The sequence below is a fragment of the Tamandua tetradactyla genome, chromosome 11 (genome assembly GCF_023851605.1).
Source record: "Tamandua tetradactyla isolate mTamTet1 chromosome 11, mTamTet1.pri, whole genome shotgun sequence".
NCBI classification, from domain to species: Eukaryota; Metazoa; Chordata; class Mammalia; order Pilosa; family Myrmecophagidae; genus Tamandua; species Tamandua tetradactyla.
In genome coordinates, this window is record NC_135337.1 from 81,915,446 (window position 1) to 82,031,308 (window position 115,863).

Here is a 115,863-nt window from a genome sequence, read left to right on the forward strand (position 1 = left end):
CTTTCATAAATTTTATATTTGCAAGTGTTCCCTGTTGATTCTGTTTCTCTAGAGAACCCTAACTAATACACCCTTCATTGGAGCTGCCAGCTTCACAGCCTGTGCTATGGATTTTTGACTCTTCCATTCCCATGGTTGCGTGAGACACCTTTATACATCTCATATTTACAAATTTCTCCTGTTCTGTTTCTCAAGAGAACCCTGACTCATACAGGTTGGTAAGTGGGAGTGGTTCTTGAGAAACGGAATCTTAAAAATGGGTTTTTACAATTGGTTTTCTACCCTGGTTAGATTCAAAGGCACTAATGACTTTGTTTCCAGTAATCAAGATGGCACTGACAGTCCAGGGGATGATTTGGTAAGAGAGATACGTACAATATCACCATCTGATTCTGCTAATTGTACGCTTATATGAGGCAAGGCTCTGGGTGACTGTGTTTTTGACACCTTTATGGAGTTTTGTGGAATTAAGAGATACAGTGATTTTGGCTGGTTATTGTTAGATATGCTGGATACAGTTATGAGGGAAAGGGATGAACTGAAGGCTTCAAATTTGCAATTGAAGCGCCATTTGAAAGATGTCAAAGTTTCCATGTGTGCCCTGAAAGAAAACCTTATTTCCTGTGGTCGCAGATTCGAGATCTCTGAAAACCAGACACAGAGCCATATTGTGCAAGTAGTAGATTTACAGTGTAAACTAAAATCTTAACCTTGCAGGGTATCTGCTGTCAAAGTAAGGGCTTTGATTGGAATTTATTGGGATCCTGAAACTTGGGATGGTGACATATGGCTTGATAATGATGGCGATGGGAAGGTGGAATCCCCGGAAACTGCTGAGGCTTTCCTAGGTAGATCTGTAATGGACTGCCCTGAGGAAACAGCTTCCCAGCCTCCAGTCTGCCCAGGGGAGTCTGCCATGCAGCCTCCACCTGAAGCGATTAACCCTTCAGTGTCTGCTAACCCTGTGACCACCTCCCCTGGGGAAACAGCCCTCACTCTATCTGGAGAAACTAATCCTGTTTCACCTGCAATGGAACTGCAATGGAAGGCCCTGAGGTAATTGGCTTGAAAGACACTCCTATTTCTTTTCATGACCCACCCCCACCACCCCTCTTTTCTTCAAGACCTACAACTAAACTAAAGTCCCAACAGGCCCCGAAAGGTGAGGTACCGAGTGTGACCCATGAGGAGGTATGCTACATTCCAAAAGAACTGCATGAGTTTTCCAATCAATGTAGACAGAAATCAGGGGAATATTGGTGAGAATGGATATTAAGGGTGTAGAATAATGGTAGAAGGAATATACCTATTCCTTCTATGTAGAATAATGGTAGAAGGGCCCACTAATCAGAGATTCTACATTCAATGTTGTAGCTCGAGGGGCTAGAAAAGGCATTAACGTTTGTTTGGATGGTTGGCTGAAACATGGATCAAAAGGTGGCCGACATTACTGAGGTTGAAATGCCAGAACTGCTGTGGTATAATGTAGATGAGGGGATCCAGAGGCTTAGAGAGATTGGAATGTTAGAGTGGATTTATCATGGAAGACCTGCTCACACACCCCAGGAATGTCCAGAAGACACCTCTTTCACCAAAACCTTGAGAAATAAATCTGTGAGACTAGTTCCATCATCCCTGAAGAGTTCTGTAGTCCTCTGTAATCAGATATCACTGTGGAAACTGCTATCACTGAGCTGAAATCCTTAAACACAGTGGGGATGATCAGATCCTGAGTTGGCAGAAGCCAGGTGGCACAGACAAGGTGGGCATGGCCACCATAATGGACATAATGTTTAGACTCAAAGCAGCAGTCTAAATAATCTGACTCACAGAGACTTGTGGCGTTGGCTTGTAGATCATGGGGTACCAAGAAGTAAAATAGATGGGAGCAGTCTATGAAATTCTTATTTGAGCTGTATAAGCAGAAGAATTCTAGGTCAATTGAACAGAAGTCTAACTTGAATTACAAAAACAGAGAATCACGGCCCCCTAATCAATTCCAAGACTTGAGAGAGTTTATAGACCCAGAGCCCCTTGAATGAGGGGAGGGCTGGGTACCCTTGAGGAAGGGCCCTGGTACACTGCCTGTGCTGGTTTGAAAGGAAGTATGCCCCCTAAGAAAAGCCATGTTTTAATATGGATCCCATTTCTTAAAGGTAGAATAGTCTCTATTCAATGCTGTGTATTTGGGACTGTGATGGGATCATCTCCCTGGTTGATGAGATTTAGTTAAGAACGGTTGTTAAACTGGATTAGGGGACGACATGTCTTCACGCATTTGAGTGGGTCTTGATTAGTTTCTGAAGTCCTATAAAAGAGGAAACATTTTGGAGAATGAGAGATTCAGAGAGAGCAGAGAATGCTGCAGCACCACGAAGCAGAGAGTCCACCAGCCAGCGACCTTTGGATATGAAGAAGGAAAACGCCTCCCGGGGAGTTTCATGAAACAGGAAGCCAGGAGACAAAGCTAGCAGATGACACCGTATTCGCCATGTGCCCTTCCAGCCGAGAGAGAAGCCCTGACTGTGTTCGCCATGTGCCATCTCACTTGAGAGAGAGAGCCTGAACTTCATCAGCCTTCTTGAACCAAGGTATCTTTCCCTGGATGCCTTTGATTGGACATTTCATAGACTTGTTTTAATTGGGACATTTTCTCGGCCTTAGAACTGTAAACTTGCAACTTATTAAATTCCCCTTGTTAAAAGCCATTCCGTTTCTGGTATATTGCATTCCAGCAGCAAGCAAACTAGAACACTGCCCAATATTTACACTGTTAACCTCCCTCCAAGCCTTCCCCAAGGAGAGGGTGACTGTATATTGGGGGAAAGGAAAAGATAAGATATTTTTGGGATTACTAGTCACTGGCTCAGAAGTAACATTAATTCCAGGAGATAAAATGTCACTCTGGTCCACCATAGGAGGAACTTATGGAAGTCAGGCGATCAATGGAGTTTTAGCTCAGGTCTGTCTCACAGTTGGGCCAGTGGGTCCCCAGACCCATTCTGTGGTCATTTCCCCAGTTCAAGATGCATAATTGGAATCAACATACTCAGCAACTGGCAGAATCATCATATTGGCTCCCTGACTAATGGTACAATTATGGTAAGAAAGACCAAGTAGAAGCCACTAGAACTGCCCCTACCTAACAAAATAGTGAATCAAAAGGAATTACAGATTCCTTGAGGGATTGCAGAGATTACTGCCACTCTTAAGGACTTGAAGGATGCAGGGGATGCCACATCCCATTCAGCTCTCCTATTTGGCCTGTGCAGAAAACAAATGGGCCTTGGAGGATGACATTGGATTATCATAAACTTAACCAGGTGGTGACTCCAAATGCAGCTGCTGTTCTGGATGTGGTATCATTGCTTGAGCAAATCAACACATCCCCTGGTACCTGGTAGGTAGCTATTGATCTGCAAATGCTTTTTTCTCAATAGCTGTTAGTAAGGACCACTAGAAACAGCTGCATTCAGCTGGCAAGACCAGCAGTATAACTTCACTGTCCTGCCTCAGGAGTATATCAACTCTCCACCCCTGTCACAATCTTTTCCACAAGGATCTTGATTGTTTCTCCCTCCCACAAGACAAATACTTGTCCATTATATTGGTAGTATTTTGTGGATTGGACCTAGTGAGCAAGAAGTAGCAACTACTCTAGACATATTGGTAAGGCATTTGCATGTCAGGGGATAAGAGATAAATCCAACAAAAATATAGGGCCTTCTACCTCAGTGAAATTTCCAGTTGTTCAGTGGTGTGGGGCATGTCGAGATATCCCTTCTAAGGCAAAAGATAAGCTGTTGCATCTGGCCCCTCCTATGTCAAAAAAAAGCACATGCCTAGTTGGCCTCTTTGGATTTTGGAGACAACATATTCCTCATTTGGGTGTGCTACCCCAGCCCAATTACCAAGTGATCAGAAAAGCTGCTAGTTTTGTGTAGGGACCAGAATAAGAGGAGACTCTGCAACAGGTTCAGGCTGCTGTACAAGCTTCTCTGCCACTTGGGCCATACGGCCCAGCAGATCCAATGCTGCTGAAAGTGTCAGTAGAAAATAGAGATGCTGTTTGGACTTTGGCAGACCCCTATAGGAGAATCACAACACAGACCCTTAGGGTTTTGGAGTAAAACCTTCCTATCTGCTGCAAATAACTACTCTCTGTTTGAAAAACAGCTTTTAGCCTGCTACTGAGCCTTAGTAGAGACTGAACACTCAACAATGGGCCGCCAAGTTACCATGAGACCTGAGCTGCCCATTATGGGCTGGGTGTTGCCCGATCCATTAAGACATAAAGTTGGGCATGCACAGCAGCACTCTGTCATGAAATGGAAATGGCACATAAGAAACAGGGCTCGAGCAGGTCCTGAAGGTACAAGTAAGTTACATGAGGAAGTGGCCCAAATGCCCATGTCCCCCATTCCTGCCACATTACCTTCCCTTTCCCAGACCAGAGCTATGGCCTCTTAAGGAGTTCCTTACAGACAATTGACTGAGGAAGAGAAAACCCAGGCCTGGTTTAAAGATAAATGGTTCTGCACGATATGCAGGTACCACCTGGAGCTGAGCAGCTGTAGCACTGCAGCCCCTTTCTGGAGTATCCTTGAAGAACAGTGGTGAGAGGAATCCTCCCAGTGGGCAGAACTTTGAGCAGTGCACCTGGTTGTTCACTTTGCGTGGAAAGAGAACTGGCCAGAAGTGTGTTTGTATACTGACTCATGAGCTATTGCTAATGGTTTGCCTGGATGATCAGGGACTTGGAAGGAGCATGGTTGGAAAATTGGTGACAAAGAGGTCTGGGAAAGAGGTATGTGCATAGACCTTTCTGAGTGGGCAAAAAACCTGAAAATATCTAAGTCCCATGTAAGTGCTCACCAGAGGTTGACTTCAGCAGAGGAAGGTTGTAATAATCAAGTGGATATGATGACCCATCCTGTGGATACAAGTCATCCTCTTTCCCCAGTCCCTCCTGCCATTGCCCAGTGGGCTCATGAACAAAGTGGGCACAGTGGGAGGGATAGAGGTTATGCATGGGCTCAGCAACATGGACTTCTAGTCCCCAGGGCCGTCCTGGCTACAAGCGACTGCTGAGTGCCCAATCTGCCAGCAGCAGAGACCCACACTTAGTCCCCAATATGGCATCATTTCCCGAGGTGATCAGCCTGCTACCTGGTGGCAGGCTAATTGCATTGGACCACTTCCATCATGCAAGGGGCAGCGATTTGTTCTAACAAGAATAGACACATACTCTGGATATGGGTTTGCCTTCCTTGCACACAATGCTTCCACAAAAACTACCATCCATGGACTTAGGAAATGCGTTATCCACCATCAAGGTATTCCACACAGCGTTGCTTCTGATCAAGGAACCCATTTCACAACAAATGAAGTGTTGGAATCGGCACATCCTCATGGAATTCTCTGGTCTTACCACATTCCCCATCACCCAGAGGCAGCTGGATTGATAGAATGGTGGAATGGCCTTTCGAAGACCCAATGCAGCACCAAGAAGGTGTCATTACCTTGCAGAGCTGGGGCAGTGTTCTCCAGGAGGCTGTGTATGCTCTAAGTGTTTACAGTATGGTGCTATTTCTCCCATAGCCAGGATTCACAGGTCCAGAAGTCAAAGCATAGAAATGGGAGTGGCACCACCCACCATCACCCCTAGTGATCCACTAGAAAAATTTTTGCTTCCTGTCCTTGCAACCTTAAACTCTGCTGGTCTACAGATTTAAGTTCCAAAAGGGAGAGTGCTGCTATCAGGAGACACAACCACAATTCCATTGAAGTGGAAGTTAAGACTGCTACGTGGCCACTTTGGGTTTCTCGTGCCACTGAATCAACAGGTATGAAAGGGGGGTTACTGTACTGTCTCAAGTGATTGACCCTGTGTTAGTTAGATTCAGTTGTCAACTTGGCCAGGTGAGCATACCTAGTCTTGTTGCTGAGGACATAAGCCAACCGTATGTGAACCTCATCTGTTGTCAATTACATCTGCAGTCAGCTAGGAGGCATGTCTGCTGCAATGAGTGATGTTTGACTTAATTGGCTGGTGCTTAAATGAGAGAACACAATGTAGCACAGCCTAAGCAGCTCAGCATTCCTCATCTCAGCACTAGCAGCTCAGCCCAGGCCTTTGGAGATGCAGAAAGATTGGAAATGCAGAAAGAAGTCACCCCGGGGAAAGTTGTTGGAACCCAGGGGCCTGGAGAGAAGACCAGCAGAGACCATCTTGTGCCTTCCACGTAAGAAAGAACCTCAGTGGAAAGTTAGCTGCCTTTCCTCTGAAGAACCAACAAAATAAATCCCCTTTTATTAAAAGCCAATCCGTCTCTGGTGTGTCACGTTCCAGCAGCTAGCAAACTAGAACAGACCCTGACTAGTAAAGAGAAATAGGACATCAACAACACAACGGAAGTCAAAAAGTTTTCCTGGAAAACAGGAGATCCCCTAGGGTGTCTTTTAGTACTACCATGCCCTGTGATTAAAGTCAATGGTAAATTGCAATACCCCAATCCAGGAAAGACTACCAATGGCCCAGAAACTTTAGGAATGAAGGTCTGAGTCACCCCCCTGGCAAAGAACAAAGATGTGTTTGCTGAGGGTAAAGGGAACATGGAATCGGTAGTAGAAGAATGTAGTGATAAATGGTAACTACGACCACATGACCATCACAGAAATGACAGCTATGATGGTATGGATATTTCCACCCTGTTTTATGAGTATATTTGTACTTGTACATAAGCAAATATCTTATTTTCCTCTTATCCTACGACATAAGTTGTATTGTTTATGCTATAGTATTTAAGTTATAGGCTATGACGTTGAAGTCTAAGGACTTACACCCTACTCTGGAGAGATATGGTACGTTCTGGTTGTATGCAGGACAGTTGAGTATTGTTAGGTGAAATAGATGTCTATTATTGTGTTCTACTTGGAAATTAAGCATGTTTCGAGATGATGTTTATAGCTGCCAAGTCGACAAGGGGTGGACTGTGATGGTGAGGTTCTGGTGTCAACTTGGCCAGGTGATATGCCCAGTTGTCTGGTCAGGCGAGCACTGGCCTGACTGTTGCTTCAAGGATATTTCATGGCTGGTTGTTAAGTCAGAGGCTGCTTTATTAAATCATCAGTTAGTTCATTGTAGCTGTGGCTGACAATGTCAAGTAAGGGTATGTCCCGGCACATGAGATAATCCAATCCGTTGAAGACTATTAAGAGGAATTTTCACTGCTTCCTCAGCCAGCAAACCTCTCCTTTGAAGTTCATCAAGACCCTTCATCGGAGCCACCAGCTTCACAGGCTGTCCTACGGATTTTGGACTCTTCCATTCCCACGGTTGCGGGAGACACCTCAAAAATCTCATATTTACAGATCTCTCCTGTTGGTTCTGTTTCTCTAGAGAACCCAGACTAATACATATGGCTTCCAAATATTTTTTCTACTCTGTAGGTTGTCTTTTCACTTTCTTGCTAATATCCTTTGATGCATTGACATTTTTAATTTTGATTAAGCCCCATTTATTTTTTCTTTTATTGCTTGTGTTTTTGATATAACATCTAAAAGCCCATTGCCTAGTACAAAGTCCTGAAGATATTTCCCTATGATTTCTTATAAGAGTTTTATAATATTTGCTCTCATATTTAGGTTTTTGATCCTTTTTTGTGTTTGTTTGTTTGTTTGTTTTTGCATACTGTATGGTGGGGTCACATCTACTTTTTCCATGTGAGTATCGTGTTTTTACAGCACCATTTCTTGAATTTTTGTTTGGTTGGGTTTTTTTTGGAGAAGTGAATGAACCGGGGATCAAACCCAGGTCTCCCACACGGCAGGCAAGAATTCTACCACTGTCAGAAATCCTGGAATGAGCTGGGATTCAGCTTCAAGGGATTGAGAAAAACTTCTCGACTGAAAGGGAGAAGAGAGAAATGAGACAAAATAAAGTGTCAGTGGATGAGAGATTTTAAATAGAGTCGAGAGGTTATCCTGGAAGTTATTCTTACACATTATATAGATATCCCCTTTTTAGTTTAAGATATATTAGAAGAGATTCGAAGAGAGCATAGAATGCTGCAGCACCATGAAGCAGAGAGTCCACCAGCCAGCGACCTCTGGAGATGAAGAAGGAAAACGCCTTCCGGGGAGCTTCATGAAACAGGAAGCCAGGAGAGAAAGCTAGCAGATGACTCCGTGTTCGCCATGTGCCCTTCCAGATGAGAGAGGAACCCTGACCGTGTTCCCCACGTGCCTTTCCAGATGAGAGAGAAACTCTGACTGTGTTCACCATGTGCCTTCTCACTTGAGAGAGAAACCCTGAACTTCATCAGCCTCCTTGAACCTAGGTATCTTTCCCTGATACCTTTGATTGGACATTTCTATAGACTTGTTTTAATTGAAACATTTTCTTGGTCTTAGAACTGTAAACTAGCAACTTATTAAATTCCCCTTTTTAAAAGCAAAAAAAAAAAAAAAAGATATATTAGAGAGGCTAGAGGGAAGTACCTGAAACTGTAGAGCTGTGTTCCAGTAGCCATGTTTCTTGAAGATGATTGTATAATGACATAGCTTTCACAAAGCGACTGTATGATTGTGAAAACCTTGTTCTGATGCTCCTTTTATCTACGGTATGGACAGATGAGTAAAAAATATGGATTAAAAATAAATAAATAATAGGGGGAACAAATGTTAAAATAAATTGGGTAGAGGGAAATACTAGTGGTCAATGAGAGGGAGGGTTAGGAGGTATAGTCTGTATGAGTTTTTTTCTTTTTACTTTTATTTCTTTTTCTGAAGTGATGTAAACGTTCTGAGAAATGATCATGGTGATGAAAGTACAACTATGTGATGATATTGTGAGCCACTGATTGCACACCAAGTATGGAATTTCATGCATTAAGAATGTTTGTGTTGTATGTGGATTGGTTTTATTAGTAAAAATTTTTAAAAAGCGCTCAGAAGTCAGACACATGCAGAATATCTTTATGCCTATGACTGATACTCATTATAATGTTGCATGACAACACGGATAAGGGTTCGTGAGCCTTGAACTAGCTGGCAAATGAAAACTTACTTATTTAGTCTTGGGACAGCCCTGAATATATGACAATGTCTTAGAAAAAAAAAAAAGAATTCTACCACTGAACTACCCTCATACCCCTCTTTTTGGTCCATTTTTAATTAATTTTTATATGATGAGAGGTAGGGGTCCACATACATTCTTTTGCATGTGGATTTCCAGTCGTCCCAGCACCATTTGATGAAGAGACTATTCTTTCCCCACTGAATGGACTTGGCACTCTAGTTGAAAATCAACTAACTGTGGGTGTTGTTTATCTCTGGGCCCTCAGTTCTATTCCATTAATCTATATTATCTGTCCCTAGGCCAGGACCACACTGATTTAATTAGCTTTTTGTATAAGTTCTAAAATCAGGAAGTGTGAGTCCTCAACTTTGTTCTCTTTTTCTAATGGTTTTAGCTATCCGGGACCCTTGCAAATTCCATACGAATTTGAGAATCAGCTTTTCCACTTCTGCAAAAAAAAAGCTGTTGAAATTTTGATAAATAGTGCATTGAATTTGAAGACTGCTTCAGGCAGAATTGACATCTTAACTGTATTAAATCTTCCAATCTATGAACAGGAGATGTCTTTCCATTTATATAGGTATTCTTTCATTTCTTTCACCAACGTTTTATAGTTTTTGGTGTACAAGTCTTTCACCTCCATGGTTAAATTTATTCCTAGGTATTTCATTCTTTTAGATGCTATTGTAAATAGAAATTTTTTTCTTAATTTTGTTTCCAGATTGTTCGTTACTGGTGTATAGAAACCCAACTGACTCTTGCGTGTTTAACTTGATTCCTGAAACTTTCTGAATTCATTTATTAGTGCTACTAGCTTTCTTACAGATTCTTTGGGATTTTCATATATATATAGGGTCGTGTCATCTGCAGTGAGGAATGATTTGGCTGCTTTCTTTCCAAACTGGATGCCTGTTAATTGTTTCTTTTGCCTGATTGCTCTGTCAGAACTTGCATACAATGTTGAGTAACATTCATGACAGTGGGCAACCTTGTCTGGTTCCTGATCTTAGGGGAAAAGCTTTCAGTCACCACCGAGTATGATGTTAGCTGTGGGTTTTCATAAATGCTGAGTAGGTTCCATTTTATTTCTAGTTTTTTGAGCATTTTTATCATGAAAGGATGTTGGATTTTGTTAAACGGCTTTTCTTTGTCAATTGAGATAATCATGTAATTTTTATCTTCATTCTATTGATATGCAGTATTACACTGGTTTTCTTATGTTGGACCAGTCTTGCTTTCCTGGAATAAATCCTACTTGATCATGGTGTATAATCCTTTTACTATCCTATTATATTTGGTTTGCCAGTATTGTGTTTAGGATTTTGCATTATATTCATAAAGAACATTGGTCTATAATTTTCTTTTCTTGTGCTGTCTTTATCTGCCTCTGTTATCAGAGTAAACTGGCCTCAGGATGAGGTAGGAAGTGACCCCTCTTCCATTTGTTGGAAGTGTTTGGAAAGGACTGGTGTTAAAGTTTCTTAAATGTTTGCTCAATTCAGCAGTGAAGCTGTTCAGTCCTGGACTTTTCTTTGTTAGAAGTTTTTGATTACTGATTCAATCTCTTTACTTGTTACAGGTCTATGAGATTTTTCTCTTTCTTCTTGCATCCTATCAGGTCATTTGTGTATGTCTAGGAATTTGTCCATGTCATCTAGATTTTCTAATTTGTTGGCATCTAATTGTTCATAGTCTTCTCATAGAATCGTTTTTATTTCTGTCAGGTTGATAGTGATGTCCCCATTTTCATTAGTTTTTTTGGGTTTTGTTTGTTTGTTTTATTATTTTTTTTAAATACCAAAAAACACAAAACAAATGCAAACATTCCTATTTTGATCATTCTGTTCTACATATATAATCAGTAGTTCACAATATCATCACATAGTTATTCATCTTAATCATTTCTTAGAACATTTGCATCTATTCAGAAAAAGAAATAGAGCAAAAACAGAAAAAAATGTATACATACCATACCCCTTACCCCTCCCTTTCATTGATCACTAGCATTTCAAACTAAATTTTGTTTCTTTTTTTGCTTTATTGATCTTTTCAAAAAAACAACTTTTGGTTTTGTTGATGGTCTCTATTGATTGTCTGTTCTCTGTTTCATTTATCTCTGCTCTAATTTTTACTGTTTCTGTTTTTTTCCTCCTGCCAACTTTGGGTTTATTTTGTTCTTCCTTTTCTAGTTTCTTTAGGTTTGAAGTTAGGTATTGATTGGTGGTCTTTCTTCCCTTTTAATGAAGGCCTTCTTAGCCCAGTACCTACTCGGGTTTATTTCTGGCCCCTCTTTTCTGTTCCAACGATCCATTTCCCTGTTCTTATACTGTCTGCTTTTTTTAAATTATTAATTAAAGAAAAAAAGAGAAATTAACACAACATTAAGAAATCATTCCATTCTACATATGCAATCAGTAATTCTTAACATCATCACATAGATGCATGATCATCATTTCTTAGTACATTTGCATCGATTTAGGAAAAGAACTAGCAAAACAACAGAAAAAGATATAAAATGTTAATATAGAGAAAAAAATAAAAATAATAATAATAAAAAAAGAAAAGGAAAAAGAAAAAAACAAAAGACACAAACAAACAAACAAACAAACAAAAACTATAGCTCAGATGCAGCTTCATTCAGTGTTTTAACATGATTACTTTACAATTAGGTATTATTGTGCTGTCCATTTTTGAGTTTTTGTATCTAGTCCTGTTGCACAGTCTGTATCCCTTCAGCTCCAATTACCCATTATCTTACCCTGTTTCTAACTCCTGCCGGACTCTGTTACCAATGACATATTTCAAGTTTATTCTCGAATGTCAGTTCACATCAGTGGGACCATACAGTATTTGTCCTTTTGTTTTTGGCTAGATTCACTCAGCATAATGTTCTCTAGGTCCATCCATGTTATTACATGCTTCATAAGTTTATTCTGTCTTAAAGCTGCATAATATTCCATCGCATGTATATACCACAGTTTGTTTAGCCACTTGTCTGTTGATGGACATTTTGGCTGTTTCCATCTCTTTGCAATTGTAAATAACGCTGCTATAAACATTGGTGTGCAAATGTCCGTTTGTGTCTTTGCCCTTAAGTCCTTTGAGTAGATACCTAGCAATGGTATTGCTTGGTCGTATGGCAATTCTATATTCAGTTTTTTTGGGAACCACCAAACTGCCTTCCACAGTGGTTGCACCATTTGACATTTCCACCAGCAGTGGATAAGTGTGCCTCTTTCTCCGCATCCTCTCCAGCACTTGTCATTTTCTGTTTTGTTGATAATGGCCATTCTGGTGGGTGTGAGATGATATCTCATTGTGGTTTTGATTTGCATTTCTCTAATGGCCAGGGACATTGAGCATCTCTTCATGTGCCTTTTGGCCATTTGTATTTCCTCTTCTGAGAGGTGTCTGTTCAAGTCTTTTTCCCATTTTGTAATTGGGTTGGCTGTCTTTTTGTTGTTGAGTTGGACAATCTCTTTATAAATTCTGAATACTAGACCTTTATCTGATATGTCGTTTCCAAATATTGTCTCCTATTGTGTAGGCTGTCTTTCTACTTTCTTGGTGTAGTTCTTTGATGCACAGAAGTGTTTAATTTTGAGGAGCTCCCATTTATTTATTTCTTTCTTCAGTGCTCTTGCTTTAGGTTTAAGGTCCATAAAACTGCCTCCAATTGTAAGTTTCATAAGATATCTCCCTACATTTTCCTCTAACTGTTTTATGGTCTTAGACCTAATGTTTAGATCTTTGATCCATTTTGAGTTAACTTTTGTATAGGGTGTGAGATACGGGTCTTCTTTCATTCTTTTGCATATGGATATCCAGTTCTCTAGGCACCATTTATTGAAGAGACTGTTCTGTCCCAGGTGAGTTGGCTTGACTGCCTTATCAAAGATCAAATGTCCATAGATGAGAGGGTCTGTATCTGAGCACTCTATTCGATTCCATTGGTCGATATATCTATCTTTATGCCAATACCATGCTGTTTTGACCACTGTGGCTTCATAATATGCTTTAAAGTCCGGCAGCATGAGACCTCCAGCTTCGTTTTTTTTCCTCAAGATACTTTTAGCAATTCGGGGCACCCTGCCCTTCCAGATAAATTTGCTTATTGGTTTTTCTATTTCTGAAAAATAAGTTGTTGGTATTTTGATTGGTATTGCATTGAATCTGTAGATCAATTTAGGTAGGATTGACATCTTAACTATATTTAGTCTTCCAATCCATGAACACAGTATGCCCTTCCATCTATTTAGGTCTTCTGTGATCTGTCTGCTTTTTAATAGAACTTTGGTTTTAGAATTTATTTATATTTTTAAAATGAACTTTTATTTACAAATGCTATGCCCTCTAAGCAAAACCTCCTCTTTTCCCCCATCCCCAGGTAACCTCCAATCTGCTTCCTGTCTCTGCATGTTTGCTAACTATAAACATCTGCAGTAAGAGACATCATACAATTTTTGCTCTATGCGTCTGGCTTCTCTCACTGAGTACCATGTTTTCCAGTTTCTTCCTTGTTGTCGCATGTATCAGAACTTGATTCCTTTTTATGGCTGAGTACTCTTCCATTATCTGGACCCCATTCTGTTTATCTGTCATCAGTTGATGGACACTTGCTTGCTTCCACCTTTTGACTTTTGCAAATAATGTTGTGGTGAACATCGGTGTGCAAAGTGTAATTCCTGTTTTCAGTACTTCGGGTATATACCTAGGAGTGGAGCTGCCAGGTCCTATGGTAATTAACTTCCTGAGGAACCACCAGACTGTTTTCCACAGTGGCTGCACCGTTTTCCCCTCCCCACCAACAACGCACGACGTTCCTACTTCTCTGTCTTTACCGCAATTGTTATTTTACATTTTTTAAATACTAGCCATCCCTGTGGATGTGAAGTGGCAGCTCATGTAGTTTTTATTTTTTCTTTTATTTCTAGAGACAGATATGCGATATATATATCATAGAGAATTTTGGTCACAACTTTTTTTGGGGGGTACATGGGCTGGGAATTGAACCCCGGTCTCTTGCATGGCGAGTGAGAATTCTACCACTGAACTACCCCTGCAACCCTCACTGTAGTTTTAATTTGCCTTTCCTTATTGGCTAGTGATGTTGAGCATGTTTTCACACGGTTATCCATTGGAATTTCTTCTTGGAGAAATGTCTATTCAAGGCCTTTGCCTGTTTTTTGGTTGGGTTGTATATCCTTTTGTGGTTGTATTAAAGTTCTTTATAGATTCTGGATATTGAGCCCTCATCAGATATATAATTTGCAGTTATTTTCTCCACGGTTGTCTTTTCACTTTCTTTATAATGTATTTTGGTGCACAAATGGGTTTAATTTTGATGAAGTCAAATGTATTGTTTCTTCTGTTGTTCATGCTTTTAAAAAATTTTTAAATTTTTATTAACAATAAAAATATTTTTTCATTGTTTTTAGATGCCATCTATTTCAGGCAGCAGAAACCAAAGCATTCTGCTGGGAATTCTCTCGTATTTCACAGAAGTGTTTTAGAACTTGGATTTGTATTATCTGTATGGAGTGTAAAGGAAAAAGGAAATACTGGAGAGTGTAAAGCGATGAAAAAGTTTGGTAATGGGGCAGCCATGGTGGCTCAGCAGGCGGAGTTCTCACCTGTCATGCTAGAGACCAGGGTTCGATTCCCGGGGCCTGCACGTGCAAAAAAAAGTTTGACAATGGCAATGACAGTAGAACCTCAAGAATATAATACTGCTGAGTATACATATAAAAAATGACTAAAATGGGGAATTTTGCATGTTATATGTATGTTACCACAATGATTTTTTTTTTAAAGTGAAGGCCAACAATTTAAAAAAAAAAAAAAAAGCTGATAGAACCAAAGCCCAGTGGAGTTGCCTCCTGGGACCAGCGTCAACCAGGCTACCTCGCTGTGCATCCTAGGGCCACCCTGCCAGGCCTGCGTGTGCTCAGACACACTCACACCCACACGCACACACACGTGTGTGAAGGAGGGCACCGGGCTCCCAGGGCCTGCCTTCCTCTGTTCTGAAACTCGCCTCCTTCCTTCCTAAGTAATCAAAGGAGGCTACTCACAGTTATCTGGTGTTAAATTTTTGTTTTCAGAAATCCCTAAATCTGCGTCCTGGTTGAGGAAATAGTGTGCCATTTCCAGCACCACACTGTGGCACAGAGCCACTGCACAGCTACTGAGCGTCATTACTGCAAAACGTCATTTCCCAATCCTATAGCATCGGAAGTTCTGTGTTTGGAGGTGAGCGGCTTTTTTTTGGACTACATGCCCATAATTTGAGTAAACTATCGATTAAGGCCCTGATTTTATTTTGGTATATGCACATAGTCACGTGCCTTACCTAGAATGATGAATTTCTTAGTAATAAGCAATGTAAAAATATAATGTCTCTAGCCATGTCAGATAATAGCCTCAACTATATATATTTATAGAGATAGAGTTTTTAAAAAGTGATAAACCCTTTCTCCAGGATGTTGCTCACCTTTTAGTATTTATCTAATTGGTATATGAAGCAAAGTATCTGGAGAAGATACTTTAAAATACGATTACTCTGGCAGGTAAGTTTTTGTGTATGTGAGGTAAAGTGACTGTGCCATCTGGCTAGTTCCCAACTCCTATTTTTAAAAAATAACTCTTCAATAAATCTTATGCTTTCAAACTTTCATTGTTTTAATGATACAATTGTAAACTTGGGTTCCCAAAATGTCAAAGTCCTAAACGCCTCTATTTCCAAGAATAACACAAAAAGACAGCTCACCCTGTGCGGTGGAAGCCTTCTTGAGTATTTTTCCCCTTCCAGAATAAAATTTGATGGAAGTGTTTTTGATTTAAGGAACAATCCAAGGCAATAGGATATTACTCAAATGTGACAAACTATTCAAGGAAAAAAAAAGAGAAAAAAAAAAAAGCCTCTTGGCACCAATTCACCAGCATTAATCTATATGCATTTTTGATCTATATGCATTAATATGAAACTTCTTATTAGAGTCAAACAGCTATAACAAAATTTAAGTTCCCCCATCTTTTGGCAATAGACTAAATGAAATCATTATGAGGATAATTTAGAAGGGTTTAAGGTCACATTCAGAATGAAAAGGACAACTTTCATACACAGAAAGCGAAACAAGATCTTTCATTAGCTGCTTGGTTTGATCAGGTGTAAATACAGACAGGGTAACTCAATAGGTGCTTATTTTCAAAACTTATATAAACGGTTTATCACGAAAAGCCTACACGTGATAAGCTGTTTTTTTCTTCTTTGTTTTACTCTATTCCAACATGTACGTGCTCACGTTTTAGAAGGCTGTGTTCTACACCTCCTTGAAAAGCAGAGAAGCAAGAAATGGGGAACAAAAGTCGCCTGGGAAAGGTGACGGCAGCGGGTTATTGTGGGAATGATTCACAGTGCCGAACAGTATGTGAGAGTGGTGGAAAGGGGAAGTTTAGAGTCATGTATGTCACCAGGAGGAAAGCTGGAGGCTAAAACATGGGAACGTAAAACACGGGGAATCTTGTGGTGGACGATGACTGTGATTAACTGGACAAATTTAAAGAAGTTCTTTTATGAACTAGAACAGATGTATGACTCTATTACAAAGAGTTAATAATGGAATATTGCTATTGTGCTGGTTTGAAAGGACGTATGTCCCCTAGAAAAGCCAAGTTTTAATCAAAATCCCATTTTGTAATGGCAGAATAATCCCTATTCAATGCCATATGTTTGAATCTGTAATTAGATAATCTCCCTGGAGATGTATCCCAATCAAGATGGATTAGGGGAGACGTGTCTCCACCCATTTGGGTGGGTCTTGATAAGTTTCTGGAGTCCTATAAAAGAGAAAACATTTTGGAGAATGGGAGATTCGGAGAGAGCAGAGAATTCTGCAGCACCACAAAGGAGGAAAGTGACCTTTGGAGATGAAGAAGGAAAACGCCTCCCAGGGAGCTTCATGAAACAGGAAGCCAGGAGAGAAAGTAGCAGACGACACTGTGTTCGCCATGTGCCCTTCCAGATGAGAGAGGAACCCTGACCATGTTCACCATGTGCCTTCTCACTTGAGAGAGAAACACTGAACTTCATCGGCCTCCTTGAACCAAGGTATCTTTCCCTGGATACCTTTGATTGGGCATTTCTATAGACTTGTTTTAATTGAAACATTTTCTAGGTCTTAGAACTGTAAACTAGCAACTTATTAGATTCCCCTTTTTAAAAGCCGTTCTGTTTTTGGTATATTGCATTCCAGCAGCTAGCAAACTAGAACAGCATCCTTTCTGAATGTGTTGAGGTTAGGGGCCTCCTTTCTTGGGCCTCTGAATCGGTGATTTTACTTACAAACTTTCTTCTTTGTGAAGGATTTTTTTTTTTAACCTTTAATTCCATCTGGCCCTAACAGGAGCTTTTTGATATCTTCCCCAGTTTCATCCATTGTCCGTGTCTTTCCTGGTGACAACTGTGATAACTGAACTTCCCATCACCAACCGCAGGTTGGTGAGTAAGCCACAAGCCAGCCTGTTGCTCATCTAAAATTCCGTCACGGAACCCCAGATCTGCCAGACTCTGAGCGCTGCCCCGCCCCGGGATCCGTTCACAGATGGCCATTGCCCAAGCAAGATGGGTGAGACTGTGAGGCCTGGGGGTGGGGTAGCTGCAGGGGCTTCCAGGAGAGCAATGCCCCCTCCCACAGGCGAACAGGGTGCTTGAGGTGTAGGCCTGACATTCCTGCATGCACTTGGCAATCACAACCTCCTGTGAGCCTGGATCCAGCCTCACCTGAAGCCACCTACCTTCGAAGCCACATGAATCAGTGAGTCGTGTGTGAACCACTTGCTTACTTGTCTCATAGATAAGGACATTAGTGGTCCTGTAAAAGCCTACCCCAGGTTCTGGAGAATTTATGTTGCAGCTGAAAACTGGGTCTTTCGTGACCTTTGCTGTTTCACTCTCAGCTTATCCTGATCCTTTACAAACATAAATCAGGCCTCGGCAGTTTTTTTCTGTAAAACGCCAGAGTAAATGTTTTTGGCTTTGCAGGCCCTAATCACCATTGTAATTACTCAACTACTGTAACCCCCAGACGCCTCAGAAACAATGGGGCATAGCTGTGTACCAAAAAAATGTGATTTATACAATCAGTTATTGGGCCATGATTTGGCAACACCTGACTGCTTTTTGTTGCTGTTCCTCCTTAAGCATCTGTGTGTTCGAGGGTGAGGGGAGGGCTCCATCACCTGTCAGAAGGTGGCCTCTGGGGCTCATCCCACTCTGAGCTGGGGTTGCTGGCCTGTGGGACAGCCTCTTTCCCTAGCTGCTCGTGTGGTAAGCGGTGTGAAGGCTGGCTCATTCTTGGGCACTGAAGCCATGTTGGGCTCCCTGGGACCACCCCTGCTGGGTCCCCAGGGGATGGGGAGTGCCTGCTTGGTGCCCCAGAACCCCAGGGACTGGTCTGCTCTAAGAAGGAATAGGCAAGGGCTCCCTCCAAAGCATGACTCAGGGAGCACCCATGCCACCCACTACAATGGATTCTAGCTTCCAGAGCACGTCTGTGCCACACTGTCCACTCCAGTGGATTCTACTCAAGAGGCTGTTTCCACTTAATTAAAACAAAATCAGGTAAGAAATTACAGTCCTCCCATTTCATTCCAATGGAACCATACACAACTTGACCTTTTGTGTCTGCCTTCTTTGACTTAGCATTGTTTTTTGGGGCTCACTCGTTTCAGTGCGTGCTGTTGAATATTCTGTTGTAATGACATGCCACGTTTGTTTCTGGTTATTGGTGGATGGACGTGGGGTTGCTTCCCCATTTGGCTGATGTGAAGGACACTGCTCTGAACATTTTAGTTTACAAGCTTTTGCATAGACATGCGCTTTCAGTTCTCCTGGGTATATGCCTGTGGAAGGGATTGTTGAGTCAAATGGAAACCCTAGGTCTGACCTTCAGGGGAACTGTGGGGCTGTTTCCCAGAGCAGCGGTGCCATGTCACAGACCGTTCCCCCATGTTGTTGCCGACACTGGTCGCCACCTGTCCTGTCGATTGTAAACACCCTGCAGGGCCAGCTGGTAGCCCATCGTGACTCTGGTTTGCGTTTCTCCGATCACTGGTGATGTGGAAGCACCTTTCCACGGGCTCGTTGACTATTTGTACATTTTCTTTCGAGAAATGTCTATTTAAATCCTTTGCCATTTTTTAATTGGAATATTTGTTTTATTATTGACTTGTAAGAAATTCCTTATATATGCTAGATGCCAAGTCCCTTGTCAGGTACGTGATCTGCAAACATCTCCCTTGCTGGGGCTGTCATTTCACTTCCTCGATGGTGTCCTCTGCAGATTATTTATTTTTTATGGTCCTCGGCCTCACTGGCCACGTCTCCAGTGCTCAGCGGCTGCCATTTTGGGCAGTGCAGACGGATGACCTTTCCACAGTCCATAAAACTATACAGGATAGCGCTGAGCCAGATGTTTAGAGGAAAGTGACCTCAGAGTGTTTGCCCAGCCTGCCTTGAGGACCACTGGGCTCAGGCACCCACGTAGGCCCATTTGCTGTAGAATTTCGGTTCCTCACAACCCGTGCTAGGGGAGAAACTGAGGCATGGTGCCGTAGGTGCCCTCTGCCCCCACTCTACCCCATTCTGAGGCTCCCAGAGAAGATGAGCTCAGATTAAAAACTTTATTCCAAGCAAGACAAACGTGCATGTCAGAGAGCCGCATCATGGCTGGAGGTGCCCTCACCACGTACCTACACCCAGGTATCCAAAACCGGGTTTCTGGAAAGGGGAGGGCCCCCGAAGCTGTGCCAAAGCCTGGGGTCCCAGACGCCTGCAAGAGCCGGGCCCAGTGAGGGGAAGGTGGGATGCTCGGCAGGAGTAGAGCCCCGCCCCAGCGTGGCCAGGAAGGCATGGGGCAGAACGCCTTTAGCTCGGCTGGACAGGGCTGGCCTGGGTGGAACCAGGCTGGGGAGCACGGAGGCCTTTCTGAGTAAAGCAATGCTCACCCTTGACGGCAGGCTGCATACGGCTGGATCTTGCAACCTACACATTCCTGGTAACAAGCCCCAGCCAGGCCCAGGGGACAGGTGAGAGGAGTGGGCAGTGTTGTTGTGGCCGATGCCCAGGGTGGGCCCTGCCCACCGCCACTGCTCAGACGCGCTCTGGCCGCCTCTCCCGGAGGGCGCTGTTGGACTGGTTGGTGTTGTAGCTGGCAAGCTGCCCGGCCGGGGCCTCCTCATCCTCCAGGCTGCCCTCGCTTGCCTGCTTCTCCAGGAAGCTGAGGCGGTGGAGGGAGCCGGCACTGTCGGGCGACAGTAGCTCCGAGACCTCTTCCAGCTCCGAGTCAGAGTCATTGGACGGGAGGTGCGACTCTGGGGAAACCAAGAGAGAGACTCCGCTAAGCACCCCCAGCCACGCCAGACGTTCCTTCCATGTCCAAGCTGCCCGTCCCCAGCACCGAGCAAACAACGCAAAGGGGCGCCGCTTTGCTTTCTTTGAAATAGATTTGAGGAAGATGCGTGAATGGTCCACTATGGTTTCCACGATGGTTTCCGTGGCCAACGCTGTCCCCAGAACACGTGCCTGACGGGCTGGTTGAATGTGCTGACCTGGGCCTGTCCCACCTCAGCCCCTCGAGGCTGCTGCCCTGTCCACCCGTCCATCCGTCCATCCCCCAAGGGGTGGCAGCCGCACAGACTCACCTTGGGTCATGTCCTCCTCCGCCTCCTCCTGTGGGGTGTAGACGGCCTCCTCATTCTCCTCCAGGTATGGCACCTGTACGATGACCTCTGCCCGCTGGGTGCCCGGGCCATCCTGGAAGGGCGGGGGTCGGGGAGGGGCGGGGTCAGGGTTCCAGCCTGTCCCAGGCTCTGTTTTACATGTGATATGGGTTGAACGGGGCAGGGGTAAGATGAGCCCAGACCCCTGCTCCCTGGGCGTGAGACCGTAAGTGGAAACAAGGTCTGTGCAGACGCCCCAGGCACCTGGGAGAAGCGTGGGGAGGGAGGCGGAGATGCCGGCTAGGAGGAGGCAGGGTGGCCTTGTCCACACGCAGCCTCAGGCTCCAGCCTCCAGAGGACAGACACTTGTTGTCTTAAGCCACTGCCTTGGGGGTACTTCATTGGGGCAGCCCCGGGGAACTGAGACCAAAAGACCCACCTCACCCTGACAGGCGCTGACAGGCACCTGACGGAAAGCCGTGACCCACCGGGGCCCTCAGTGGAAGCAGAAGGCTCTGGCCAGACCCAGCCCCTCAGCCCACCTGGCCGCCTGCTGCCTCCTCGGGCTCCTCCCCGAAGACCAGGCCGTAGTGGCGGATGAGGGTCTCGACCACGCGGGCTTGGTGGGGGTAGTCCACCAGGGATGAGAGCGACACGGTGGCCTCAGTGGGCCGCGGCCGCAGCAGCGTGGGCCCGAACACGATACCCAGGTTCCCCGGCGTCATCTTGTTATCCTGCTCCCACTGTGCGACCCTGTGGGTGGGGGGGGAGGGGGGGGAGGCGGGGGGGGCCTGAGTGAGCTGACGTGGGCAGGTGGGGGGGTGGGGGTGGGGCAACCAGGACAGGGGCAGGGCATGGGGGTTGGGGGGGCAGGGAGTGGGGGGAGGGGACACGGGCAGGGGGAGGGGACGCAGGCGGGGGCAGGGGACAGGGCGGAAGTGAGCGTCCCCTGCCCTCACCTGCGCAGGTGCCGCAGCAGGTACTGCAGCGTGGCCCAGTTCTCTGGCGGCAGGTCCTGCAGGAGCTCCCGCAGCGGGCCTGCCATGGCCAGCGTCCCTGCCTCGCTCTCAGCCCCTCCTGGTCGGCCCCGGGATGCTGCCTCGGCTTTCAGGCTCTCCTTGGCCAGCCCCATGAGCTCGTGGTAGAAGCGGAAGGAGATGAGGGGCTCCGGGAGCTGTAGGGCAAGGTGAAACAAACGGGTCAGGAGGGCAGGTAAGTAGGGGGTGCAGGTGCCTGCCCCGCCCCTCCAGGGTCTGCCTCACCTGGCGCAGGTAGAGCTTGAGGACATTGCTGATGTCGTGAGGTGAGGCCTGCGACAGCTCCACCAGCTCGCGGCCGCTCTCAAAGGCTTGGCAAAGCTTCTCCACCCGTGTCTTCACCCCGTTGACCCGGTAGATCCCCTGGGGTGGAGGAGGCGGCGTGGTCAGCCCTAGCCCACCCTGCCAGGCCCTCCCCAGGGCCCAGCCGCCCACAGCAGTCACCTTGATGTGCAGCGCCCGCTGTTCGACCTCACGGACGCACTTGCTGACTACCAAGGGCACGCCGTCGGGGCTGCTGCGGGCTGCCTGGCCAAAGTCCTGGCCGAAGAGCTGCAGCCGGCCCTGCAGCTTCTTGTGGCCACACTGGATGGCCAGCGTTTCTAGGCACTTCTTGTGGCAGGCAAGGCAGCACTGGGGGCAGCACGGGTGAGTCCAGATTTCCCAGTGGAAGACCACTCCACCCGTGACCTGGCCCCCTGGCCCCCGCCTCCAGGCCTTAGCCATGGCTGTGCCTTCTGCTGGGAATGCTGTTCCCTGCCCACCCTGGGAGCCCCTGCCTCACCTCCTCACACTCGGCGCCCTGGAAGTACACGTAGCTGCTGCACTCGCGGCACTTGGCGGGTGTGCGGAGCTTGCGCAGCCGGTGGGTCCGGGCAGCCTTGGACAGCCCCACGTGGCGGAATGGCCCGCTGGGCACGGCGACCCGGAGCTCAGGGGCCATGCCATCCAGGTCGGCTGCGGCGGGTGGGCTGTCAGCACTGTCCCTGCCCCTTGCCCACCCCCACAGACCCTACCCCCCCATCCAGCTCACCCTGCACAAAGGCTGATGTCTCAGGCCCGCCTGCCCCCACCAACTCCTCGTTGGATGAAAAAGTGCTGCTGGATGCCGTCCTCTCAATCTTCAGGTCCCCTGTGCCAGAAATAGGCACCAGACACCTGAGCCACAGGGCCACAGGACATACCACACCTGCCAGCCAGGCATCTACCAACCCCCACCCTTGGGGGGTTTCCACCCCTGGGCGCCCCCCTACCTGGGCCGGTACTGGGTTCCAGGCTGCCGTCGGAGTCCACGATGGCAATCGGCCATGACTTGTGTACCTGATGTCCACGCCCACCTGTGGAGGAGGGGGCTCCGTGAGGGCCTGGGGCCGTGGTGGGTGTCCTGCCTGCCCCTCGCACCGTCCTGGCACTCACCCCGCCGCTCCTTGGTCAGCACCCCGTCGCCGGGCCCGCCTGCCTCCAGGGGACTCCCAGCGGCCTCGGCCCCAGCGCCGTCGCCCACATTGAAGCTGCTCTTCCGGGCACGCATGACGGGGGACCTGCGTGGGGGTGGGGGCGGGGTGGTGGTGAGGGAGGGCCACGAGGGGGGCCACACGGGGTGGGGGTGGGGGTGGGGCGGCCAGACCCGGGGGGGCAGGCGCACCAGGCGCTGGAGGCGACGTGGGGTTCGAAGTCGTAGCGCACGTCGGGCTCGTCGCCGCGCTGCAGCTGGCGCACGTGCGACGCGTACTGCTGGCCTGGGTCGTAGAGCTTGCTGCTCTCGCACAGCATCTGGAAGTGCACGGGCAGCGGCGCCGTCTGCATGTGCATCAGCTGGTAGTACGAGATGGTGGCCTGCGAGACAGCAGCGGGGTCAGGGGACGGGCAGAGCCCGGAACCATCCCTGAAACCCTCCCGGCCCCCCACGCACCGACTTGACCGTCTGGTCGCTCTGCCGGACGACCTCCTGAATCTGCCGCAGCGCCGTCACCTTGGTGTCCTCCAGCTCCTGCTTCTGCGTCTTGGCGTCTGCCACGCATGTGCGGTAAGTGGCCATGGCCTCCTCCGCCTGGGGGTGGGGTGGGGGACGGCAGGTGGGGGCCTCAGGCCAGGGCCCCGGGGCCGGCGGCGGTGAGACCCCGCCCCTCAGCCCCGCCCCGCCCCCTCACCTTATTCTTGGCCTCCTCCTCCAACCTCCGCCGCTTGTCCAGCGCCTTGGAGGCCGCCCCACCGGCCCCGGGCCCCGCGCCCGCCTGCTCCTCCTCGGCCTTGGCGGCCAGGAAGCGCGCCTTGTCGTAGTCCTCGCAGCGCTGGGTGTAGGCCTGCTTGGCCTTGCGCAGGTTCGCCTCCGCGTCTTGCTGTTGGGTGAGGAGAGCTCGGTCCTGTCCAGACTCTCTCCCAGCTCCCCACCTGCCTGTCCCTGGGGGCCAGCCAAGGCCCAAGTGCAAGAACCCAGGGCGGTCTCGCCTGCCATGCCAGAGACCCGGGTTCAATTCCCAGTGCCTGCCCAGGCTAAAAAAAAAAAAAAAAAAAAAAGGACCTGGGGCAGAATAGGGCTGAGGCCCACTGGCCGGAGGGATGGCACCAGAGGGCAGTCCTGGCGGCAGGGAGACACCTGCCCTGCCCATTTTACAGCCGGGATGCTGAGGCACAGCTGAGCTCCCAACCCCAGAACGCAGGGAAAAGAATGCGTGATCATCTCAATCAACAAATAAAAGGCATTTGACAAAACCCAGCAGCTCTTCTTGATAAAAACACTCAGTAATTCAGGAATAAAAGGAAACTTCCTCAACATGATAAAGGAAATCTAGGAAAACTCACAGTTCATGTCGTAAAGGGTGAAAGAGTAAAAACTTTCCAAGACCGGAAACAAGACAAGGGTATCCATTGTCACCACTGCTATTCAATATTGTGCTAGAAGTTCTAGCCACAACAGCGAGGTAAGAAAAAGAAATAAAAGCCATCCAAATTGGAAAGAAAAATGTATAACTTTCCCTACTTGCAGATGGCATGAGCGTAGATATAGAAAATCCTGAAAAAACTGCAATAAAGCTAGCGAAGCTAATGAATGAAATCCACACAGTGGCAGGGCACCAGATCAACAACCCCACATCAGTTATGTTTCTATATACTAGTAATGGATAATTTGAAAAGGAAACCAAGAAAAGTATTCTACTTATGATAGCATCTAAAATGTATCTAGAAACAAGTTTAACTAAGGATGAGAACACGTATGTGGAAAATTATAAAACATAGCTGAAAGAAATTAAGAAGACAGAAATAAATGGAAGGATGTACCATGTTCATGGATTGGAAGACTTAATATGGTTAAGATGTCAGTTCTACCCAAAGCAATTTATAGATTTAACACCAGCTCAATCCAAATTCCAATGCCTGGGTGCAAAGGTAGTTCAGTGGGTAGAATTTTCACCCACCATGTGGGAAACCCTGGTTCAATTCCCAGCCCATGCACTTCCCAAACAAACATATGAAAACCAACCAAACAAATAAAAAATCAACAAATGGTGCTGCAATAAGGGGATACTTCCATGGAAAAGAATGAAATGTGACTTCTGCCATACAGCATTAAAAAAAAAAAAAAAAAAAAAAAGCTCCAGAGCCTTTCTTCACGAAGCCAGTCACCCAGTTCACATGGAAGAGCAGTGGGCTCCGGATAACCAGACCCACTTGAAAAAGAACAAAGCTGAAGGACCCACATATCCTGATTCCAAAACTTACTACAAAGCTACTGTAATCAAAAACAGTGTGGTCCTGGCATAAGGACAGACATACAGACCAATGGACTAGAACTGAGAGTCCAGAGTTGAATCCATATATCCATGGCCAGCTGATTTTCAACAAGGGCTCCGAGTCCATTCAATGGGGAACAAAGAGTCTCTTCAACAAGTGATGACAGGACAACTGGAAATCCACTTGCAAAAAAACAAATGTGGACCCTCTACCTCTCACCGTATACACAAGTTAACTCAAAATGGACCAGTAACCTACATATAAGAACCAAAACTCCTAAAAGAAAACAGGGAAGGATCTCAGACTTTATATCCAAAGCACAGACAGGAAAAGAAAAAACTAAATAAATGGAATCTCATCAAAAGTAATGATTTTTGTACATAGAAGGACATTACTGAGAAAGTGAAACAATCTGCAGAATGGGAGAAATATTTGGAAACCATATACCTGATATGGACTCAATAGCCAGAATATATAAAGAACACCTACAATTCAATAAGAAAACGTGGGCAAAGGACTCCAACAGACATTTCTCTAAAGAAGATAAACAAATGGTTAGTCAACTCATGAAAAAAAATGCCTGTCCTCATTTAGCTATCAGGGAAATGCAAATCAAAACCACCAGGAAACTGCACTTCACACCCACTAGAATGGCTGTTGTTTATGAAACAGAGAATAAGGGCTGATGAGGATGTGGAGAAAGAAAGGCCCGTGTACACGGTTGGTGGAAATGTGAAATGGGGCAGCCCCCGCAGATAACAGTCTGGCGGTCCCTCCGAAAGCTGAACACACAACTGCCATGTGACCCAGCAACCCCATCCTAGGTACAGACCCAAAGAACTGCAAGCAGGGTTGTGACAGACACTGCACACCCAGGTTCACGGCTGAACGTTACACACCCAAGAGGCTGAAGCCGCCCCAGTGTCCGTCAGCAGATGATGGAGAAACAATATGGACACTGCACACGGAAGGACTATTACCCAGCCGTAAAAAGCAATGAAGTTATTATGTATGTTGATGTTTTATTTTGTTTCTTAATTTTTTAATTAATAAATAAATTTTTTTAAAAAAGCAATGAAGTTCTGGTACAGGTGACGACATGGGTATTGAACCCTGAGAACACTGTGCCGAGTTAAATAAGCCAGATATAAGAGAACAAATACTGTATGATCTCACTTATATGAAATGATTAAAATATGCAAATTCATAGAGTTGGAAGTTAGAATACAGGTCACCAGGGGCGGAGGTAGAGGATGGGGAGTTAATGCTTAATTGGCAGTGTTTCAGTTTGGGGTGAAGAAGTTTTCTTAGTGGATGGAGGTGATGGGAACACAACATTGTGAGTGTAATTAACCCACACTGAATTGTACACTCGAAAGTGGTTAAAATCTGAAATTTTGTGTTGGACATGTGTTACAGGAATAAAAACTTTAAACAAACAGAACTGGACAACACAAAGGGAGCCCTGATGTAAACTAGGAAGTATATGTAATGACACACTTACACTAATAGTGAGTCATGGATTATAACAAAAACAGCACACTTATGTACACTGTTAACAATAAGGAAAACTGTGGGTGTGAGAGCAAGCGAGAATATATGGAGGCCTGTACTTTATGATTTTTCTGTAAAGTTACAAATGCTCATTTAAAAAAAGTAAAAAAAAAAAAAAGAAGAAGAAAGAAAGAAAAGATCACTATTACCAGTCACAACTTCTAAACTTCTACCTGGCAAAAAAAAGGCCACAGTTAAAACCGAAAGTCAAAATGATAACCTAAGATGGGGGAGGGGGGTTGTAACCCACATCACCAAAGGCTTCATTCCCTAATATGTAAAGAGTTCCAGCAAATCAATAAGAAACAGGCCACTGTCCAATCCAGAGTGGGCAACAGATATGAACCGAGAGTCTACAGTGGAGGGAACTCTTGGCCTTGGCAGAGCGGGTAGGTGGGCAGCTCGCAAACTTAAGTCCTTTGCTCTGACATTCCTTTTAAGCGCTGATAAGAGATAAATGCTCACACATGGGGCAGATAGGAATACGTTTGTCAGGGCTGTGATGTGGCAGCCATAGCTCAGCCACAACTGAAATGTCCATCACCAGAGATTCTTGGTGAAATCTGCCCCAACACAGGCCACAGGGCGCAGCCAACAAAAAATGAGAAAGAAGCTTTAGGCACCTCTCCACCTAGGGGGCTGGAAAAGTCCAGCAGCACAGCAGGGCCCATGGCCCAGCGCCACCGTGTACCAAGAAGGGGGGGATGTGCCCTGGCCCAGGTTAGTCCTGCAGAAGGGAGGGGCCTTTGTACCGCAGACTGTTAAAGGAGCTAAGAAGCACCCAGAGATGGTGGTGCATTTAAAAGGAACCAGCAGAGAAAAGGAAAAGGTACAAACAGGAAACCTAAGAGGCCAACCTTTGCTCTCCCTGCAAACAGGGGGATGCCGCTTCTCCCCATTCCTGAACTGCCCATGGTGAGACTGGGGGGTGGGGGCCCTGCGCGGCTGGGGCGGCGGGACTGGAGTCAGCCTGTACTTGAGACCCTGGGATGGGGGGGGGGCACCCACAGCAGCCCTTCACCCCGAAATACCAGCTTCCTCTGGGCGCGGTGCCAGGACTCCTTGATCTCCTTTCGGCGCTTCTCATGCTCGAGCCTCCGCAGAGTCAGGGGCTGCGGGGAGAGGGGCGTGAGAGCGCGCGAGTGCCGCCCCGCCCCCATCCACGTGGCCCCGTCCCCGCCCCGCCCACCTGCAGGAAGGTCTGATTCTGCAGCGTGTTGGCCGCCTGCACCATGCCGTGGCCGAACTCGAGGTCTTGCTCCAGTGCCAGCGCATAGATGGACAGCAAGGGCATGTGGGGCTGGAGGGGGCGCAGGGATCAGCGGGGTGGGGGTGACGGCACCGCCCCCGTGGGTCCGCCCACCCCCTCCCCGGACCACAGTCCCACCTCCTGAGTGACGCTGGGTCTGCAGTTGTGGACAATCTTCTGGAGGCCTTTGGCGAACTCCAGCTCTGGGGGCGGAGGAAGGGGGGGACGCGGGACAGGGTAAGGGGCGGGGTAAGAGGGGACAGAGTGCTGGGTGGGGGGTGGGAGCAAATGGGGATCGAGGGGCGGGATGAAGGAGGGGCGGGGCGGGGTTAAGAATGGGGGGGTTAGGACCAGCCCCACCCACCAGCCCCTCCTCGGCCCCGGCCCGGCCCCGCCCCTCACCCAGCACCGTGCGCTTCTCCAGGTAGGCGGTGAGGCCCTTCAAGTACTTGGCCATGTCCTTGGCATAGCGCAGAGCGGCGTCCACGCCACCTTCGCAGCGCTGCAGCAGCATGTCCACCTCCTCGGGGGCCGGGCAGCCTGTGAGGTGCCTGCTCAGCCCTTGCTCCACCTCCAGCCCTCCCCCACTTCCCCAGCACCCCTCAACTCCTTCCCACCGCCTGCCTGGGGAGACTCACCTCCGTCACACTCCTCCACGCTGGGCAGGGTGCCCTCACTCCCCGGGCCATATAGGGTCTCCACAGACTGTCCAGGGAGACACGCAGCAGTTTGCCCACCCCGCAGGAGGTGTCGCTGACCCCTGGAGACCCCAGCCCGCGGAGGGAGTGGGGTGGCCCATCACACTCCCCAGGACCTCCTGTCCCCCACCCTGCCCCTCTGCCCACCTGGCTCAGGTCCCCGGGGGGCACCGACAGGAGCGTGCTGCTGTCCACTTCGCCCATGAGGAATTCAGAAACGCTGCAGATTTGTACAAGGTCAGGGTCACAAAGCCTGGTTCCCCACTCCCCCCACTCTGCTGCCTCCAACGCTCCCACGCTCACGTGCTGCTGAAAGAAACAGCAATGGTCTCCAGGGCCTTCTCAAACTCCTGCTTGTCCGATTCATTGTTGCATTCATAATGGAAGGCTGGGAGACGGGGGCAAGGACAGGGGACTCAGTCCACTCTGGGAGGTCGCCGCACCTACTGCTAACTGATGGGAGCCCTTAGCTCAGGGACAGGGTCAGAGGGTGCCGGTGCCCAAACTCCTACACACCCTTCAAAACCCACTTTGAATGTTCACTCCTCCAGGAACCTCTCCCAGGCAAAGCTGGGGCTACCCCCACTGGCTGACCTTTGACCTTAGCGATGAGGTTGCCGGCAGCTGTGAGCGTCTCCACGGTGTTCAGCAGCGGGTATTTGGAGATGACCTGGCGCATGACACGTAGGGCCTCGCCCAGGCACTCATGGGCCAGTGGCCGGCGGGCCTCCAGCAGGTCTGTGGGGCAGACTGAGAATGAGGAATGTGCCTACCTCCTCCCCAGATGGGGAAACTGAGGCAGAAATGGCTGAGAGCAACTGCCCTCTGGGTTGCTGTCCAGGTCAGCAAAGGCTGTGCCTTGACCCAGGCAGTCTGTCAGCCTGGAATGCCCCTTCTCCATTCCCCAAGAAAGCAAGCTCCTGCTTGCCTTTCCAGCTTTAGCCCTTGTGCCACTTCCTCCAAGCAGCCCACCAGGTCCCTCCCCGACCCCAATAACTCCTTGGGACATTCCAAGGCCTGACCAGCACTTTCCCTGCCCTGCCTACCCAGACCTGGGTCCAGAACAGCCCTTTATCTCACTGTCTCCCAGCAGGCACTAGAATCACCCCATTTTGCAGACAAGCAAACTGAGGGATGGAATGACTGTCATTTCTCTGCCCTCACTTGGCTTCTCCAGCTATTCTGGCTTTGAGCCTGCGGCTTCAAACGTTCTCCTCAAGAGCTCTGCGTTAAGCTCCCACACAGGCAGGGAGAAGGGCATCAACATGCCCCATCCATGCAGGAACTAAACCTCAGAAGGCGTGGGAGGGCTAAAGGGCCAGGGATCTGGTGCCCACCAGGGGGCTGAGGGTACCCCTGGATCTGACCCTCATCTACAATACTCAGGAAATACCCGAAACCTGAAGTCCCCCCTCTGGCCACTATGGTCACCGAGGGTCCCTAACCTGGCTGTGACACGGGTGAACGTGAGCTGCCTCCCTGACTGGACCCCGACTCGAGTGGTGGGAAGGGGCAGAAAGAAGTGGGAAGGGGCTTCAGGAATCCAGGGGGGTCCTCCTGTCCCCCTCCTGTCCTCAGGGCCTTGGCCACCAGGGGCCCTGCAACTGCTCCCACAGGATGCAGCCTTTCCCGGCAAGGCACAGCGTCCCCAACAGGCAAGCCACAGTGCTCTGGGCAGAGCTGGGGACCCCTATGCACTATCCCCGCACTCTGCGGCCCGTGAGGCCTCACCCCAAATCCTCGTCCAGTGTTGGCATAGCCTTCAGGGTGCAGACCAGTCCACGGAGGGGGTGGGGGGCCTCTGCAGACCCTGCCCCCATTCAGCCTGCCCCCACCTGAGCCCGGCTCCCCCAACGCTAAGCCCAGATGTCAAAAGGCATCTCAGCCCCCAGAGACAAGGGTCCCCACCTCCAGCCGGACATGAGATTCCAGGCCGGAACTGATATGGTGCTGGCCTGGCTGAGGACAGGCAGGGAAACCGAGGCCCAGAGCAACAGGGCAGGCCAGAGGAGACCCGGGAAGGGGTGGGACAGCCCCAGTGACCCCACCCACGTAGGCCCTTGTTTGCCTCCTGGGCTGACCCCTGGGGTGTCCTCCATGCCACAATGACCCTGGATAAAGCAGGTCGGTCTCAGTCGCCACAGAGGGCTGGTTGTTGCCCCATTTTACAGATGAGGCCCCGAGGCTGGGAGAGGGAAGGGATTAGTACAGGGTCCCACAGAGGGTCCGGGGCAAGACCAGAACTCAAACCTACATCGTCTCCAGGCCAGGCCCCCAGCCAGGCCTCATCCCTTCCAGTACCCATTCCGAGCCCCGCCCAGGCCAGGCCTCCAAGGAAGCGCCAGGATCGGAAATGATCTGAGATTAGTGAGTTTCCCCAGGAAACCTGCTCGGCCCCTGCCCCTGCCTCGGGACCAGATAACGTTGGGGCTCCCACCCCTCCCACCGCAGAGTCCCCCACTCCTCCCCCTCCTGGCTGGGTGGCCTAGGGGTCAGGACCCCACTTGGGCCTTCAGTTTCCTCATCTGTAAAATGGGCAGCTGGTGGGGAGTGGGTTGGGGTACTGGACCTGGCACCGTGGTTTCTGGGAGGACCAAGCTGGCTGCAGGCAGGGCTCAAGGTGCCCGCCCAGGCTGCCAGGGACAAACAGGAAGCAGATGAAAATAACTCAGCAGGAAGCTGGGCTGTCAGCGACCGCATGGAGGACAAAACGGAACTGCCATCCCACAAGCTACAGCTCCCAGTGTCTCCTCAGCTCACATGCTGGTCCTGTGTCCCGGATCCTCAGCTCACTTCCAGTCCACCCCCCCGAGATCATTCCAACACCCAGCTGTGAGCTCATCCTGCCTCTGCTTTAATACCTTCTGTGGCTCCCCACTACCCTCAGATAAAGTCCCGGGTCCTTCTGCTGGCATCCTCATGCCTTTGGCCTCATACCTTGTTGCCCCGACTGCACTTTCATTTCCATTAATTTCTGAGTCTCTGGTTCATTCCTTCTGCCTCAGTGCCTCTCCTGCCTCGTTGCCTCCAAACTCCTATACAACCCTCAAAGTCTTAGCTGCAATGCTTTTTTCCACGCAGCCCTCTCTGCAATCTCTGTCTGAGCCTCCCCAAGTCCCTCTCCTGCCCTGCCTTGCCCTGTTAGGGTATGTGGCATGTGCCCAGCCCTGCCTTGCAGCTAGGCCCCCATGCCCCTGCTGGCTCTCACCGTCCCGGACAACACATTCCTTGAGCTTCTCAAGGCCCTCGGCAAAGCGGGCCACATCAGCCAGCAGGTGGGAGATGTCCTCGACGGCGTCAGGGCCCGGCGCCTCCGAGGTCAGCTCAGCAGGGCTGGAAGCTGTCAGCGGGCTGCGGTGGCTCCGACCCAGTGTCCAGGAGCCAGGGCCAGACAGCGGGAAGCCAGAGGCGCTGGTATGGCGGCTCAGGCTGGTGGGCCGCTTGAGTGTGCCCGTGGCCTTGGCATTCGAGGCCCCAGCCTGCGGCTCCAGGCCAGGTCCAGGGGATGCCGTGTCAGCTCCATCTCTCCTGGGCAGCTCCTGGGGCAGGGGAGAGCTGTTAAATGGGGTGCTCCAGCTCATACTAGCCAGTGCCTCAGTTTCCCTAGAAGTGAGGTGGGGCTACGGAGGACCTTCAGTCTGACCCTGCAGGGGTCAAAGGCCAAAGGTGATGGGGCTGAGATTTGGTACCAGGCTCACCCCCGCCCACCCACCCCCACCTGTTACCCAACATCCTCTTCCCCTGAGCTTTCACAAACAACGGTCTCTGCCCAAACCACAGCCAAGGGAGGGGCCTGCGGGGAGTCCGGGGGAGGGGACACCCCACTTCCTGATGGGGGAAGGGAGGGCCCACAGAGCTCCTCGGCCTGGCCTCGTAGCCCCCTCCGGCTCCTTTGAACACACCTAATTCCCAGCAAAAACACCCCTGGAGATCCCTGTACCCCAAAGGACCACAGACTGAAGTCCCACAAATACCCTCAAGCCCTATGGATACCCCAGGTCCCTGTATAACCACGTACCATATCACACACCCTGTTACTTATAAGTCTGAGATACCATGGCCACCCCACAGCTCCCCTATCTCCTCAGTGGTGCCTGGGGCCCCTCCATCCCCATGAGGATCTCTTCCTGCAGCGTCTTAAACCCAACTACCCCACCCTGCCACACTCCCTGGGCCACCCCCGCAATGGTCCCTTACTATAAGCCGAAAGCCCGGGTCCCGGCTTCTCCGCTGCCCCCGCAGTCCGGCCTGGGAGGGGCTGTAGCTGGCGTGGGTCCCCTGCCGCCAGCCCATGGCAGCCCGACCAGCCCCCTGCCCTGCTGGGCCCTGCACACAGGCCGCGCCCTCTCCCCACTGGTGTCCTCTCAGGTCCCGCCCGCCGGGGGCCCCGGAGAGGCGCCACTCACCCCCGAGGGCTGCGGGCTGGGGCTTCCCGCCCGGTTCTTTTTGGAGATGGAAGGGGTTTTCATGAGCTCGCGCTTCTTCCTGGAGAACATGGTGGCGCCCCCACCACAGGGGTCGGCCTGGGGTCTCAGCACCGCAGCTCCAGGCGCCAGCCGCCTCGGAACCACATTGTCGCGGGGCCACCCCCGCCCCAGCTGTCAGGCCCACGTGACAAGCCCGCTCCTCATTGGCGGCCCCGCCACACACACACACACACACACACACACACACACACACACACACACACACACAGGAAAAGGCCTCCGCGGCCTTGGCGCAGGCACACACCCCCACCCCCAGCCTCAGCGTGCCCCTCCGCAGAGTGGGTGCTTCGCGGGCTCCCAGGCCCCGCCCTGGCCCCGCCTCTGCCCCGCCCAGGCACCCGAGGCTGCAGCCACACCAGCCCTCGCTCTCAGCCCCATGCAGCCAAGAGCGTGCAAACCTTCATACATATGTTTGCTCAGATATCCCTAGGCTTCCACATAAGTTTTGTACTCAGACCCCAGGCTCTGGCCACCTGCCCCTCCCAGGTCCCCCTTATGCCCTGTGCCTACTCCACATTCTCTGGGGAGCCACCCCCTGTCTTGGGCAAGTCCAGACACATGGAGAGAAGCCCACCTATGCCCCTCAGCGCTCAGCCACACCTACCTCAGTTCTTTTCTCTCTTCACTTCCAGCCCCGCACCCCTGGGCCCATTGGGGTTCCTGAGTCATGCACCAGCTATGGGATGTGCTGGGTCCACAATGCAGTCCCAGAGGTGCCAAAGGGCCTGCCCCTCGACGGCATCAGTCCTGAGCGCCAGGTTCCCCTCCCCACTCCCAGGCTGGAGCCCTCTTCTCTCTTGGACTCCCACCCTCACCCCCATCTAACCCTTCCCCCTTTCAAGTGCCCCGCCCTGTCATGCTCTCTGGGGAAAAAGGCGGGTCTTGAACAGGTGCTTGGACCCCAACCACCCCCACCACCCCCACCCCACCTCTTCCCCACTCCTCTCCTCCCCCACCCCCCACCCATGGCCAGCCCGGCTCCACAGGCGGGGCCCCACTGCAGCCCCAGCCTGGCAGCCCCTTGAAGGCCTTCAACCTACCATCCGCTGGTAAAATCCAGACTGGGGCATGCAGAGTGGTAGGCGGACTTGGGGGGGGGGGGACAAGAGGAAGGCCAAGGGGGGCGGGAAGGGCTCCCCTCCTGGCCCTGAGGTAGCCCTGCTGGGCTCCTCCTGACTGCCCCAGCATTTTCCAACCCAGACCTCATCTCCACCTGGCAATCCTCGCAGGGGCTGTCCGCAGGGGCCCAGCCCACATAGGCACCCATGTTCCCAGGGCAGGGCTCCAGGTGCTCACTGGAGCCATGCATGAGATACGCCCACTCCCCACCCCATCTCGGCAGGCCCCAGAGGTGATCACAGCTGTGGCTCGGGTCACCCGTAGAGAAGTTCATACTTGTACTCTGTGCCATACCCTTGCAGCCACAAACCCATACCAGTACACGCTCTGCGTGCTGTAAGACCCGACCTGTGCACATGTGTGAACACACATGCAGCCCGGCGCATGGACAAACATGCAAGACCACACTACCGCCTGCCGCTCTCCAGCCTTCTCTTTATTCCACGCGCCACCTCTGCGGGGACGGGGCTCAGAGCACAGTCTCGGCCACGCCTGGCTCATCCAAGAAGCGGCTGATGCTTTTGGGGCGCTGTGGGCCGGGCACAGGGTCCGCCCCCACTCCTGCCTCCTGAGAGCACTCAGCCTCCTCCTCCTTCCCTTGGTCCTTGGAGAAGTACAGGAACACCTGGCGGGTGGGCGGCCGGGAGCCAGCAGGAGCGAGGGGTGGTCAGCCCACGGGCGCCGTCCTGGGCCCCAGTCCCCCAGCCCCCGAGGCGCCCCGCACTCACCTCCTCCAGCGTGGTCTGGCTCACGGAAAAGTCCTCCACGCCGTGCTCCGCGCCGTGCGCCGCCAACTCGCTGAAAACATGGGCCAGGCTGCAGCCGCTGCCCGGGGGCAGCTGGAAGCGAAGACGGCCGCCGTGCACCTCGCGCAGCTCGGCCCCTGGGAACGCCGCCGCCACGAAGGCCTGCGCGGGCTCGGGCCGCACAGCGGGCACCCGCAAGGTCAGCGTGTGACCCGCCCCAAACCTGGGGGAGAAAGAATGGGGGAGGGGGGGAGGGGAGGGGTGGGGTGGGGACAGGACCCTGCTGCTGAATGCACAACACCCACACCTGACACCCCTTGGCTCCCCGCTACCTCACACCTGGGACACTGCCCCTCGGCCCACCCACTTACCATCCCCTCTCTAACCTGCATCTCCCACGGCCCCAGGTCCCATGCAGAGGCCTGGCATCTGAACCATCCCAACCTTTCTCTTCACCTGCCCCGGGGACCTGCCCTCTTCACCGCTGGCCCCGCCTCCACACGCATCTCAAGACCTCAACAGATCCCGTACGCCTCCCAGTCCTGCCTCCACACCCCACTTGGCTAGCCCAGGACCCTCACTTCCTCTCCGCCTCACGCGGCTAACTTTGGCTGCGTCCCCTCCCGCCTCATCCCGCCCCCACAGGCCCTGGCCGGCTCACCTGCCCTTCAGGTGCTGCGGGCTGCCCAAGCAGCGGAACCGCCCGTTCACCATGACCGCCAGGCGTGTGCAGAGCGCCTCGCACTCCTCCATGCTGCGGGGAGCCGCGCGCCGCTAGTTTCGGCGAGGCTGGACTGCCGCGGGCCTCACTCATCCCCCAGGCCCGGCCCACCAGCCCCTGCTTGGATAGTCACCCACCGGGGCCCGAGTCGCTCTGTGCCCGGGGCTGGGTACCACCACCCGGAGTCCCCGCAGCCTGGGGCCCGGCTGCCTTGTCCCCAAGCCTGGACCACGGCGTCCCGCAGGGCCGTCGACTCTGCACACCCCATCGCTGGGGCTCAGGGTCCAGGCAAGCGCCAGTCGGGCTCCACCTGCACCCACAGCACGGGGCCCACTTGCACCCTGCACCCACAGCGCCGGGCCGACCTGTGCGAGGTGAGCACCACTGAGCTGCCGTCCCGCACCACAGCCAGGAGGCTGTTCCAGAGGAAGCGCCGCGCGCTGGGATCCATGCCGGTGGTCGGCTCATCCTGGGAAAGGCGGAGCCGCCGTGAGGCCGGTCCCACCCCCGACTCAGGCCCGGCCCCGGCCCAAACGTACCAGGAAGATGACGGCCGGATCCCCGACCAGTGCCACCGCCGTGGCCAGCTTCCGCTTGTTACCTCCGCTGTAGGCGCCCGCGGGCCAGTCCATGTAGCGCGCGAGCCCCAGGCGCTCCAGGCCCACGCTTGCAGTCTGCGGGGCGGAGCTAGGGTGAGTCCGGGGGCGGGGCTTGAAAGGCAGGGGCAGGATGCAGTGGCACGGCCAAGGACAGCCTGGGGCGGGGCCACAAAGGGGACCGGGCCACGGAAAGCCCGGGACCTGGCTGGGACCCAGCAGGGGCGCCAGCTGAGGTCTCGCGGGTGCGGCGGCCTTACCTGGGCAACCTTCGACTCCGGGACGCCGCGCAAGCGCGCAAAAAGCTCTAGGTGCTCGCGGCCTGTGAGCAGCTCGAAGACTGCGTCAGACTGAGGGCAGTAGCCCATGCGGCGGTGGGCGGCGGCCGGTTCCCGGGCTACGCTGCGGGGTGAGGGGCAGACGCAGCTCAGGGAACTGCCTAGTCCCTGGCCAGGCTAGAAGCAGGGGATACTCACGCTGGTGAGTGGCAGTGGTGAGCGGGGCATCTCGTTCCACGCCCAGAAGGTGTCAGGGATGACCCAAAACTCCACCCTAGCCCCCTCACCTGTGGCCCGCCAGCACAGCTTCGCCCCCGCTGGGTAGCACGTCCCCCGTCACCATGCGGAAGGTGGACGTTTTCCCAGCTCCGTTCACGCCCAGCAGCCCGAAGCACTGCGAGTCGCACACAGAAGTTACTCAGCAAGGCCCCAGGGTCCTTGATCCAAGCCCTCCAATTCCCCATGGGGCCGTATTTCTGAGTTCCCACCTGGGTGCCTGTGAGCGAGGGGGCCCCCAGGGACAGAGGCTGGCGTGGGGGGGGGGTGGCGGGGGGGAGGCATAAAGCTGTTTCTTGGTCGGGAATGGGTGCTGGTGTACTGAGTTTTTTAATCTTGGCATACCATAGGTATCCAATAAAGGTCAAACAGCAGATGTTCAATAAATATCTGGGCATGAGATTTCCAAGTGTTTCCTGGTGCATGTGGGTACTTGGCCAATAGATACTGCCCATGAGCAAGTGGATTTGTATACACTAGAGGCTCAATAAATGCTCTTTGATGCTCAATAAAAGCTTATCAGTGCAGAGGTGGCATTCAGTACAGCCCTGGTGTGCACCATGGGTTTCCTTACAAGGGACTTAACAATGCTTTCATGTACACAATTGGCACTCCAAAGATACTGGCACATAATAGGTGCTTAATTAAGGTTTACTGGCACATGGGTGGGCACCCAACAGGCATTCAATATGTTTGCTCATCCTCTGTAGGGGCTTATTACATGTAGTTGAGCTCAATAAATGAAAGCATGCAGGAAGTGCTCAATGCATGTTGGCACACAGTTGGTGCCCAATAAAAGGTGACAGGTGCACCACTGCCTCTGCACCACCCTCACCCCAACTCACCTCACCAGGGGGAATCCCCAGGCACAGGCGGTCGACAGCCGGTGTCTTCTGGCCATGGTACACCTGGGAGGGGTGCAGGCCGCTGAGGACAGGGTGGGCCTGTGGCAGCCCCCTCCCTCCAGTGCCTCACTGAGCTGCACCCACCTTGGTCAGGTCCTTTAGCACCAGAACATCCCTGTGGGTGGCCCCTCGGACCACCCGCTCCCGTTCGCGGGCCACGTCCTCATCCTCCTCCCCCAGGGGCAGCAGTGGCCTCAGCTTGGGTCTGAGGACAAAAGCCAGTAGGCCCAGGGCCAGCCTCAGGCCCTGGGCCACCCTCTTGGTTACCCACTGACCGAGGCCACAGATGGTTGCGGTGCTGCAGCAGGAGTGTAAGGAGGAGGAAGATGGGTCCCTGCACTGCCATGGCCAAGAGGTTCTTGCCGACCACCTCCCAGCGCAAGGGTGACTGGAACTGCCCATCTCCTGTGGGAACATGAAGGAGGCTTGAGTCCCTAGGGGACTTGGTTAGCAGACCTCCCCCATCCCCATGCAGGCCATTCTAGATTCTTAAGGAAGAGGTTCCCAAGAATTGGATCAGACACTGAGCTGGGATCAAATTGGCATAAAAAACAGTGCTTGTTTTAGGGACCTCTGTGATACCTGAGACTCAGAGCTGGCATGTTGCAGCCCTGAAAGTCAGCATTGCTACCCACAACAACCGTTCAAGTAACTGGGAAAAAAAGGGCAAGCTTCAATGAGAGATAAAAATTAAGCTGATCTGATTGGGACTAAAGTAAATCAGAATCAGGGTAAAAGATGATAGTGAATGTACCCTAGAGCTTCACCTACTGTATGAGACCAAAGGCAGAGAGGTTTATTGTGTCTAAAACCTAAATATTCTGTAACACAATCTAAATCAACCTGTCTGGATAGCTCATTTAAACAACCCAAACACATGGAGCCCAGAATGGGAATGAGGGCTTGTAATTCTGTACTGCTTAATGAAATACCTGGAGACATCCCAGTCTATGGTGGGCTGATAACTACAAAGTAATGGTAAAGTCCCTTGAGGGACTAGTGAAAAAATATGGAACTCCTAAACTTTCCCACTGGGAACGCCCTGGTATTCACTCAAACATTAAGAACTCCTGAGAAAATAAGCCAAGCTCTCGATTTTGAGGCTTACCCTTAAGAAACTTATTTTTGTAGCAGAGAAGCTAAGACTATCTATAATTATGCCTAAGAGTTGCTTCCAGGAAACCTCTTTTGTTGCTCAGATGTGGCCTCTCTAAGTACAACTCTGAAAGGAAAATCACTACCCTCCCCCAAAATGGGACATGACATTCAGGGGTAAAAGTCTCCCTGACGAATGGGACATGACTCCCAGGGATAAGCCTGGCTCTGACACTATGGCCTTCTGTACCAAAATGGGGAAAATAAATGTAACAGAATAAGGTATCAGTGGCTGAGAGAGTTCAAATGGAGCTGAAAAGCCAATCTGGAGGCTATTCTTATGCAGGCTTCAGCTAGATTTTGCTAATTGCCAAACCCCAACCAACATCATTCTTGTTAACCCTAAAGAATACCCAGAGCTTTATCTGAGATCCTACAAAAGTTTCACACACTATGTTTATTTTCCAGAAACCTATAACCTCTAGTTGGTTCCTAGGCCTGATAAGTCCTGAAACCCAGAATGGCCTCTCCAGGAACATCATCCAGTCCCATCTTCTGATCCTCTACTATTGACACCCCTTTCCAACATGAAAAAGATAGAATGGGCATAGCCAAAGTACCCCTGAAGATTGGGAGAAGGGACAAAGGAGAAGGAGAAGTTATAACAGAGAAGTTAGGACTTAATCAATGATTATGACTACTGAAACATTATATTGATATTTCTGTTTAGTCTCCAGTATCTTAGAGCAGCTAGAAGGAGAAACCTGAAGTTGTGGACCTGTAACACATACCAAACTTTGAAACGTGTTCTATATCCACTTGTTAAAATGTACTTTAAAACTTATTGCTTTTTTGTATATACATTATATCTCAAAACAAAAAATTAAACAAACAAGCAAACCACCCAAGACTGGCTGTATCATCTCCCTTATTTAGGGCCTTAGGCTTCTTGTGATGTAAACCACAAAGGAATTAACTTTCATGGATGCCCAGGTGCATCTCTAACTTGGCTCAACCAAGTTCTCTTCCTAGGATTGCCATTTGTTCCCACCTTGTACAACTGACTTTTAGTTCATACTTCCAAGGCCATGGCCCTGCCAGCAGGAAGTTCTCACCCAAGCGCTCAAAGGCATCAGCCATGGCCTGGTTCCGCACCATGTCAATGAGCCCCCGGCCCAGGCAGAAGTGAGGGAAGATAAGGAAGACCCGCTTCAGGATCCGGCTCACCTCCTGCAGTGTCTGCTCAGGGGCAAGAAAAGGGAAGCAAGTCAGGGGCTTGGGCTGAGGTACTGAGCAGCTCAGGTCCAGCCTCACAGTGCCCTACCTGGTCAGAGAAGAGCTCAAGCACAAAGGTGGCCATGCTGCCATTGATGCCGATAAAGAGGTTGACGCAGGTGAGCACCACATAGGCTGTGCTGGGCACGGAGAAGAAGAAGGAGGCTGGGTACATGAGTGGCGTGATTGACCAGCTGAGAGGGCAAGCAGAACAGACATTCAGTTACAGCACTAAGCAGCAGAGGGACTCGGGTCAAGATGAGCTTTTAAGGCCACCTCAACACATAGTTGAAATAGACCAAGCTTGGGGTCATCTCAGAGCTCCGGCTCCTCACCTCCTTTTATAGCAATAGGTAGGCAGGGAATGGCAGTAAAAAAAAAGCTCTGAGAAGTGGTGGTGGAGGATGTCTCACCCGTAAAGGAGCAGTAGCAACAGGAGGGCAGGCAGGTTGGCAGGGGCCACATATGCCTTCTGCTGGAAGGCCAAGAATATGAGCACCACGATGCACACTGGCACCAAGTAGTTACACTGCATTGGGGACAGCAAGTTCCCGTTAGTGTGCAGCTGTGGGGACTGCCTCCCTCAGCCCTGCACCCTACCGTGACTTCCCTGTTTTAGGGGACAGGAGAGTACACAATCTCCACAATCTGTACAACCCCATATGGGGGCCATCCTGGACCAACCCCTACCAGAAGAGGCTGGAAGGCACCCCCACCCCACCAGGCAGCCCTCGCACCATGTCCCAGAGGAAATTGCTGAGCCAGTAGAGGGTAGGGGGCAGGCCCCCCACGAGCTGCAGGTGTTTGGCCCTGGTGACACGCTCCTCGATGAGGATGAGTATGAAGCTGGCTGGGACAAAGGACATGGCGAAGACCACACAGATGGAGACGAGGACGTCCACAGAGGAGGCCATCCTGGGGGCAAGGGTGTGCAGGCCATTGGTGGGATGAGGGCATGCGGGCAGCCCAGGGCAGGGAGATGCACACCAAGGGTGGGACAGAGGTCTACAGGGTTGGTCACCAGTTGGGGGGATGCACGCCACTTCGGCGTGTTGGTAGTGGGGTGATTTGGAAGGGAGGGATTATACAGGTCTCTGGTAAGATAAAGATTGATGGGATGAGTGTGTATGGGCTGGCCAGGGAGCCCCCATTGTCCTAGCCTGGGGAACAGAGAGTGGCAGCTTCTGTTCCCTATTTACACAATGGAAGGGCACAAACCCAGCTCCCAGCACCCAAGAAGGCAGAGGGACTGAGGAAGGGAAGGAGTGCAAGCAGGACTCACAGTGTGGCCTCGGACAACTGCTGCTTGGTAAGATTGAGTGGGTGGTTGAGGGTGGTGATGCTGTGGGCATGGCGGGCAGGACCTGCAGGAAGGTGGGCACGCAGGAGTGCATTGTTGGCTCGGTTGACAAAGGCCACCATGGCGTGCCAGCCCTTGTTGTTGAACCAGACCTGGGGCAGGAACAAGGCCACGGGATCAGCATGGAAGGGTCAGGCCTGCCTTCCTCCAGCTACCGGGCACCAATCCCAATGCCACCTTGAGGCTGTGCTGAATGTCCAGTCCAAGAGCCCACGCAGTGAGGTTGTTCAGAACCCGGTCAAGAGCCCCACCAGGCAGGGGGCTCAGCAGTGCCCGCAGCTCCTCCACCGAGTGGCTCACTTCTTGCCCCGAGGGCAGGCCTGGGTCACGGGCCCCCAGTGAAAAGCCCCCATACCTGTGGGGCAGTGGGGGCAAGGAAGGGCCACGGAAGCGGGATGGGTGAGGTGGGCCAGGCCACCCATGGGGTGGGGGTAAGGCAGCAGACTGGAACCTGGGCAGGGGCACCCCAAGGTGGGCCTGTCCTCACCTGACCTCGTTCACCCACTTCTTTGTCTTCAAACTGTGGAAGAAGGAGATAGAGACGAGGAGAGGCCGGGAGGAGTCAAGAGCCAGAAGGGGGAGAGAAAAGAGGGGAAGCATGGGTAGCCAGCCTTGAGCTCCCACCCCATGGCCTGCCCCCATTTCCTACCCGACCCAAGACCCCATCCTGCAACGGCCATCTCGGGAGGGGCCTCACCCCTGGTGCACCAGGCGGGGGTAGGTCTTGACCAGAAAGTCGGACAGGTTCCGGCCTGTCAGGTTCTGTACCACTTCACCGGAGCTGGTCACTGCCTGGGGTGGCGGGGGCCCACCAGCTGCAGCGGGGCAGGTGGGCAGCAGGCGGCGGGCACCGGGTTGGCTGCACTGGCAGGCCGGGGATGGAGACTCCGGGGTCCAGTTGCCACTGGCTAAGACCCTGGCCACATCTGCAGGGAACTCGGGCACCGAAAACCAGCAGGCAGTGGGCTGCAGGCACTCTGGGGGCCTACAGGGGACAGGGGTGGGGGCCCTGCCAGGTTGGACCGGTGGCACCCAGGCTTCCGGGGGTTCCTGGCAATGCAGACTCCCAGCCGCCCCCCCAAGGCCCGCCTGGAGGGTGCTCTGGGTACCCTGAGACACACCAGCCAGAGCTCAGTGGGAAAGCCAAGGTCAGAGGAGAGCCAGGTCCAGGCCAGCGGGCCCTCACCTGCCCGAGCTATTCTGCAGGTAGAGATCCTCCAGTCCGGCCTCCCCGAGCAGTGCTTCGAGCAGGCGGGCCCGTTCGGGGTGCTCTGGGGCATCCTCGCTGTGGGGGTTACACAGGGTCAAGGCTGGGCCCTTAGCCCCTGGCCCTCCCACCGCAGCCCTCTCCTTTGCACCCACCTGAAAAAAGACACCTGGGCCCCGTACATGGCAGGGCTGAGCTGCAGAGCTGGGTAATGCCCAAAGGGCGGCACGATGAGGCTGAACAGCAGCGCCAGGCCCACAAAGAGGGCAGGCAGCACGATCTGGGGGCGGGGGGGGAGGGGCGCATTAGCTGCCACCCTGCCCACCCTCCAGGCTGCCCGCACCTTTCCTTGCTTCTGCCCTTGAACTACCCATGGCTCCCTAGCACCCCCAACAAACATGTTCAGAGTGGAACATCCAGAAGCAAGGGGTGCATGAGGGGTTCAGCAGGTGAACAAAGCTGCTGGGTGGTCAGGCATGTGGATAATGGGGTCCCCCCGCTTCACCCTCCCTAGTGCCGGGCCCCCTCACCTGGGCAAATAGGCCACGGCGGCTGCGGTGAGCAAGCAGAAAACGCTTGAGAAGCAGGGCCCGGAGCTGTTGGTGGGTAAGTGCCCAGCCCTGTACCTGGCTGGCAGGCTCTATCCGGGAGCCCTGCAGGCTCTGTGTCTCCAGGGCCCTCCCAGCTGTGGGGGATGGGAGGTCAGCACCCATGTCGGGTATGGGAAGGGGACTCATGGGGGGCTGGAGGGCATGGGGGGCCTCACCTGGCTCCCCATTCACCAGAGCCGGCTGGTCTGGCGGCATCTTGAACTGCGTGCTCACATCTGGGGTAGCAAGGCCCCGAAACGGAGGCTGCCCACAGCTACCATCTGCATCCATTGGGGGTCAGGGTTAGTGTTCAGCCTGGGGTCAGGGTCAGATCAGGGGTCACGGAGGGGAGTTGGGAGGACATGGGGCAGATACAGCCAGGGATCAGGATGTGGCCTCAGGTCAGACCAGGTTCTATCCTGGACCAGGGTCTGGGGTCAGGGGTCAAGGGTCAAAGATCGCACCCTCAGGATTTCTGTTCACACCACAATCTTCTATCACCTTCAGGAAGATCTGAGGAGACAAGGCAGGGGGCTCAGAACTGGGGACCCACAGAGGAAGCTGGGGTCACACACCGTGGGCCCTGTGCCCCAGCCTCCCCAAAGAACTGCCAAGCCCCTAGGTTTCCACAGAGGCCAGGCAGTCCTCTTCCCTGGAATGGAAGAGGACTTGCCATCCCTGTATAAACTTCTATTCACTCTTCAAAGCACTACCTCCTCCAGACAGCCCTCTCCCCTGTACAATGTGTGCAACCACCGACCCCTGCCTGCACACCTCCTCAAGGCTGGTGTCTGAGATCCCATAGCCTGTGAGCCCGAGCTCTTCCAGCTGCTGGTCCAATGCACAGAAGAGCTCAGCAAAGCTGCCATCGAGGGCACCTGAGTATGGCAGTGCCAGCACCAGCTCATGTGGCAGCTCCTCGACCAGGCGTGTCCCGGGCACCCAGTGCCGTGTCAAGGCCAGCAGCTGGGCTGCATCTGGTGGGCAGGGGGCATATTAGGAGGTGTACCCACCAGGGTGTCTCAGCTCCCGCTCCTTCCCACCCCAGTCTCCTTGGGGAGGGGCTAGGGGACAGAGGTAAGGTCAGGGTGCATCAATGAAGGGCAGGGATCGAGCTGGGGTTGGGCTGGAGTCCAGCCAGAGAAGGAGTCAGGTGTAGTTTGTGTCTGGGCTCCGTCAAGGTGGAATTCAATGAAGTGGATCAGGGTTCAGGCTCATTTCAGGATTAGGGTCACAATTCAGGCCAACCCAGGGTTAGGGGTCCAGGCTGGGGTTCCTGCCTTCTGCGTCTCCTACCCCGGCCCTCACCGGCTGTGCTGCCCTGGCTGCCTGGCTCCTGTTCCTGCCTGGCATCCAAATCGGTGGCACCCTGCAGGCAGAAGGACACCAAGTAGCATGGCCATCAGGGATGGCCAAAGCCTTGGGATCAGGGATCAGCTCCAGCCCTCACCTTTCTGCTGGCGAACAGGGGTGGAGGACGCTTCACCAGCGTCAGGTAGTAGCCAGAACCCAGGTGACGGCGCAGGAAGAGTGGGGAGCCACAGCAGCACAAGCGGCCACCTGCCACCACAGCCACACGGTCCCCCAGGAGCTCCGCCTCATCCAAGTGGTGGGTGGAGAGGATCAATGTGCGACCTGAACATAGGGATCCAACCCCAGGTACCATCAGGCCTACAGGTCTTTACCCAAGCTGTGGCCACTGCCAAGAACTGCCTGTTCCATGCAGCAAACTCTTATTCATCCCTCAAAACCTCAGAAAACCTCAGGCAGAATTCAGGGGAACTTCAGGCTGCAGTTCCTTCTCTTACCTGCACGGTACTTGAGCAGTAATTCCCAAATACCACGGCGGGCAGCAGGATCTACACCAGCCGTGGGCTCATCCAGGATAACTACACGAGAGCCACCCATGAAGGCAATGGCCACTGACAGCTTCCTCTGCATCCCGCCTGGGCAGGGACAAGGAACGGGGTCTTAGGATGATGCCCCCTGGCCTGGGCAGGGCTGCCTTCCCTCTGCACCTGCTCTCCTTCTCTGCTCCCTGGACCGGAGCACCTACTTCTCCCAGGTCCCTGGGACCTGACTATCTCCCCTGGATCCCCAGGCCCCATGGCATAAAGTCCTTTTCCCTCTCCAGTTGTCTCTCCTGAACTGGGGTGGCCTCCCCAGACCAGGCTCACCTGAGAGATGGCGGGCCTGCGCCCACCGCTTGGGGACAAGTCCCACGTCCTGCAAGAGGCGGTCCTGCTCGGGGCCCACAGCGGCTGCGCTCAGACCCTTCAGACGTCCGTAGAACCATACATGTTCTTCCACGGTCAGCCTATGGCCATGGGAGAAACCCAGAATGGGCGCCATGGTGACCAGGGTCCCCGAGGACACCCGACCCCTTCCCCCAGTCCCGCCGAGACCCACATGTCAAACAGCACATTGTACTGGGGGCAGACACCCAGGTGTGGCCGGATGGCCGCCATCTCCGACCGGACGTCATGGCCCAGGACGAAGGCAGAGCCACCGCTGGGCGGGAAGAGGCCACTCAGGATGGACCTGGAGGTGTAGGGGTTTCAGAGAGCAGCCCAAAGCCCAGAGAGAAGGGCTCCCTACACTTATAGAGCACCTACTGTATTCCTGTCCCAACGGGGTAATATGTCCCTACTTTAATGAAAGGGAAACTGAGGCACCAAAACTCACCGCATGTCCCTGCCTTGTACCTGGAGCGAACTGGGGTTCCCACTCCCTCCATGCCCTACACTTGTCTGACCCCAGGCATCTTTCTAATTGAACAGATGGGGAATTCCGCCAGGCCCAGGGCAGAAGGGGAGTGGCTAGGAGCTCACAGCGTGGTGGTCTTGCCGGCCCCATTGTGGCCCAGGAAGGCGGTGATGTGACCCTGGTAAAGGTCCAGACTGAGCCCCCGCAGGGCAGGCTGCGAGCTGCCGGGGAACTGCTTCTCCAGGCCGCGCAAAGACACCCCCGGGTTGAGGCCCGGAGGCGCCTGCTCCACCAGCACTGCGGGTAGAGGGCGGCTCAGACTGGGGCGGGGGGAGGGGGGGCGGCAGGACCCTGGCCTCTGGGGAGTGGGGAGGTGGGACTGCAAGGGCCCTTCAGGGTCCCGGGGCCCCTGGGTGCTGGAGGGTATGGGAATTAGGGGAGCCTCTGGGAAGTGCAGTCTGGGGCCAGGGAAGCCAAGGGCGACCAGAAGGCCTGCGGGAACTTGGGGGTTTCTGAGGGCTGGGGATCCAGACCGGGAGAGGCCACTAGGGCTGGTCGGGTCGCACCTCACCCTCAGGGTCGTGCCGGGCGGGGGCGGGAGCGGGGCCTTTGGGGGTGCGGGACCCACACCAATAGCTCCTCCGAAAGGGAAAGTTCCACGGTTCCGGGATCCCGTATTGGCCTGGGGGGCGGGGGGCGGCGTTCAGTTAAGCCCTTGACCCCTCCCCCGGAGCATACGTGCTTCAGGTCACACACCTGGGATCCGGGCAACTTGATAGCCTAATAACCCCCAGCCGGCCTGCTCCAGGCCCCTCTTTTCAAGTACCGCCACCTGTACGCGCTTGCCAGGAAGCCACGCCCCCTCTCCAGGGGACCCGGCCTCCAGGCCCCCCAAGCCCCCGAGGCACCGCCTCTAGACTCAGCCTCTCCCGCGCAAGCGCGCCCCGGACCGAAGCCCCACCCCAGGGTGGGTGTAGCCCGCGCCGACCCCGCCCCTCCGCCTCATCTTTCCAGCCTGGAGCCCGCTCCCCTCCGCCCACCTGGGCACACGGCCTCCAGGTACCAAATGGCCAGGCCATAGAGCGCGGCGTCCAGCAGCAGCAGCCCGGAGACCTGACCCAGGCTGAACACGTCGTCGGCCGCGGGCCCGGAGCCCAGGTTGTGCCACTGCGCGCCCTCGCCCTGTTCCTCCAGCAACGCCAGGCTCTCGCAGCCGAAGCCGAAGGCGACCGGAGACAGCAGGCTCTGCGGACGGTGGCGCGTGGGTCAGCGGGCGGGCGCGGCCCGGGGAGCCCCATGGCCCCGGTCCCGGCCCGGCCCTCACCGCGGCCACGCGGCCACTCGCGGGCAGCCGGTCCCGCCAGGCCACGCACAGCACGTAGGGCAGGTAGAGCGCGAAGTAGGCGAGGCCCCCGCAGGCAGCTGCCAGGTTGGCACGGGAGAAAAAGACGCTTAGCAAGAAACTCTGCGCCACGGTGGCCACGGCGAAGGTCGTCAGGAACAGAAAGACCACGGCCGGGTGACTGTACGGGAGAATGTCCCCGAGCTGCAGAGGGCAACGGGCGCTCAGGGGCCGGGCGCTCGCAAAGGCAGGGGAGCGCGCCCCGACGCCAGCGTGACCCCCGCCGGTTCCTCTCCGGTGAGCCCCCGTGTGTGCCCATTTCGCAGCCGGGAAGGCCCAGGCGCGCCCACCTTGAGCACCAGCACGAGCAGCGCAGCGCTGAGAAGGAAGGGCCCCAGGCAGCTCAGGACCCAGCCGAGCCAGAGCACGGCGCGGCCCAGCCCCATGGCACGCATGGTGTCGCGCAGCCGCGTCTCTTTCTCGCGCACCACCGCCTTGACCGTCAGCGCCACCGAGTAGATCCAGGCCAGCGTCAGGAAGAGCGGCAGCGACCGGCTCAGCACGCGCAGAAACCTGGGGCAAGGGCGGCTGCGGTGGGGCAGGAGACCCCTGCACCCCGCTCCCCGCCCCGCACAGCGGTTCGCATCCGGGGATGTCGAGCCGCCCAAACCCCCGCCCCCGTCCTGGCCTTCGCACCCCTGACTCGGTCTCAGGCTCTCCGCTGCCAGCGCAAGCCCTGCCCTCCCTGCACCCGAATTGCCCAGATCCGCAGGGACCCCATTCCGGGGGCAGGGGCCCATGCATCAGGGTATTTGGAAGCTCCGAGTCCTAAGGGGCCTGGCGGGTGGGGGCGCTCACACGTCGTCCACGTAGCACGGGTAAGGCATCTGCTGCAGGTAGAGGCCTGCGCGGGGGCTGGCGCCGCCGAGCACGCGCACAATCGCGCGCTCCAGCAGGTCCTGCAGGTACACGAAGCCGCCCCACACGTAGCGCAGGTCGGCCAGGGGGTCAGCGGCCGGGCCGGGGTCCCAGAACCTGCGCGAGGGACGTGGCGGGAGTGGCGGTTGGCCGCGGGTAAGGGGCCCCCGGCAATCCCCGATTGGGACCCCAGCCTAGCTCACCAGCCACTTAGCTCCGCCCCCGCGCCCCGGGCTCAATTACGCTCCCAAGCCCCGCCCACCGCCTTCCTCAACCTAAACCCTTCTCCTCTTACTCTGAGGCCAACTTGTGGACGCCACTGGCTCCGCCCACTACGGGCCCCCGGGGGCTGCAGGCGCCCGGCCCCGCCCCCACCTGTCCCTGATCTTATTGGTCCTCGTGACGTCATCGATGTCCATTCGGATCTTGACGCGCACGTGGCCGGGGCCGAAGCTCTGCGCGGGGCCCCCCGCCGGGTACGGGGCATCTTCGGACCCCAGGAAGACGATGCCGGCCCAGAAGCGGCGTTCGGCCAGCAGCTGCAAGGCCCGCGCCCCCAGCGCCGCCTCCGAGGGCGCCGCCTCCAGCTTATCAAGGGACACGCACTGCGGGCGGGAGGGCTAGGCTAGGTCTGAGGGCGCTGCGGCCTCCCGCACATACACCCGCCGCCCCGCGGTGCAGCCAGTTGCACCTTCAGACCCCACGGGAGGGCGCCACCCGCCTCAGTCCTTTTCGAGGCCCGAGATGTGTACTCCCTCGGACAGGCGGACCCCCCACCTCCATCACGCGGCCCAGCACAGCCACCACGCGTCCCACGTCGGCGTGGGCCTCCCGCCAGCTGTAGCGGCCTGCACTGGGGTCCAAAAAGTTGCGAAGGGCCTCGGCAGTGGCCTGACCTTTGGGTCCTGGCTGCCTGCTTCCTTTGTCCTGCACCTGCAGGAGCCGCTGGGGGTGTATGCAAAACCTGGGGTCTGTGCTTGGCCGTCAGGCCTTGTCACCCCTCTTACTGTCCTCCTGTCTGTCCTCCCACCTCCACACCTCTGCTGGGACCTCACCCAGGCTGGAAGGGCCCTTCCCTGTCCTTTGCCCCAATCCTACAAGCAATGGGTCCTCTCTGCCTGGGGAGGACCAGCCCCCAAGTCCAGCCCCCCACCTGGTTCCCACCTGGAGCACAGCCGTATTTGCACTGTCATTCAGGAACTTGAAGATCTGGGGTCCCAGCACCCCCCACACATCCTTGATGTCCTTCAGCAGGGCCAATTCCTCAAAGGTCTGGTTCACCTGTGGGAGGCGGGGGACAAAATCAATCCAGGACCCCTCCCCTCCTCTGAGGACCCCCCACCCACCTCTCCTGCCACCTCTCACCCTGCTCCCAACCTGCCCCTCTGAGTATTTGTGCGTGCAGTCTGACAAACTCTTATACTGCTTTCAAAACCCTACTTCCATGACCCTCTTCCAAGAAGCCACCTGGGACCCTCCCTCTGGCCTGGCCCTGACCCAGTGGGCTCTGGCCAACTGCCTCCAGCTTGCGGGTGCCTCCATACCTGGGCCATAACCTGTCGGGTAAAGGGTGTGTCAGGTGCAAACAGCACCTTCCCAAGAATCAGTGGCTTCAGGCGTCTCCAGAGCAGGTGGGCCAGCGGGTGGGTGTGCAGGGCTCCCATTAGCTCAGCACAGGCGGGACCTGGGGCAGGGAGCTCTGTGACGCCCCCACATACACACCCACCGCCACATCCCAGGTGGGCAGGGGAGCAGTTCACTCACTTAGGCTGCTATCTGGCAGGGACTGTGCCGGCTCCCGCCCCACGAACTCCCTCAGGTCGCTGTCCTCATACCAGTTGAGGGAGGGCACCCCTGGGCCATCGGGACCCCTGGCACCGCACAGAGCCTCCAGCGTTGCCTCCAGGGGCCCGCCTGTCCTTTGGGGTCCCTGCAGCAGTGACTGCAGCTCGGCCAGGCTGGGACGCTCAAGGAGCTGGAGGGAGGTCCCCAGAGGGCGCTGGCCATCCTCCCTCCAGCCCAGTCCCACCTCCAAGGCTTAGCCAGGTCAGGGTGCCCTGCCCAGAGCATCCCCAGGCTGCCCTGTCACCTCTCCCTACAGGCAGCCTGCCATGATTGTCTCCTGGCTGGGGTTGAGGATGGAAGGGTCTCTCACCTCCTGGGCTAGGTCCTGAGCTGCCTCCACAAAGCTACCCACAGACTCCCCAGCTTGGCCCAAGGCAGACCTCATGGAGTCCTGCCAAGAAAAACAAGGTGACAGTGACCCCTTCTTCACTGCTCCATACATACATACTAGTACTCATTTTATAGACAAGGAAACTGAGGCTCAGAAAGGCACATCCAAGGTCTCATGGATGGTTGGCCTGATCGCCTGTCTAGGGACAGACAGGACAAGGATCTTCTCTCCAGGCAGCAGGGATGGCTCAGGGGCCACCTTCCCCCCTCCCCTCTCTGCTCACCCCTTGGAGCAGCCTCTGCAACAGCTCAGCGGCCAGGGCAGGTCCCTCCTGTAGTGGGTCGCTCTGCTGAGGCTGGGCTAGAGAGGAACACACGGGGATTAGAGTTAGGAAACCTCAGCCTGAGACGCGTCTCCCTCCCTGTGCCCATTTCACAGCCAAGCACGTGGAGGCTCCCTGTCCTCACCCATTTTGTGGGCAGCTCTCAGCATGGGCATCAGCTTTCCCAGGCCGGCCAACACCCTGTGGACGTTGGGTGACCCCAGGACAGCGCGGGCATCAGCCAGGAGCCGGGAGATCCTGGGGACAGAGAAAGGGCGAGAGGCAGGGGCTCGGAGGGACCTGCCACCCACTCCCCCTTGCCTCCAGGCCCAAACATGCTGCCTCCTGCTCACAGGGAGTTGTCGAAGTTGCTCAGGACCCCAGGCCCCTCACCAGGCATTGGCTGCGGGAAGCAGGTATTGTTCAGGGTGCAGATGAGGCCCTGGAGCCAGGCCAAGGTGCCCGCCGACGGCAGCGGCTTGTTGGGGAAGTGGCCTGTGGGCCGATGCCGGTATCAGAGGCCTTGCCTGCTGTGGCCCAGCACCCACAATTTGGTCATCCATCCCAGTTGCATGCCTCCAGTAACAGAGAGCTCACTCCCTACAACACTGCCAGGGTGCCGATTCTGTGCTCTGCAGCACCCACTAGGGGGAGCTCCTGGAGGGGACTCCAGTTCCTCTTCCCCCACCCCCTCGGGCCCCCACGAAGTGCCTGGCCCCGGGGGCTTACATTCATGGTGCTCGAAGGGGGGGTGGGAATGGCGCACGGCCACCAGGATGAAGAAAAGAAAAAGAGGCCAGAGCAACTCCACAATGAGCTGGATCTGGGGGTGGACAGGCGGCGGGTGGGTGGGGGACAGTGAGGGCGCCCAGCTACCCAACCTGCCGCCACCCCCCCACGCCCCCTCCCTTACCGGCTGTCTCCGACGATAAGTGAAATTCTTCCAAAGCAGCAGCTTCAGCTGCACCCAAAAGGCCATGGTGGAACTGGGCAGGGACCAGGACGGGGATGGAGGTCAGGGCGGGGGTCAAGCCGGGGTTCCCATGTCGGAACCTCAACTCTCCATCTCAGGGCACAGGGTTCCAGAAGGCTCTGCTTAAGGCCAGGCAAACAGTAGGCGCTATATAAAAGGGTTGTCCTCTCCGAGGTGGAGTCGGCCAATGGCAGGCCTGCCCGAAACCATCCTCACAGCGGATTGGTTGTCACGACTGTCGCTCCCTGCAGGCTCGCTGCGGGGGTCTGGAAGAACCTCCCTCTAATCCTCCGGGGGCGGCACCTCCACTGGGCTCTCTCTGCACCCCGCATCCCGCAGAGCCCTCCTGGGGTCTCCCCAGGTCCCCAAACTCCGGCCTCATCTCCTCCGCCCCCGATATTCCGCGATGAGGATAGTAACGGATAGGTACCGGAACGCGCAATTGACACGCCCCGATGGAAGTCCTAGACTGTCACCCCACTAAGAAGTGGGGCGAACGGAACCTCCCAGAGGGACAGCGACCCTGCCCTGCCCTCTTGTATTATTTATCGCCCAGAAGTGCCACAAATCCAGCAAATAGGTCAGGACAATGGGCTGCGATCGCGGCTTCTGGAGCCAGCGCCCTTCATGGGGTCGGGAGCCCGGCTGGGGAAACTGAGGCCGCCAGGGGAACCATAAACGAAGGGAGACCTAGCACGCGGGATTTAGGATCCTGGAAGCGGCCTCGGTTTACCCATTTGTAAAATGAGGAGCAGAGGCCTTGGAGAAGTTCCAAGAGGCTATAGGGGAGGCAGGTGACTGATGTCCAGTGTCCCTCTTGAGACCTGGGGGTAATTTATGCTGCCCCCTCCAACACTCAGGGGAAAGGGGGAGGGAGGGCTGAACCCTGCGATTCCCAGCGGACCTGCCTCTCAGGCCCCAGCCCCTCATCCTGGTTACTCGGGGCCTCCCTCCCTCTCTGGGACCCTCTCACCGTTGCAGCCCCCAGCTCTTGTTCAGCCGCTGCCCCTCCGCCGCTCAGCAGCCGAGAACGCGGCCCCTTTAAGGGAAGTCCTCGGAGGGCGCCGCGGCCCAGCAGACCCCGGCAGCTTCTGGTGTCAGTGAGCCGGCAGCCGCACTCGGCCCCACCCCCGTCCGCTGCTATTGGTCGTCGGCCCCGCCACTTATGTGCCCTCTGAGCCAGGAGGCGGGGCCGCTCAGCGTCGGGTTTCTTAAAGCAGCAGTGCGCCTGGTGCTGCATCACGATGGGGCGGCGGCGCGGTTCCCCTCGCCGATAGTGGCTTGCAGCGCTCTCAGTTTCCACTGGGGAACCCAGGTCCCAGCCAGATCGCCCCGCGACCCTGGGGGCCTCCACTTGTCCATCAGCAAAGTGGGGGTTCTACTGGAGCTATGGTTCAGTCATACATTCATTCCACAAACATTCCTGGCGGAGGGGAGGGAGCCCCCAACATTCTCAGCTTAGAGTCCTGGGTATTAACTGTCACGTTGAGTTTGATAAAAACATCCGGTTCTGTTTCTTGGGAGGCGACGATGAGGGGGTGTGATTCCAGTTCTCAAGGAGCTGGGAAGGGTGAGAGATGTGGGTCGGGCTCCGTGGGTCTTTTAGGATGAATAGGAGTTTGCCAGGGAGGGAACTCCAGTCTAGGTAAACACACAGGAATGGGCAAAGGTGTTGGGGGTTTGAAAGGTACTGAGTGCAGTGGGAGTGGGGTGGGGGTGAGGGTCCCGCTTCCCCTCGACCAGCATTGTCGTAGAGGAGGTCTGGCCACCCCCACACCCCTCCCCCCACCAGGCAGCATCACTCATATGGCCCTAGAATTCAGCTTACACCTTGACTGCTGTGAGACCTGGTGTGTTTATGGCGCCCCTTCCCTCCCCCCAGACCCCCCAGAAGGCATCAAATCCCAATACTAACCCCCCCACACACACACACACACATTCCAGGCTGCGTGTTTGTCCCCAAAGCTCCAGGCCACCTGCTCTGGCTAAAAACGGAATTTTTATTGCGTTTGGTCCACAGTGGGTATTTCACATTATCTCACGGTCCCAGGGCAGGTGGGTGGGGGCACTGGGCCCAGGAGGGCCTCTGGGTGGGGTCCCTGTGCAGTACTTGGCAGGGGACAGGGTAGTCCAGAGGGTTAGGGCATGTGGGGGTGAGTATGGGGGTGGGGGTTCTGGTTCTGCTCAGTACTTCCTCCACAGTCCTGGCTGGGCCTCCATTTCCCCACTGGGTCCCTGGGAGAGGTCAGGGTTGGTGGTCTGAGGATCCTAGAAAACTCAGTCTCTCCTCATGCCTGAAATATTCCAGGACTGTTGCCCGGCCCTCTCCCAGGGGGGATTTTTCCAGCACCCCCTTCAAACATCCATCCCTGCCCTGATCCCCTGAAAAAAAAAAAGGTTATTTTTCTTTCTTTCTGAAGCTTCTGTGGGTTCAGAAACCACAAACTGATCAGCAGAGAAAAGGGAAGACAGGGAGAAGCAACCGGAAACCATTCAGGGCTGCTGCCCCTCCCCACCCAGGTCTCTTTCTCCCTGACGCTGATCAGGTCCGGAAATTTGCTGCATGGATGGACAGGCCCTGGCAGGGACCCCCCACCCCCCACGGATCCAGACATGGCCTTCCCCTGGGTGGCTCAGTCCTGCTAAGAAACCCAGGAGGGCAGAGAAAACACCCCCTGCCTGCTCCCACCCAGCCCCCACTGGCAGCATTCAAACATGTAGAAAAACAAGACAAAAACAGAAAAAAACTCAGATAGGGTAATGATGTGGGGAGACCTGCAATGGGGGAGCTCAGTAGCCTGCCTCCTCCTGGTAGTCAGAGGGCTCTTTTGGGGCGTCCCCCAGGTCTGGATAGTCACCAGTGCCCACGGGAGGCCCGTCAGCCACTGGGCCTTGTGGGCAATATTTGGGGTCATATATCTGCCTGCCCAGGCCAAAGACCTGGCCGCTTTGGTTGGCGCCCTGTGTGTAGCCCATCTGCAGGGACATGGAGGAGTTGTCACACTTGTCAGTGCCCAGCTTGGTGTCATAAATGTGCCGCCGTGTCCCCGGTGCCGTCATGCCCACCTGGAGAGGAAGAAGGCAGGACAGAAGGGGGCTCACCTCCATTCTGACCAGCCTCTCTTGGAGGGGAACTCCTCCCAAATTCCTGCTCCATTTCCAACCTCCCTGCTTTTATACTCAGAGCACCCCTTGCTGCTCTGTCTGGAAATCTCTAGATCCTTCCATGCCTTGCTAACGTCATCTCTTTTCCGACTCCGTGCTGAGTGACCCTCTCCCCCTTCTTGGTGCCCAGGAACCAGGAGCATCTGGGCCAAGCTTGCTGTCCTACCCAGCCAGGAAACTCCCCTGGCCAGGCCTCCCTGGGGCCCAGCTGCTCCAAAACACATCACAGGGATATTGTTCAACAACACAAGAAATAGTGAGCATGGCAGGATCTAGGAGTCTCAGGGTGGCATGGGCCTTTGGGCAATCCTTTCTGAGAGACTGAGGCACAGAGAAGGGTAGTAACTTCCTGAGGACACACAGCACTGGAGAAAGAGAGTGGAGGCAAAGCGGGCAAGGTGGCGGGAAACCTGGGGCTGTGTTCCAGGACACAGTAGGGTGAAGCGGAGAGAAGCAAGGGCTGGGGGGCCCGAGGCGGTGCCCACCTGGCTGGCACACTTGTTGGTGCCCATCTGGAGGCTGATGGTGGAGTGGTCCATCGGTGGCAGGATGTGGTTCTTGGGGTCACAGAGATGCCGCCGTGTGCCATAGGCCGTCATGCCCGCCTGGCTGGCACACTTGTTGGTGCCCATCTATGGAGAGGCAGGGGTGAGGGGTCAGGCTGCCCCCCACCCCCACCCCAGGCCTCCAGACCCCACTGGGAACTCAAGGAGCCATGGGCCCCTCACTTCCCCGGCCTTGGCCCCACCCCTCACCTGCAGCCCGATGACGCTCTGGCCGGCCTTCATGGTGACGGCGTCAAAGTTGCGCTCCTGCTTCTCCGAGTACTTGACGCCAATGTCCACGCCGCTCTGCAGCCCCTTTGTCTTGGCCTGGTGGGGGCGCAGAGGTGTCACTCTCAGGTGGCCCTGGGGACTGGGCTGCCACCGCCCCACCCCCACCTGACCCCCGCATCTTCAGATGGATGTCCCTCAGCCATGGCATTCGGGGAGGCCCCAGCCTTCTCTGCCTCGGGGAGCTGCCCAGCACAAGGATTCCAGGGGACGCCCCACTGCCTCTTGCTCACTCACCCATCCCAAATCTGTCCATCTTCAAATGCCATCATCTTCTCCCCGCTCCAGCCACCATTTCCCCCAGGTCTCCAGCCTCCATACCCCACGCGGCAGTGATGGGTGAGCTTCTAATAGCACAACTCAGAGCATACCCACCTGACCCAAATCGTGCTCCAGTGTCACAAGCCAGGTCCCATGCCAGGACCTTGCTGTCCCCTCTGCCTGAAACACGGCTCCAACCCACCCTTCTTTCCAGTCCCGGTTTAAGGGGCACCTCCTCTAGAAGCCTGCCTCTGACCACGTCGGACTAATTCTTTCTTCTGCGTGGTGTTCTCCACAAATTCCAACATGTGAAAGTGGCAACAAAAAAGATTTGTTCGCTGGTGCCTTCCCCATCTGGTGGGTCCCTGTCTCCTCCAGCAGACTGTCCCATTCCCCATGGATGTGGGTGTTGGCGACACCCGTGCTGTGTGACGCTGGGCAGGTCGCTGCCCATCTCTGGGCCTCACCTTTCCTGCCAGGGCGAGAAGAGACACCTGCACCTGCGTCATGTTCCCGCTCTCGAACAGGTCATTGGCCTCAAACAGGTCCACGGGGTTCATGCCGTAGCTGGCCAGGGCCTTGATGAAGTTAGACAGGTTCTCCAGCTGGAACGGGACAGTAGAGGGACGGTGATGGGACCTCAGCCTGCCCACCCGTTGGGGTGGGGCCCCTGCCCCAGCTCCCCTCTGCACACCACTACCCCCAGCCCCTCACCTGGTGCCAGTTCTGCATGGACCGGTTGATTTTGGGAACAGAGCCTGGCTGTAGCTTGTTCATGAGTCTGGGGGGACACGTGGGGTGCAAAGAAGGAGGAGACTCCATTAGCAGGGGAGGCAAGAGCCGAGATTTCTGATCTCGGCCACACTTGTGCTTTCCTGTGCAGCCTCCCTGCCTCTCTCTGGGCCTCTGTTTCCCCTCCCGTAAAGCCACCTCTCACTCATCAAACAAGCAAAGCTGCCAAAGAGTGACAACAACCCATGCTGGGGTATCATTCGGAACCGCTGATTTTTTGGAAGTCAATTTGGGGATTTCCATTTAAAATTTGTTAAGTACAACACCGGGGGACATCTGAACTACAAATGAATGTGATATAAACTGGAAAGATCTCCAACCTTAGAAACTCTCCCATGGAAGGGAAGAGTGGGTAAGAGAAGGATGCTCGATGCCAGCGACCCTAGAAAAGCAGTAAGATAAGGAGAAAAGCCCCAAACCCAGGAAGTGAGAAGCCAGCAAGCTGCAAAACAGAATGTGGAGCATGAGCTCGTTCGTGTACAACAGTTAGGTGCGGTGTTGGCGGGTGTCTACACTCACGTGCATAAGATAACTCCGTCCTTTAGGCCTTTCTGGAAGTCGGGGCCAATAGAGAGTCCCGAGAGCCCCTCGATCCAGCCGCGGAGCTCCGCCTCCTTCTGGGGGTCATATTTGGACAGGAGCTGGGGGCAGAGGGCACAGGGCTGGGCTGGGATGAGGACAGACCCAGCAGCAGCCCCTTGAAACTCCTGACCAGTGCGGATGGGCAATGACTCCAAGGGAAGAAGAGACAGACGGCCCTAGAGGGCCCCAAATCCCCAAGCAGACCCTGTCCCTTTCCCTTCAGTGGCAACACCCCAGCCTTTGCTCACTGGCACAGATAAATGACCCCGCAGTCCAGACACGCTCATATCTCTCACTGACCAACATCTGTTGAAATCTACTTCCAATGGTGCCAGCTCCCCAGTGCAGCCCTTTAAGCTGCCTGCGGGGAGAGCACCTGCCCCATGACCCCTGTACCCCCTTGCTCCTCCTACACTAGACAATGACCCTCTGCTGTTTTTTTGTTTTGTTTTATTTTGCTTATTGGAGCAAAATACACATAGTAACTATCATCTTAAAACGGACAATACAGTGGCATCTAGTACATTCACAATGTCTTGCGGCCACCACCTCTAATTCCAGGACATTTTCATCGGCCCACTAGCCATCACCCCTGTTCCCCCTCCCCCAGCCTCTGGCAACCACAAATCTACTCTCTGTCTCTATGGAATTGCCTGTTCTGGACATTTCATATAAACAGAATCAGACGCTATTTGTCCTTTCGTGTCTGGCTCATTTCACTCAACATGACGTCTTCAAATTCTGTCCAGTTGTCTTTCCTTTATATGCTGAATAAAGGTCCTCGGTGTGGATGGACAACATTTTGTTTCTTCATTCATCTGCTGATGGATACTTGGGTTGCTTCTACTTTTCTGCTATTACTAATAAGCCTGCAATGAACAGCGGGTTTACAAGTATTTGAGCCCCTGCTTTCGATTCTTTGGGGCACATACCTGGGAATAGAATTGCTGGGTTCTACGGCAGTTCTATGTTTAACTTATCGAAGAACCACCAAACCTTTCCCTGTTTCTCAAACTCACTTTGCTCATTCTTGCCCCGGGGCCTTTGCACATGCTGTCTCCTCTGACTCAGGCTCGCATGCTGGGTCCCTCCCTTCAGCCCAGTACTAGCTCCGAGCCGGAGACCTTGGAAGCCCTTCCCTGGCCACCCTGGCTCTCCCAGCCCCCTCACATCCCTTCCTCCCTGACCCTCCTTTGTTTTCCTTCCTCACTTTTATCTCCCAGTCCCACTCTCTACCTTCTTGTCTGACCTGCCTCCCCTGCAGGCTCTGCCACCCTGCTCAGCACTGCCTCCCCAGTGTTTGGGTGCTGGGACAGGTGTGCTCAGGCCCCCGGCAGGCACCCACTGCCCACACACGCGCATACCCCTCCCCATCGCAGCCTCCCAGTGCCAAAGGCAGAGGAAGGAGGAATGGCTGAGGCCTGGGGAAGGGCCCAGGTGTTGGGGGACTCCGGCGGTCAGCACCAGGACCCATCCTGGCCCAGGTGGAGAGAAGCTGCATCCAGACCGCGATCAGAACAGGACAAGACAGACTGGGTCAGTGGATTTGGGCTCCCCATCTCCCGTCTCTGGGGCTCCTTTGCTCTTACACTGTCCCCTACCCTGGCTGTCCCTTTCCTTCCTCTCCTCTCCCAACCCTCAAGGGACCCCAAGCTGCCCATTGCAGACCCAGTTCCCCCCCCCCACCTCCCTGGATGCATGCATATGCCTTTGCACCCTGAACCTCAGTTTCCCCATCTCTGGAATACCTTGCATCCGGGTCCCCTGCTTCCCGTTCCAGGGACGGATGTGAGATCGGGAAGAGGAGGGTGAGGAGGCCAGCCTGTGAACCCGATCCGCCCAGCCCGCCCCGTGGGGCCTGCAACTCCGGGTTCCCACGCCTTGGGGAGCAGCCCCGCCCCAACGCAGCTTTGTTCTGATTGAGCCATGAAGCGGGGCAGAGGAAGCGGGGCAGAGGACTCACGCCCGGGGAGCTGAGCTCGAGGCCGTCGGGCTGGTTTGAACGCCAGGCCCAGCTGGTCCTCGTCCCCAGCAGCTCGTGGGGGCTGCGTGGGTCAGAGTCCCGGGTGGAGGAGCCAGCCAGGCCCCACCCACAGGGCCCACCTCCTCCCCGGCTGCCCTTCAGCACATTCCTTGGTCACCGCAAACCGCCAGGAATGCAGCTGCTGCTGCCCGGCTAAATGGGGACCAGCTGTTCCTAGCAGTCCCAACCCCCAGCCCGGGCTGCTGGGGGAGATGCTGCGGCATCGGCTGCCCCGTGCTGTCCAGTCGGGGGTAAACTGAGGCACAGAGGCTGGGACAAAAAAGTCTCTGTACCGCCCTCCTCTTACACATCCCGGAAAGTGGTTCAGGGCAGGGTGGAAGCCACGGAAGCCAGTTTCCAAATTTGGTGCAGCCCGAGTGACCATACAGGCTGACCGGTCCCTGCCCATTCTCCAGACCAGCAAACTGAGGGCAGGTTACAGGGAAGGAGGCTCCCGGAGTTGCTGCTCCCGTTTCTGACATCATCCCACCCACCCCTTGGGCAGGTGTCACCCTGCCCCTGACTCAGGAAGCTGTCCCACCCACTTCCTGCTGTGCCCAGAGAGGTTGGTTTAAAGGGCTGTCCATGAGAACCAGGAACCATCGGGCGCTGGGCCCAGGCCTGGGTTCGAATCCCAGTTCTGCCATGCAAGCTGTGTGGCTCTGGGCAGCTGGAACAACCTCTCTGAGCCCCTAGTATGCCCTCTTGTAGGGTGGGGCAACACGCCGGGCTCACACCCCTGCAGGGCAACGCTCACCAAATGTTCAGCTCCTCAAATTATTCCCGCAGTGCCAACAAGCAAGTGCTTCAGGGGGGCCTGGAGTCCTAGCTCAGCTACCCAGGTTTCAGGTTGTCTAAGCTCATGGGAGGTGACGCTGACATCTGCCCTCCTGTCTGCGGCCCTCAGGCATGGGTGGCAGTGGCGGTGGCAGGTGCCTGCTGGAGGCTGGCAGGGCGCTGCCCTCTGCGTGCCCAGGCAGGCTGCCCGCTGCGGGGCCACATTCCCAGGGGCTGGGGGTGGGGTGGGATGGGGGGGTGGAGGGATGACGTATAACCATCCCCCACAACCGGTGGGGTTCCTGGATATCAGGCCTAGGACCTCCCCCGGGCTCTCCACCCCCTCTCCCCCTCTGTGGGGACCTGGAACCATGCTGTCTGCCCCTCCAGAAGTGTCTGCCCCTCCCTGAGCCAGAACCACAGGTGGTTTCTTAAAAAAGCAACTCCCCCTTAGCCCACTGGGGCTTCCAATTTACCCAAACCTACAAACCTACACCTCGGAGGTTCGGGTGGTATTTGGCGGATTCCTTTCCTGACCCTTTAAATTCGTCAGATGAAGACAAAGAGAACCAGCCGGGAACTGCTTGGGTGGCCCCAGTAGCTCCAACTTCACCTTCAGTGACCCCCCCCCCCCACCAGGTGTAAGCCCGGCCCAAGAAATTCCTGTGGGGGGGCCACACCCTTCTCAAGATGCTTGGCCCCACCCCCTCTCCGCACTGAAGTATCCGCAAAGCAGAAGTGCGTCCAGGGGCCCGTTGTGGTCCCCTGGGACCCTCAGGGTGTTCTCGGACCTTCCAGTCTAGGAGGGGCCCGGGGCTGGGGGAATGGAGAGTGGTCCGGGAGCTTCAGGGGACTTAGACCCAACTACCCCTGGATGCTAAAGAGAGGGGTGGGGCTACTCTCCTCCGCCCCGGATCTCAGACCTCCCTGCTGCCCCATTTTGTGGAAGCCTCCCTGGGCGCCCCCAAACGATCCCAGTGAAGAGGGGCCTGCAGGGAGGCCTCCAGCCCACCCAGAGTTAGGGGGGTCCCGGCTCTCAGATCTCTCTAGTCCCCGATGTTCCCTCCCGGACGGCGGCCGGATCCCTGCAGATGCCGGGGGAGCGACTGCCGCACTAGCGGGTACCCGGGCGCCCCTCACTTACCCGGTTCTTCACCTCGGCCGAGAGCCCGTACGAAGGCCCCTTGTTGAACTGCGTGGAGCTCATGGCTGGCGGTGGGGCAGTCGGGGCGCGCGCACTGGACGGGACGGGGCGGACAGACGGCCTCGGCGGGCGCGCGGGACTGGGGGACGCGCGGGGCCCTAGGCGCCACGCCCCCCGCCGCTGATTGGTCCGAAGTGCAAATGTCCTTATAAGGCTTGGAAGCGCCGAATTCCCGCGGCCGCAGACTTCCTGAGCCCCTCGGGCGCCTCGGGACCCCTGCCCGGGTGGAGCACCCCCAGTTCCTGAGGCCGCGCGGGGACCTCATCGCCGGGAAACTGAGGCAGGGACAGGGACAGGGACTCTGGACTGCCAAGCCATGGCTTCTCCCGGCTGGGAGCCCCTAAGGCGCCCCTCTCACCCTTTTTGGGTCTTAATTTGCCTTTCTACAGGATGGCTGGAGAAGGGGAATCCATGGCTGGGAACGCCAAGGCCATTGCGGGCACGAACGAGACCCTTTTCTGCCACTTGGAGGCATCCCAGGACTCTCCTAGCTGTTGGATAACCAAGAGATCCAGGGAAGTCTTCTCAGAGGACAGGGCCATTGCAGCCAGGGGTTTGATGGATGAGTAGAAATTCGCCAGTTCCGAGGGAAAATGTGTCCTAGGCAAAACAAAATGCAAATTGATGCTAAAAAGAGGGGCGTTGGTGCCCCTTGAGGACTCCATCCCGAGGCTTGGGACACTTCTGGTGCCATGTGCCCACCAACCACAGCCTGGCGCCAACTAGTGGAATCCTACCTCCACCTGGACCCCTAGCGGGCAGCGGCCGTGAAGGTAGCACGCAGCAGGTGGACACTCGCGCCTTCCCGCGTCCAGCCCGGTGGGAGCGCACGCAGGGTCGCGACGCGAGCGGACGCTTGCCACAGCACCTGCGGCAGAGGGCGGAACTTTTGCAAAAATATGGAACGCTTCACGAATTTGCGTGTCATCCTTGCGCAGGGGCCATGCTAATCTTCTCTGTATCGTTCCAATTTTAGTATATGTGCTGCCGAAGCGAGCACAAGTCTAACGCCCCAGGCAGTCCTATTTAAAGTCCACAACATTTAGTTCTTTACCATTAGGTCAATAAAAACATAAGTATATATTTAGCAAGATTTTCTAGAGCGAAACGTCAAGGAGTATATCTTACTGTCATATTTACTTGGATGTGTTTGATACCTCCAAAATCCTCAAATGCTGGCTAATTCCTGCAGTCGCTCGCGGCTTCGCAGCCGCAGAGGCTTCTGGTATGTAATTTGCAAATCAGCCCGCCCCGCGCAGCCTAGGTCCCCGGCGCCGCCTTCATTCACTTACATATTTATTATTCATCAAAAGCTCCTCTGCGGCAGCTCTGCACTCGTCGATTCTGGCTTCCGCAGACACCTTAGATCTGGCCCTGCCCATCCCTGCGGGGGACAGAGCCAGGCACTGACTCCCCCTGCCCCTTGTGATAGGGGTCAGAGGGAGGAGCCTACTGCTAGAGAAACATGGAAGGGTGGGGATTCCGCTGAGGGGGTCCAAGAAGGCTGAATGTAAGAGGGGGCGTGGGAAATGGGGTTTTGACGCCTGAGTAGGAGTTGCATATCTGGCAAGTGGCTCTGTGGGGGCTCAGAGATGACTCATCCCTGTCCCTTCCCTGGGGAATGCTCCTCCCCGACCCCACACTCCCTGGATGTCTGCTTCCTCCCCCTCTGACTTGATTCTCCCATTCCATTCAGTTGAAGGTTCTTTCTTCAGGGTTCAAGTCCTAGCCGGCTGGTCTTGGCCAAATTCCTTCTCTTCTTGGATTAAGCTGCCTAATCCGTGAAATGGGCACTAGTGAGCAGTGGGGGCGGGATCAACAATGAGAAAGCGCCGCTCCAAGTGTGGGATCAGTTGCAATTTATTGGTGTTCAGGGTGGGGCATGGGAGCTTTGGGGCCGGATGGTGGGGGGCGGGGGTCCGTACAGGTCCGGCTAGGGCACCAGGATCAGCAGGACTCAGGATGCCACCAGGGTCTCTGCAGAAAGGAGACCTGCACCGGCCCCCACGAGAGCCAGGGCCAACTTGCAGTCAGCCCCGGCTGTAGGCGTCATACGCATCCTTCTCCTCGACCAGCTGTGGCTCTTGGGGTTTGTCCAGTGTGGCCACCCAGCAACACCCCAGGGGCACTATCTTGGTGGGTTATCTCTGCCTATGACGCATGCCCGGGCCCGCGCACCCGCAGGTGGGTGGAGGACCCATACCCCGGGCATGAGGTCCAGCCAGGGCATCTCCAGCAGCAGGGACGGCCGGGGATCCCTCCGGCAGCTCTGCAGGCCCTGCAGCAGGTGGTGCGAAGGAAATGGGGTGGGTGGGGGGCCTGCATGGGACAGCCATGAGTTGAATGCAGAACCAACTAGAACGAGATTACCTACGTGGCCTGGTAAGCCCCCACCCTGCCAAGCCTCAATCTCTGCACCTGCTAAATGGACCTGCCTCCCACGACAGGACACTTACCAGCCGCCTGACAAACAGCCTTTCCGTGAGCGCCACAAGTCCGGGTGGCCCAAGTCCGGGTGGCCCAGGGCAGTACTGGCCATACCGGCCCCCGAGCCCCTAAAGATGGCCGGTGCGACTGAGAAACCGGATGTTTTGCTTTATTTCATTTTCATTAATTCAAATTTTAAAAAATCTAAAACTGACTGTTCTGTTTTTGGAAAACTTTTACATATATGCGAAGGGCTTGGGTGCATGTGACTCCGTTTCAACGTTAAGCTTTATGGACTCTAGATGCGCTTCAAGTGTTTTCGGAGAAATGTGGATATGTGAGACCTGGTAGAAAAGCAGAGATCATGAATGATCTCGTTAAGAAGTTTCCATATTGATCACATGTCCAGATTATATTTTGGATTTATCAAGTTACATAAAAAAATCACCTGTTCCCAAAAAAAAAAAAAAGTCACTTGTTCCCATTGACTTCTTTCAACGTGGCTGCTAGAAAATTTTAAAGTATCTGAGTGGTCGGTAGGGTTTGCGTTATCTTTCCATCGGGAGAGAGTCCGGCCACCTCCAGCCGCCTGCCTTCCCGCTGCGAGTTAAAAATGATTTTTACATTTTGAAGCGGTTGAAAAAAATAAAAAGACTAATATTTCACAACACAAAATTCAAGTTTCAATGTAATAAAACTGTCAATAAAGCTTTATTGGCACACAGCTGTGCGCACTGATTTCTAATCATTTAGGGGGATGCATGCTACAAGGGTGAGAACTGAGTAGTTAGGGCAGACTTTCTGGGCTGCAAAGATGAAAATACAAACTATCTGGTCCTTTGCAGAAAAAGTTTACCGTCCCTGGGTCTGGGCTCTCGGAGCACCCTGGAACCCCAGATATCAGTTCTGGAAACTTCCTGGACCTGTGCCTGAGAAGCTTTGACTTCCAGAATGGAATAGTAATTGTATTATATAGAATTGTAAAATAATTCTGCATAATTCTACAACCTCAATGCTCCCCACCTTGGGGCCTGGGTTCGAATCCCTGCTCCTGGCTTGGCTGCGGGTGGGTACCCGTTGCAAGGCCCCTCTATGCCTCAGTCTCCGCTAATGTAAAATGGGGGTGACCAGACGCTCCTATCCGGAGCGGAGATAAGGGGTGAAGATGCTGCGCTCTTAGGTATTCTGGCCCCAGCAGCTGGGTGCTCTCGCCAAAGGAGAGTATGGGGCCCTGCCCGGCTGGACACCCTCCCCCCATGGCACTCACCCACGCTCGGGAGCCTGTGAGATTTGTGGCGTGGTGGCATCTTGACAGAGTGGGGCTCCGAAGTGGGGACATGGTGATGCCCTCGGGATGGGGCTGCTGGGGTGACCTTAGGGCCCCAGGGTCTTGGCAACTGGGCTAAGGAGCCGCAGCTACAGGGGGGGTCCCAGGGAGCAGCCCCCTGGGTGGCCCTGTCCCTACAGATCCCGGGCTTTGCATGGGATCCTGGGGGGTTAGGGCAGGACCCCAGCCTGGGCCCCCAGCCAGGGCTTTGGGTGACTTCTGGTGGGGATGCAGATGCTTCCCCTGCACCCTACCTTTCGGATCCAGCTGGGCGGTCAGCCCAGCTCGCTCCTGCTGCTTCCTGGCCAGGACACCTGCTGGGAGCAGCCATCCTACAACAACATCGACGACAAGGCAGGGAGAATAATAATAGAACTCAAGCAGAGGCCGCTGCCTCTGGGCTCAGCTCGGGAGCTTCCCACGGCCAGCGCCTCCCCTCAACAAACAGGTCCTCCATGCCCCGTGCCACCCCCCTCATCCCTTTGCCCTAACCCCAGTTCCTGCTCGGAGGACACCTTCTTAAGGAGCCTCCTTGAGGCGCTAACGGAATAATTCACAACCTGCTCCCACCCCAATGCCATCGGCACCCCCAAGGCAGGTAACGGGAATGCCCCAGCACACTCTGGCCTCCAGCTCATCTTCAGATTTCTCCAGATGCCTCCAGATGGCCCAGTGGTGTTGTCTTTTGTTGTTCTCTGTGTGTGTGTGTGTTGTTTCTTCCGGTCTAGATTTAGAAGCATCCCCCAGAAAATCTGTCATTTTAACCATTTTTAAGAGGACATGTCAGTGGCACGAATTACATTCACAGTGTTGTATTGCCAACACAGCTATTCTATGAAACTTGTCATTGCCCCAAACAGAAGAAACCCCATGCCCATTAGCAGTCACCCCACAAGCCCCCACCCCCGCCCACAGTCCCCGGAGACCACGAATCCTCTCTCTCTCTCTCTGGATTTGCCTGTTCTGGACATTTCAAAATAATAGAGTCATTTTGCCTGCATTTAATAATAATAATAATAATAATAATAATAGAGTCAGACAGTGTTTGGCCTTTTGTGTCTGGCTTCTTCCACCGAGCACCAAATCTTCAGGATTCATTTGGTTGTAGCATGGACTGGAACTTCAGCCCTTTTCAGAGCTTTATAACATGCCGTAGCGTGCACAGCCCACATTTTGCTGATCCATTCCACTGGTCTGTGGCAGACACCCAGGGGGTTCCACCTGTTGGCAACTGGGAATCAGGCTGCGATAAATAGTGGTATTCAGCCATCTGCCCAGGCTCCTGCTTCCAGTCTTTTCCGATTCTCCTTGGACGTGGGACTGCAGGGTCATGAGGTCATTCTGCTTAACTTTTTAAGGAACTACAAAACTGTTTCCCATGGTGGCTGTAGCATTTCACATCCCAACAGGGTGCAAGGGCTCCTATATCTCGGTACCCTCTCCGACGCATGTTACTATTTAGCTATTCTATTCCAGCTGTTCTGGGGGTACATCATGGTGCTTTTGATTTGCATTTCCCTGGTGGCTGATGACATGGAGCATTTTCCCATGGGCTTGTTGGCCCTCTGCACACCTGCTTTGGGGAAATGTATATTTAAGTCTTGGCCCGGTGTTTAATTGGGGCTCCTGTGTGACGGTATCTCTTTCTGGAGGCCGGCAGTTGCTTGGCAGCCTTGCCAGCAATTGAACTTGTTCTCGAATGCCGTGTTTGTGCTAACATGGTCTAGACCTGTGCTGACCACTATGGCCTCCCCTCGCCTCCTGTGTCTATTTAAACCTGAATTCAATGAAATGAAATGTAAAGTTCGGTTCCTCTGGTGCAATAACCACATTCTCCATGTTTAGGAGCCCAGTGGCAGCCTCATTTGTGGGATATGCTGAACCCAAGGCTTCATGGGCCTTCTCAGGGTGGAGGTGGGGAGCTGGTTGCCTCTGCTGGCTTCAGGTCAGAGGTCGTGATGCCTCTCAGCAGTGAGGCTGGGCTTGGCACCTTGGTCAAGGCGTTGTTCTTCAGGTCTCTCCGTTGAGAAAGTTGATTTTATTTCTCCTTTTGCAATTAACGCAGAAGCTGGGGAGTGATTCATAATAATTTCAACAATCTACATATTGAGTGCCTACTGTATGTCAAGAGGAGTGTCCATTTAACAGAAAGGGAATGGCTTTGGCATTCTAGTCTTGGTAAGGGCCCCATCTGTCTGTCCATCTCAAGGGTGGGATGCTTCCAGGATTCTGAAAACTAGCCAGTTAGATCTGGAAGTTTGTTAGCCTCCAGGTCACCCCCTCCCTGAGCACCCAATCTGATTCGGAAGGTGACAGCTTATCTACCTGCTTCCTGCTTGGTACCTGAGCTCTGGAAAGGTGGGACCCAGCCAGCATGCCCGTGCTGTGTCCTGGGCACACTGCACAGGCCTTGAGGTGCGAGAAGACCATTTCCCTCTATTTGCAGCAGGACTCTGCGCCCAGCTTCCCTTTCCCCGGGGCTGCACAAGTCTCTTTGCCCCCTGTCAGTCCTGTCTCCTTCTTCCCCCTGCTTTTCCAGGCCTCCTGCTGTGGCTAGCCACCCCCATCAAGCTTTGGGGCGTCTGAGTAGAGTCTCTTTCAGCACCTGGCATACAGCAGGCGTTCAGTGAGTATAGGTTCCTAATTTTCCCGGTCGCTAGAAGGCACGGAGGACTTTCAAAGACGAATAACGAAACCAAGTGGGGCGGGGGGGCGTCGGCGCCTCTCGAGGACTCTGTCCTTGAATGCCAGGTGCAAGCCGTCCTGTAGCCTGGCCCCGGGTGGTGGGATCCAGCCTCCGCGCGCTTCTGGGAGAGGGGGCGCGGATGTCCCGTAGGGAGTGCACGCAGCGTGGAGAGAAGTGTTCAAATACTTTTGGCGGCGCCTGCCGCAAAGGGCGGGAACTTCGCAAAAATATGGAACGCTTCACGAATTTGCGTGTCATCCTTGCGCAGGGGCCATGCTAATCTTCTCTGTATCGTTCCAATTTTAGTATATGTGCTGCCGAAGCGAGCACAAGTCTAACGCCCCAGGCAGTCCTATTTAAAGTCCACAACATTTAGTTCTTTACCATTAGGTCAATAAAAACATAAGTATATATTTAGCAAGATTTTCTAGAGCGAAACGTCAAGGAGTATATCTTACTGTCATATTTACTTGGATGTGTTTGATACCTCCAAAATCCTCAAATGCTGGCTAATTCCTGCAGTCGCTCGCGGCTTCGCAGCCGCAGAGGCTTCTGGTATGTAATTTGCAAATCAGCCCGCCCCGCGCAGCCTAGGTCCCCGGCGCCGCCTTCATTCACTTACATATTTATTATTCATCAAAAGCTCCTCTGCGGCAGCTCTGCACTCGTCGATTCTGGCTTCCGCAGACACCTTAGATCTGGCCCTGCCCATCCCTGCGGGGGACAGAGCCAGGCACTGACTCCCCCTGCCCCTTGTGATAGGGGTCAGAGGGAGGAGCCTACTGCTAGAGAAACATGGAAGGGTGGGGATTCCGCTGAGGGGGTCCAAGAAGGCTGAATGTAAGAGGGGGCGTGGGAAATGGGGTTTTGACGCCTGAGTAGGAGTTGCATATCTGGCAAGTGGCTCTGTGGGGGCTCAGAGATGACTCATCCCTGTCCCTTCCCTGGGGAATGCTCCTCCCCGACCCCACACTCCCTGGATGTCTGCTTCCTCCCCCTCTGACTTGATTCTCCCATTCCATTCAGTTGAAGGTTCTTTCTTCAGGGTTCAAGTCCTAGCCGGCTGGTCTTGGCCAAATTCCTTCTCTTCTTGGATTAAGCTGCCTAATCCGTGAAATGGGCACTAGTGAGCAGTGGGGGCGGGATCAACAATGAGAAAGCGCCGCTCCAAGTGTGGGATCAGTTGCAATTTATTGGTGTTCAGGGTGGGGCATGGGAGCTTTGGGGCCGGATGGTGGGGGGCGGGGGTCCGTACAGGTCCGGCTAGGGCACCAGGATCAGCAGGACTCAGGATGCCACCAGGGTCTCTGCAGAAAGGAGACCTGCACCGGCCCCCACGAGAGCCAGGGCCAACTTGCAGTCAGCCCCGGCTGTAGGCGTCATACGCATCCTTCTCCTCGACCAGCTGTGGCTCTTGGGGTTTGTCCAGTGTGGCCACCCAGCAACACCCCAGGGGCACTATCTTGGTGGGTTATCTCTGCCTATGACGCATGCCCGGGCCCGCGCACCCGCAGGTGGGTGGAGGACCCATACCCCGGGCATGAGGTCCAGCCAGGGCATCTCCAGCAGCAGGGACGGCCGGGGATCCCTCCGGCAGCTCTGCAGGCCCTGCAGCAGGTGGTGCGAAGGAAATGGGGTGGGTGGGGGGCCTGCATGGGACAGCCATGAGTTGAATGCAGAACCAACTAGAACGAGATTACCTACGTGGCCTGGTAAGCCCCCACCCTGCCAAGCCTCAATCTCTGCACCTGCTAAATGGACCTGCCTCCCACGACAGGACACTTACCAGCCGCCTGACAAACAGCCTTTCCGTGAGCGCCACAAGTCCGGGTGGCCCAAGTCCGGGTGGCCCAGGGCAGTACTGGCCATACCGGCCCCCGAGCCCCTAAAGATGGCCGGTGCGACTGAGAAACCGGATGTTTTGCTTTATTTCATTTTCATTAATTCAAATTTTAAAAAATCTAAAACTGACTGTTCTGTTTTTGGAAAACTTTTACATATATGCGAAGGGCTTGGGTGCATGTGACTCCGTTTCAACGTTAAGCTTTATGGACTCTAGATGCGCTTCAAGTGTTTTCGGAGAAATGTGGATATGTGAGACCTGGTAGAAAAGCAGAGATCATGAATGATCTCGTTAAGAAGTTTCCATATTGATCACATGTCCAGATTATATTTTGGATTTATCAAGTTACATAAAAAAATCACCTGTTCCCAAAAAAAAAAAAAAGTCACTTGTTCCCATTGACTTCTTTCAACGTGGCTGCTAGAAAATTTTAAAGTATCTGAGTGGTCGGTAGGGTTTGCGTTATCTTTCCATCGGGAGAGAGTCCGGCCACCTCCAGCCGCCTGCCTTCCCGCTGCGAGTTAAAAATGATTTTTACATTTTGAAGCGGTTGAAAAAAATAAAAAGACTAATATTTCACAACACAAAATTCAAGTTTCAATGTAATAAAACTGTCAATAAAGCTTTATTGGCACACAGCTGTGCGCACTGATTTCTAATCATTTAGGGGGATGCATGCTACAAGGGTGAGAACTGAGTAGTTAGGGCAGACTTTCTGGGCTGCAAAGATGAAAATACAAACTATCTGGTCCTTTGCAGAAAAAGTTTACCGTCCCTGGGTCTGGGCTCTCGGAGCACCCTGGAACCCCAGATATCAGTTCTGGAAACTTCCTGGACCTGTGCCTGAGAAGCTTTGACTTCCAGAATGGAATAGTAATTGTATTATATAGAATTGTAAAATAATTCTGCATAATTCTACAACCTCAATGCTCCCCACCTTGGGGCCTGGGTTCGAATCCCTGCTCCTGGCTTGGCTGCGGGTGGGTACCCGTTGCAAGGCCCCTCTATGCCTCAGTCTCCGCTAATGTAAAATGGGGGTGACCAGACGCTCCTATCCGGAGCGGAGATAAGGGGTGAAGATGCTGCGCTCTTAGGTATTCTGGCCCCAGCAGCTGGGTGCTCTCGCCAAAGGAGAGTATGGGGCCCTGCCCGGCTGGACACCCTCCCCCCATGGCACTCACCCACGCTCGGGAGCCTGTGAGATTTGTGGCGTGGTGGCATCTTGACAGAGTGGGGCTCCGAAGTGGGGACATGGTGATGCCCTCGGGATGGGGCTGCTGGGGTGACCTTAGGGCCCCAGGGTCTTGGCAACTGGGCTAAGGAGCCGCAGCTACAGGGGGGGTCCCAGGGAGCAGCCCCCTGGGTGGCCCTGTCCCTACAGATCCCGGGCTTTGCATGGGATCCTGGGGGGTTAGGGCAGGACCCCAGCCTGGGCCCCCAGCCAGGGCTTTGGGTGACTTCTGGTGGGGATGCAGATGCTTCCCCTGCACCCTACCTTTCGGATCCAGCTGGGCGGTCAGCCCAGCTCGCTCCTGCTGCTTCCTGGCCAGGACACCTGCTGGGAGCAGCCATCCTACAACAACATCGACGACAAGGCAGGGAGAATAATAATAGAACTCAAGCAGAGGCCGCTGCCTCTGGGCTCAGCTCGGGAGCTTCCCACGGCCAGCGCCTCCCCTCAACAAACAGGTCCTCCATGCCCCGTGCCACCCCCCTCATCCCTTTGCCCTAACCCCAGTTCCTGCTCGGAGGACACCTTCTTAAGGAGCCTCCTTGAGGCGCTAACGGAATAATTCACAACCTGCTCCCACCCCAATGCCATCGGCACCCCCAAGGCAGGTAACGGGAATGCCCCAGCACACTCTGGCCTCCAGCTCATCTTCAGATTTCTCCAGATGCCTCCAGATGGCCCAGTGGTGTTGTCTTTTGTTGTTCTCTGTGTGTGTGTGTGTTGTTTCTTCCGGTCTAGATTTAGAAGCATCCCCCAGAAAATCTGTCATTTTAACCATTTTTAAGAGGACATGTCAGTGGCACGAATTACATTCACAGTGTTGTATTGCCAACACAGCTATTCTATGAAACTTGTCATTGCCCCAAACAGAAGAAACCCCATGCCCATTAGCAGTCACCCCACAAGCCCCCACCCCCGCCCACAGTCCCCGGAGACCACGAATCCTCTCTCTCTCTCTCTGGATTTGCCTGTTCTGGACATTTCAAAATAATAGAGTCATTTTGCCTGCATTTAATAATAATAATAATAATAATAATAATAGAGTCAGACAGTGTTTGGCCTTTTGTGTCTGGCTTCTTCCACCGAGCACCAAATCTTCAGGATTCATTTGGTTGTAGCATGGACTGGAACTTCAGCCCTTTTCAGAGCTTTATAACATGCCGTAGCGTGCACAGCCCACATTTTGCTGATCCATTCCACTGGTCTGTGGCAGACACCCAGGGGGTTCCACCTGTTGGCAACTGGGAATCAGGCTGCGATAAATAGTGGTATTCAGCCATCTGCCCAGGCTCCTGCTTCCAGTCTTTTCCGATTCTCCTTGGACGTGGGACTGCAGGGTCATGAGGTCATTCTGCTTAACTTTTTAAGGAACTACAAAACTGTTTCCCATGGTGGCTGTAGCATTTCACATCCCAACAGGGTGCAAGGGCTCCTATATCTCGGTACCCTCTCCGACGCATGTTACTATTTAGCTATTCTATTCCAGCTGTTCTGGGGGTACATCATGGTGCTTTTGATTTGCATTTCCCTGGTGGCTGATGACATGGAGCATTTTCCCATGGGCTTGTTGGCCCTCTGCACACCTGCTTTGGGGAAATGTATATTTAAGTCTTGGCCCGGTGTTTAATTGGGGCTCCTGTGTGACGGTATCTCTTTCTGGAGGCCGGCAGTTGCTTGGCAGCCTTGCCAGCAATTGAACTTGTTCTCGAATGCCGTGTTTGTGCTAACATGGTCTAGACCTGTGCTGACCACTATGGCCTCCCCTCGCCTCCTGTGTCTATTTAAACCTGAATTCAATGAAATGAAATGTAAAGTTCGGTTCCTCTGGTGCAATAACCACATTCTCCATGTTTAGGAGCCCAGTGGCAGCCTCATTTGTGGGATATGCTGAACCCAAGGCTTCATGGGCCTTCTCAGGGTGGAGGTGGGGAGCTGGTTGCCTCTGCTGGCTTCAGGTCAGAGGTCGTGATGCCTCTCAGCAGTGAGGCTGGGCTTGGCACCTTGGTCAAGGCGTTGTTCTTCAGGTCTCTCCGTTGAGAAAGTTGATTTTATTTCTCCTTTTGCAATTAACGCAGAAGCTGGGGAGTGATTCATAATAATTTCAACAATCTACATATTGAGTGCCTACTGTATGTCAAGAGGAGTGTCCATTTAACAGAAAGGGAATGGCTTTGGCATTCTAGTCTTGGTAAGGGCCCCATCTGTCTGTCCATCTCAAGGGTGGGATGCTTCCAGGATTCTGAAAACTAGCCAGTTAGATCTGGAAGTTTGTTAGCCTCCAGGTCACCCCCTCCCTGAGCACCCAATCTGATTCGGAAGGTGACAGCTTATCTACCTGCTTCCTGCTTGGTACCTGAGCTCTGGAAAGGTGGGACCCAGCCAGCATGCCCGTGCTGTGTCCTGGGCACACTGCACAGGCCTTGAGGTGCGAGAAGACCATTTCCCTCTATTTGCAGCAGGACTCTGCGCCCAGCTTCCCTTTCCCCGGGGCTGCACAAGTCTCTTTGCCCCCTGTCAGTCCTGTCTCCTTCTTCCCCCTGCTTTTCCAGGCCTCCTGCTGTGGCTAGCCACCCCCATCAAGCTTTGGGGCGTCTGAGTAGAGTCTCTTTCAGCACCTGGCATACAGCAGGCGTTCAGTGAGTATAGGTTCCTAATTTTCCCGGTCGCTAGAAGGCACGGAGGACTTTCAAAGACGAATAACGAAACCAAGTGGGGCGGGGGGGCGTCGGCGCCTCTCGAGGACTCTGTCCTTGAATGCCAGGTGCAAGCCGTCCTGTAGCCTGGCCCCGGGTGGTGGGATCCAGCCTCCGCGCGCTTCTGGGAGAGGGGGCGCGGATGTCCCGTAGGGAGTGCACGCAGCGTGGAGAGAAGTGTTCAAATACTTTTGGCGGCGCCTGCCGCAAAGGGCGGGAACTTCGCAAAAATATGGAACGCTTCACGAATTTGCGTGTCATCCTTGCGCAGGGGCCATGCTAATCTTCTCTGTATCGTTCCAATTTTAGTATATGTGCTGCCGAAGCGAGCACAAGTCTAACGCCCCAGGCAGTCCTATTTAAAGTCCACAACATTTAGTTCTTTACCATTAGGTCAATAAAAACATAAGTATATATTTAGCAAGATTTTCTAGAGCGAAACGTCAAGGAGTATATCTTACTGTCATATTTACTTGGATGTGTTTGATACCTCCAAAATCCTCAAATGCTGGCTAATTCCTGCAGTCGCTCGCGGCTTCGCAGCCGCAGAGGCTTCTGGTATGTAATTTGCAAATCAGCCCGCCCCGCGCAGCCTAGGTCCCCGGCGCCGCCTTCATTCACTTACATATTTATTATTCATCAAAAGCTCCTCTGCGGCAGCTCTGCACTCGTCGATTCTGGCTTCCGCAGACACCTTAGATCTGGCCCTGCCCATCCCTGCGGGGGACAGAGCCAGGCACTGACTCCCCCTGCCCCTTGTGATAGGGGTCAGAGGGAGGAGCCTACTGCTAGAGAAACATGGAAGGGTGGGGATTCCGCTGAGGGGGTCCAAGAAGGCTGAATGTAAGAGGGGGCGTGGGAAATGGGGTTTTGACGCCTGAGTAGGAGTTGCATATCTGGCAAGTGGCTCTGTGGGGGCTCAGAGATGACTCATCCCTGTCCCTTCCCTGGGGAATGCTCCTCCCCGACCCCACACTCCCTGGATGTCTGCTTCCTCCCCCTCTGACTTGATTCTCCCATTCCATTCAGTTGAAGGTTCTTTCTTCAGGGTTCAAGTCCTAGCCGGCTGGTCTTGGCCAAATTCCTTCTCTTCTTGGATTAAGCTGCCTAATCCGTGAAATGGGCACTAGTGAGCAGTGGGGGCGGGATCAACAATGAGAAAGCGCCGCTCCAAGTGTGGGATCAGTTGCAATTTATTGGTGTTCAGGGTGGGGCATGGGAGCTTTGGGGCCGGATGGTGGGGGGCGGGGGTCCGTACAGGTCCGGCTAGGGCACCAGGATCAGCAGGACTCAGGATGCCACCAGGGTCTCTGCAGAAAGGAGACCTGCACCGGCCCCCACGAGAGCCAGGGCCAACTTGCAGTCAGCCCCGGCTGTAGGCGTCATACGCATCCTTCTCCTCGACCAGCTGTGGCTCTTGGGGTTTGTCCAGTGTGGCCACCCAGCAACACCCCAGGGGCACTATCTTGGTGGGTTATCTCTGCCTATGACGCATGCCCGGGCCCGCGCACCCGCAGGTGGGTGGAGGACCCATACCCCGGGCATGAGGTCCAGCCAGGGCATCTCCAGCAGCAGGGACGGCCGGGGATCCCTCCGGCAGCTCTGCAGGCCCTGCAGCAGGTGGTGCGAAGGAAATGGGGTGGGTGGGGGGCCTGCATGGGACAGCCATGAGTTGAATGCAGAACCAACTAGAACGAGATTACCTACGTGGCCTGGTAAGCCCCCACCCTGCCAAGCCTCAATCTCTGCACCTGCTAAATGGACCTGCCTCCCACGACAGGACACTTACCAGCCGCCTGACAAACAGCCTTTCCGTGAGCGCCACAAGTCCGGGTGGCCCAAGTCCGGGTGGCCCAGGGCAGTACTGGCCATACCGGCCCCCGAGCCCCTAAAGATGGCCGGTGCGACTGAGAAACCGGATGTTTTGCTTTATTTCATTTTCATTAATTCAAATTTTAAAAAATCTAAAACTGACTGTTCTGTTTTTGGAAAACTTTTACATATATGCGAAGGGCTTGGGTGCATGTGACTCCGTTTCAACGTTAAGCTTTATGGACTCTAGATGCGCTTCAAGTGTTTTCGGAGAAATGTGGATATGTGAGACCTGGTAGAAAAGCAGAGATCATGAATGATCTCGTTAAGAAGTTTCCATATTGATCACATGTCCAGATTATATTTTGGATTTATCAAGTTACATAAAAAAATCACCTGTTCCCAAAAAAAAAAAAAAGTCACTTGTTCCCATTGACTTCTTTCAACGTGGCTGCTAGAAAATTTTAAAGTATCTGAGTGGTCGGTAGGGTTTGCGTTATCTTTCCATCGGGAGAGAGTCCGGCCACCTCCAGCCGCCTGCCTTCCCGCTGCGAGTTAAAAATGATTTTTACATTTTGAAGCGGTTGAAAAAAATAAAAAGACTAATATTTCACAACACAAAATTCAAGTTTCAATGTAATAAAACTGTCAATAAAGCTTTATTGGCACACAGCTGTGCGCACTGATTTCTAATCATTTAGGGGGATGCATGCTACAAGGGTGAGAACTGAGTAGTTAGGGCAGACTTTCTGGGCTGCAAAGATGAAAATACAAACTATCTGGTCCTTTGCAGAAAAAGTTTACCGTCCCTGGGTCTGGGCTCTCGGAGCACCCTGGAACCCCAGATATCAGTTCTGGAAACTTCCTGGACCTGTGCCTGAGAAGCTTTGACTTCCAGAATGGAATAGTAATTGTATTATATAGAATTGTAAAATAATTCTGCATAATTCTACAACCTCAATGCTCCCCACCTTGGGGCCTGGGTTCGAATCCCTGCTCCTGGCTTGGCTGCGGGTGGGTACCCGTTGCAAGGCCCCTCTATGCCTCAGTCTCCGCTAATGTAAAATGGGGGTGACCAGACGCTCCTATCCGGAGCGGAGATAAGGGGTGAAGATGCTGCGCTCTTAGGTATTCTGGCCCCAGCAGCTGGGTGCTCTCGCCAAAGGAGAGTATGGGGCCCTGCCCGGCTGGACACCCTCCCCCCATGGCACTCACCCACGCTCGGGAGCCTGTGAGATTTGTGGCGTGGTGGCATCTTGACAGAGTGGGGCTCCGAAGTGGGGACATGGTGATGCCCTCGGGATGGGGCTGCTGGGGTGACCTTAGGGCCCCAGGGTCTTGGCAACTGGGCTAAGGAGCCGCAGCTACAGGGGGGGTCCCAGGGAGCAGCCCCCTGGGTGGCCCTGTCCCTACAGATCCCGGGCTTTGCATGGGATCCTGGGGGGTTAGGGCAGGACCCCAGCCTGGGCCCCCAGCCAGGGCTTTGGGTGACTTCTGGTGGGGATGCAGATGCTTCCCCTGCACCCTACCTTTCGGATCCAGCTGGGCGGTCAGCCCAGCTCGCTCCTGCTGCTTCCTGGCCAGGACACCTGCTGGGAGCAGCCATCCTACAACAACATCGACGACAAGGCAGGGAGAATAATAATAGAACTCAAGCAGAGGCCGCTGCCTCTGGGCTCAGCTCGGGAGCTTCCCACGGCCAGCGCCTCCCCTCAACAAACAGGTCCTCCATGCCCCGTGCCACCCCCCTCATCCCTTTGCCCTAACCCCAGTTCCTGCTCGGAGGACACCTTCTTAAGGAGCCTCCTTGAGGCGCTAACGGAATAATTCACAACCTGCTCCCACCCCAATGCCATCGGCACCCCCAAGGCAGGTAACGGGAATGCCCCAGCACACTCTGGCCTCCAGCTCATCTTCAGATTTCTCCAGATGCCTCCAGATGGCCCAGTGGTGTTGTCTTTTGTTGTTCTCTGTGTGTGTGTGTGTTGTTTCTTCCGGTCTAGATTTAGAAGCATCCCCCAGAAAATCTGTCATTTTAACCATTTTTAAGAGGACATGTCAGTGGCACGAATTACATTCACAGTGTTGTATTGCCAACACAGCTATTCTATGAAACTTGTCATTGCCCCAAACAGAAGAAACCCCATGCCCATTAGCAGTCACCCCACAAGCCCCCACCCCCGCCCACAGTCCCCGGAGACCACGAATCCTCTCTCTCTCTCTCTGGATTTGCCTGTTCTGGACATTTCAAAATAATAGAGTCATTTTGCCTGCATTTAATAATAATAATAATAATAATAATAATAGAGTCAGACAGTGTTTGGCCTTTTGTGTCTGGCTTCTTCCACCGAGCACCAAATCTTCAGGATTCATTTGGTTGTAGCATGGACTGGAACTTCAGCCCTTTTCAGAGCTTTATAACATGCCGTAGCGTGCACAGCCCACATTTTGCTGATCCATTCCACTGGTCTGTGGCAGACACCCAGGGGGTTCCACCTGTTGGCAACTGGGAATCAGGCTGCGATAAATAGTGGTATTCAGCCATCTGCCCAGGCTCCTGCTTCCAGTCTTTTCCGATTCTCCTTGGACGTGGGACTGCAGGGTCATGAGGTCATTCTGCTTAACTTTTTAAGGAACTACAAAACTGTTTCCCATGGTGGCTGTAGCATTTCACATCCCAACAGGGTGCAAGGGCTCCTATATCTCGGTACCCTCTCCGACGCATGTTACTATTTAGCTATTCTATTCCAGCTGTTCTGGGGGTACATCATGGTGCTTTTGATTTGCATTTCCCTGGTGGCTGATGACATGGAGCATTTTCCCATGGGCTTGTTGGCCCTCTGCACACCTGCTTTGGGGAAATGTATATTTAAGTCTTGGCCCGGTGTTTAATTGGGGCTCCTGTGTGACGGTATCTCTTTCTGGAGGCCGGCAGTTGCTTGGCAGCCTTGCCAGCAATTGAACTTGTTCTCGAATGCCGTGTTTGTGCTAACATGGTCTAGACCTGTGCTGACCACTATGGCCTCCCCTCGCCTCCTGTGTCTATTTAAACCTGAATTCAATGAAATGAAATGTAAAGTTCGGTTCCTCTGGTGCAATAACCACATTCTCCATGTTTAGGAGCCCAGTGGCAGCCTCATTTGTGGGATATGCTGAACCCAAGGCTTCATGGGCCTTCTCAGGGTGGAGGTGGGGAGCTGGTTGCCTCTGCTGGCTTCAGGTCAGAGGTCGTGATGCCTCTCAGCAGTGAGGCTGGGCTTGGCACCTTGGTCAAGGCGTTGTTCTTCAGGTCTCTCCGTTGAGAAAGTTGATTTTATTTCTCCTTTTGCAATTAACGCAGAAGCTGGGGAGTGATTCATAATAATTTCAACAATCTACATATTGAGTGCCTACTGTATGTCAAGAGGAGTGTCCATTTAACAGAAAGGGAATGGCTTTGGCATTCTAGTCTTGGTAAGGGCCCCATCTGTCTGTCCATCTCAAGGGTGGGATGCTTCCAGGATTCTGAAAACTAGCCAGTTAGATCTGGAAGTTTGTTAGCCTCCAGGTCACCCCCTCCCTGAGCACCCAATCTGATTCGGAAGGTGACAGCTTATCTACCTGCTTCCTGCTTGGTACCTGAGCTCTGGAAAGGTGGGACCCAGCCAGCATGCCCGTGCTGTGTCCTGGGCACACTGCACAGGCCTTGAGGTGCGAGAAGACCATTTCCCTCTATTTGCAGCAGGACTCTGCGCCCAGCTTCCCTTTCCCCGGGGCTGCACAAGTCTCTTTGCCCCCTGTCAGTCCTGTCTCCTTCTTCCCCCTGCTTTTCCAGGCCTCCTGCTGTGGCTAGCCACCCCCATCAAGCTTTGGGGCGTCTGAGTAGAGTCTCTTTCAGCACCTGGCATACAGCAGGCGTTCAGTGAGTATAGGTTCCTAATTTTCCCGGTCGCTAGAAGGCACGGAGGACTTTCAAAGACGAATAACGAAACCAAGTGGGGCGGGGGGGCGTCGGCGCCTCTCGAGGACTCTGTCCTTGAATGCCAGGTGCAAGCCGTCCTGTAGCCTGGCCCCGGGTGGTGGGATCCAGCCTCCGCGCGCTTCTGGGAGAGGGGGCGCGGATGTCCCGTAGGGAGTGCACGCAGCGTGGAGAGAAGTGTTCAAATACTTTTGGCGGCGCCTGCCGCAAAGGGCGGGAACTTCGCAAAAATATGGAACGCTTCACGAATTTGCGTGTCATCCTCGCGCAGGGGCCATGCTAATCTTCTCTGTATCGTTCCAATTTTAGTATATGTGCTGCCGAAGCGAGCACAAGTCTAACGCCCCAGGCAGTCCTATTTAAAGTCCACAACATTTAGTTCTTTACCATTAGGTCAATAAAAACATAAGTATATATTTAGCAAGATTTTCTAGAGCGAAACGTCAAGGAGTATATCTTACTGTCATATTTACTTGGATGTGTTTGATACCTCCAAAATCCTCAAATGCTGGCTAATTCCTGCAGTCGCTCGCGGCTTCGCAGCCGCAGAGGCTTCTGGTATGTAATTTGCAAATCAGCCCGCCCCGCGCAGCCTAGGTCCCCGGCGCCGCCTTCATTCACTTACATATTTATTATTCATCAAAAGCTCCTCTGCGGCAGCTCTGCACTCGTCGATTCTGGCTTCCGCAGACACCTTAGATCTGGCCCTGCCCATCCCTGCGGGGGACAGAGCCAGGCACTGACTCCCCCTGCCCCTTGTGATAGGGGTCAGAGGGAGGAGCCTACTGCTAGAGAAACATGGAAGGGTGGGGATTCCGCTGAGGGGGTCCAAGAAGGCTGAATGTAAGAGGGGGCGTGGGAAATGGGGTTTTGACGCCTGAGTAGGAGTTGCATATCTGGCAAGTGGCTCTGTGGGGGCTCAGAGATGACTCATCCCTGTCCCTTCCCTGGGGAATGCTCCTCCCCGACCCCACACTCCCTGGATGTCTGCTTCCTCCCCCTCTGACTTGATTCTCCCATTCCATTCAGTTGAAGGTTCTTTCTTCAGGGTTCAAGTCCTAGCCGGCTGGTCTTGGCCAAATTCCTTCTCTTCTTGGATTAAGCTGCCTAATCCGTGAAATGGGCACTAGTGAGCAGTGGGGGCGGGATCAACAATGAGAAAGCGCCGCTCCAAGTGTGGGATCAGTTGCAATTTATTGGTGTTCAGGGTGGGGCATGGGAGCTTTGGGGCCGGATGGTGGGGGGTGGGGGTCCGTACAGGTCCGGCTAGGGCACCAGGATCAGCAGGACTCAGGATGCCACCAGGGTCTCTGCAGAAAGGAGACCTGCACCGGCCCCCACGAGAGCCAGGGCCAACTTGCAGTCAGCCCCGGCTGTAGGCGTCATACGCATCCTTCTCCTCGACCAGCTGTGGCTCTTGGGGTTTGTCCAGTGTGGCCACCCAGCAACACCCCAGGGGCACTATCTTGGTGGGTTATCTCTGCCTATGACGCATGCCCGGGCCCGCGCACCCGCAGGTGGGTGGAGGACCCATACCCCGGGCATGAGGTCCAGCCAGGGCATCTCCAGCAGCAGGGACGGCCGGGGATCCCTCCGGCAGCTCTGCAGGCCCTGCAGCAGGTGGTGCGAAGGAAATGGGGTGGATGGGGGGCCTGCATGGGACAGCCATGAGTTGAATGCAGAACCAACTAGAACGAGATTACCTACGTGGCCTGGTAAGCCCCCACCCTGCCAAGCCTCAATCTCTGCACCTGCTAAATGAACCTGCCTCCCACGACAGGACACTTACCAGCCGCCTGACAAACAGCCTTTCCGTGAGCGCCACAAGTCCGGGTGGCCCAAGTCCGGGTGGCCCAGGGCAGTACTGGCCATACCAGCCCCCGAGCCCCTAAAGATGGCCGGTGCGACTGAGAAACCGGATGTTTTGCTTTATTTCATTTTCATTAATTCAAATTTTAAAAAATCTAAAACTGACTGTTCTGTTTTTGGAAAACTTTTACATATATGTGAAGGGCTTGGGTGCATGTGACTCCGTTTCAACGTTAAGCTTTATGGACTCTAGATGCGCTTCAAGTGTTTTCGGAGAAATGTGGATATGTGAGACCTGGTAGAAAAGCAGAGATCATGAATGATCTCGTTAAGAAGTTTCCATATTGATCACATGTCCAGATTATATTTTGGATTTATCAAGTTACATAAAAAAATCACCTGTTCCCAAAAAAAAAAAAAGTCACTTGTTCCCATTGACTTCTTTCAACGTGGCTGCTAGAAAATTTTAAAGTATCTGAGTGGTCGGTAGGGTTTGCGTTATCTTTCCATCGGGAGAGAGTCCGGCCACCTCCAGCCGCCTGCCTTCCCGCTGCGAGTTAAAAATGATTTTTACATTTTGAAGCGGTTGAAAAAAATAAAAAGACTAATATTTCACAACACAAAATTCAAGTTTCAATGTAATAAAACTGTCAATAAAGCTTTATTGGCACACAGCTGTGCGCACTGATTTCTAATCATTTAGGGGGATGCATGCTACAAGGGTGAGAACTGAGTAGTTAGGACAGACTTTCTGGGCTGCAAAGATGAAAATACAAACTATCTGGTCCTTTGCAGAAAAAGTTTACCGTCCCTGGGTCTGGGCTCTCGGAGCACCCTGGAACCCCAGATATCAGTTCTGGAAACTTCCTGGACCTGTGCCTGAGAAGCTTTGACTTCCAGAATGGAATAGTAATTGTATTATATAGAATTGTAAAATAATTCTGCATAATTCTACAACCTCAATGCTCCCCACCTTGGGGCCTGGGTTCGAATCCCTGCTCCTGGCTTGGCTGCGGGTGGGTACCCGTTGCAAGGCCCCTCTATGCCTCAGTCTCCGCTAATGTAAAATGGGGGTGACCAGACGCTCCTATCCGGAGCGGAGATAAGGGGTGAAGATGCTGCACTCTTAGGTATTCTGGCCCCAGCAGCTGGGTGCTCTCGCCAAAGGAGAGTATGGGGCCCTGCCCGGCTGGACACCCTCCCCCCATGGCACTCACCCACGCTCGGGAGCCTGTGAGATTTGTGGCGTGGTGGCGTCTTGACAGAGTGGGGCTCCGAAGTGGGGACATGGTGATGCCCTCGGGATGGGGCTGCTGGGGTGACCTTAGGGCCCCAGGGTCTTGGCAACTGGGCTAAGGAGCCGCAGCTACAGGGGGGTCCCAGGGAGCAGCCCCCTGGGTGGCCCTGTCCCTACAGATCCCGGGCTTTGCATGGGATCCTGGGGGGTTAGGGCAGGACCCCAGCCTGGGCTCCCAGCCAGGGCTTTGGGTGACTTCTGGTGGGGATGCAGATGCTTCCCCTGCACCCTACCTTTCGGATCCAGCTGGGCGGTCAGCCCAGCTCGCTCCTGCTGCTTCCTGGCCAGGACACCTGCTGGGAGCAGCCATCCTACAACAACATCGACGACAAGGCAGGGAGAATAATAATAGAACTCAAGCAGAGGCCGCTGCCTCTGGGCTCAGCTCGGGAGCTTCCCACGGCCAGCGCCTCCCCTCAACAAACAGGTCCTCCATGCCCCGTGCCACCCCCCTCATCCCTTTGCCCTAACCCCAGTTCCTGCTCGGAGGACACCTTCTTAAGGAGCCTCCTTGAGGCGCTAACGGAATAATTCACAACCTGCTCCCACCCCAATGCCATCGGCACCCCCAAGGCAGGTAACGGGAATGCCCCAGCACACTCTGGCCTCCAGCTCATCTTCAGATTTCTCCAGATGCCTCCAGATGGCCCAGTGGTGTTGTCTTTTGTTGTTCTCTGTGTGTGTGTGTGTTGTTTCTTCCGGTCTAGATTTAGAAGCATCCCCCAGAAAATCTGTCATTTTAACCATTTTTAAGAGGACATGTCAGTGGCACGAATTACATTCACAGTGTTGTATTGCCAACACAGCTATTCTATGAAACTTGTCATTGCCCCAAACAGAAGAAACCCCATGCCCATTAGCAGTCACCCCACAAGCCCCCACCCCCGCCCACAGTCCCCGGAGACCACGAATCCTCTCTCTCTCTCTCTGGATTTGCCTGTTCTGGACATTTCAAAATAATAGAGTCATTTTGCCTGCATTTAATAATAATAATAATAATAATAATAATAGAGTCAGACAGTGTTTGGCCTTTTGTGTCTGGCTTCTTCCACCGAGCACCAAATCTTCAGGATTCATTTGGTTGTAGCATGGACTGGAACTTCAGCCCTTTTCAGAGCTTTATAACATGCCGTAGCGTGCACAGCCCACATTTTGCTGGTCCATTCCACTGGTCTGTGGCAGACACCCAGGGGGTTCCACCTGTTGGCAACTGGGAATCAGGCTGCGATAAATAGTGGTATTCAGCCATCTGCCCAGGCTCCTGCTTCCAGTCTTTTCCGATTCTCCTTGGACGTGGGACTGCAGGGTCATGAGGTCATTCTGCTTAACTTTTTAAGGAACTACAAAACTGTTTCCCATGGTGGCTGTAGCATTTCACATCCCAACAGGGTGCAAGGGCTCCTATATCTCGGTACCCTCTCCGACGCATGTTACTATTTAGCTATTCTATTCCAGCTGTTCTGGGGGTACATCATGGTGCTTTTGATTTGCATTTCCCTGGTGGCTGATGACATGGAGCATTTTCCCATGGGCTTGTTGGCCCTCTGCACACCTGCTTTGGGGAAATGTATATTTAAGTCTTGGCCCGGTGTTTAATTGGGGCTCCTGTGTGACGGTATCTCTTTCTGGAGGCCGGCAGTTGCTTGGCAGCCTTGCCAGCAATTGAACTTGTTCTCGAATGCCGTGTTTGTGCTAACATGGTCTAGACCTGTGCTGACCACTATGGCCTCCCCTCGCCTCCTGTGTCTATTTAAACCTGAATTCAATGAAATGAAATGTAAAGTTCGGTTCCTCTGGTGCAATAACCACATTCTCCATGTTTAGGAGCCCAGTGGCAGCCTCATTTGTGGGATATGCTGAACCCAAGGCTTCATGGGCCTTCTCAGGGTGGAGGTGGGGAGCTGGTTGCCTCTGCTGGCTTCAGGTCAGAGGTCGTGATGCCTCTCAGCAGTGAGGCTGGGCTTGGCACCTTGGTCAAGGCGTTGTTCTTCAGGTCTCTCCGTTGAGAAAGTTGATTTTATTTCTCCTTTTGCAATTAACGCAGAAGCTGGGGAGTGATTCATAATAATTTCAACAATCTACATATTGAGTGCCTACTGTATGTCAAGAGGAGTGTCCATTTAACAGAAAGGGAATGGCTTTGGCATTCTAGTCTTGGTAAGGGCCCCATCTGTCTGTCCATCTCAAGGGTGGGATGCTTCCAGGATTCTGAAAACTAGCCAGTTAGATCTGGAAGTTTGTTAGCCTCCAGGTCACCCCCTTCCTGAGCACCCAATCTGATTCGGAAGGTGACAGCTTATCTACCTGCTTCCTGCTTGGTACCTGAGCTCTGGAAAGGTGGGACCCAGCCAGCATGCCCGTGCTGTGTCCTGGGCACACTGCACAGGCCTTGAGGTGCGAGAAGACCATTTCCCTCTATTTGCAGCAGGACTCTGCGCCCAGCTTCCCTTTCCCCGGGGCTGCACAAGTCTCTTTGCCCCCTGTCAGTCCTGTCTCCTTCTTCCCCCTGCTTTTCCAGGCCTCCTGCTGTGGCTAGCCACCCCCATCAAGCTTTGGGGCGTCTGAGTAGAGTCTCTTTCAGCACCTGGCATACAGCAGGCGTTCAGTGAGTATAGGTTCCTAATTTTCCCGGTCGCTAGAAGGCACGGAGGACTTTCAAAGACGAATAACGAAACCAAGTGGGGCGGGGGGGGGCGTCGGCGCCTCTCGAGGACTCTGTCCTTGAATGCCAGGTGCAAGCCGTCCTGTAGCCTGGCCCCGGGTGGTGGGATCCAGCCTCCGCGCGCTTCTGGGAGAGGGGGCGCGGATGTCCCGTAGGGAGTGCACGCAGCGTGGAGAGAAGTGTTCAAATACTTTTGGCGGCGCCTGCCGCAAAGGGCGGGAACTTCGCAAAAATATGGAACGCTTCACGAATTTGCGTGTCATCCTTGCGCAGGGGCCATGCTAATCTTCTCTGTATCGTTCCAATTTTAGTATATGTGCTGCCGAAGCGAGCACAAATCTGGTGATCCAGGCAGTCGTATATAAAGGTCTCAATATTTCGTTCTTTACAGTTAGGTCAACCACCTGTAGGTGTATATTTAGCAAAATTTTCTAGAACGCAACTTTAAGGGATATATTGTATGGTCACATTGACTTTAGATGTGTTTAATCACTCCGAAATCCTCAGCTGTGCCTTAATCCGCCGCCCGCACGCGCGGCCTCGCAGCCGCGGAGTCTTCTGGGATTCAACATGCAAAATAACCTGGCCTCGCGCCGCCCCGTCCCCGGCACCGGCGAGCCCAGCGGCCGAGTGCAGGGGCGGGGCCGCCGCGGGCTGGCCGCCGACATCCCAGCGTTCTCCGCGGGCGGGAGTGGGGGCCCGCTCTTGCCCGTCGCGGCTACTCGCTGGCGTCAGCAGGGCCGCGGAGGCGGAAGATGGCGGCGGCGGCCGGGCGGCGGTGAGCGTTGGAGGTGGTGGTGGTGGCGAGCATACAGGCGATGGCGGCCGGGAGGCGCCCTCGGAGATCCGCGGGCCGTTAGGGCGTGACGCTGGGCGGCATGTCGGAGCACGCGGCGCCCGGGGCCCCGGGGCCCGGGCTCAACGGCGGCGGCCCGGCCCCCGCTCGCGGACCTCGCACCCCCAACCTCAACCCCAATCCGCTCATCAACGTGCGCGACCGGCTCTTCCACGCGCTTTTCTTCAAGATGGCCGTCACATACTCGCGGCTCTTCCCACCCTCCTTCCGCCGTCTCTTCGAGTTCTTTGTGCTACTCAAGGTGACCGTGACCCCCGACCCCGACCCCTGACCTCGGCCGGCACGCCGAGCCCCCCTCCTGGGGCATCCTACCTCACCCCGGAGGCTTGGGCCCGGCCGGAGTGATTAGGGCTCCCCCGACCCCGGCAGGCCCCCATGAACCCGGTGCCTGGATTCTCACCTACCCCGCCTCCCCTGGGAACCCTCTGATCCTCACTTGGGACCCTTCCCGCGGCCTTCTGGATCCCACCCCTTTTCTGGAAGGCCAGCCCCGACCGGTTAGGGAATCCCTTCCACACCCCTGACTCTTACGTTTGGGATCCTTAGCCTCCCCCGCCCCCACCGTCACTCCTCCCCTTCCCGGCCACGCTGCTACCCACTCCCCCAGGACACAGTGCACTGGAGATCCCCATTCCATCTCTTCCTCCCCCTTCCCCCTTCCCCTTTCCCTGGCAAGGGGATGGTCCACCTGCCCCCCACCCTGATTCTCCCTCCTTTGAGCCTCTTAGAAAAAGCTGACTTAGCTGAGGTCACTTCACTAGAGTCACTGGCAGTCTCAGGTGGCACTCGCTGCCTCCCCGCCTCGCTTGCTCACCGCTTAGCACTTGGGCTGGGACTGGTTGAACCAGGTCTCTCTTTGTCCTCCTTCCTCTCTGAGCCATCAGTCACTGTTGTACCCTGTGCTCTGGCTCCTTCAGTCCTCCCTCCCTCCGACAGAGGCTTCTGCCATGAAGGCAGCTCCCAAAACAGCAACATGAGGGCCGTGCAGGAAAGGCCAGGGCAGTCTGTGGCCTGTCAGAAAGGCACTGGCGTGGGGCGCTGCTTGGGCACAGGGCTCCTGACGGCTGTCACCTGACACATCTGAGAGGACAGAGCAGTGACCATTTCCACAGAGGCGTCGCTGAGGAAGCAGTCGAGACTGTGGAGGATTTAGCTGGTGGGTGTGGGTGGAGTTACCAGCCTGACCCAGATGGGCCAGGATCTGGCTGGTTCTGCTGCATGGGGAGGAAGGGGCATGAGCCCTGTGGTCCAGTGACCTGGGTGCAGGTCCTAGCCCTGCCCCTGAGCCTTCAGCCCCTCGTCTGCGAAATGGGTTCACAGTGAGTAGCTGGCCTTCTTAGGCCGGCTCAGCCCAGCTATCTACCTGCAGCCCGCCTGCCGGCCTGGAGGCTAACTGAATTAGGGTCCCTCTATCAGGCGTCCTGACTCCACTTCAGCCTGAAGTTATTGGCAGAGGTTTGTCTGGGGGTGCGTCTTTTCCTTAAGAACAACAACAGTTTAGCTGACCCGGGACCCAGGAAGGTCCCGCTGCATGTGGACAGGGCCCCACCTGGGACTCAGCTTCCTGAGAGCACAAGCTTGGCTCTGGCCGCACCGGGCTCTGATTGGGGAATGCAGCACGTGTTTGCACCAACCTGGTAGAGAATTCTTTCACCACCAGAAGCGCTTCATGCTGTTGTTTAAATGGGGCTGGAGCTATGGCCAGAGGTCTGCACCCAGCAGCTGAGCCCAGTGCCTTAGGAGTTTGGAGATGGAAAGGCTGTGTGGCCTCTGGCCAGACTCCAGCCCCACCCCCTTGCCTCTGTCACCCGGGATGCTGGACTACCCATCCCTGTGGTGGAGCCAGGAGGCTGGGGATTGCTGTGGATCTGCTCCAATCCCCTGGTGCCTCCCCTGCAGAGTAAGGGCCTGGATCTCTGAGCGTGCTGGAGGTTGCAGAAAGCTCTGGTCTTTGTTTCCTGCCGCCTGACTTCCCATGTATTCACTGAAAAGGCAGACCTTCGTGACCACTTCCTCTTGTGGTACCTTCAGTCTGCAGCCTAGGGGCTAGCCCAGACCCTGCCCTGCCTGCCATGACTGCACTGTGGTGTAACTTTTGGGGACCAGCTATACGTTCCTGCTGCAGGGGAGGTGGCTCCAGTCCCCTGGGGGTTGTCGTTAGAGGCCCCCACATCCCTGGCTGCTGGTTTCCATGGCACAGAGGCTGGGAGCAGCAGGCTTCAGGGGTCCAGGCCTATCTACTTCTCTCTGGACCCCGGGCAGCTGCTGAGCAGACACCACAGGGGAAGGGGGCTGACGTATTGGTGGGTCCTGTCAGGTTGGCTGTTATGTCCTGTGGGTGGGAGGAGATGATTCCCCCATGCTCTCAGGGTAGGAGGGGTGCCCCCAGCAGGGTTGGGGATATCCCAGAGGCACTCCTGAGAGCTGGGATTCAGCTGCTGTCTTTGCCTCTCTCGGGGAAGGCATGGGGTCCCAGCATGGGCTTCCTGCCAGTCTAACACCCAGAGGGGCCTGGGCAGTTCTGCCTGCCCCCTTCCCCATCTGTGCGGAGACAAGGCATTGGAGCCCTGGGTGGCCGTGGTGGCCTGTGACCCAAGGGCACCCGAGAGGCTTCCTGGAGGAGGTGTTAGAGACTTAGCCCTGGGGTCGGTGGAGTGTGAGCATGTGTCCCAAACATGGGTTTTCTGCTGGGCTCTGGGGCACAGCAGTGCATGGGATGCCACGGAAGGCAGGACGTGTGCAACGGCAGCTGGGGAGGGTGAACCTGGCAAGGGTGTCTTGAGGTGAGGGTGGAGAGGGGTGAGTGTGCAAAGGCCCTGGTGCCCCAAGCATTCTGGCTGGGACGAGGTGGGGTCCTGGGGTGGGAGTCACCTACACAGGCCATGGAGTGGGCTGTGCAGGATGCTGGGCCCCTTGCCCAGTGGCTCAGCGAAGGCTCCTGCCATCCTTGGGGAGGTAAGTGGTGCCTCTGGCTGGTGGTTGACAGACTGGGTGTGTTGCTGCCTGCTCTAGGGATGGAGAAACCAAGGGCAGGCTATGCAGCTGCTGGGCTGTAGGCCTGGTCCTGCCCCAACTGGGGTTGGCTTGTGCAGCTGTGGGTGGTGAAGGGACCATGAGGTGGCCAGGCCATGGCATTGGGAGTGTTGGTGGCCTCTCAGTGGCGTCTGTGTGGTGGACCCAGGTCTTGCTGGGCATGGCAGGACCTTCTGGAAGCCTTCCCTTTTCCCTTTTCAGGACCGGCTGCCCCTGCCCCTTCTGGTGTGCAGAGTGTGTGCCCACATCCTGGCTGCCGCCTTGGGCACCAGGTCATGCTACTCAGCTACTGCCCTGCCAGCCCTGCCTCGTGGCTCTGCTTGCAGCGGGGATTTGGGGCACGTTTGGGACCTTGTGCGCGCTCACAGTGTTGAACAGGCAGTGTGGGAAAGCCCCAGCTCCTCTGTGCCTCAGTTTCCTTGTCTGCAAACCAGGGTGACCATGGGAAGCACTGTTTAAGCTTCTAGTTCCACCCCCTTAGCCTGGAATGATAGCCCTAGCAGGAGGGTTGACCGTCCCTCGCAGTTCCAGCTGACCCTGCAGGCCCAGGAAGGGCCGATGGGTGCCCAGCTGGGTTAGGAAGGCTACTTTTAGGGGGTGAGGTTAGGGCAACTCTGAGGACAAGGCAGAAGTTTAAACAGGGGCCAGCCAGGGGACTCTGGGGTGCCTGCCTGACTGCGGGGGTGGTGGCTCCTGGACAGAGCCTTGTGCTGAGCTGCCAACTGCCGGTCGGGTGGGCCCCAGCGGCTCCTGCGAGGGCTTGGCTGGCTCATAGCACAGCCACTCAGGCGGTCCTGGCTTTGCCGTGGACCCCCGGCCTGCGCCCTGGCCTTCTGACTGCGGCCCACTGCCCCCAGGCGCTGTTTGTGCTCTTCGTCCTGGCCTATATCCACATCGTCTTCTCGCGCTCGCCCATCAACTGTCTGGAGCACGTGCGGGAGCAGTGGCCGCGTGAGGGCGTGCTGCGCGTCGAGGTCCAGCACAACTCTAGCCGCGCGCCCGTCTTCATGCAGTTCTGTGACGGCAGCAGCCGCGGACACTTCCCTGGCCTGGCTGTGGAGCCAGCCAGCAGCCTTGAGCTGGAGGAGGAGGAGGAGGAGGAGCTGACCATGGAGATGTTTGCGAACAGCTCCGTCAAGGTGAGCCGCCAGGGCCAGGGCAGGTGCTAAACACAGTAGGTGCTCCCTAAGTGCAGAAGACAGCAAGCCCACTGCAGGCGGGAGGGCTCTGGCTGCTCCCACCTCTTGGTGCCTGGAAGCTCTGGAGCGAGGCCCTCTCCCTGCAGTCAGGAGTCACGTGGGTCGACTGCCACTGGTGGGGACAAAGGTCATCTGAGGGCAGAGACTGCATGGGGCAGAGTGCCCCAGAGAGGACAGCTGGGAAGGCTCATGTCCCAGCAGTGACCCAGCTGGCACGGGAGAGGTTGGACAATGGTTTGGATGATGGGTCAGAGGTCAGAGCCCCAGGTTCCTGGCTGAGGGGATCTCATGAAACCAGACCCTGAGAACAGTGCAGCATCAGCTCTACCTCCCTCGACCCACTCACCTGCCTGCAGGGCTCAGGTCCTCACCTGAATGCAAGTGCATGGGCTCTGGGTTAGGGTTTGGGTTCCCACCTGATGGGGTGAGGAGGGTGAGGGAGCAGCAGGGCCGGGGTGCCCATGAGCCAGGTTTTGAATAGGACTTGCCAGTGAAGCCTGGTAGAGGCTGGGGAGGATACTCAGTGGGGTGAGAAAGAAGAACCGACCTCGCCACCCTCAGCCCCTTCCCCGCACCCACGCCCCCAGCGTCCTGCCCATACACCCCTGCCCCCCACAGTTCGAGCTGGACATTGAGCCCAAGGTGCTGAAACCGGCAAGTGGTGTGGATGGCCTGAACGACAGCCAGGAGTTCCCCTTCCCCCAGACACCCACCAAAGGTAGGGGCCCTGCCCCTGTGTGGGGGCAGACAACGATGGGGTGTTGTGTCTGTTGGGGGGGGGGGAGCAGACAACACTGCCCCTGCCCTAGCCTCCGCACACCCTGCCAGGTACCCCGCAGGGCCACTGGCCCTGCCAGCCCCTCTCCATACCTGCTACCCTGCCCATAGTGTGGCCGCAGGACGAGTACGTCGTGGAGTACTCACTGGAATATGGCTTCCTGCGCTTGTCCCAGGCCACCCGGCAGCGCCTCAGCATCCCCGTCATGGTCGTCACACTGGGTGAGCGCTGGGACCTCGGGGCGCCTCCCACTGGGCTCCTCCCTCTCCACCCCTCCCTGACCCCACCTCCAACTGACCCCCACAGACCCCACGCGTGACCAGTGCTTCGGGGACCGCTTCAGCCGCCTGCTGCTGGACGAGTTCCTGGGCTACGATGACATCCTCATGTCCAGTGTGAAGGGCCTGGCCGAGAACGAGGAGAACAAGGGTACGGCCACCAGTGGGGGTGGGGGTGGGGGTGGGGGTGGGGGTGGGGACAGGCAGGCAGTCACTCTCCCCCTCCCCACCCCAGGCTTCCTGCGGAACGTGGTGTCCGGTGAGCACTATCGCTTCGTCAGCATGTGGATGGCGCGTACCTCCTACCTGGCCGCCTTCGTCATCATGGTCATCTTTGTGAGTATGCGGGGCTGAGTGTGCAGGCACAGGCGGCAGGCGGCCCTCCCCATTCTCACGCTCTCCCCCCTGCCTCCCCAGACCCTGAGCGTCTCCATGCTTCTCCGCTATTCCCACCACCAGATCTTCGTCTTCATCGGTGAGTGTCGGGCCCCCAGGCAGGGTGGAACAGGGGCTGTCACTGGGTCCCCTACCCTCATGCCCCCCGCCCCCTCCCACAGTGGACCTGCTGCAGATGCTGGAGATGAACGTGGCCATTGCCTTCCCTGCTGCACCCCTGCTGACTGTCATCCTGGCCCTTGTCGGTGAGGACCCAGCTGAGCCTCCCACTCACCCCCCCCCCCCCCGCTGCTGGCCCCAGCCCCTCCCCACTCACCCCCACTCTCCCCCCACCCCCTCACTCATCCCCTCCCTCCCCTAGGCATGGAGGCCATCATGTCCGAGTTCTTCAATGACACCACCACAGCCTTCTACATCATCCTCGTCGTGTGGCTGGCCGACCAGTATGATGCCATCTGCTGCCACACCAGCACCAGCAAGAGGCACTGGCTGCGGTGAGCACCGCCAGCTGGGGGTGGGTCTTGGCTGGGGGGCTCTGCGGGGGTGCAGGGGGCTCATGCCTCCCCCTGGCCCACCCCCAGGTTCTTCTACCTGTACCACTTCTCCTTCTACGCCTACCATTACCGCTTCAACGGGCAGTACAGCAGCCTGGCCCTGGTCACCTCCTGGCTTTTCATCCAGGTGAGGCCCGGGGGGTGGGGTGCGGCACACCCGCGCATCCTGGCTGGAGCCCCAGACCCTGACGCTGTGCACCGCCCCCCAGCACTCCATGATCTACTTCTTCCACCACTACGAGCTGCCGGCCATCCTGCAGCAGGTACGCGTCCAGGAGGTGCTGCTGCAGGCCCCCCCGGGCCCCGGCGCCCCCGCTGCGCTGCAGGACAACCTCAACAACAACACCGGCTCTCCTGCCACCCCCGACACCGCCGGGCCACCCCCCACCCTGGATCCCAGCTCGCCTGGCGTTGCGGGGAGCCGTGAGGCCCCGGCGCCCAACTCCCTGGTGGCAGCCGCGGCTGGGGGCGGCCTGGGCTGGATGGCAGAGACAGCCGCCATCATCACGGACGCCTCGTTCCTGTCAGGCCTGAGCGCCTCCCTTCTGGAGCGGCGGGCACCTGCCCCCCTGAGCCCCAGTGGGCTTCCCCAGGACAGTGCCTCCCAGAGTGATGCCCTAGTGCCTGAGCCTGGCGCTCCAGCCGCCACGGAGAGCAGACCCAGCCCCACCCACTCAGCCCCCAGTGGGGCGCCCTCGGAGGTGGGGTCCTGAGCTGGCCCCCGAGCAGCTGAGCCGCCAGCTGGGCCTGTCCACACAGATCCCATCGTGTGGGGGCTCCCTCAGGGTGCTGGGCCCCCTCTGCCTGGCCTGCTCTGGGTTGGTTCAGGGTTTATTCTGCTTGCCTGGAGGGCCCAGGTGGGGTTTGCCCTCCCCCGGGCGTGTGTATGGAAAGCATCACCCCCCCAGCTGGTGCAGTGAGGCAGGCCGGTGACCAGGGGACAGGGTGCTTTGGAAGGTTCTGGGAAGGGGCACTGACCCGACTGGAGGTAGTAGTAGCCCCCAAAGGCAGAGCAGGGTGAAGGGGAGGGGCCAGGGCAGGGACAGTCCCCCAGCCTGGTGCTCCCGTCGTGCCTTTGCGCGCCGGGCCTGGCTCCCAGGGGCCGGGCAGGCCCTCAGTGTGGACACAGGTGTGTGTGTGGTCGGGAGAGGCCGACGTCCATCGTGGCAGCCGGGCCAGGGCCAGCTCCCACTCAGGGTGAGGCCTGTGGGCTCCATCACTGGGCGAGGAATGCAGAGGCGCTCATTCCACTCTTATTTAATTGCAGTGTACAAAATTTTGTGTTTGTATATAGAATAAACCATTCTGTCGGCGGCGACTGGCTCTGTGTCTCTGGGTGCGGCAGGAGTGTGGGCCTCTGCGCTTGGCCATGCAGCGCATCATTTCTGGGCAGTAGTCACGGGCTCCACAGGGCTCAGGGAGTCAGGGGCATTTTCAGGCCTGCAGCGGTTGCTGTCTCCAAGCCAGGCCAGCAGCTCCCCGCGCCGTAACAGGGCCCGGCGTAGCCGCTCCCGTGCACCCTCAATGCGCTGCTCTAGCTCCTCTAGTTCGCTGGGCTGTGGGCTGGGTGGGCGGCCGTTGGATTCAGGACCTTCAGGAAACCCACAACCCTCGGGTGGCCCGGCTCCTGCATCTGGCTCCAGCAGGAAGCGCACATGACGCTGCTTCTTGGCCACAGCCTGGCGCACCTGCTGCCAGCCTCCTGGGCCCATGGGCGCCTCCTGCTGTTGCTGCTGCTGCCCAGGGGCACTGTGGGAGAGAGGCAGGCTGGAGCAGGCTGGGCCAGCAGCCACCCCGGGTGCCTGGGGGCCCCATACCTGCTGTAAGGTAGGGAAGGGATCTTGAGGCCAGAGAGGTGAGACCGCCACAGGATTGATGTGGGGACTCCCAGAGGCTCACCCTGGGCCTGGGGGACTTTCCAGAACCCCTCTTACCTCGACTCTGGCCCCAGCTTGTCATCCTGCCCCTCAGGTGGCTCAGTGTTGAGGGCCCGGTGGATTTTCTATAAACCCAGACAAGGCCAGGTTGGGTGGAGCCTCAAGGGGTCCACCCACCCCTGCTAGCCAGGCCTTACCTGGCTCGTGTGCAGCCAGTACTGCAGTTTGTTGCCCCGGCGGATACGCGGCAGCACCAGGTGGTAGAAGACGTGCTCGCCCAGCAAACTGAGGAGGGCGCTGCCGAGACCCAGGCAAAGCAGCACAAAGAGGCCTGAGAGGTGCCGGATGCCCATTTGGAGGGTCTGTGGGTGGGACATGGGCACAAACCTGTCGCAGTGGGCTGCTGGGTAGTCCAGGGCTGGGGGAGGCAAGATCAGGCCAGAGAGGGAGACCTGGAACCAGGCTGAGGCAAGGGCTCCATGGCCAGGGACAGAAGGCAATCAGGGCTTCATGGAATGGGCACTGGACCCAGGGTTTTGGGAGATGGATAGGAGTGCACAAAGACTGACAAATATATACAGTGTGAGTAAGTGGGATTGGCCACCTCAGATGAGGCCCTTACAAGCATGGGCCCCCATGTCCACTTCTGTCCTGCAATGCATGTCCTGCCTCACCTCTGTGACGGCCAGGACCCGCTTCCCACAAGGCACCATCTTGTACCACTTGTCATGCAGCAAGTCGATGAAGCCGGAGGACTTGTAGCGGCTGATAAACTCCGACAGGTTGGAAGTGAGCGGCGAGTTCTGAGGCAGCCCAATGCCATAGCCTAGGGGACCCAGGGGCTAGGTCAGGGCCAGGGTAGGGGAGCCTCAACCCTGAATCCTCAGTGGCTCCCCGCTGCCCAGGGCATGTGCCAGCTCCTCCCTCAAGGCCCTGACTTCATCCCAGCCCAACTCGAGACCCCAAGCCTCCACCACGGCCCCCACCCTCACCCTCGATGGCGAAGGGCTTGCCCACGGTCAGCAGCTGGCAGTTGGCATCGATGGAGACCTCGTAGTCCAAGAGGGACTTGTCCATGATGAACGCGTGGAGCTTGGGTGGGTCGCTCCTACGGAGGGGCGGGGCGGGTTCAGCGCGGCGCCCCGCCCCTGCCCCGCGCCTCGCCCCGCCTCCCGCCCCGCCCCCTCACGTGAGCATGGCGACGCCATCGGGCGTGGTGGGCGCGCTGTGGCGGCGCACGTGCGCGTACAGTTCCGGGAAGCTCTTTTTGATGTACGTCTCGGCGCTGCTCTCCCACACGGTGCCAACGCGGAAACCCCGGGACGGGTGGTGCAGCTGCGGGGCGGCCTCGCGTCGGCTGGGGGCTCCCCTCGCAGGGGCTCCCCGAGCCGTGGCACCCACCAGTGCCTCCAGACCCTCCCCAGTGTCTCCTAGGGGGGGCAGGAGCTGATCCTGGGGCTGGGTGCTGGGTCCCGCCCCCAACTCCGCGCTGGGTCTCCCCGGCGCACCCACCTTGGGGTCGTGGATCCCCGACAGCTGCTCGAAGGTCTTGTCCCCGACCATGACGGCGGCCAGGTCGGCCGTGTAGCTGGACAGCACGAGCAGGCAGAAGACAGCCCAGAGGTTCATGAGGAAGCGGCCCGTGGGGCACTTGGGCGTCTTGCTGGAGACGGTGCGGCCGAAGAGGATGGCGTAGCAGAGGTTGAGCGCCGACGAGTAGGAGAAGACCGTGCGGCGGTTGCGGCCGCGGGGCGTGAGCCCGTAGGGGCTGCGCCACTCGTAGAGGGTGAGGAAGAGGGCGGTGAGGTGCAGCGCGGCGAAGACGCCCACCCACATGGACCAGTGCAGCGGCCAGGTGAAGGCACCGATGGGCGCGGCCGTGTCCCGCGCGCGCACCGCGATGCCCAGGCTCGTGGAAAAGAAGGGGCTGGTGAAGTCCACCACCTGCGAGCGCGCCGAGTTGATGCTGAAGCTGGCCACGGCCATGTGCGCCCGGCCGGCCCGGAGGTCGCCCACCAGCCCGGTCCAGCCGCCGGCCCGCAGGGCGCCGTACTTGCCGTCGCCCACGATGTACAGCTCGAAGTCGAAAGGCGCGTCCTCCCCCAGCCGCTCCAGCAGGTCGATGCAGTAGCCGTAGCAGCAGCGGAGCAGGGCGCGGGGCGCGGAGCCGTTGGCCAGCGCAGCGAAGAGCGCATCCAGGGCTGCCGAGCCCTCGGTGCCAGGGTCCAGGCACAGCTGCCCGGCGGGGCACTGCCCGTCTTCGTCCGGCTCACGGGTGAACACAAAGGGGTGCTCCACCAGCGTCACCACCCGCAGCTTGGGCCGTGCCCTGGCGCCAGGCGGGGTGGGGGATCGAGACCCGGTGACCCCAGCGCCCCCCGGCTCCAGCTCCAGTTGTCCGTCGTGCCAGCTGCCCACCGTGGCCCAGGCCGGGGCGCCCAGCGGGTCTTGGCGCAGGCCCCACACCTTAAAGCGACGGGACACGTGCACCTGGGAGGCTCTGGTCACCCACACTGGCCCCGTGCGGCCCTGGAAAGATGAGTTAAACAGGAACCTGCAAGGGGGTGTTGGGAAGGCGCATCAGAATCCCTCTGCTGAGCACACACCTCCATCACAGCGGCCACCTCGTCTCCAAAGAGGATGCCTCAGGGGCTGTGGCTTCCTGGTGGTATCCCCTCCTCGCTCTCCCACAGCCTGCTTCCTGGGACTGACTGAGGGGTACCCTGTCCAGCTCATGCCTCCAGGGCTTGGGGTCAGGCCAGGACGCGCCCAGCTCCTCCCCCTTTCCACACCTGAGTGCCCTCCTGCTGTAACCTGCACACGTGGGTCCACTCTTGGGACCCGTCTAGGGTTTTTTTTTTTTTTTTTTTTTACATGGGCAGGCACCGGAAATCAAACCCGGGTCCTCGGGCTCGGCAGGCAAGCATTCTTACCTGCTGAGCCACCGTGGCCCGCCCCGTCTAGGGTTTTTTAACAGAGCATAGTCGCTTTGGAAGCTTTCCTCAGAGGGGCAGAGCTGGGTGGGGCCTGGGCAGGCTGGGGATTCTGTGAATGGCCCCCTGCCTTCTTTGCGGGGGTCTTGCACCTGCTCCCTGCCTGGAAGCTTACCTGTGGCTGACAGGGCTCCCTCTCTATGAGGTGCCGCCATGGGAGAGGCTCTCCCCGGGGCAAGCAGACATGGGGGAGCAAAACCTAGGCCCCCGACACAAGGTGGGTTTATTTCTGGGGCGCTGTCTGCACTCTGGCGCTCCCTGTGGGATTCAGGCTGAGACCACCTCCTCGTTCAGCTCCCCCTCCTGTCCTTCCTGCATCGCTCACCTCCCCCATTTTCTCAGGCACCGCTAATGCCACCTGAATCCCCTTCTCAACCCCTGCTTCTAGAAACTTCACTAAGACAGGAACAGACCTGCCTATCTCAGAAGGATTGGGCCTGGGACCTGGCCTTGTGCTGACTCAGGCAGAGGCAGCCACACATGCCAGGGCACCCCCAGCAGCCTGGGCACCCTCACACAGCAGGACCCCACTCACTGTGCCAAGAAGCGGCCCGAAGACTCAGGCCCGGTGGGCGGAGGGCCGTGGCAGCCAAGCACAGTGGGCAGCAGGGCGCGTTCGGGCTGCACCCGGGCTGCATTGCCCAGCGCCTGTGCCACTAGCTCCACTGCGTCATGAATGGCGGCCTCCAGCGGGGGTCGTGCCACCTCACCCAGGGCCAGCAGTCCGGGGGGCAGGTCCTCCGTGGGCAGCGCCTCGGCAAGCAGCGGTGTGCCCAGCAGCCAGCGGGGCCCTGGGGGCACAGCCGCCAGCACCTGACGGGCGCGAGCGGCATCACAGCCGAGGAGAACAATCGCAGGCACTGGAGCTTCGCCCCCGGCTGGTGCCCCCATTCGGGCCAGATGTGCCCGCAGCTCAGCCTTAGTGCCTGGCCGGCTCAGGTCCAGCACAAGCTGCGGGGCCCTGCCCGCCCGGCCTGTCCAGAGGGCCACCAGGGCCCCAGGGTCCTGGACGCGGCAGAGGGCCAGGCCGACATCTTCCCAGGCGTGGGCCCGTAGCACAGAGGTCAGCACGTCCAGCAGCGTCTCCAGGGGGCTGGCCCAGTCCAGCTGCAGGTGGAACGGGTTCTGGAAAAGGGGTGCCCACAGTTAAGGTTGACAGCCTCCACGGCCCACCACCACCCACCTTCCCACACCCAGCAGAAGGTGTCCACTTGAAATTGGACCCTGCCACACCCCTGCCCCAGGGTGTCTCTCCATTGCCTTCAGCACAAAGTTGTCTCTGCCCACCCTGGAGGCACCCCACTTCAAGACTTTATGTGTGCTGTTCTCCAAGGAATACTCTTCCCTTATGCCAGCAAACTTGTACACATCCTTCAAAACCCCACTCCATTGCCCTTCTATTCAGACTTCCCTATGTTCCGTGCAAAATCCCCCCTCTGGTTTCCCCAACCCAGGGTCCTTCCCTCTGCCCCAGTCCTGACTTCACCCCACCCCGATCCAATGTGATCCTGGGGACATATTGAGGGCAGGCTAAGGACAAGGATCCATAAGGATGAGCTGGTCGATGCCTTCATCCCTGAAATCAAGCTGAACTGCCAACCCAGCCCAGGACCTCAGCTGAGGGGCTCCTCCAAGCCTGCTGGGATCCAGAAATTCCACAAATTTGCCTTCAGTGCGTGAGGGACTAGGCCAGACACCTAAGGCACTGGGGTGCTGCCTGGCCGGGGACAGACTGGGGACTATGACTCAGCCCTGGAGGGACAATTAGAGACACTACCGAAGCCAAGAAACTGGGACATCCCAACTCCAAGGACCCCTGGGGACCTCCAGAGGCAGGACAGAGGCGCACTTCCTGGAGGCCACAGCAGAGGGCGCTCCAGGCCTGGATTTGGGTCCCTGGTGGCCCCCACCCCTACACCAGGCTGAGAGGGTTAAGGACTGAGCTTTAGGAAAGGGACAGAGAGGGGTGAATGAGTGTCTGTGCCTCTCCTAGGGTCAGGGTCTCCCCTCCCTGCGGAGAAGGAAAGCCTTGACCCAAAGGTGGGGGTCAAGAGGGAAGGGTGGGGTGGTCCCTGGGGACCAGGACGGTGAGGCTCGCCCGCCCCTCACCATCCCGATTGTCCTGTTGCCTATACCCAGCCCTGCCTCGGGTTCCCACGCTGGGCCCCTTCCTGCTGCTTCAGGGATGGGGGTGGGGGATTTGGGGGGCTAACCTAGAGCCCTGCTGCCCTTCCCCCAGTCTTATCCTGAACCCATCCCCCCACAGTCCAGACCTGGGTGTAGGGTCAGGAGGAGAGAATAATTGGAAGGAGGCGGAGCAGTTGGAGGAGCAGGGAAGGGCATTTGGAATGAGAGGGCACCTTAGCTGGACACCCAAGGGGACACCCTGGGTCTTGGGGGTCTCTGGAAGGGGATGGAGAAAGGCGATGGGAGGAGGGGAGGACACACCCTGGAGAGGAGAGAGGTGCTCCTTCCACATCACCGGCTGTGGCTGGTGCAGGAACCGCAAGATGCCTGCGAGCAATGGGCCCGCATCCCGGCTCCCCACGGCCAAGGCAGCTACACTGCCCAGCAACCCAGGAATGGAACTGGGCCGGCCATGGCGCGTCTCCCGCCCCCCGAGACCCAAAGCAGGAGTCCGGACAGGAGTCTGGTGTCCCTAATGGGGCGTCTTGTAGGTTCCCACATCTGGGGTCTAGGGTCAAAGTGGGGACTAACAGCTTTCAAGGGCTTCGGGTCCTGCGTGTCCCCGGACTCCCACATCCCGGGGTTTCCCGCTTCCAGGAACCAGGGGGCTGTCCCCTGCGCTCAGCAGGGGATTCCCGCCTTGGGCTCCCAGGCGTCCTTGCGCTCTTGCATCTGGGCCCCAAGAACCCGCGCCCCCACTCCCCGACGACTCCCGCCACCCATCTCCTGGTGTCCCCTTGGGTCCCGCATCTGGACTCCAGCTCCCCGTGCTCCGGGGACGCCCCGGGATCTCCCGGCCCCACCCCGCGCCTACCGGGGCGCCGAGGGGCGCGCGTGCCTCCCGCCGCAGCACGCTGAGCACTGGGGTCTCGGTGGCGGCCGCCAGGAAGTGCAGCTGGAGCAACTCGGGCCGCGCCTCGGGGAAGGCCAGCACAGCCGCCACGCCCGGCGCCGCTAGCGCCTGGCACAGACCCCGGGCCAGCGAGGCGGGGTCGCGGGCGGGCGGCGCGGCGACCACCAGCTCCAGGCTCAGGTTGTAGGGCAGCCGCGGCGTCCGGGCGGCCCCGGCCAGGGCTGCGCGGGCGCGGGCGCGGACGGCGGGCGCACGGGGCAGGAGGATGCCCAGGCGCACCGAGCCCCCCAGGCGCGCCAGGACCCCGCACGGCTGCGGGTGGCCCCCGGCCAGCCCGGGCCCCAGCGCCAGCGCCAGCCCCAACCACAGCGCCCACGGAAACTCCATCGCAAAGTTGCCGGTGACTGCTGGCGAGGCGGTGCAGCAGCGAGGGCAGCCAAGGCGCGGGAGGGGGGACCGCGGCTGGCCAGTGCTCCTGTCCCCTGCACCTCGGCCGGCCCCCGCACACCCGGGGAGGGGCGGGATCCACTGCGCCGGTGGTGAAGGAGGTGGCGCCAAGAGTCCTTCACTGTCTGCCACCCAAGCTGGACGTGGCTACAGCCCACTGCTCCCAGCCAGTCATCTCTCTGACAAAGGAGGGGGAAGGCTCGTGCCAGGAAGGGGTTCTGTGTCAACCTCTGCTGTCACCCCACCCGTCTTCCTGTCCAGAAGCCCCAACACTCCTCTCCCAGACTGCTACTGTCACCCATTGCTCAGATAGAGAAACAGCCATGAGGCATCAGAATTTGAGTCCTCGGTCTCACCAGTGGCACCCCCACCTTTCAGGGGGCAGGCCCTAGTCAGAAAACATTCCTGTGTGCCTAATACCGTGTGTACCCCAGGGAAACTGAGGCAGGCATGCCTGATGGAGACTTATAGAGCAATACCTCCTGCTCTCCAGCCATGGACAGGCCAGCTCAGACCAGAGAACTCCTCTTCAGCCTTCAAGACCCAGTGTCAAGTGCCCCTGCTCTGAGAAACGTTCTCCACTTGCCCCTTAGAAGTTCTCTACACAGACCCCTGGCTCTATTTAAGTACCCCCTGCCTACAGCATCTCCATCCCACCTCTTCTCATGCACGTATTTGCCTTCTTGTTAAGTCTCCATCTCTCCCACTGAGCTCTGGGAGTGCAGGAACGAAGTCTGACTTATCCCACCTTGACATGAAATTTTGTTGTCCCCTTCTCCCAAGTGGGGTTAGGTGGAGAAAACCAAGGGTTGGGAACCTCCCAAGATCCACAGGACAGAAGGGCAGCACAGGCTTTGGAATATTCCTGCTCTAATGAAGGAATCTATACTTGGTGGATTTTTTTAACACACACGTAGAAGCCATCTCTTTCTGGAGCCAATGTTATAGATGCAGAAAGAAAAGTCCATTACATGAATAAAAATGTCAAATGCCAGCCAGCAAAAGGGAGTGAATTTTGAAGCCACAGTGGCAAGGGGTGGGTGGTTCAGTGATGAATGACAAGGGGGCTCATTTCTCCCAAATACCTGGCCAGGTGACCAGCAGCTGAACCACCCTGATGCTACCTTCTGGGGTCATCGTGCTGGGCACCCTGCCCACCTTCAAGGGGCCCACTCTCCAGGTCACCCCTTGCATGTGAGGCCTCACATTACAAAGTTGTGTCTGCACACGCCAGTGCACACCTGAATACACCTGCCCCACGCCAGTAACCTTGCCACGCACCGTACACACATGTCAAACACAAAGCTCCCCAAAGGTTCTTCAAGGACTTATGAGAGGGAAATATCCCCATTTTACAGACAAGAAAACTGAGTCCAGAGCAGGTCTAGTTTGTGTAAAGCCACGCTGTTTAAGGTCCAGGAGGGGCATGGCCACCCCAATTCTGAGGCCTTAGCCCCCACTCGTCTGTCCCCTGCTCCATGCTGAGCTCTAAACCCACCCGTCACGCCCACGGTGACTTTCCAGGACCAGGTGACCTTCCCTCAAGATGAGAGGAAGGCTGGTGATAGCCAATCTGGAGCCGTTTGCATGTCAACATCCAGCTGTGCCTGGGCTCCTCAGTTGCAATGAGTCCCTGGGGCCTCCTGTTCAGAGCAGCAGGGTGGGCATGGCGTGGCTATCACCCCTTTTTGGTTCCAGTGGCTCACACCCAAAGGGGTCAGCGGCCTGGCCTGGGGAGCCCTGGGAGTCAGACACAGACCCGACCCCTAGGACGAGTCCCCAGGGGCACTGCCGGGATGTGTGGCTGGCATGGGGCTGGTTCGATGAGCAGGAAGACCCCCTAATGTACCTATGGGGCAACCAGGTGTCCAGAGCAGAGATGGGAGCCTTTGGCAGCAGGAATCGGGGGCAGGGGAAGGAAAGCATCCCAAGAAAGGAAACTGCTTGGGGGCAGAATTTCTGCCCAGTCGGGAGACCCCGAGCCTATCTCAAGACCATAAGCCCAGCTGCCCTCAGAGGGCTTAGCCAAACATGGGTAGGGCAGGGACCAGGCAGGCCATTACCAGGCCTCTAGCCCAAGGCACTTCCCTCCCTCTGAGCTGACAATGGCAGGGACAAGCATGGGCAGGCAGGGTGGTCCGGCTGCAGAGAGAGCTCAGGGGCAGGGGTGCAGCAGGCAGGGGCCTGAGCCAGGATCCATGCACTGCAGAAGGAGCAGGCCCTGGGAGAAACCAGTGAGTATGGCAGCTGGACCCGGTTCTGGGGGTCCTAAGTCCTACCCGAGGGCCTTCTGGGACTAGGCCTGCCACTGGGGAGGGGTCCCAGTTCTACCTGCTCAGCTGCACTGTGGGGTTCTCACTGCCCACCAGGGACCCAGAAGAGCCGTGACCCTGGGGCTGCTGGGGGGTGGCATGTAGCTTGGCCGGCATCCAGGGCTTGGCAGAAGGCCCCTTCTGGGTAGACACATGGGTGTGTGTATGTGGTGATGCAGACCCTGTACTTGGCAGGGGGCCCCTCACCTGGCAAGACAGGCAGCCCCAGTGATGCCCCATCTCAGCTCCTCTCCTTGGGCTGAGAGACAGGAGCTGGGCACAGCCCAGTGGCTGGAGCTGTCTGCAGTTGTGCCCATGCCAGGCATCCTGGTGCAGCGGACTGGGGAGGGGGAAGGTGGGCCCCTCGCCAAGGCCATGAGCTCAGCGCTGGCCGCAGCTCACCAGCCGCCAAGGCACCTGCTCCATCACGTGGATTTTCTGGACCATTAGGCAGGGCGGTCAGTTGGGGGCAACTTTTGGGAAATTTCTGCGGGCAGTCCTGAGGCCCTTGTGACTGATGGGGATCCCGACGCAGAGGTGGCTGCCCAGACCTGGGGTGGGAGACCCCTCCGCCTTGGACCCCCTCCCAACACCCCTGGGGCCGAGCGCTTGGCAGCTCTACGCTTCTTGCAACAGCCACCCATGCAGGCGGATGTCGCTCCTCTCATCAAACAAGGGACATTCAACTTAGGACTCAAAATGGCCCATATGGCCAGGCACTCCCCACACCCTTGTGGCCTGCTTCAGGGGGCCCCTGGGGTGACTCCATGCCACCTCCCAGGGCCAAACTGAACGTGACGGATATAGGAGGGGGCTTGGCCGTCCTGGAATAGTGAGTGGTAGCCGGTGGGGGCCAGTTGAGGCCAGGATGGTGGCAGGAGGGGGAAGGCATGGCAGTTGAGGTCGGAGGGCCATGGGGTGCTCCACCTCTGCTCCTTCTCGGCAGTGGGGGACAGCTCAGCTGGGACCAGTAGGTGGCCCTTCTGGATAAGGCCAAACAAGTGATGCTGCTGCCATTTTCCTCAAGAGGTGGTGACACACGGAGGGAGGGGGGAGGGGAGAGGATGTGCCCCTTCCCCAGTGCCAGTGGTACACCCTGAACAAAGCTCCCCCTGCCCCACCATGCGACCCTTATCCATTCTGGGTCCCTCTATCCTCATAGACTAGAATGATCTTGAAAACCAAACTCAGGGGCAGCCCCCAGGGTGCACCCCAACAGCAGCATCTCTGCCCTGCCACGGGCTGCCAGGACCACCTGCCCCCTCCCCAGAGCTACCCACCACCACCTTCAGGATGGGGCAGTGGCACCAGGGACATGCCCTGATTACTGAGCCTGCTTCCCAGGACATTACATGTTCCCACGGACCTCTGCCGCCTTGCCAGGTGTCCCAGCCCAGCCAGGCCAGCAGGGTGCAACCCAGACACAGGGAGGCCTGGAGAGGAGACACTTTTAAATCATTTTTGTAAAAAAACGAGCAGCACCAACAAGACACAAAAGACCCCAAGAGACGCTGCCCCAGCCACCAAAGTCAAGTCACACAGGACACGAGATGGGCCAGGAAGCTACTCTCCTAGCGCACATGTGGAACCCAGGCCAAGGCCTGCAGCCGGAGGGGCGGCCCCCTGCCCTGAGGTGCGCACCCCGCGAAGACGAGCGTCCTGAGTGTCCTGGGCCCCGGGAGCCGCTCACTTGGGCCGCGTGATGACACGCGTGGAGAAGTCGAAGAGGTCGCGGTTGATCTTGCGCAGGCTGCGCGTCTCCTCCTCCAGCTCCGTCACGCGGATGCGCAGCTGCTCCTGGCCGCCTAGCACGTTCTGGGGAGCATGGGGGGGAGAGGTCGCGTTCAGGGGCCGGGGGAGGGGGGCTGTGCCCGCTGCCCTTCTTCTCAACGCGCGCGGCAGCAGGAACTGGGGCTGCACTGGGTCTGAGTGGTGGCAGCTGCGCAAGGCAGGAGACCCGGCACCTCCACAGCGGCAGGCGACCCCCAGCTCGTCGGTCCCTCCGCGGGCCCCACCCTCCTTGCCTCCGCCCCTCCCCGGCCCCGCCCACCTTCTCCATGGTGCGGCACAGGACCGCGTGCAGCTGCTCAGTGCGCTCCAGGTAGCTGGGCTCCGATCCCTGCAACAAGGTGGCTGCGTGGATGCCTTCGTGGCCCGCACCGCCCACCCCAGGTGTCATCAAGTGTAATCCCCTCCCGGGAGGGGATACGGCAGGGGGTCTCTTTCCAAAAGAACACAAGCATCGGCCAGGGGTCCCTTCTGTGCGGCCATGTATGGGAGGAAGCTGTCCCGCGCCTGGCCCCTCCACTCCCCTCCACTTTTGATCGGTGGGCTGCGGGCAGGGACTGAGGCTGCGGGCGTGCAGCGGAGATGCAGTGAGGGGTGCTGCAGTGCCCTGGGAATTCAATCCATCCGGGCACTGCGGGGGTCGGCCAGGGGGCGGGCATACCTGCTGATGCAGGCCCAGGCGCAGGGTCAGGCCCCCGCGGTGCTGCTCATCCCCATGCTCGGCGCCCAGCAGGTGCTTGTTGAAGTGAGGCAGAGGCAGGCTGGGCCTGAGGTCAGAGCTGAGCATAGCCAGGGGTGCCAGCATGATGACGGCATTGGTAACAGGGCCTGGGGAGGGGGCGTGTGTCAGGCCCGCAGCCCCCTCCCCTCCCCCTCCGGGTCCCGTGGGCTCCATGCTGAGGCTTGGTGTTCCTCTTCCCCCCCCCGGGATCCTTCCCCTGACACACAGGTCCCGTCCTGCATCTCTAGCAAGCAGCATCAGCCCTGGGGAGAGCTGAAATCAGCACAGAGCCCTCAGGGTCTCCAGGGAGCCAGGCCCCGGGAAGCCCCAAGTGAGCAGATGTGGGGTGGCCACGCCCGAGGGAGTTCCCTGCTCTGGGGCCCCAGGACAGCAGCTGCAAGGGTGCCAGGCTGACTGCCAAGGGCACGGCCGACTCAGAGGACATGTTTCTGTGTCACAGGGACAATCAGTGGCCCTTGCCCACCCCATGTGGCGAGCTCCTGCAGGGCTGTGCCGGGCCCCACAGCCTGAGAGGTGGGTGAGTAAGGGAGGGAGAGAGGGAGCACTGCCAGCTGTACCCCAGGGCTGGGCAAACAGGGCCTCCGCTCAGCTGATCTCAGGGGTGACCTGCCGTGGAGCCCCAGCACTCTCCACCCGGGAGACCAAGCTTCCCCGGGTGTGGCCGGGCCTCTGGGTCGCCATCGTACCAGGCCCCTCTTCTCATCCCAGACTGACACAGGGACCTGGGAAAGGGGCTGGCGCTGGGCAGGAGACATGGGAAGGGACAGCCAGGCCCAGGCCCCCACCTTTAAGGGTGAGGGTCCGCACGCACTGCCTGCTCTGAATGTCCCACAGGCGCACGGTCTCGTCGTGGGAGCCCGAGAGGAGCAGGCTGCCGTCGGAGGACACGGACAAACAGGTCACCTGGTTCCTGAGGACAGATGGATAGGACTGACCCCAGGCAGGACTAAGGACAGACAGCACAGATGGCGGACTGCCCCAGGGAGAGAGGGGCCAGGCTGGGGTGCCCTCACCTGTGTCCTCTGAAGATCTTCCCGTTCTCCTGCTCCGGCTGGAAGGTCTTCTCTCTTGGCCCGGGCTGTGGAGGCCGACACGCCTGGTGAGCCAGGTCCTGGGCACCCCGGGGGACCGTCCGCTCCCTGCCACTGCACAGGGATGGCGCAGGGGGTCCTGGGGGGATCTCGAGGGAAGGGCACACTACTCACCCAGGTGCAGAGGTCGACCTGGAAGATGGAGCCGTCGCTGCCACCACAGAAGATGTGGTGCTCGGCCAGGTCCATGGTCACGGCCACGATGCCCACGTCAAACAGCACCGAGAGCAGCAGCTCGCCCGAAGACACCTCCCAGAGCTGGGGCAGAAGCCGGGGGGCCACGAGGGGCCCGGGATCATCAGCGTGGGGAGATGTTAAGGGCTGGGGCCTCTGGAGGCTGAGAGCCCCGATAGGGATGAATAAGGGAAGCTGGACTGAGGGGAGCAGGAGGAGAAAGGAGTAGGGGCCTCAGGATGTGACAGCTGGACAGGGCAGGTGTGTCTACGTGTGCATCTGAACACAGGCTGGACCTAGGTGAGCGGGGAAAGGGGCTCGACCAAACTGCCCACGGAGAGGGGGGCATCAGGGGCCTTAGAACCCAGGCTGTCTGCGAGACAAAAACTCTGTGCTCCTGCCCTGCAGCCCTGCCCCCACCCCCCAATCGCCTGACCAGGTGCTTGGAAGCACATGGGGGGGGGTTAGAGGGAGCTTCTGAGTCAACAGAGGTCAGACACTCGCCGTCGCCTCTGGAAGAGGCTTGGAAGCCCCAGGATTAAGCAGCGTCTGGATTTCTGGCAGTGGTGGGAGAGGGTGACTCACTGGTCAGCACTGCCAAGAACCCGCCAGGCCCAGCTCAAAGGCCCGCCAGAGTGGGGAGGGTGGACTTGGCCAACAGCTGCGGGGCGGGGCAGGGGGGGCCTACCTTCACTGTCTGGTCCAGCGAGGCAGTGGCCACCCGGGCCAGGGCCCCCCCAAAGCCGCAGTGCAGGTCTGTGATGGGGAGCGTGTGGTGAGACCAGACGTGCCGGGGGGCGGGGATCCTGGAGGGGTCTCCCTGTAGCACACTGGGGGTGGGAGGGAGAGGCAATGCTCGGAGAGGGAGTCCCACTCCTTGGGGACCCTCCTGTGTCCCCGGTGCCCCGAGGGACCAGGGCCCCACTCCTCATGGCCCCCAAATGTGAACCCCTCGTTGTGTTGGGCAGTCCTCTCCTGCCTAGCCCCCATCCTCTGTTCTCTGGCCACCCTGAGTCCTCAGACACGAGGCTCTCCACCCATGGCTATGGCTTGAGGACGTCCCCACAGCTGAGTGATACCTGGAGAGCCCACTGTCCCTGAGAGCAGGGGGTTGGGACTTGGGGGTGGGGGGGGGTACTACCTGCAGAGACCCCACACCAGCACCAGGCAGTCCTTGCCCCCAGAGAGGAAGTGGCTGCTGTCCCCTGTGAACTGCAGGCACGAGACATCCTGGTAGTGGCGGCTCAGAATGACCAGAAGGTTCCCTGTGGACACCTGGTGAGGGGTGAGGATAGGAACTGGGTGTGGGGGTGGGGTGAGGCACAGGGCCACAGCTGCCTGGGCCCATCCCCACCCTGCAATGCCACAAGCACCACAGGGCTCCATATCCCCTGATGCCCAAGCCCCCACCCCACCCCCACTTAAATTTCTTGGACACTCCAGGAGCCTGCTCCCACCCACAGAGGGAGATATGCCTTGGGCTCCCACCCCTCCATGACACAGGCCAAGGGGACATGAGAGCAGCTGCAGGGAGGGCCTGGGGCTTTCTGTTGGGGAGAGCGGGACAAGCCACTGTGAAGGGTCCCCGAAGGACTTCAGGCTGGCCCTCTCATGATCCCAGTGGAAGCCACGTCCTTCTGGAGACTCCGGCAGTGTAGGCAGGGCAGTGAGGGGACCTGAAGTCAGGCCAGGTACTAAGGACTGGCTGGGAGAAGGAAGCTGCCCCAAGGCCAAGGCACATTGTACTGCAAAGTCTTGGGGTATCGGTGTCATCTGAGGATGTAAGAGCCAGTGGGGTGAGAATAAGACCCTCTCCCACTGCTCGGGAAGGGCTGTGTATGGGGTAGAGGACGGCCTTCTGCGCCCCCTCTCTGGGCCTCTGTCTCCCCTGGAAAAGGAGGCTAATGGGGTGTAGTCCACACCCTCCCAGCCAGTGCTTGGTAACAGCTATCGGTGTGCTGGGGTTTGGGGCTGGGGCAGGCGTGGGTTGGGCCCTCAGACCCCTGTTCCCCATGCCCCCTTTTAACTGCAGAAGGGGGCAGGGAATTAAAAAGCAGCTGGAATGTGGGTCAACTGGGACCAGACCCGGTGCCCACCTCTGGCCAGCCATGTAGACGTTCCATGTCGCCATGGCTGACACTGGCTAGAAATTTCCAAGCAGGTGGCACCAGTCATGGGCTCCTGGCGGTTCAATCTTAACCTGCCCCTTAACTCCAGGTCACCCCTCATCCCCGAGAACTCTCATCTCCCAGGCCCAAGGCCCAGGCCCACCATATCTACCCATGGTGCTGTGGTAGATAGCCTGGGAGGGGCCTGCTCTGCCTTGGTCTCCCTTTCTTCCAGAGCTACGGCCTCAAAACGAATGTCCCTTGCATCTCCATGGTTGACATGGTTCAACATTCAGAAACCTCTCATGCTGGAACTGCTTAAGATGCCCCAGAACCCTCTGGGGGAGACCAAAGTCATAATGTGGGTGAGGACCCGGGTTGGGAGGGGCAGAAACAGGTTTCCCTTTGCTTCTACTGCCCCAGATCCTGCAAAGGCTGCACGGATCCACGTGGAGGCCTCGCCCACTGCAGCCAGGTTCCAGAAACGTGGTGGTAGGGGCACAGCCACGCCCAGTCATCTGCATAACCAAACCCACGCAACCACACATGACCACCTCTGCCACACCCACTTCCTCTGCCACACCCACTTCCGCACAGAGGCACTTATCTGGGGTCACTATACCCGTATAATCACATGCCCATACCCCCTCATCTACATAACCACACCCACTCGGTTACATGCCGCGGGCAACAAAAATAAGCCTTGCCTTAGTGCTGGCCAGGCAGAGCCCTGGGCTGGGGGAGTGGGGGAGTGAAGGGGAGCTAGGGGAGGGGGTCTACCACCTAGTCTTCACCCGTGGAGGGAAAATGTGGGGCTGAAGTGCAGCAATCTGCCCCCCAGAGGTAGCTCTCTGTCCCTGTCACTTTTGGCCTGTGAGCCCCAAATGCGGCCACCACCTGTGGTAAAACACGCCCACCACAGGCCCTGCAGAGCTCAGGTTACTTGTGGAGCAGCCCACCCTCTCAACACGTGGGAAGGGGGCCAGCCTGGGGTCTGGGCCTCCCGGTGGCATCCTAGTACCCCTGCGAGGGACACTCAGGCCACCTCCGAGCCGCGGGTGAGCAGCCTGTGTGCTGCCGGCACTCACCTCCCACAGGTATATGCTCTCTGAAACCCCGGCCAGCACGTACAGGCCGTTAGGCGCCACGGTCAGGCAGGTGACCGGCCCTGGGCACATGATCTTCTGCTGGAGCTGGTCCTAGGGAACACGGCAGCCCAGTGAGTACCGGACAGGAGTGGGTCCCCACGCAGGGGATGAGGAGGGCCACCCATGGAGGGACCCCCGGGGCAGGGGAGGTCTGAACCAAGCTGGGGTGGGGGGCGTGGGGGACCCTGAGAAAGACCGGGGGCAGCGGTAGGGACCAGATCTTGACCCCAATAGAGGGGATGCTAATGGAGGGGATGCGGTGAGTCCTGATGGTTAAGGGATCTCCTTTTTGGGGTTGGAAGCTACTCCTCGGAAAGCACTCAACTCCGCGCCTGCGCACAGCGCCCCATCTGGTCCCACCAGCCCCAAGGCACGCACCCACACCTCAAAAAGCCCCCAGACCCGCGCGTGCGCACAACCCCCCCAACCGAGATTTACCGCGCTCCCATCCCCACCCCTCATCAGGGCGCTTGAAGCCCCCTCCGACACTTCCCCTCCACCAGTCTCGGTGGCGTGAAGCCCCCAAAGGAGCCTGGCCTCCGGCGCGCGCCGCCCGCACCTTCCGCTGCAGCTCCCAGGCGCTGATGTAGTTCTTGCCCAGCTGCGCCGCCAGCAGGTACTCGCCGTTCAGCAGCGCCAGCCCTCGAGGCCCGGCCTGGCCGCCGCGGTACGTGAGCAGGTTGGCGCCCGAGTGCAGCTCCCACACGATGCAGCTCCAGAGCTGGGCCGCCGAATCCGTACACACCGCTACCTCCATGGGCGCCGCCATCTTGCCTGCTTCGCTGCCCCGGAAGTGCGTCATCACTAGCGAGACGCGGGCTTTTGCAGCGGGCGGGCTAGAGAGGCGACGTCCGATGTCCCGCCCCCCGGCGGCCGTGGTCCCGCGCACGCGCACATTCCTAGGGGACAGGGCCGGCCTGTGAAATGGTCTTTTAGCCTCCTACCCAGGGGGACAACGAGGACTACGCGGGAGAAGGTTAGACTTCTTCAGAATGGAGACAGGGAGACCGCTGCCAGCGCCCTTGGCGATGCGTCGCAACCTCTCGGATTCTTTTGTCATTTTTCACGTTCAAATAATCAAGCCTCGACCGTGCAGGCCGCCTACTTGCGGACCCCTGCGCCCCCCGACTCTCCGGCTCGGGCCGCCCCTGAGCAGCGTCGACCCCGCGTTCCGGCTGCCGACCCAGGCCCCGGCCGAAGCCAGGTGGAATTAGCTGCCAGCCGTTAAAAAGTCAGAAATCACCATTCCCCCAATGGAACTTTGCGAATACTTTTTAATTCACTGTCCAAAGTGATGTCCGGATAAGTCCCAGAGTGCTTTGAACAGTGAATAAATAAGTATTTGCAAAGCCCCCTTGGGGGAATGATGGGAAAGGGGGAAAATTCAACTTGCCCAAGGGGAGAATTCTCGATATTCTCACAAGCAGTGGGGACAACCAAAGCAAAAGGCTGATCCCCCAATCTTGGGGTTTGTTCGTATGAAACTTAACCCCGCAAAGGACAGGCTAAGCCTACTTAAAATTATGCCTAAGAGTCCCCCCCAGAAAACCTTTGGTTGCTCAGATGTGGTCTCTCTCTCTCCCTCCCTCCCTCCCACCCTCCCTCCCTCTCTCTCGCTCTCTCTCCCCCTCAACATGGCAAACAAACTCACCACCCTCCCCCTCTCTATGTGGGACATGACTCCCAGGGGTGTGGACCTTCCTCGCAACGTGGGACAGAAATCTTAGAATGAGCTGGGACTCAGCATCAAGGGATTGAGAAAACCTTCTGGACCAAAAGGGGGAAGAGAGAAATGAGACAAAGTGTCAGTGGCTGAGAGATTCCAAACAGAGTGGAGAGATTATCCTGGAGGTTATTCTTACTCATTAAATAGATATCACCTTGTTATCCAAGATCTAATGGAGGGGCTGGAGGGAACTGCCTGAAAACGTAGAGCTGTGTTCCAGTAGCCATGTTTCTTGAAGATGATTGTATAATGATACAGCTTTTGCAACGTGACTGTGTAATTGTGAAAATCTTGTGTCTGATGTTCCTTTTACCTACAGTATGGACAGATGAATAAAGCATGGATTAAAAATAAGTAAATAATAGGGGGAACACATGTTAAAATAAATTTGGTAGATTGAAATGCTAGTGATCTATGAAAGGGAGAGGTAAGGTATGCATGAATTTTTTCTGTTTTATTTTTATTTTTCTGAATTGTTGCAAAGGTTTAAGAAATGATCATGATGATGAATATATAGCTATGTGATGGTACTGTGAGTTGTGGATTATATTACAAGAATGAAATGATCATATGGTAAAAATGTTTGTGTTTGTATGTGGATATGTTTCATAAATTAAAAAAAAAAATTCAGAAATCACTTAAGAGTGGAGCTCTTCAGGCCGGTCACCTCGGAGCGGGTCCTGGGCCCTCTGGGCGGGGGGTGGAGACGGGCCAGGTGTCCCTGGCAGCGAGCAGGGGAGGAGAGCGGCCGCCAGGTGGCAAGGGCGAGCCACCACGAGGCTGCCCGGGGAGGGGGCTTGGGGCTGAGGCCCAGGCAACAGAGGCAGTGACAAAGCGCTATGGGTAGGGGCCTTCCTGGTCTGGGGTCAGGAGTGGGGACTTCTCAAGGAAGTGCCTCTGAGCAGGGAAGAGAAAGGAGTATTGGGGGGGGCGGGAACAGCTTGTGTAAAGGTCCTGGGGCACTAGAGGGGACTGGGCTATGCAGGGTCCTGGGCTGGAGATTTTCCTGGGGATAGGTGACAGTGAGCAAAAGGATGTTTGTGAGCCAAGTAGACAGGGCGTCCAATCCCCTAGTATTTGCCGAATAGGGAAGCTGAGGCAGGGGCTACCTCGTTTGCAGACAGATTGGAGCTGGAACCAACAGTTCCTGACTTCCATTCCTGGGACCAGCTGATGCATTCGTTTTCCCTGAATGTTATTTTTAGGGTGTGAAATAAAGTATATTGAATGCTAATGTATGCTTTTCAAACAGTGTTTTCCTAAAATCCAAACCTTTTCTCTAATCCTGAAAGGTACCCCTTCCCCCTTCCCCTGGCACCCTAGGCTGCTCCGTGGTCCCCGGTGCACTTTGGAACCTGGCTGGAGAAGGTCACACCTGTACGGCCTGCTTGTGCAACAGGGGTGTAGCTGTGAGAATGAGGGGGATAAATGATGCTGAAGAGGGGCACTGAGGCTGGATGGCTGGGCAGGGTGCAGGCCCCAGGAGCCGGCAGCAGCTGGCTGTGTACAGCCCCTCAGTGAGGGCCTCTCTCCCCTCCTCCCCTCCCTGGGGGACCTGGCGGTGGCCAGGCTGCTATGTAAGGTCAGAGGTCACCCCGCCCCCAGCCTGGCTGCCGGAATGAGGACAGACCGGTTGTCTCGGGGGCAGGACAAAAGCCACACTCCGGGGATGTCGCCAGACCACCCAGCGCCAAGCCTCATGATGCCAGCTGGGTGCCTGCTTCCAAATCTCCAAGCCTGGGGGGGGAACTGGAGCGGGGAAACTGAGGCACAGAGCCATGTGCGACCCCTCTGGGCTCCCTGAGCATTTATTGGACACCTCCTGTTTGCTGGGCACAGGGTACCCTCCTGGGTCCCACCCCCGCCACCAGCCCTATCTGTCCCCGGGGGGACAAGCAGATGATTTGGGGGGCTCCGGGCTTCCGTGGGGCAGCCCCGTTCTCTGCACTCACGGTGGAAAGCAGAGGGCTGACGCGAAGCGAAAGGCCTCTTCTAGCTCAGGCCTATTTTTGGCCACCTCCCCCTCAAGCCTGTGGCCCTTTGCAGGCTCCGGCCTCTGCTAATTAGGGGTGTTTTGAATTTCTCCTCCAGGAACCCTCCAGGGCCCCCTAACAAGCACTGAGCAGGCAGCCCAGGGTGGGGAGGCCCTGCGAGGCTGGGAGGAGGTGGTGGGGCGGCACTCTCTGGAGACCTGGTGAAAATGTAAGAGTGGGCAACGCAGTTTGCTGAGAAGGGACCTTTTTATCAGCTTTTTTCTCTCCCTGGTGGTTGGAGGGTGGTCTGGGCGGCCCAGGTCGGGTAACCTATTTCCCCTAACATCTTCCTGGCTCCCAGTCCCTTTCCATGCAGGGCATGAGATGCGACCACCTTTTCTGGCATGAGGGGAAAGTGCCCTGTTTTTCCCTTTCAGAGGCCAGGGATAAAATTGGGCCCTAGGTGAGGGTACAGGAGCCAGCCGGTCACAGCAGGAGGGAATGAGTTGTCCCCACCCCGCTTCTGAACCAACCTTTGGGGCAGGCTCAGTTGGGGCCAGCCTTAGCCAGAAGTGGTTGGAACTGGTGGGCATGGAAGCTGGGGGGCACGGAAGTTGGGGGTCGCGGGAGCTGGGGTTCACAGGTGCTGGGGGGCATGGGAGCTGGAGGCTGAGCCTGCCTCCGTTGGCCATGCTGACCCTGAACCTGTCCCATCCGGTGCCCAGGGCGTGGGGATGGAGAAGCGGTGGAGGTCACCCCAGAGGCTGCTCCTTGGCTCGTGTCCTGAGGCTGAGAATGTGGGAAATCCCATTTGTAGTCACCTGGCCCAGGGGTTGGAAACTGGCAGCGGGAGGGCCAAATCTGGCCTGTGGCCTTTTCTCTTTGGGGCTTGTAATGGGTTGAATAGTGCCCTCCCCCCCCCCAAAAAAAGTTCCATTCAATTCCTCTCCCCTGGTTCCGGGAAGGCGCCTGTATTTGGGAAGAGTGGCTTTGAGGATGTGATTAGTTAATATGAGGCCGAAGGGGAGAACTGGGACAGGGACTGGCAATGAGGGGTGGCCCTGTGGCCCCCCTAAGCCTAGTAGGCCTTCTGGGAACCCTTATCGTCCAGTCACTTTTCTGAGCAGCCTCATCCCTTGGGTTATCAGGTGATGAGCTGCCCGTCAGCAGGGGTAGTCAAGGGGAGAATCAATGAGCAGGTGCACTCGCTGTCTGCAAACCTGTTGGAAGGGTCTGGAGCAGGAAAGTCCAACTGGGCTGCCCTGGAGGGTGGGGACAAGAGAGAGGAGGTGGGGAACTACACGTGCTTCGCCCCAAACAGCCACCCCACAATCTCCAGCAACAGGCCGGGCCAAGAGGTGGGTGGTGAGCACTATGTCTCAGCAGAAGCATCCACCATGGGCATCACAGAGGGTGAAAAGGAGGCTCTCCAGGCATAAAACGGGGAAAGGGCATTCCAGATCACAGTAGCCTGTGCAAAGGCCCTGGGGCAGTGCCAACCTCCACCTCTTTATAGAACAGTTGGGGTGGCTGGGGCAGAGGCGATGGAGGGCTTCGGTCAGACAACCCTGGGAGAGACACTTGGACCCTCACAGAGGCAGGGGATGTGTAGAGTGACCCTGCTACATCCTGTCATCCCCAGAATCTCTAAAACTGGTGCCAGAATGGGATCCTGAGCCCTAAGCCAACTTGCTTCTGGCGGTCACCTCTCACACAAGGCCAGCCAGAATTTGCCCTCTGGGCATTAGCTAACCTTGGGGCCTGGGCCTTTTGTTTGGAGGGGCATCCTAGGCACTGAGCTGC

At 56.1% G+C, this 115,863-nt stretch overlaps 6 protein-coding genes, 1 long non-coding RNA gene and 5 other non-coding genes across 20 annotated transcripts; 2 read left to right on the plus strand and 10 right to left on the minus strand.

The window, feature by feature from the left end:
• The first annotated feature begins 7,168 nt into the window (after positions 1 to 7,168).
• Positions 7,169 to 20,938, plus strand: LOC143650512 (uncharacterized). 3 transcript variants are annotated; one of them, XR_013159586.1, is made up of 5 exons: positions 7,169 to 7,448; positions 15,187 to 15,334; positions 16,394 to 16,463; positions 16,831 to 17,192; positions 17,511 to 20,937. It is a non-coding gene; the product is annotated as an uncharacterized LOC143650512 (long non-coding RNA). The 3 variants fall into 3 exon arrangements; XR_013159584.1 differs by having other exon boundaries at positions 16,394 to 17,192; positions 17,511 to 20,938; XR_013159585.1 differs by lacking the exon at positions 7,169 to 7,448 and adding an exon at positions 7,484 to 8,342 and having other exon boundaries at positions 16,394 to 17,192; positions 17,511 to 20,938.
• ARHGAP45 (Rho GTPase activating protein 45) lies at positions 19,752 to 33,749 on the minus strand. Of its 4 annotated transcripts, none has more exons than XM_077121387.1 (23): positions 33,480 to 33,749; positions 32,282 to 32,612; positions 29,668 to 29,811; positions 29,377 to 29,461; positions 29,221 to 29,293; positions 29,014 to 29,080; positions 28,778 to 28,915; positions 28,514 to 28,578; positions 28,316 to 28,426; positions 28,158 to 28,238; positions 23,991 to 24,179; positions 23,753 to 23,890; positions 23,486 to 23,676; positions 23,257 to 23,381; positions 23,094 to 23,177; positions 22,874 to 22,972; positions 22,625 to 22,797; positions 22,285 to 22,473; positions 22,066 to 22,203; positions 21,763 to 21,977; positions 21,346 to 21,556; positions 20,786 to 20,897; positions 19,752 to 20,455 (listed from the first exon to the last, which is right to left on the minus strand). In XM_077121387.1, exons 1-23 carry the CDS (start codon positions 33,567 to 33,569, stop codon positions 20,235 to 20,237), a joined length of 3,270 nt encoding a protein of 1,089 aa, XP_076977502.1. In that variant the 5' UTR covers positions 33,570 to 33,749; the 3' UTR covers positions 19,752 to 20,234. The 4 variants fall into 4 exon arrangements, with proteins under 4 accessions (XP_076977502.1, XP_076977503.1, XP_076977499.1 ...); XM_077121388.1 differs by lacking the exon at positions 33,480 to 33,749 and adding an exon at positions 33,271 to 33,408 and having other exon boundaries at positions 23,813 to 23,890; XM_077121384.1 differs by lacking the exon at positions 33,480 to 33,749 and adding an exon at positions 33,271 to 33,408.
• A 1,312-nt stretch (positions 33,750 to 35,061) lies between these two features.
• Positions 35,062 to 54,067, minus strand: ABCA7 (ATP binding cassette subfamily A member 7). Its single transcript, XM_077121390.1, has 47 exons — positions 53,139 to 54,067; positions 52,106 to 52,284; positions 51,922 to 52,015; positions 51,546 to 51,687; positions 51,338 to 51,450; positions 51,154 to 51,230; positions 50,850 to 50,930; positions 50,459 to 50,669; positions 50,239 to 50,378; positions 49,859 to 49,975; positions 49,472 to 49,639; positions 49,070 to 49,299; positions 48,635 to 48,811; positions 48,127 to 48,349; positions 47,759 to 47,980; positions 47,475 to 47,679; positions 47,006 to 47,116; positions 46,560 to 46,731; positions 46,138 to 46,269; positions 45,906 to 46,045; positions 45,537 to 45,674; positions 45,179 to 45,363; positions 45,037 to 45,097; positions 44,503 to 44,705; positions 44,193 to 44,241; positions 43,905 to 44,009; positions 43,669 to 43,823; positions 43,294 to 43,418; positions 43,118 to 43,216; positions 42,629 to 42,916; positions 42,419 to 42,451; positions 42,109 to 42,286; positions 41,854 to 42,023; positions 41,309 to 41,486; positions 40,985 to 41,100; positions 40,621 to 40,765; positions 40,412 to 40,535; positions 38,477 to 38,606; positions 38,286 to 38,406; positions 38,142 to 38,204; positions 37,308 to 37,414; positions 37,003 to 37,144; positions 36,686 to 36,820; positions 36,512 to 36,615; positions 36,087 to 36,179; positions 35,408 to 35,648; positions 35,062 to 35,304 (listed from the first exon to the last, which is right to left on the minus strand). The coding sequence occupies exons 2-47, from the start codon at positions 52,169 to 52,171 to the stop codon at positions 35,149 to 35,151; spliced, it is 6,465 nt and encodes a 2,154-aa protein (XP_076977505.1). The 5' UTR covers positions 52,172 to 52,284; positions 53,139 to 54,067; the 3' UTR covers positions 35,062 to 35,148.
• A 78-nt stretch (positions 54,068 to 54,145) lies between these two features.
• On the minus strand, positions 54,146 to 61,903 carry CNN2 (calponin 2). Its single transcript, XM_077121391.1, has 7 exons — positions 61,743 to 61,903; positions 57,736 to 57,857; positions 57,139 to 57,205; positions 56,892 to 57,029; positions 56,086 to 56,202; positions 55,816 to 55,962; positions 54,146 to 55,231 (listed from the first exon to the last, which is right to left on the minus strand). The coding sequence occupies exons 1-7, from the start codon at positions 61,803 to 61,805 to the stop codon at positions 54,956 to 54,958; spliced, it is 930 nt and encodes a 309-aa protein (XP_076977506.1). The 5' UTR covers positions 61,806 to 61,903; the 3' UTR covers positions 54,146 to 54,955.
• Positions 61,904 to 62,695: 792 nt separating this feature from the next.
• On the minus strand, positions 62,696 to 62,802 carry LOC143651147 (U6 spliceosomal RNA). Its single transcript, XR_013159880.1, has one exon. It is a non-coding gene; the product is annotated as a U6 spliceosomal RNA (small nuclear RNA).
• Positions 62,803 to 68,465: 5,663 nt separating this feature from the next.
• Positions 68,466 to 68,572, minus strand: LOC143651148 (U6 spliceosomal RNA). The gene has a single exon (XR_013159881.1). It is a non-coding gene; the product is annotated as a U6 spliceosomal RNA (small nuclear RNA).
• Positions 68,573 to 74,235: 5,663 nt separating this feature from the next.
• Positions 74,236 to 74,342, minus strand: LOC143651149 (U6 spliceosomal RNA). The gene has a single exon (XR_013159882.1). It is a non-coding gene; the product is annotated as a U6 spliceosomal RNA (small nuclear RNA).
• A 5,663-nt stretch (positions 74,343 to 80,005) lies between these two features.
• LOC143651155 (U6 spliceosomal RNA) lies at positions 80,006 to 80,112 on the minus strand. Its single transcript, XR_013159887.1, has one exon. It is a non-coding gene; the product is annotated as a U6 spliceosomal RNA (small nuclear RNA).
• Positions 80,113 to 85,775: 5,663 nt separating this feature from the next.
• Positions 85,776 to 85,882, minus strand: LOC143651150 (U6 spliceosomal RNA). Its single transcript, XR_013159883.1, has one exon. It is a non-coding gene; the product is annotated as a U6 spliceosomal RNA (small nuclear RNA).
• A 326-nt stretch (positions 85,883 to 86,208) lies between these two features.
• On the plus strand, positions 86,209 to 93,959 carry TMEM259 (transmembrane protein 259). Its single transcript, XM_077121393.1, has 11 exons — positions 86,209 to 86,644; positions 90,294 to 90,575; positions 91,254 to 91,353; positions 91,524 to 91,634; positions 91,720 to 91,842; positions 91,927 to 92,027; positions 92,109 to 92,166; positions 92,249 to 92,332; positions 92,449 to 92,581; positions 92,669 to 92,768; positions 92,851 to 93,959. Exons 1-11 carry the CDS (start codon positions 86,426 to 86,428, stop codon positions 93,352 to 93,354), a joined length of 1,815 nt encoding a protein of 604 aa, XP_076977508.1. The 5' UTR covers positions 86,209 to 86,425; the 3' UTR covers positions 93,355 to 93,959.
• Positions 93,407 to 101,153, minus strand: GRIN3B (glutamate ionotropic receptor NMDA type subunit 3B). Its single transcript, XM_077121392.1, has 9 exons — positions 100,513 to 101,153; positions 98,047 to 98,636; positions 96,031 to 97,072; positions 95,708 to 95,853; positions 95,511 to 95,626; positions 95,193 to 95,344; positions 94,716 to 94,880; positions 94,576 to 94,643; positions 93,407 to 94,390 (listed from the first exon to the last, which is right to left on the minus strand). Exons 1-9 carry the CDS (start codon positions 100,936 to 100,938, stop codon positions 94,021 to 94,023), a joined length of 3,075 nt encoding a protein of 1,024 aa, XP_076977507.1. The 5' UTR covers positions 100,939 to 101,153; the 3' UTR covers positions 93,407 to 94,020.
• Positions 101,154 to 104,754: 3,601 nt separating this feature from the next.
• Positions 104,755 to 111,163, minus strand: WDR18 (WD repeat domain 18). 4 transcript variants are annotated; one of them, XM_077121394.1, is made up of 10 exons: positions 110,921 to 111,163; positions 110,302 to 110,412; positions 108,247 to 108,380; positions 107,794 to 107,935; positions 107,046 to 107,189; positions 106,854 to 106,918; positions 106,626 to 106,750; positions 105,760 to 105,926; positions 105,361 to 105,429; positions 104,755 to 105,125 (listed from the first exon to the last, which is right to left on the minus strand). In XM_077121394.1, exons 1-10 carry the CDS (start codon positions 111,161 to 111,163, stop codon positions 104,997 to 104,999), a joined length of 1,329 nt encoding a protein of 442 aa, XP_076977509.1. In that variant the 3' UTR covers positions 104,755 to 104,996. The 4 variants fall into 4 exon arrangements, with proteins under 4 accessions (XP_076977509.1, XP_076977512.1, XP_076977511.1 ...); XM_077121397.1 differs by lacking the exon at positions 110,921 to 111,163 and adding an exon at positions 110,817 to 110,859; XM_077121396.1 differs by lacking the exon at positions 110,921 to 111,163 and adding an exon at positions 110,687 to 110,748.
• Positions 111,164 to 115,863: the final 4,700 nt, after the last annotated feature.

Coding starts and splice junctions, on each gene's coding strand:
- ARHGAP45 (XM_077121384.1), bottom strand. CDS start 33,366: ATGGGCTGGCGGCAGGGGACCCACGCCAGCTACAGCCCCTCCCAGGCC. Junction 29,294..29,376: donor GCTGTTTCTTTCAGCAGCAC/GTGAGCGTGGGA, acceptor ACAAATCTGCAG/CGTTTCTGAATTCCTCATGG. Junction 23,382..23,485: donor CACGTCGCCTCCAGCGCCTG/GTGCGCCTGCCC, acceptor ACCCCCACGCAG/GTCCCCCGTCATGCGTGCCC.
- ABCA7 (XM_077121390.1), bottom strand. CDS start 52,171: ATGGCCTTTTGGGTGCAGCTGAAGCTGCTGCTTTGGAAGAATTTCACT. Junction 42,024..42,108: donor ACATTCAGCACAGCCTCAAG/GTGGCATTGGGA, acceptor TTCCTGCCCCAG/GTCTGGTTCAACAACAAGGG. Junction 40,766..40,984: donor TTGCTACTGCTCCTTTACGG/GTGAGACATCCT, acceptor TTGCCCTCTCAG/CTGGTCAATCACGCCACTCA.
- CNN2 (XM_077121391.1), bottom strand. CDS start 61,805: ATGAGCTCCACGCAGTTCAACAAGGGGCCTTCGTACGGGCTCTCGGCC. Junction 57,030..57,138: donor CCATGCAGAACTGGCACCAG/GTGAGGGGCTGG, acceptor GTCCCGTTCCAG/CTGGAGAACCTGTCTAACTT. Junction 55,232..55,815: donor CCAACAAGTGTGCCAGCCAG/GTGGGCACCGCC, acceptor CTTCCTCTCCAG/GTGGGCATGACGGCACCGGG.
- TMEM259 (XM_077121393.1), top strand. CDS start 86,426: ATGTCGGAGCACGCGGCGCCCGGGGCCCCGGGGCCCGGGCTCAACGGC. Junction 91,635..91,719: donor CGTCATGGTCGTCACACTGG/GTGAGCGCTGGG, acceptor TGACCCCCACAG/ACCCCACGCGTGACCAGTGC. Junction 92,582..92,668: donor AGCAAGAGGCACTGGCTGCG/GTGAGCACCGCC, acceptor GCCCACCCCCAG/GTTCTTCTACCTGTACCACT.
- GRIN3B (XM_077121392.1), bottom strand. CDS start 100,938: ATGGAGTTTCCGTGGGCGCTGTGGTTGGGGCTGGCGCTGGCGCTGGGG. Junction 95,627..95,707: donor GATGGCGTCGCCATGCTCAC/GTGAGGGGGCGG, acceptor GCCCCTCCGTAG/GAGCGACCCACCCAAGCTCC. Junction 94,391..94,575: donor AAGCTGGGGCCAGAGTCGAG/GTAAGAGGGGTT, acceptor TCTCTCCCACAG/TGCCCCTGGGCAGCAGCAGC.
- WDR18 (XM_077121394.1), bottom strand. CDS start 111,163: ATGACGCACTTCCGGGGCAGCGAAGCAGGCAAGATGGCGGCGCCCATG. Junction 106,919..107,045: donor AGGTCGACCTCTGCACCTGG/GTGAGTAGTGTG, acceptor CGGCCTCCACAG/CCCGGGCCAAGAGAGAAGAC. Junction 105,927..106,625: donor GCGGACCCTCACCCTTAAAG/GTGGGGGCCTGG, acceptor CCCCCTCCCCAG/GCCCTGTTACCAATGCCGTC.